Source organism: Conger conger, chromosome 6 (assembly GCF_963514075.1).
Source record: "Conger conger chromosome 6, fConCon1.1, whole genome shotgun sequence".
In the NCBI taxonomy this organism is placed as follows: domain Eukaryota; kingdom Metazoa; phylum Chordata; class Actinopteri; order Anguilliformes; family Congridae; genus Conger; species Conger conger.
Window position 1 is genome coordinate 18,497,247 of NC_083765.1, and position 144,179 is coordinate 18,641,425.

At 40.6% G+C, this 144,179-nt stretch overlaps 5 protein-coding genes across 5 annotated transcripts; 3 read left to right on the plus strand and 2 right to left on the minus strand.

Annotated features, from left to right (window-relative positions):
* Positions 1–1,186: 1,186 nt before the first annotated feature.
* On the minus strand, positions 1,187–3,612 carry mesd (mesoderm development LRP chaperone). The gene is made up of 3 exons (XM_061246472.1): positions 3,450–3,612; positions 2,603–2,835; positions 1,187–2,150 (listed from the first exon to the last, which is right to left on the minus strand). Exons 1-3 carry the CDS (start codon positions 3,609–3,611, stop codon positions 1,901–1,903), a joined length of 645 nt encoding a protein of 214 aa, XP_061102456.1. The 5' UTR covers position 3,612; the 3' UTR covers positions 1,187–1,900.
* Positions 3,613–6,784: 3,172 nt separating this feature from the next.
* On the plus strand, positions 6,785–10,435 carry tlnrd1 (talin rod domain containing 1). Its single transcript, XM_061245754.1, has one exon. It carries the CDS (start codon positions 8,814–8,816, stop codon positions 9,876–9,878), a length of 1,065 nt encoding a protein of 354 aa, XP_061101738.1. The 5' UTR covers positions 6,785–8,813; the 3' UTR covers positions 9,879–10,435.
* An 8,719-nt stretch (positions 10,436–19,154) lies between these two features.
* On the plus strand, positions 19,155–22,312 carry cfap161 (cilia and flagella associated protein 161). Its single transcript, XM_061246776.1, has 7 exons — positions 19,155–19,413; positions 20,106–20,195; positions 20,719–20,963; positions 21,054–21,135; positions 21,329–21,487; positions 21,594–21,667; positions 21,854–22,312. The coding sequence occupies exons 1-7, from the start codon at positions 19,342–19,344 to the stop codon at positions 22,083–22,085; spliced, it is 954 nt and encodes a 317-aa protein (XP_061102760.1). The 5' UTR covers positions 19,155–19,341; the 3' UTR covers positions 22,086–22,312.
* Positions 22,313–24,368: 2,056 nt separating this feature from the next.
* Positions 24,369–48,826, plus strand: il16 (interleukin 16). Its single transcript, XM_061244997.1, has 22 exons — positions 24,369–24,497; positions 30,857–31,230; positions 33,550–33,683; positions 33,814–33,943; positions 34,869–35,006; positions 35,129–35,240; positions 35,454–35,602; positions 35,893–36,003; positions 36,481–36,595; positions 36,693–36,766; positions 37,674–37,890; positions 38,387–38,504; positions 38,635–38,767; positions 38,872–38,959; positions 39,724–40,229; positions 41,612–41,720; positions 41,994–43,476; positions 43,948–44,122; positions 45,224–45,325; positions 46,248–46,491; positions 47,354–47,473; positions 47,975–48,826. The coding sequence occupies exons 1-22, from the start codon at positions 24,485–24,487 to the stop codon at positions 48,139–48,141; spliced, it is 4,812 nt and encodes a 1,603-aa protein (XP_061100981.1). The 5' UTR covers positions 24,369–24,484; the 3' UTR covers positions 48,142–48,826.
* Positions 48,827–50,259: 1,433 nt separating this feature from the next.
* LOC133131496 (transmembrane channel-like protein 3) lies at positions 50,260–68,335 on the minus strand. The gene is made up of 22 exons (XM_061246879.1): positions 68,214–68,335; positions 65,470–65,616; positions 64,329–64,404; positions 63,025–63,106; positions 62,486–62,592; positions 62,038–62,136; positions 61,785–61,927; positions 61,332–61,479; positions 60,860–60,903; positions 59,405–59,552; positions 58,111–58,220; positions 56,909–56,987; positions 55,797–56,045; positions 55,144–55,272; positions 54,932–54,999; positions 54,376–54,504; positions 53,577–53,687; positions 52,737–52,862; positions 52,404–52,482; positions 51,906–51,948; positions 51,440–51,701; positions 50,260–51,157 (listed from the first exon to the last, which is right to left on the minus strand). Exons 1-22 carry the CDS (start codon positions 68,333–68,335, stop codon positions 50,311–50,313), a joined length of 3,348 nt encoding a protein of 1,115 aa, XP_061102863.1. The 3' UTR covers positions 50,260–50,310.
* Between the last annotated feature and the right edge of the window lie 75,844 nt (positions 68,336–144,179).

Consider the following 144,179-nt stretch of genomic DNA (forward strand, 5'->3'; position numbering starts at 1 on the left):
ATACTGTAGAAGTCAGTATTCATACATTTAAAAGGTTATCTATAATATTTTTCTATCAAGCTTTTCAGTAGAACAAGTTAAGATAAACAAGTACAGACACTTTTCTGTTCCTATGGAGGTGTGACATCATCAAACAGAAATCACAGCTCTGAGCCAGCTCCAGTAGCCTCCACTGCGCTGACTAATGGAAGTGGACCACGTCATCTGTGTATAGGAAGTTCAGTGACTAATCCATGTATGGAATTCATTGCGGAATGCATAAGTGATGCAGTTATTCATTTAATAATTTTGCAGCGGTGCAACCATTTTACTATTTTAAGGAGGATGTGAAGATTAATTTGACCATATAAAAAAGTATTTTGCACTTGCTTGTTCGCCATTTTTTATGTATTAAAATAAAAATAATATTCCAAAAAAAAACGCATACTTTCTAATATGGAATCGTTTTTGCTAGTGTATATTTTTATGCACAATAGTTTCTCCCCAGGAATAAGAACATGAATAGCACTATCTTCCCAATAGCCATTATATTGGTTTTCTTGAAATTTACCATATGTACAATTTCTGATTGGAATATTTAATCTTGAAATCAACACTTATGCATAGGTAAATTAAATGCGTTTGCTAATGATGGAGAAAAGAAAAATCCCCACAAATCATAACTACAGTTAATCGTTCACATGTGAACTGAAGATGCATGCAGATGGGATGCATGCAGAATGTTTTGTACTGGAAAACACATTTCACTGTAATCAGTAACATATTATGACTGTTAGATCATAGAATGAGCAGTATGCATGGTGAGAAAAAGCCTTCCAGTTTTCACACTGCTTAGTTTCAAAACCGTCAAATGGCAGGTTACATCGAGTTTGTGACTGCATGGTAACACCACCAGGCAGTGGCTATTAAACTCCTAGAGGTCTTTTTGGTTTTTGGTCTTTGCTCAGACATTGGCTTACAATTTCTAAACAAGCGCAATCTTTTACCAAGTTCAGCCCCTTCTCAACTGATGACCATTTCTGACAGATTAAAACTCTCACCTGTTGGAGTGATATAACAGGAAAAACATATTTTAAGAAAAGTTTAAATAAGTTGGTGTAAATAATAGCAACCAAGTGAAATATCTGAAGAGGGATCACACATTTATGTTAAAAAAAAAAAACCTCATGAAGTGAATCCATTTTTTTTTTTAGAAAAACATTTATTCCATAATTGGACATCAGGTGTACCGTTCACCATACGAAGGATGAGTGATTCAATTCTCATACATTATGAACACTACCACCTCCTCAACCTGACATGCTAAGGCTCTGAATCTCATTTTACACCTCCTTGGCACTTTATAAACATTTTAGATCACATTTATTTCAATATTTTTCTAGGTGGCCATGATGTCATGAATGCAAAAAATACTCAAAACATTTCATGAACTTGTGCAGCTCAATTGTAAAAGGCAACAGACTCTTCACATATTTTCTGGGAGTGAGATTGAGCATCAACATAGTGATAATTTCATACATAATGAGACTTTAAATTTTATGTCATTAAAGACTTGATTTACAAAAATATTTATGCAGACTCATTGGGACAGTCCAGGCAGGGGCACACTGGTAGAATGGTTAGTCATTAACACAAGTAAAAATGGTTGAAAATGAAAAAAAAAAAGAAAAGAAAAAAAATAAACTTCAAAAGAAACAGTTTAACACTAACTCCTTGTGTGGTGTGGTTAAAGGAACAGAAACTTTAACCATTACAGTACAACCATAAAACATCCTCTCAAATATCCTCATCGGTCATGACTGAATTGAGTATGGTTTCTTAGTGGAATATCTGAAAAGAAGTGCTTTTTCAATACCTCTGAACCCTTCCCTCAGAGGATTCATTGTGACCAGGGGGAGCACTACAGCTCCTGTCGGTTTTTACCGCTGGCTTTGTTGGATTTCTTGTCCCCGGTCTTGTTCTTTTTCTTCTGGCTGCTTTCATTCTGCTCCTTTCCTGGACTGTCCTTCTTCGCTGCCTTCCCAGGGAAGACCTGGCCCTCCACAGTCACATCTGAGCAGCGCTCCTGTCCGACCAAGAAGTCTTTGATCTCCCAGGCATAGCTGCCGTCCCGGAGCATGAAGATGGCGCGGTTCGAGCCCACCACAAACCTGAGGGGAGCACAAACTGCAACATCATACCACTGCTCCAGCTAGACTGAAATCCATCTTGTATCACTAAATGATAAATGGTCAATTTAAATTATATATTTATCCAGAGTGCTTTACAATTGATGCCTTTCATTCACCCATTCACACACACTCACACCAACAGCGATAGGCATCAATCAGCTCATCAGGAGCAATTGGGGGTTAGGCGTCTTGCTCAGGGACACTTCGACACACTAAGGGAACCTTCTGACTACCAGATTACTCTTATCTCCTGAGCTAACGTCACCCCCAAGACACTAATTCTAGGCTAGCAGATTAAGTAGGATGCATTGTGAATGGAACACAAAAGCAGTTCTTGTGATAAAGTGATTTTCTTCTTGTGTGGGTAGTTTAGTGGTAAGTGTTATGTTCCTGCATGGCATGTACTGTAATGCCTGATCTAGGAGCTGTACCTCTGAACATCGTAGTTGGCGTTGAACAGACTCCCTTGCCACAAACTGGTGATCTCCTCTGTCTCTTTCTCTGTGGGTTCCCCGGACACAGTGGCAAACACCATCAAGGTCTTGCCTTTCTTTGTCATTTTAAGGAGCTCTTCTGGCTTTGAAGCATCTATTTTTGAGAAATCCACTGGTGGTGGGGACCTTCTGTGTTCTGGGAGATCTCCTTCCTCAATGTCATCATCCTTCTGTGGACAGATGCAGAGAGGAACTTCCAAATTCAAAGCAAAATGAGTCCACCCTGGTAATGCCAGAGGTATATAGATATGCTAGGCACACAATTTGACCTTTTAATTTAATTTTAGGATATTACCTTAAGTACCTTCCGAGACATTCCATTTAAATATTTAAGATTCTAAAATATTTAAACTAACGTTACGTGTACTATTGGGACAGCAACAGTAAAAACCAATGGTTATTCAAGACACTACGTAATCCAAAGTGGCCTTTGTAGCTAGCTGGTCTGAAAGGATGCCTTGACATTTTTTTGTTACAAACGTTGCAACGATACTCAACCGGAAACATTCTGGACAAGACTGCTTCACTTAGCTTGTTAGTTACAGCCCTAGCAAACTTATAGCGAAAAGTCTACTTATTTCCGTACTGTTTACTGTTTACTGTTTGTAAACCTGCAACGAAATCGATCAGCAAGAGATGGGCCACGTGCAAATAACGCTCACTAAAATAAATGGAGCGGCTAGTTGTGCGAATGTGTTTGCAGGCTATGAACAGTAATCCACTAGACAGCTAAGCTAACCATGCTACCAAGGTATCTAATAAAAACTACAAAAGCCAAGGTTACCTCCCATTCTTCCAAGAGCCTTGCCATATCCGCATCATTGTAATCGCGGATGTCTTTTTTCTTTTTAGGTTTTTTGTCTTTATCGTCACTCGCTGCAAGAATACATATTATGGTTAAAAACAGCAGCATACACACACATCTCCATTTGTAGGGCAACGCCATTTTTGACAAATGGAGTAATCTGACTGGATGAAAAGATTTTCCTCCGTCAGAGCACGTGAAAGGGGTGTGGCTTTTGGGGTGCTGACAGGCTGCTCGCTAAAATACATTAATGATTGAACAAGAGAAAAGCCCAGTGCTTGTCGAATTTTGAAGTTGACTTGACACTAATATAGACTATATTGGGTAGTATTTTCCAATGGCCGATTTCTCTGTCTCCAGTTTGGTTCTCAGCATACATTGTAGTAAATAATATTGTCAATAATATGTATGCATCTCTGTACTTTGAACATCAGTATTCTTCATTTCTCATTTTACAATTTGAATAAAAATTACAAGCATTTCGGAATCATGTTTAGCAGACACTCTTATCCAGACAGAGCAAGCTCATTTTTTTGCTTTTTTAAATGTTTTTTATTTCGCATTGTACATCAATTTACGCAACTGGATATGTACTGAATCAATGCATGTTAAGTACCTTGCTCAATGGCAGTGTCTTACCTAGGAATCAAAATTGAAACCTATACCGTAAGTCATAGAACATTACAAATAAATCATCAGTCCTATGAATGCAATTTGACCTCAAAACTAGACAAAGTGGGAGGGGAACATTGACCTGTATTGTTAAATAGAGTCAAAGGGAGCTGTTTAATTTCTATTGTATTATTTGCCAAATCTTCAAGCCAAAATTTCTACATTTTGGCACAGGACAACATGATGACATGATTGTCCTGGAATGTGCAATAGAGCCATAAATAATATTTTTATGTTTGTGAAATAACGATGAAGATGATATGTATGCATATAAGCCACATAAACAACTCCGATAAAATCCATTCAAATGTACAATGAAATTAATGCATAAAGTGAATGGCTTCAAGACAGATTTTTGCTAATTATTATCACAGCTGTGTGTTTGTGTTTGTGTGTGTGTGTGTGTGTGTGTGTGTGTGTGTGTGTGTGTGTGTGTGTGTGTGTGTGTGTGTGAAAGAGGGGTGGGGAAATGAGGAAGAGAGAGAGAAAGAGAAAGAGAGAATTAAAGCAAAGTAATCTAGCAATTTCTGACAGTTTTTCATCTGATAAATTCTTAAATTGAATATGTCTCAACGTCAGTGAACCATGGTGAAGTGAGCAGCTCTGTGAACAGAAACAGAGCTGTTTCCTCTCAGGACACTCCACCCAATGGCGCTGTGCCCTGCGCAGCTGTGTGACTGACAATGCAGAACTTGTAGCCATAGCTGTGGCTTCAAACTTCCAGCCATCTCACACTGCTGAAGTGGACTAAGTGTTAATGTGCTGCAGGGATCCAAACATTTCCGTTTGGCTATCTGAGACACTTCTGTTTTATATGTGTTTCAGGGAAACTTGAAAAACTTTCTCAAAAAAGGTATATAAAAGGTATATTTCCAATAGACTTTGTGAAGGTTTAAAAAGTTGGGATCAGTATAACGATGGTTCTTGTAAAATGTATTTTTAAAGTCATCCAGTCACGATTTGACTGCATTTTATGTGCTCAGGTTATGTGTAAATGCCACCATTCAGATTAAGCACAGTCCAATACAGGACAGACCTGTTGATGACTGCAGTTGGGTTTTCCTGGACAGACTGCTAACAGACCAATCTTGTTAAAACAAATTGGTACAATGGTGATCGATATACACTAATCAATCAGACATTGAGCACAATCCATGTGTTAAATTCAGTAATACTTTATTAATCCAAGTACAGTGGTAAATGGTACACACACAGAAATGGTAAATGGTCAGCATTTATATAGTGCCTTTATCCAAAGCACTGTATAATTGATGCTTCTCATTCACCCAATCACACACACACACACACACACACACACACACACACACACACACATAATTGTTGATATTTTTTAAAATCATTGTTAACACTGATATTTGATGTTTTTGTAGTAAACATGTTATGATTACAAACGTTTGCTTATAAATGCAACGTGTTAGTTACAGCAGACTTCTTGATTTCATAATTATTATACTTTTGTAGCAATGGAAAATTAAAGTAAGCTTTGAATGAATACTTTTTAAATAGTACCGACGTGACTATTGTCTGTTTGTCGGGTGTAACAGCGCCTAAGTTACGGTAGCTATTATTCAGCTAGCATGTTCCAGACAAAACTTTCATTTCTCGGCTTTGGAAACACGCCTACAGAGGGCGTGTTATAAGAAACAAACCCCAAATAATGCCCCCTGATTGGTTAGTTTACCTCCCCAGCGTTCTTTTCACGCCGCGTTGGATCGGTCTATTGCAATGACGTCATATTACAACAGACGGCATAGACTCAGATTACACGCCCTGTAAATTCTTGTGGTTCTCAGGCCATATTTCAAACAAAAACAAGTTGAGGGCTATGTGTTTTAAAACCGCAGAAGGAAGCCTACTAACATTGGACTCGTTTCGATTATGTTTTGAAAAGGCTTGCACTGTAATCACGGCAACGGGAATCTTCATTTTTGTTTGTCTACAAATTATATCGATATGTCAGTGTAAATAAATACAAATATAGACCTAGCTAAAATGAGTAATTCTACTGAAAGTAATTCAATGTGTGTAAAATAAAATAAAATATCGGTGATACTGTAGTTGATACAATAACATCATCAATCTGCTTTATTTTCGGACCATAACTAAAAGGTAGGATTAAGGCTACAATATTTGAAGCATAAACCAATATAAGTAGCTGCATATAACCTTGTCCACATGTTATATTGCCATCATAATTGCCAGTAGGCCTATGTTTTAATCTGTACAAACGCAGATTATTCATGTTTTGATTCAGTTTTCTATTATTTATCTTTGGATCAAGATTATTTTATTTTCACAGTTTTATGTCAGAATTTCATCTTTATGCATGTCATGGATTTAAAGTAGTCTTAATAAAAATAGCTATGGCGATAAGACATATTTGCTCAGATTTAATACTTAAATATGTATATAATATTCAAGCAATTCATTAAAATCCATTGTAATCAACAATTAATAATGACTGGGAACTATACCAGTCCAGCATAACCAACTCTAAACGGTGTTCGATATAGGCCTACTGTTTGCATAATAGGCCATTAAGCCTTTTGGAAACAACTGCCCGAATAAGTAAGCGGCAACGTACAACATAAAATTAAAGTTGAACTGAGGTTACAGCAAAGGCACTGCTCACTAAGATCTTACAGCTGTATTTCAGTGAGTGTGAGCCTAAAGTACTTTGAACAACGACTACAGTATGCTACACGCCTAATTTACACATATTTTATAAATAAAATAAGTCCAAAAAGAATTCGGGACAGGAATGGAAGGCGGACAATCGCCCCTACGTGGGAACGTTACTTCATTGGGTGGAATACAGTAACTTTGTCCCGGCTACACCGGTAGTCGAATGCACCCACGTCGGGGCCTCGGGAGGAGAGGGGTTGTGCCAGAGAGATCAGCTTGCTCTAAAATCCGGACAATATAGATCAATTACAAGGAAAACAATCTACCACTTGAAACTACGACTAATTTAAACGCAAGATGTGTGTGGAAGCTACACGCAGCAGTCCTATCTCGGCTAGCGTGGTTATGGGTGCGTAAACACAACTGAAAGTTGCAGTATTTCGGTGAGTAAACGCTCGTATTTGCCGTGCTGCGTTACAACCAGGCAGCATAACCACGGCCACACCCTCTTCTGCTTCCTGATACAGAAGATGTAGCGGGAACATATAACCGACTCCCAATGAAGAATCACGACCACTTATCTCTTAAGGAGTTTCAAAGTCAACATCAGAGGTAAAAGTTGTGAGTTGTACTTCAAAAACGGCAGCTTTTCGATCGGAATACGACTCTTGATATGGATATCAAAACCGAAACCCGACGCCACGAACGCCGGACTAGATCATGCCCAGCTTTTTACTAAACAGTGCTTATGGACAGTAGAAATGTACATAGACTTGTACCTGGAGAAGGAACTATTTTATATTCCGGGACCGTGCATGAAAAAGAAACGATTGAAAGCCGTGAGAGGTTCGCCGCAATTGGCCTGTTGCTCTTGCACTGGAGGCTTTTATTTTGGAAGATTAATGGAATGATGGTGCAGGAAAAGCACTGCGATCCTGGTGAGGTCAATCGGAACTGCTCTGGTGGTGGTCGTGTTATAAGAGGCATGAAACTGCCTCACTGTCACTTTAGGGTGGTCAAACGGATTTTGAACAGATCAACTTATAATACAGTGCACAGAAGCCCTGCTGCTCTTGTGCAAGCAGGTATTTTAAATTCAGACCTGCTCGACTCAAAGTAAACGAAGGGACACTTGGCTGATTAACTCAAAGGTTGTACCTAACTCAAACAGACTTTACTAATACTGTTTATTTTGGTAGCTGCATAGTATACAAATATTTTTGTATGATTGTTTTGTTCAGTCTGCACTTCGCCTACACAGAGGCAACCCGGTGGCACTGCAGTTTTTTTGGTTTTATATTGTGTGTGTTATTGTTTGGACCAGTATATATCAATTCATAGCTTATTAATGCTACAAAATACAACCTGTGAATTTTTTTAGACAGCTGTGGGCTATGTTGGCAAACTTGGCATATATTGAGTGAGACAGCAGGGGCATTTAACCAGGTTAATATTAATTAGATAAAGCACAGAAGAAGAAGAAGAAGAAGAAGAAAGAAATCCAGAGTAACAACGAAGGGAAGATCAGATGCAGCTGCTGGGTTATTGATAACCCTTTTTTTTTTGTGACAGGCATAACATTGCTACTTTTTCTTCTAGGTGAAACATAATAAACATGAGTTAAATATGTGGCTGTCATACTCGGTTTAGATCAGAACTTTTTGAAAGGAGTACTGTATGACAATTCCCACTCCCCTGCTGTTTACAAATTGAAACCTTATTAGAAAACTACTGCATGGTAGTTATCCATTCTGCTTCAGTTTTAAGCAAATGTTTACTTTAAATAACTCGATGTCCTGTGCTTTTTCAAATTTGCAATTAACAGTGGATACACTTAAATGCATACTTTCTGAAGGACTATAAGGAAGTCTTTGGCCAGTTTCAACTCAGTGTTTGTTTTTGAGTACATGAGGATTTTGGCACAATAATGTCTTAAGTTACAATCCCTTACACGGGAGTGTATGGTTTAATCCCTTTTTTGTGGAAGAAAAGAAAGAAACCGAAAATCAGCTTGACCACCCTACTATGGCTAGTAGTGGCTCGGGGAAGTCAGCTAGTGAGGGATCTACCAGTGTTCTGAGCGGCAGCTTACAGCAGAGGAAAAAGCTCTCGTCCATCTGTGACGCATGCAAGGCCAAGATGCAGCTGGTTGCTGACCTGCTGCTGCTGTCCAGCGAGACCAGGCCGGTGGTCGGTGCTGAAGGGCCGCCGGTGGCTGAGACATTCGAGGCCTGCCGGGACACAGTCATCGCCCGGACCAAGGAGCTGTCCATCCTGACGCACGACATCCAGAGCCAGCTCAACATGGGCAAGTTCACGGAGGTCGGGGACCGGCTCCTGGAAATGGGCGACCTGGTGATCTCTCTGACCGAGTGCTCGGCACACGCTGCGTACCTGGCGGCCGTGGAGACCCCGGGCTCCCAGCCCTCCCTCCCGGGCCTGGTGGACCGCTATAAGGTGACCCGCTGCAGGCACGAAGTGGACCAGAGCTGCGGGGCGCTCAAGGTCACGGCCCTGGCAGACCTGAGCCCCCAGCTCCTCCTGGAGGTGTCGCAGAACATCTCCCGGAACCTGAAGACCCTGACGGACGCCTCCGTCCTGGCTAGCGAGAAGTCAAAGGACAAGTTTGCCAAGGAGCAGTTCAAGCTGGGCGTGAAGTGCATGAGCACTAGTGCCACTGCTCTTCTGGCTTGCGTGAAGGAGCTGAAGACCTCTCCCAGCGAACTGACCCGGAACCGGTGTGTCCTCTTCAGTGGGCCCCTGGTGCATTCGGTGCACGCTTTGGTGGGCTTCGCCACTGAGCCTCAGTTTTTGGGCAAAGCGGCCGCCATCAACCCCGAGGGGAAGACGGTGCAGACGGCCATTCTGGGCGGGGCCATGAGCGTGGTCTCCGCCTGTGTCCTCCTGACCCAGGGCCTCAGGGACATTTCCCAACAACCGGAAAACAGCACCAAGATGCCGGACTACCGGGAGCGCCTGCGGAACTCAGCCTGCGCTGTCTCGGAGGGATGCTGTTTGCTCTCTCAGGCACTAAGGGAAAGATCTTCACCCAGGACTTTACCGCCAGTCAACTCTCATTCTGTGAATTAAAACCTTTTTAAAACGATCTCCCGGCAAGTTTTTTGTACCAAAGAATTTGATTGAACTGACCCTTTACAGTAGTAAAGCCAGTGCAATGAGCTGCGGCGGAGGTTAGCTGGTGACGGGGGTTGGTTTGCGCTCTTAACCGATATGAGACACAAGGTCTTCTCACGCTGGATGTGATTGAAGTCTTACTAAAACAGCCAAACTTAACAACTCAGTCCTAATCAGCATTCACTGTTAGCCCCCCCCCTCCCCTCTTTGCAAGGAAGTAACGAATTAAACCAGAAAAGTTTACCTCAGTTTTCAGCCATTTGAAAACAACTGATGGATGTAGCCTCACGCGTGTGACATTTGAGCTGGTGATCTATAGAAGTAAATGAGCTGTGTAAAAGTGGGAAGAGTGGCAGTGTTTGTTTTCCATGTGTGAATTTTAATGGGTAAAAGCTGCTGTGAGTGTGTGCTATAGATTTTACACTATTACAGAATTACTAGTACTTTCAATGTGTTTTGATCATGCATGTACTGGAGTATTTATTTCAACTATTAAAATGTTGTTTCTCATAGGTGCAGCTGTCAGATTGCTCTTTTTGTAACCAGTCAGACCAGCAAATAATTTCAAGAATTCATTTTGGGCCAAAAATACAAAATTATTTTGAATATGATTAGGTACCATAAGCAATTATTAAAGGGAAAATTGCACAGTGGTGATAACATTTCACATATGCCTTGTGTGGTCAACATAGTGGGTGAGTAATGGCTGCATATACTGGCACCTATTTTACATACCAGAGTTCTTTAGTTTCTTTAAGTGGAATTTCAACTGTGGATAATTAATGTGTGTGAACACAAAACTCAATATACGCAAGCACCGATATAATTTTAAGTTTCAGAACTGGTCTTGAAAAAGGTCTTTCATATATATAGTATAATTTCCAAGATTTGCCTGACCTCAAAATTTCAAACGCCACCATTGAAAGTATTTCAGCTTTATTAATTAAAATATGAGTGCTACTCATTTTATTCTCATGATTATTTTTGTTGTTGTCAAATCACAAAAAGCATTGATAATGCAAGCAAATTCATACTCACAAGATGTACTGGCATAATAACGATGGATCTAATTTGTCTCATTTTATATATTTTTTTTCTTCAGTAATGGCACATGGTGGTTATAGCGGAGTGATCTGCAAATCTATGGGTATTTGAAAATTCAATTTATTTCTGTTTGATCAACCAACAATAATGCTTCATCAGAACGTTAGTGGAACAGGATGGAAATTGTGTTACCATAGACATGCGCTCGTGTCAAAGTTATCTTTTAACGGAAATGCAACAATTGTGACAGAATCTAACTTGTCAGCCATTTTGGCTCTTTTTCGGGAACGTGGTATCCTTAGGGACCTCAGCAGAAATGACTTCCTGGAATGCGTACATGTGATGCACACTTTGAGGTGGCCTCTGTGGGGTCCTCTTTGAAGTAGTCATCCTGAAGCACTCTCCAAATGGAGCACTCCTCATGGTGGCTACTGTCAGGTTCAGGCTTTCACAAAGGCCTCTTTGGTGGGTGCAATCTTATCCTTTCGAACATAGCTTGGAATGTCCAACCAAACACTCCTGGGTTTCAATTATTGGTATGAAGGCTTTTGGTGCCTTTGTGTGAGAGGAAGAAAGGTGTGATAGTGTGAGTCTGTCCTTTGAGTACATAAAAATCAAGTGTCAAATCATAATAAAAAAGAAGCAAACAATGCTATTTTGTGGCTTCTGGTGGGTTATAATTAGAAATGATAAATTAATCCGATCTGCACTGATAAAATTGGAATTGTTTCATAGAGCTTTACTGGGAACTACAGTGCACATAAAGTATATTAAACTAGCAAAAATTAATGTTAATTTGCTCACTTAATAACTGGTATAAAATTTTTGGATTTGAGAAACTTTACCCATTTTCCGATTTTGGTGTAGGTAGTGCCTATTTAATGTTTTCATAGTACAATGCTGTGTAACCGGAAATGTAACTCTGAAGTGACGTTCAGGGCATTAGTGTGCATTAGTCCTCTGGGAAAATAGGAATTAGTCGGTATATAGTTATGGAAATTAAAATAAGTAATACTTTTGTAATTAATATTTTCACAGCTACAGTGTTTTTGTTTATTTCATTATGGAACCCCTCACTATGTACACTGTACACCCCTTCAAAATAGACAAATACTGCATTGGTTACATTTCTTTACGAATGTGTTTACTTTCAGTGTGAGAGTCGTTACTGTTACTGTTACTGTTGAACAACTTTATATGTTTGGTCAAACTCCAAAGGGTGCACAAAGAAAGAAATTATGATTTTGGTTTCAAGGCACCAGATCATTTTAGTGGTGTGTTAGCCTATTCAAACATTTACAAATTTGATGGGATCTGAGGATCTAAACCGACAAAAAGTATGTACTGTTGGTACAAAAATGTTTTGGTACAACATCGTAAATATTTTCTTAAATTGGGTAAAATCCTGACACAAAAAACATAACTTTCTATTTTTTTTTATTGAGCTAGCATCTGGTTAAAACATTTACCAGTAACGTACAAGTATCAAACACAATTAATTTACTTTTATCCAAGCTAGTTTGATTTTACAACAAAGTGGTATTAAAATTGCTATGAAATATCAATATAAAAAGTAGCTTTAACATTTTCACTTAATTTGCTATTTCTTCATGTATTATTCATTCGGTATTGTTAAAGGAAACATCCACTGGAATAATAACATGAACACAAAATCCTGAAAATGGCAAATTAAGAGTATGTTAATGTATTTAAAATGGCTGAGGCCTTGATATACAAATTCAGCAGCACTCCACAGTGGGATTGCTAGCACACCAAAGTCACCTTTTTTTCAAGTGCTTCTGAGTGTTCTCAGTATCCAGGTGTGTGGTTTTAATCCACATTGCTTTCTTTGAAATGTCTTATTTTCATAGTATTTTCCATTATTCCTGTGTGTTCCGATTAGTATTTATGCTCCCGTTTCATTGTCGATATTTAATTTAACCCCCCACCATAAGCTTCAGAACAGCAGCTATGCGTATTTTAAGATGCAGGTTAAATTGACCTCAGGCAAATCCAAGGGAAAATGATGTGAGAGGTGATGCACATAATTGGTCTACACTAAGCCCGTCTATTCTGCAAACCCAATGTGTGTCTCACTTTTATATCCGATCATGGAAGATAATCTTAATTCATTTTTTATTTATTTTTATTTTTTATTTATTATTATATTTATTTATTCATCAGACACGTAGGATGTTGTTGTCATCGCTTTCACAGCTGCCCTCATTGATTTAAACCTGAAAAAGAGCTAAACTTAAATTTTTGTGCACACAGAATATGTAAGTATGATATGTCAATTTGCAGAACTGATACTGTATTTTCCCCAGGTTGACAAAAAATATATATTTTTTTAATGCACATCAAAGACTATAAGCCTATAGATTTTGAAGCCAGAGTGCCAGCTATCCCACAGTGCAATTTTGAAACGGAATTCAAATTACATATTATTAATTTACCATTCTTTAAAATTTTAATTCAGTTTTTTCTTCCCCCACGGAGTACCCTTTCAGGGATAGGTGGTTTAGATGGGGAATCATATTTTCAGGGAATAAATATATATATTTTAAGGAATTTGAGGATTCTCTTTTGTATTGATAGTTTTGGTAGCATGTTAACAGCAAAAGTATGCGACCGTAGTGGTAGCTGGTAGCTATGGTTGTTTATTTAATTCACACTGTGTGACTGTTTTCTCTCATTTGGACTCACCTGGATAAATATTGACTGAACCAACTAAAAACAAACCACATACACAAAGAAGAAACCCTAGGAAAGAATAAATAAATTAAGGAATAATCTATCTCATGTAATGTTTGCATCAGATGCAAACACTTCTGTGTAATACCTAAATCGTCATTTTGATATTAAGTGTTGGTATATCCCAGGTTAGGCCTTAGTGATTATACCTTATTCATTATTCCAAGATGCAACCTTTGAAGAAGGCAGCCCAGCCAGCCTGGACACTGATCTGTTCCATTTGTTATTGTGTGTCAAGATAAGCTCTGTGCAGCTTCTAAATCCATTCCTGCCCACATTTAAAGTCTGAATGCTCTATCTCACTGCTGCAAGCCCTCACGTGGAAGCACATGTCCATCATCCTGAAAAGGCCATCATCCCATTCCACACTTATTATTAAAACAATGCCACCACTATCTCTCTGCAAAGCAGTCTGATCCTCTCTAAAATGAAATGCTATTAAGGAGAGTTTTTCCCTTTCATAAATCAAATGATGACTCTCTCATGGATTCTTAATTTCAGCGAATGCTCAGCCCATTCATGTGAAACACACTGCAGGTCAGTGATCAGTCATATCTTTTCCCTGTACGTTTCTCCTAAATCCCGAAACCACTCTAAAGCCTCACCATCACAGGAAGCCGAGGCAGAACTGGTCATACAGGAGTGTAGTGATAACACTGATTTATTTTTTTATTTTTTTATTTAATTAGTTGTTGTTTCCTTGTCTCTTGCATACAGGAGGGAAACTGGGCACTGGGCAAGAGAATGTGAAAGGACACTACTTGCACACTTTACTGTAGTTTTACTGCAGCAGTATTTTTTTTTTAAACGGGGTTCTCTCTGAGACCCTGGACCATGTGCCCTTCCTGTCTATGCCTGGGTAAAGCCAGAACTGTTAGTTCACAACAGGAAACCAACAGCTTGTGCTATCAGGAGACATTTCCTTCAGAGCACAAAATGTCTGAGTAATAACTTTAAGCTAGGTTTCGCCCATTTCCTGCTGAAGGGGGGAAGTTCTGCCTTTCCCAGTGTCTTGGAACTGATAGTTCCCATCCGACCCTGATGCAGTGTTTAATCATACAGGGAGATGAGCCCATTTTCCCCTGAATGGCATGTTGAATGTCCTGTTTCAGTTTCGTGTCAGTACTGTAAACGCATGTATCTCTGACGTCCTGTTGAACAGGGACAAGAATAGAACCGACCTCACACCTTGAGTATTGTAGTATTATAATAACTCATATACTATAGTGGAGAAAGGAAGATCTGTGGACTATTCAAGAATGTAACTACTGTTAACATTACCAGAATATTCTGTGTGTGTGTGTGTGTGTGTGTGTGTGTGTGTGTGTGTGTGTGTGTGTGTGTGTGTGTGTGTGTGTGTGTGAGAGTGTGGAAGCCAATGCAGTACATACGGGATGGAAGCAGTAACTGAGAGAAAAAGCAGGCAGATCCCTGCTTCATTATTGATGATTGTGGCTGATCAAGTAACAAGGATTGTCTGAGGATAGTGTTGCCTGTTGATTAGTGAAAGGTAATATTACGAATGACTAATGCCTCAGATGCAAAACTATACAGGTGCTACGCCAGGTCTTTAGTGCAGTCTTTGTTAATATGATAAATGGGAAATGTAGTATACATTTGGCCTTTTGGGTGGTTGATCAGAATAGTTTCATAACCTAGTCTGGCATAATTTATTGTGTGCTGCTTACAGTGCAGATAATTGCTTTTAAAATAACAACATATTACAACACTATGAAATTAACTGATTGAATGGACAGAAAAATGGAAATGATAGACTGACAAAATGTAAAATGTTAAATGAAAGGTAGTAGGTCAGTAGTGGTCAGTCTCATTAGTGCCAGCTAATTTCAGTCTGTAGCAGTCAAATTGCAGGGCACTAAGTTTACAAACTGAAACTGAGACTTCCCTGTCCAAATGTCGCAGACATTAATATTTGGTTTACAAATTTTTTATCTTCATTTGATGTAAAATATGTACTTTTCATTTGAATCCCACATATTAATTTAATACTACATCTGGTAAAGCTTCTCATTAACAAATTATAATCAATATGTGGCAGCTGTCCTCTCATTAGCCATTGTGCTTCTAATCTATCTGTAGACCTCCTGAAGAACTGAATTTAAAATGGTTCCATATGTCAGATATGTATCATCCTATGGTTTGCTTGATGTAATGCTTTTCTGAAAAACTGAGGCTTTGGGGCAAATCTGCATAGATATGGAAAATTGAAATACTTTAATATTGGGACCCAAATTAGAATTAGAGACTCATTCTCGTACCCTCCTGATACAGTCCTGCGACCATTTTGGGTAGAATAAATACTGATTTAGTTATTTAGTTAATTCATGTTCTGTATAATATGTGTGTGGAGTGGACAAAGGGAACTGTAGAAGCCCTAAAGTTTGAATTGGATATTCCAAACTGGGGTAGTAAAGACAAATTAGGATTTTGACAGGTATTACAACCCAGATTTATAATGTGGAGTGTGTCCTGATTCACATCTTCTGGCAGAGTGTGACCATTTTGTGTGTCTTTGTCCCTCAATGCCCTGGTTATTTCCCCGGACATCCGCTCAATGTGTTTAATTGGAAACATTCCTGATTAAAAGTTAAGACAAAAAAAAGTGTGGAATACTGGAAGTCGCCCAAGCGCACACTTTATTTTTGTCTTTTCCTTTTTGGCATGCCTGAATAGTGAGACACTCAAACATGCTCTGCCCTTTTAGCCTCTTTTAAGCGGGTCTGGGTTGTTCACGGGATATTCGTACTCCTCTAAACTCCCTTGCACATGCTCCACAGCAGCCTCTTTGTGAAGATGGGACCACGCCTGCCGGCTGCGCGGCCCCTGTGAGCCGTAATCACCGGTGTCCACGTGTTTGGACAGAATCCTCAGCGGGACTGCAGACAGAGCGCTTTTCCCACCCTTCCTTGTGCCGCTCTCCGGACAATCTCCGGTCAGGCCTGGCCGCACCCCACCTCCTATTGTCTCCGGGAGTCGTAAAAGCTGAGACAATGAAGGCCACTGCTGTAGACCGCTTCACCTTCAGTCCCATTGTTTGAAATCAACACAAAAAAAGCCCACCACCTTTTGGGGTGTTATAATAAAAGTAACTCCCATGATTATACTAAATACGGTCTCATCATCCAATTAGCTGTGGGGAAAATTGTTGCCTGGCAACAGACAGTATTGCTCTGTGTCTGTGCTGCCTTGTCATGGTCTGTTGGAGGTTGCATGTTTCTCTTTGGGTTAACAATCTCCTAGTGACACCAGAGAGAATGTAATGCAATATCACTGTGCATGGTCAGAGTAGATATTATACCTGGCTTACGTTCTTGTGTGTGACTTCCTGATACTGAAGACAACTCCTTACTGGTACATTATGCAATGTGAAGGGAAGGGCCAGATTTAAACCATTCTTCAGTTTTCAAAAAGACCAAACAAACAAACAAACAAACAAACAAACAAACAAACAAACACAAACAAACAAAACAAACGTGTGCTTGTTGTTAGTCCAAGGGCTGTTAGTTGTGAGGATCAGAATCTGTTGTCCAACCACCTGTACCAATCACATATGATAAATGTAAATATATTGCATTTAAATCATGGAGTGACCATGGTCCTTTATTAGAATGACAGCCAGCCAAGCCAACACATTGCATAATAGAACACCCAGTTTAGAGTTACCAACCTCAGGTTCTGTTCATTGTAAACTATGTGGCCTTGGATAAGTAATGGTGTTATTTTATTATTTGCCAGTGTTAATGTTCACACTGGCATAAATCTGAAAAACATTGGTCCAAAATATTTGCTCCATTGGGATTGTTCACGCCATAGACTGTACTTTACCGCATAATATAGACCAGCCGTATTCTCTTCTGGGAGCATTCTCTGTGTGTGATGTCATCTGTTTCTGTAAAGTTTGAGGCCTCCATTTTATACAAATAAATAAATGAAGAAGTGTGAAATACTGTGCAACACAAGACAATTTTGTTGTGAACCAGAAATGGCACAGCACAAGATGTGCAAACGGAGAAATCTGTGACTTCTCAAGTGGTTCATTTAGAGGAGATTTCATGGTTTCAGTGTTATAGGGCAAACTGTATTTACAGAAATACCTCTGAATCGCATCATATACAGTACAGAGTACATATTGTACGCAGATTAACAGCATACAGATCATTTGGAGAAGTTACAGTTGGTGAACAGTGAGAGGAAGAGAGCACTTCTATGCAGGGTCATGTCCCATTGGCAGGCTGGGAGTAGAAGCCAAGTATGTTATTGTTTAAAAATAATACACGCTGAAAACAACAATGGAAGTGGGAGGGCTCTGTGTTCCGGTGTTCCACAGGCCAGCCTCAGAGTGCTTTCCTCACAGTTGCCTGTTTACTGGGGATGTTTCAACTGTTCTGGCATAGGTGTGGCTCACTTCCTTAACGGACTGCACACTGGCCTACAGTCTTTACAGCATCCTGGCTGGTCTGAGCATGCTCCCAGCTGCTGCTATGATGTCACAACACTATAGCAGTGACACCCCCATCTTCCACACTGAAGGTCACAGGTCTCCAACCCAGTGCCCCCAATTTCACATTTCCTGCATTTACTATATATGTTCATTATGCTGTAAAAGTATTTTTCTTATCCTGTGGGTGAATTTGAAATGATGATGCTTCAGGACCTATAAGGCCATCTAAATGTGAACATGGCTTTCAAATAATAGCTAAATAAATAGTTAATTTCAGATGTCAGACAAAGGGTGCCGGGTGGGGGTTGAGGGTTCTATGTGCTGGTATTTTTTTTGAACCTCTGTGCTGTAAAACTTTATCATTCATTATTTTCTCAGCTTTCATGATCGCTAACTGATAAATCAAAGCAGAAGTTTGTCCTCATTATATTTGAATGTGTCTTATACAATTGTAGTGTGTATTGGGGAATGCGCATGTATAAGTGTATGCGTTTGATTAACTTGGAAAGAAATATTAGCAAGTGTGTTGTTTGATAAAATTTGACACCCCCAATTGTGAGGCTGAATATATTCAATAGTCAACTGGCAGACTGGCTAGTCTATCAACACATCCAGAAGTGCGGTGAAACGTCTTGGGAAAAGCATTTTATGAAGTCGGCTAATAAAGACATCTTAAGGAATAACTTCTGGCTGATCACCGAGCTTGGTGTTTTTGTTCTTTGTATGCTGACTACCTGGGTGCGTAGTCTACTATTATAAGATTCTAGATTTAATCAGAGACAACTGCAATCGGTGAGAAACATATTGCACCCAATCCAATTAATAATATATTCTCGAAATTTGAATGGGTCTAGCAGACTTTTTGAAAGGCACATTCATTATTCCTGCGCGAGAACGCCATCTATTGGAAAGGCATAGTGCGTGACTTCAAAGTCGTAACCGTGGAGATGTATAAACAAACCTCTGCAACCTTCGGTTTCCAGCCTACCCACCACATAATTAAAACAAGAGCTAACCCAGCTAACTAGTTAGCTAATTTAGTTCACCTAGCCAGTGTTAGCTGACGTTTGTAGTCGGACTAACATAAAGCTAACCACCTACATTTATATTAATATTAAAGCAAACCGATTTCGTCCATCCTGACTATCAACAGCAACAATGGCATACACCAGGACATACAGCTCACGTGTTCATATTGGAAATTGGACAGAAGATGTTGTTCTTGAGGAGGTAGGAGAAACGATTAGCGAGTTGTGGGTCAGTGTGCATGGAGTTAATAACTAGCTATATTAACTATAACAATATTATTAATATTATTAATGATGTATAAAAATAAGTTAACGTAACTTGCTGTATTTAATTTCAAAAATGTAAATCACCAAGATGGGCATTGCCTACTTTTGTGATCACCATGGTAGCAGTGTATCAGATGGCACTTTGTAGCTTTGGCGACATTCCCTTGGCAAGTTGCTCCCAGTAGCCAGAAAAACGTTCATACCAAACACGGATTAGTCCCCGAGCTAAAATAGCTAATTCAGTTATTTGTGTTGGATGGAGATTTGCAGGGAAAATCCATCTCATGGACGTGGTATTGTTTGGCCAATAGAGGGCAGTCCCCGCTCAAGTAGAAAAGCATTGCGACTGTGCTGACGGAGATTCCGCTGTTCAACCTGTCATCGGCCTACTCAGCGGACAGTCTAGCTACACAATCTATGTCGTTAGACTTTGCACATAATTCCTGAAAGGTGCATTTCATGAACAGAGCCAAACACCACTGTACAATAAAACACTATACCAAAAATAAATAAAAAATCCTGTAAAATCAGTCGAGTAAATTAAATTCTCCAATTTTCAGATGTTAGTCCTATGCCAGGATAATATTTTTCTACCTGGCAGAATCTGAACAATTTATTTCACCTCAGGACACACTAAAGGACTTCTTGGACAGGCGGGAGAGAGGAGAACTTGCCATCCAGAAAATTGGTCTTCTCAAACAAAATATACTAAAAAAGGTAAGGCCCGGAATGTGTAAATAGTGTCCTTGGGTAAATGGGGTTTCTCAGAAATAATATGGCCTATTTAGTGAATTTCAATGTTGATTTAGTAATATTTATTAGACTTTTTATCATATTTATGTAACTTTTGAAAAATATTTAACAAAATAATTAAGAATGTACACTGTAATTGCAAGGCTCCTGAGTGGAGTCCTTGATAATTGGGGAAGGAGTGGGTCAGTGGGATGTTTGTGTCTCGGAGAGTCCCACTGAGCCCCCTCAGTGTCTCGGAGCCCCCTCTAGTCAATCAGGTACACTCAAGCTGCACATGAAGTGTGCTCCTCAGCCTCATTGTCTGTGCAAGCGTATCTATTGGTTGGAAAAGGCCTCAATAAGACTGGTATGGTGTGTTTGGATTGGCAGAGGCTGAAGTAATAGACATGATTAATTTGGAATTGCTAATTGTGGAGAATATAGCAGTAAAATAAAGGAGAAATGTAAAGATTTCTATAACTACAGAGTCAGTTGCAATGTCTTGCAGGTTGATTTGTCTGTGTCAACTGATGGATGGTTGCACTTTGGGGACACAGTCATGCTGGTCAACCCTGGGTCTGACAGACGGTACAACCCCTCTCAACTGCGGAAGTCTCCGCAAGATCCCTCCGCCCTTGGGTTAAACGCCAATGTAAGTGGACTCAGTGCAAACTCCTCTATTGGGGCTCCGTGTGATGTCAGTGGAACCAGGACCATGGAACCTTCTGCAAGGACTGCCTTTGTAATCACAAGGTACCAGAGACTTAAGTCTCGATCAGCATTTATAACCATCTGTAGTTTGCTTAATAATTATGAACAAAATTATATATTTTTATTTACCAGTGTGGATGGTACTCCAGTGGGTGAGACTCTCAAGTACAATCAACATTTTGCTCTGCGAACAACAGAAGGGTTTGCAGGAGGGGTGAGTTTATTAATGAAGGTTTGCTCAAATTAGATTTGAATTACCTTCACTTTAATTCAATTATGAAAACATTCTGTTGGGCACCAGTTTCTGGTTAAAGCTGACATCTTGAATAACGTTTAACTTGGAGTTGCGATTGAAATAGTCAAATAAATCAAACAGCGGTTGACCTTGTTCCCCTCCCACCCCGTAGCTGTACCTGGAGAGTGACATCAAGACTCCCCAGAAGTATGCCAAGATGTCACGCCTGCAGGAGGTTAACCTCACGGACGAGCCCTCGTTCCTGACGCGGTGGCATGTTGTGTACTTCGATCCCCAGGAGCGCCTTGAGTACGAGGGTCTGCCTGTACCTGTGAGCTGTCTTCATCTCCCTCACCTCACCTTTCCGTCGTATTCCGGATACATGCTCCTTTTAATATGTGCTCGTTCTGACATTAAGATATCTTTCCTGTTCCTAGGTCAATACAACAGTGATTATTGCTCATTGCAAGACAAACCAGTGTTTGGGTGTCCTTGGAAATCATGTTTCATGGTAAGATACTAAAGTTGTATTCGTTATGTACTATGTAGCTATATCTGTTCATTTTAAACCTTACTGTACTTGTTTTTTTTATTGTAGTAGTGTATATATAAATCTGAACATTGACATTAAAACTGTGTCCATCTTTTTGAATGATGTGAGTAGTGTTAATTCAGCCTGTTTTATATTTCTGCTCAGGACGTCATTTGGGAAAGAATATGAAGTGGTGGCTCAAACATACCTGGATTCCCATAAGGCTGAATGTGATGTTAATTACTGGCTCTTTGTCTCTGCCAACCCTGGGGTGGAGGGCCAGGCTGTTCTCGACAGGCCTGCCCCAATGGCTAACATCACACCCACTGAGAACCTGGAGAACCGCATTTCTGAAGCCAGCGATACAGGACTATGTGATGAAAAACAGGACATTTAGTTTCATGAAATGCATGAAGCCTAGAAGTACAGAATAGTCTGAACACCAATGATGAATGCCTGTAGTCTACTTGAAATTAATGCTATCTATTTCTGTCGATATTCAAAACACACTACTATACATTTCAACCATACTTAGAATAGTTCATACATTCACATACAAACCGTTCTAATAATACATATGCTATATCTGATTATGCTCACATCTTTGAATAAAGCACATATTGTTCAGCATTAAGTGCTGCTGTCCTTCTGCAAGAAAACTTGGCTGGCAAAAAAATGCAATTGTAATAATTTATATAACCATTAGAGGCCGACATATGCTCACATTTCAAAAAGCAACACCCCTGATATTCTTATTAAGGACTTGCCTTTTAATGTTCACATTTAGAAAATGTGAATAAATACGGCCAAGTGATGCCTTTCCATTTCAGTCAGCATGTGTCATGGAACTAATCTTGTTTTTGCCCAAAAAAAGACAATATAGAGAATATTAATAGAGTATAAATGGATTCAATTGAACAGGACTACTGCATGTTACAGCTAAAATAAAAATATGCATTGACCCTACATGGGGGATTAATTGTACAAGACAAGTTCTTATACAAATATGTGTGCAGGAAAACATGTCAAGTCACTAACAAGCTTGTTAATTGTACAGTACAGAATCTTGCTATGTGAAGTCATATAGCATCCACTCATTTTCAGTTCATGCAGAATTATAATGGAGGTACTCATAATGGGCTTTCTGGGCATGGAGTATAATTACAGGGAAAGGACATTCAATAAATAAGAGCTAACATTTTGCTTACATGCTAATGGGAACTCATGGCCTGAAAGCACTTTATCAGCAGAGGACAAAGGTGTACATTTGTGTGCAGCTCATCTGAATGCGAGTGTGTTCACTGAGCGAGTTATGGAGGAAGAAGCCCCAGCTCCCTGAAGCAGGCGTGTGTCCAGAGGCCTCTCTGTGTGGTGGTGCACCACTGCCTCAATCCCGCCACTGTCCTGCGTGTGTTTGCTCTGGGATTCCTGTGCACCGTGCGATTCCTGGAGACCGCGCTCCACACTAGCTGCTTTCAGGGCCTGGACGTGTTAACATCACTGAGGAGCCCTTTTTGCTGAACGCACTCTGGTGAACTGAGGGGGGAAAAATCCCCCTGGATGGACTCACTTTCATCCTGACCTGTGGCTGAGCAGGCCTGCATCCACTCTGTTGCATAAACACACAGACACGGGGTCTGGTGCTGTGAAACAGTGGGCCCTTCATGCACGGAGGAGATCTTTCAGCATGTACGTGTAACTGCAGTGCTAGTAGCACACTGCATCTGACTTCATATATTCATTGTGATCAATCATTGTATTATTACATATTTATGCACTACGGTGTAACTCTGCAAGAATGAGCTATCATTGATATCATTGATTGATTGAGGACTTCAAGGCTGTGAAACTAACTTTCAAACAAAACATTTATTTACAAATTATATTATGAACAATGATGATAAGGGTTTATTTATTTGGACTGATGCTGTGCATGTGTGTATGGCTATGGGTAATTGATAAGCTTGGTTATGCTGATAAACTAATAGAAATAGTCACCTCCTGTGTTCTAAGCATTGTTTTAATTGTAATCCCTGAATTTACAAATATAATTATGCTATAAGACATGCTATCTAGTAAAAAAAACATTTAGATGACAATTGCAACATTATCCACATCCTGCCCCATGTAATTACCCGGTAATTAGTACAAATAATCTGTGTGATTTAGTCACTAAAGAAGTGGATGTATGGCATTTGGTATCCTTAAACCTCCAACAACCCGTATTGCACTACACTGTTAATTTAGTTGTTACTGGAAAGATTTCTAGCATTGTAGAGATATCCTGTATTTAATAGCATGAAGGTCACATGCTGGAATATAACTAGCGCATAAATTGGGAGCGGGGAAACCTACCAAATAGAGAATGCATTCATTCCCGAAACACACACTCCCACAGATGTATGTTAACACACGATGACAATCGCATACAGAGTGTGGCATTATAAGTGCAAAGTAGGTGTAAGGTCACAAACTCCCAAGGAAAGTTAAGTACTTTCCTTTTTTCCAAATTACCTAGACAGGAAAAGGCTACAATTTGGTGGCTTTTTCGCTTGTGAAACGTCTTCTGTGCTCCCAGCTGCCTAAGAAAGAGGGAGGCGGTAGTTACAAGTTGCCCAATCTAAATCAGTGAGTAGTTGTTGCACAGATCTTCGAGCAGACTGCAGAACAGCACAGCAGAAACTAATGCACCTTCAGCACCTAAAGCAGCACCACAGCCATGCTCACCCAGGGAATATTCTGAAGCCTGACTCAAACTGAAACAGTTTTTCCAAAGTCACACTTCAGCATTCAAGGATGATCCACTTTGGTGAGTTATTTGTTGACCTCATTTTACTTCTGAGAGGTTAGAGAATAATGAACAACAATCAGCATCTGTGGACTGTGTCAGTAAGGTTCATGTTCATATACTGTATGTTTGTGTGTGTGTGTGTGTGTGTGTGTGTTGGGGAGGAGGGGGGGTTGAACTGGCCTATACACAACCCTTCAGCTTCACAGAAGGCTGTATGTAATTTAGGGGCAGGTTGAGAAATTGTAAATTGTTTCTTTGCTTTAGCTTGCATATATTCTGCAGATATTTGTTTTTTTCATTTTGCAATGATCAAATTAATCAAGTCTGAATAGAATAATCATTATTACAGTTGATTTGGTGGGGTTTAAAAGTGTATTCCAGACACAAATCTCTGCATTAATGAGATCAGCAAGGCTGCCATTGCATTAAATGCCAGAATGTACAGTTTACCCATGCATCACTTCTATTTACTGACAGCGATTACATAATTTTATGAATTTACAGCCTTGTTCATTTACTCTGTATACCTTAGCTTATATAACTGGCTGACAATTTAAAACATCCCAAAAAGGCAGTGACTCATTTTAATGACCCTGGCAATTGTATGACTTAATTAAAAGCAGATCAGTTCTGGAAGTCAAAATGATAGGAGGAGACTCTTTCAATAGATGGGGCTGTACTATTACACTGGAAGATCTATGACTGTCAAGTCAAAGTATTATCTACAGCTCAGATTTAATTGTTAATTTGCTGTATATTTATCTATACCTTAGAACAAAGATGAATACATGAAATGAAATTTGACTGATATTTATTTAATGATTTGATTAGTTGCTTGTGGCACGTTGGCTTGGTTTGCGGGGAAGAAGCAGGGCAATCTGAGGCAACGTGCCACATTGCTATTTAATTATGTTTTTACTTATTAATCCAATACCCTTGTTTGCTCATTTTGGAACATTCAATGGCTATAGGCCTGCTTTTACATCACTGCTGCCCTGCACCTACAGAGAGAACACTGTACCTTTAATGGGCATGCCTGGGAACTAGTGACTATTGTCCTCTTTACAAACGCTACAACATGCTACATGGGTGCTAACAATACACCCCTCTCTTGACCCCTCTGCTCTGAACAACTACCGGCCGGTCGCTCTTCTTCCCTTTCACGCTAAAACTCTGGAACGAGCGGTCTGCTCCCGACTGTCCACTTATCTTCTTCACAGCAATCTCCACGATCCCAACCAGTCCGGCTTCAAGAGTGGCCACTCCATTGAGACCACCCTGCTCACGGTCACTGAGGCACTCCACTCTGCTGAAGCCAAATCCCTCTCCTCTGTCCTCATCTTCCTCGACCTGTCGGCCGCCTTTGATACTGTCAACCATGAGATTCTGCTCTTATCGCTGTCTGGGATGGGTGTCACAGGATCTGCACTCGCTTGGTTTTCCTCCTACCTCTCCGGTCGTTCCTACCAGGTGACTTGAAGGGGCTCAGTCTCTGGCCCTCAGCCCCTACAAACTGGAGTCCCGCAGGGCTCAGTTCTTGGTCCTCTCCTCTTCTCGCTATACACCATGTCGCTTGGTTCTGTTATCTCTTCCCATGGCTTTTCTTACCACTCTCACGCCAATGACACCCAACTCTTTATTTCCTTCCCCCCCGATACCCAGGTCACCACACAGATCTCTGCCTGCTTGGTCGGCTCATGTCACCCCGCTCCTCATTGGCCTCCACTGGCTTCCTATTGCCGCACGCATCCGATTCAAGGCCCTAATGTTGGAATTTCAGGCTGCTAAGGGGACTGCCCCACCTTACATACAATCCTTAATCACTCCCTACTCCCCAGCTAGACCATTCCGCCAGCTCTGGTCACCTTATGGTTCCCTCACTAAGAGCACCTGGCGGTCGAGCTGCATGTTCATGCCTGTTTTCTGTTCTGGTTCCTCAGTGGTGGAATGACTTGCCTACCACTGTCAGGATAGCAGAATCCCTCCCCCTATTTCAATGCAGACTAAAAACACACCTTTTCAAACTGTACCTTAGTCCTACCTCCTGATTTCCCCTGCCCCCCATTCTGATATCCCTATCCCTCTTGTCTAACCCCCCAAAAAAAGAAAAATTGCACTTATGATGACTTTATGTTAAGAACAACACTTTGTGTATTTTACTAGTTATGGATGTGATGCTTTAACTTGTGGAAGAACCTATGCGCTTGTAAGTCGCTTTGGATTAAAAGCGTCTGCCGAATGACTAAAAAGTAAAATGTAAATGTACCGAGGGGCTAATAATAGGCAGGCTAATGACAATTAACCAATTTCACCTCAGGAAGACAAATTGTGCCCAACAGCTGCAAACTGTAGCTGAACGTCTCACAGAGGTGACAGGGCTCATTCTGCCCTGTGGCAGGTGCTTTGACTAGCTGAGCCACTCAGCAGGAACAAACACTCTTATTTGTGGATGACTTGCATGTATTATTTTATATTACCTGGGCCTGGGTATTTCATGAAGCCAGATGAAGTACCTTGCATAAGGGTTTGCAGGACCTTCTCCTGAAATAAAATCCTTAATACTCAAAGTTTAACTTTGACCATCCTTATATGTCTCTTTGTCATGTAATGACATTCTAACAGAAAATATTCAGTGAGTGAGAGTTTTGTTCTTATGCACTTAACATACAGTAAGTGTGAACTTGAGCATGTTTATTACATGACCACAGGCACTACTATTGTATTCTGAGGCCTGCCATCTTTGCCAAACCATATTTGCCTTGGTTTTCAGCTATCAATTGGCACTATGAATGTAATTTTAAAACAGAACTGCTTGTCTGTTAAACCGAAACATTTGAAATGATAGAACTGAACAACCTGAAAAAATCTCTTCAGGTTACGGTGTCCCCACAGTGGTCAGTATGACTGCAAAAAAATTTGGCCTCAGATATTTACAACATTCTTGGCTCATAGTCCATAGCCTGTAGCACAGAGAACAGACATTTACTGCATTTTAGCATTCATCTGAAACAACCTTTTTCCTTCCCTTAGAAATCCCACTAACAAATCAATCACTTATTTGAGTGATAAGTTATCTTCTTTTTGTAATGTCAAGGAGGGATACAGTATTTCCAGCCGGTTTATCTCCAGGGAATATTAGATGAAAGAGCTGGCCTACTGTCAAGCTCAAGGACTATTGGCAATATACTTGGAGACTGAACACAAGACTTCATTTTTTAGGATCAAACACTGGTCAGTGCACTTTCAACTGCAACTTAAGAACTACTGAAGTTCACATAACAAAAGAAAAAATCAAAAGAAAATATAAGAAACCCTCTCTCTGTCGAGTGGCTATGGCTCTCTGCAATTCTCTGCCTGTTTCTGGGCTGCTAGCTCATCGCTGCAGCTACGGGCAAAAAATCTGTTTTCTGTCTTCTCTCCTCCCAGGTCTTGGCCATGGTTTTAAAACAAAACAATATCACTGCTGTGTGCCATTCCAGCAGTTCATTTCCGAGGAAAGTCAGAGTCACACTGTAGCTATTATAAGCAGTGAATGTGCATCCTTTTCTTTCATAAGTGGTCAATTATGAGCTTAAACAGCCACTGGTGCTACTCAAACGGCTGGGCGGGAGAGGGGTCTACCATAGTATAGTATGTAGTAGACAGGTAGTACTGTATGGCAGAAGTGTAAAGGACATCACCAATCATGTAAATTTGTTTATCTCCTTTTAAAAGTCCACTGTTAACAACAACTGCAGGTATTGCATTAGTTTTGTTATATATTTAAAAAGGGTAAACCACTCATTTGCACTTTGCGTGACTAAACCCTCGCTGACACTCACTGAGAAGAGACTGGGTAGAGAACCTGTGCTGTAAATCCAATGCACACAATGGGAGACATTGGGGGATGTGCTGGAAATGTATCCTAATTTCAGAATTATGATACATATGTATTATGTGGAATACACATAATAATTTCAGAATTATGATACATACGTATTATGTCTTACACCGTGGAATACAAATGACTAAATAGTATTTTATACTTCAAATGCTGTATCAGGGCTACTGCCCATCCCTGCATGTTTGATACTTACACAACCCAGCTTTCAGGTTTTGATATATTGTGCTATCGCCAAGCAACATCCAAAGATAACGTCCGTATCATGCATTTAAATGGTAAATGGTTGGCATTTATATAGTGCCTTTATCCAAAGCGCTGTACAATTGATGCTTCTCATTCACCCATTCATACACACACTCACACACCGACGGAGATTGGCTGCCATGCAAGGCGCCAACCAGCTTGTCAGGAGCATTTGGGGGTTAGGTGTCTTGCTCAGGGACACTTCGACACACTGTGTCGAAGGGGGATTGAACCGGTAACCCTCCAACTGCCAGACGACTGCTCTTACTGCCTGAGCCATCTCGCCCCCATTTGACATTACTACATTTATTGAGCTTTCCTTATCCTAATTTGGACACTCATGTGTTCACTCATATCATCAGTAGATTTTCCTTGATCAACCCATCAGCATGTTAGGGCAGGCTGATGTCACGCATAAGATGCAAGGTACTGATAGTGTTAACCACTGGCTGCAGTGGCCCACGTGACAAATGTATTCACTTGAAGCAAGTGTTCAGCCTGTTGGACACTGCACAGCCTTCAAGAAGCCAGATAAAACATCAGCCCCTCTGTTTTCACTGAGACAGAGTGGACAAGCCAGGCACAGAGATCTGTTACAGCTGAAGAAACAGACACACACCCCCACCCAGCATGCTGAAAATGTAGTGAAAAATGCAATCTCACTTACAGAAATAATGGGATGACGTATAATTTCACTCTGATCGTATAGTCCTGGGTTTCCACTCAGACCTTGTGAGTGCGGATACTAAACTCCCACAGGATTTATAATTTGTATCACACAGCAGTATCATATTTTTAACTGGACATGCAAGTATTCCCTAGAAGTTGGTTAGCATGGTCCTTTGCCAGCCTAAACAGGAAAAAAGACCAAAGCTATGACACGCAGGAAGTGGTATACAGTCGCGCTGACTAAATGTGGCAGGATTTGGAGTCGACATAATACAGTATTCCTTTTGTGCTTGCTGCGGTCTTCCAAAGCTCCAATGGGTGTAGCTACAGTATAAGCCTGCATAGAATATCTTTCACACTCTTGGTCAGGAGGAGAAATGCCAATAGAGATATTTTCAGTAATATAAACAGGAGAGCCTCTACCCTTTGTTTAGTTGTTGATTACATTTTCGAAAGTCTTCTGCAGGTGGTGTATTACGCAATATACGTACACGAGGGTAACATTTTGAGCAAGGCCAGTTAGAGTTGCAAAACACATTTATTAATGGATGTAGATGATGTACAGTCCATTTTTTTCTTGCTCGTCGCGTAGTGACTGTACTAAAAACCATAATTTTCAAAAATAGAAACGTACACATTATGTCCTTGTGCACGTGTGTAAGAAGAACACTTCCATTGATGCCCGATTTAATACTTTCCCACATGCATAGTGTACATCAAATTATAGAGGTGAACATTTTTCATAGTACCAAGTCTATAATTAAAATGAAACACAGAACACACTGTGTTCACTGATTAAAGTGTTAATTCGTACTGATTTATGGTTGTGTGTGCATGCTAAACAATTTGACCTAAGCAAATGATGCACGGCAATGTTTCTGAGAATCCATAATAATGTGATATTAAATAGGTGCTATGCTTCACTTTATATACACTTTACATACACTATTATTTGCTGCTGATGGTAAAATTTGATTTGAGCAGGTTGACAGATCGTTGGCTTCCTCATGATAAAATGGCCATATGGACATAGTCAATCAGGAATATTTTTCACTATGGACATAGCATCTAGAAACCTACAGTTAAAGAGTTTCTCTTATCAATGCATTATACTGTACATACAACAAGCATCTTGCACTTCGCATTAAACTGTGCACCTCCTGTTAATGGTGCATAGTGTTGGTGCATTCAAGTTTGAAGACAGTGGATAAGTGTCTGTGGTCAAAAGGCCAGCTTGGTTTTGCCAGTGCACCATCCATAATACATCAGGGTCAGCCTGCAATCACTCCAGCCCACCCACCCTGAATTCAGTGAGGTGGCAGCTTTATGCCCATATTATCAGGTTGTTTCTGCTCAGGTCCCTAGATCAGAAACATCCTCCGAGGCCCAAGGAGGTGTGACTTATTCCTGAGAGCAGCGTAGCCGACCAGGAGAGGAACTAAACAGGAATCATGAGGCAACATGTGCCTTCCTACAGCCGCCAAGGGGGAAGAATGAAGCTTTTATCTGGTCTCTGCCTCAGCAGTTTCTCAGAACACTTATGAAACAGGATTCCTAACTGAATTTTCTAATTGCCTCGCAGAGCGTCCCCCTCCATTAGCCGGCCAGGTCGGGAGGAATCCATCAGCGGACATGCCTCTCAGATACTCCCACCACAGGAGGAAGGCGAATGGCGCGAACGGCAGGAGGATGGAGCGGCGCTGCAACCACAGGTCCAGGAAGCTGGCCGTCATCTCCCGCTCCCTGATCCTCTGCAGGTCCCAGGCCAGCGATGACGGCTCCAGCCCAGAGGAGCAATATGCCGACTTTTGGGAAGGAGAGAGAGAGCAGGAGAGGGAAGGGCCCAGGAGGAAGCCGGAGAAAACGGCTCCATCCTCGGCAGACTCCTTGGCTGCGCCTCCGCAGTGCCACCCAGGGGGGCTGAGGAGGAACATGAGGAGGACTTTCTCCATAAAGGTACGACCACTGCTGTCCTGAGTCACCATGGCTCAGCAGGGTAGGGATTTCACAGCGCCTGTTACACTCTGAGAGCAGCATGTGGCGCTTGAGATGAAAATACACGATTACACGCTAATAAAATAATGATAAGAAAGTATGCTCTGTATTGTAACACTATTTCCTTATTGTTTTCTTCTGAAAACTATTCCAGAGGAGCCATAATGGGGTTATGCTTTTTCATGTTCAGACGATGGTTATAGAAAAATTGATGGGTTTTGATTAAAAATGGATGAAGTAAAGTGCTTTTGCTAAATGACAGCATGACCAGCAAATGGCAAACAGATTTTGTTTCTGCACAATTTTCTTTAGGGATCCTGTTAACCCTTCAACACTAGGTCCAAATACAATAGGAAACAACAGAAATGACTATTTCTGTTTTGATTTAACATTGAGTCATTGTGTGTGTTTTTTAAATATAATTGCTACCGTATTGATCATTATTTCTATCATATTTGGGGTCAGCTTTTTCCAACTGCATATTAAGTGCAACTAAGCTTATATTCTGATAACTGCGAACATGATGCCATCCGATGCATAATTGATTTATACTTTGGCATAACCAAAATAAAAAGTAATAATGTTTCTATTTAGCAAAATAATTCTGTATAGCATATCTGTGCCCACTGTGGAACTGGGAAAGACCTGGAATAAACCTTTTCATGCACAGATTGCTGCTTGTCAAATGTCCATGAAATCTGCTGCCTGTTAGATATACGCTGAACACATTAATATTCACATTTTACTTCATGGCAAATGGCACCACTAATCACATTTAGATACAAATCTTTTCGAAATTCACAAATAGTGAAAATAATATTTGTAACATGGATCTTTTTTTTGTATATACTATATAAACTATATGAGATCAATGATTCTTATAGGGTCGATTCGATTTCTATGACCAGGCATTGCAATATAATCCCCAATATAATAAAATAAATCAGTCAGAATCAGTGATTATGAAGGGAAACAAGATATTTTGTTTGAATTTTGTTTCTGAAATGCTGTAGCCTGCACTGCTCTTGCGGTGTATCCCCGTGTTTCCTCTGTAAATGAAGTAATAATCACATGCGCTCTCCAGTGCCTCAGACTGCGGTGCCAAAGGGCTCACACAAAAGGGGGTTTGTTGTGACCCTGAGGGAGGACTAACTCGTACAGGTCCTGTAAGACATTCCAGTGATGTCATGGTTGCATGCCCCCACAAAACAACAACAGTCTGTACAGTACTCAAGCCCTGGCTCGCTGTCTGATGTCTCCTTAAAACACCCAGGCTATGTTTCAAAGCCAGCGGCAGAGTTGAAAAATAAGAAAAGAGGCATTCAGAATTAGGATCTGTGTGTGTGGAGACCACGAGGAGAAATGTACCACCCATTCAAAATTCATTCAGAATGGATGTCATTTCACGTCATAAACATAAGCTCATTAACGCAAAGCACTCATATAGTTTCTGAGTAGACTGAGGCTTACAGTCATGTGACAATCCATTCATAAACAAATGTAAGCACTGCTGACCTATCGAGATGAGATTATTTAATCTGCGGCAGGCATGAGGTCTGGCAACCTCTGAGACATTCCAGAAATCATCTATAGCCACAGAATCATTGTCATGTGCATCCCAGTATATTTATTAGTTTTATTAGTTTGTCACCTTCCAGGACATGATAAGAAAGCAATTTACATATGTTTTGTCTTTACACAAGTGCTTGCTGAAAATAACTTTTGATTAGAACACTTGAATTTTGTTAGTTTTGTTATAATGGAACTAAGCTACCTTAAGTCTGTCACTGTCAAGGAGGAGTATGGTTGAATTAAAAATATATAAAAGTATAAAATATATTCAAAAGTTTCACGTGAATTCATTTTGGAGGACTCCTAAGCCCATTTCATGTTATGGTCACATGCCCCTATAATTACACGTAATAAACTTTAACAAATCAGATTTGGCGAGTATAATTTTTATTTAGGAATGAAACTCATTGCCGTATATTTTTTAGGTAACATTATATCTTTCAGTTTAAGTTCAAATTTCTATTAAGAGAGCAATAATCATTTTAAGCAGAATATTTGCTTGACGAAGGCCTGCACGGTGCTGCTAATGTTTCAAAAATGTTCTTGGTCCAAATGTTGGTTAAATACAATGGTAATGTTATGGTAAGTTTTTTTTCTGAGCCTGTCACTCTGTTAGTTCAAGGTCTTGATTCAGCCATAAAAAGTCAACATTTTAACCTTGTATAGAGAGCCTCTTGTATTAACACTGCAATGTCTTTATTGAAATAGGAAAGCAGTATCTGGAGAATGTGTGTTGCGACTGGTGAGGACAGCCTGGGGCTCCAAATCTCCGATAATAACAGCCAGCCAAGTGACAAAGGGCTCACTGTTGGCCATGTGAAAAATGGAGGGGCAGTGTTCAGGTAATGCCTCCAAGCCATTTCTATGTTTTATAGCACTCCCTTCCTGGGTTATGATGGACAAATGCAAAACAAATCCCACTAATATTTATATTTCATAATTAAATAAATGCATTTTTGTCTTTGTCTCTAGAAACAGTTATATTCAGCCAGATGAGCCACACCCACTCAATGGAAAGTTTGTAAATGGCCATTCGCAGATGGAGGTCGAGCCAGTGCTCCAGTCAGCCTCGCGGGGAGTGGACACAATGACTTACACTGATGTGAGGCATGCCTGTGCCCTCCCACATACAACCAACCAACACTTTTTTTCACACTCTGAAAACAGGAGAGTCAGGAGAGTTCACAAATGATTGTCTTCCTATTAGATGTAAACTAATAACAAACAAATGCTCCATTACCAAGCCTGTGCAGGTCAGAGAGGCTGCAGCACACAACTTTATTTACGTCCAACGATTGCCTCACTTCACCACTGTACCAACCAATGCAGCCCTGTATCCATACACGAAAGCTGCTGTTTCCATCTTGTCTGCTAGCCTAAGCCTTAGACAAATTTCCTCTGACAGGGGGACTGCCTTTATAAGATAATAGTGAAATCTGGGCTCTGTGGCAATGATAGTTATCTCCTGGGACTTGCTTGACATATTGCAGTGTCACTTTAGCCAAAACTTTGTCTTAGAATAGAATCTGAGGCAGAAAACCAGAAGTATAATTGAATCTAGTTTCTAAGTAGTTTTACAGTGTTGCTTTGCTGAAGTAAAATCATTATTTTCAATGCCCTACTGCAGGAGAGACCCATTGCTTCAATTCCTCGCTCCTTAAAGAGAAAAACACAGTTGTTAAGGATACTAAACAGAAGGCATTATTCAGAACAGTCATGCTTTTTTTTGTATTGTTTGAATGGCTGGTCAGAATTCAAATCTAAATCACATTTACATGTAAGTGTGCGTAAATATGGCAGGGCTAAGTCTAGGAGGTGGAATCTGTGCAGGGGCTGCACCTATTGGTGGTTTTCTCCTAGACCAAGCGCCCTGCCACAGTAAAGGTTAAAACTTTGGCAATGATTTTATGAAACAGGGACACACTAATACACTAAGTACTGAGTTAATAAGTACACATAAATGAGGTCAGGATGTTCTCATCATGGGATGCTTTTCATAAAAAAAATATGCGCATCTGTTTCAGCAGGATTTTTCATCTTGGGAAAATAGTATGCAGTTGTCCAGTCTTAATGCTCCTCCAGTGCCTCCCACAGATAGCAAGGACCCACAATCCCTGATCCACTGTAGAGATAAAGAACACATGGACGTAGATGCTGGCCATAAGGTAAGCTGCCAGCATCTGCATAGTGTTGAGAGCAACCGGACACTACCAAGCAAAAAATAATAATGTAATGAAGGAATACAATAACGCTGTCTGCCACATCTGTGCTGTTTCATGTCTGAAAGGAGCCTATTCTGGAGGTGACAGGGGAGAATGGAGGATGCTGGGAGAGAGAGAGGGCTGAACAAGGCTCAAAGAATCCGTCAGCCAGCAAGAGGACCAGATCCAACTCCACTAGTGAGTGGCACAGATATACACCAAACCCTGTTTACTACTGCACACATAATGTGTTTGCCAGCACCTGTTTAAGAGTCAGCCCATTCCATCTCCATGTGCATTTGCACCCACACTCTGACCCTCACACATCACACATGCAACCCTTTCCCAGAAACCCTTGGCAACAGAGTGAAATTCATTGTTTGATGTCGTCATTTCATTTGGTCATCACAGGTGTCAATCCCTACTGGATCGGAGACTTGGACACGCTCATTATGAAATCGCCAGAGATCTATGGGAACCACACCCAGGGGAATGCCGGCTTTTATGGGAACAGGAAGTCACTGTCACAGCAGCTGGAATTCCCTCATGGGGTCACACAGGTGAGCTTAAGCACAGATTATTCATCAAGCAGACTTCATTCGCAGGCCACAATGTGAAAAGCAGGTGTTCTCCTCTGGGATGTTTGTGCTTCAACTATGTACAGAGTGCAGCTCCAGAAAGAAAACTGGATCTCATTGTTTCTGCCTGTTAAGACAGAACAGTTTGCACATTGATTAAACTCACAGTGCAAGTTCTGGTATATTCAGATTTGCACGTGACATGCCCACTGTGCATGAATGCGAGGGTATGAGTGTGCTGGCATGTCTGAGGCGTTGTGGCCTGTCCGCAGGTGGCCCCCAGACCCTCCCGGTCCCTGAGCTCAGCTCTCCTGGTCCACTCCAGCAGCACCGTGCAGGCCTTCATCATCTGCAACATCGTGCTCATGAAGGGCCAAGGCAAGGTGATGCCACATTTTCTCCAAACCATTTCTGCTTCCCAGAAAGTTCCAGAACATTATTTTCAGGAATATTACTCACACAGTTCATATAACCTGAAACAACTGTGTGCAGTCTGCTGTTGACTTGCAGATGGTGATTTTTTATTTCAATTTTTTGTTTTATCGTGCAATCTTTAAGAATCCTCGAGACCATTCTTGTTGACATGTAGCCTCCATATTTATTCAAAAGTAAATAACCTTCACTAGTATGTTTGTATGCAGCATTCCTGGAAAAAAAAATATTTTCTGAATTTTTGGAGCAATGTGTTCAAAGACTTAACGGGGACTAGGCTATTGCATAATAACATGTTTAAACATAATGGGAGTGTAACTGAAATATTCCTGAAACACTTGGGGTTTTTTTGTGTAGGAACCCACCTCCACTTTGGTAGTGTTGTAGCCCACCCAGGGCAGATTCTCACAGCTGTCCTTGCTCCCCAGGGCCTGGGATTCAGCATCGTCGGGGGGGAGGACAGCATATACGGGCCCATGGGAATCTACGTCAAGACCATCTTCCCCGGAGGGGCGGCGGCTGCTGACGGAAGACTGCAGGAAGGTAGCGCCCCAACCCCCCCCCCCCCCCCCCAGGCTAAACCCTGTGGCTCTCCTTCCCACGCGCACATGCTAACCCCCCTCCCAATCATGTCATGCAGGAGATGAGATCCTGGAGCTGAACGGGGAGTCTATGCATGGCCTGACCCATGAAGACGCCCTGCACAGATTCAAAGTAAGTGTGTGTGGTGGTGCTGCTAGGCAGAGCTGCCCACCAGTCTGTTCACCTCTAGACATTGCAGGATTGTCCGAGAATACAGGCATTGCTTAGTATTGCAGAAAAAAAACAGTGGTAAACCATATGGGAAAAAAGTTAATAACATACTAAGTAATAACATACTTGGGTAAATCATGTGCCATCCAAGATTTATGGTAGGTTGCTTTATTGTTAGATAAATTATATAAAGCATTTATAGGAAACTGTCATTTTGGTTTTGCATCTGAAAATAAAATGTCCGCTCAGCTAATCAAGCCATTGCCCAGTTGCTAGTAAAAAAAGATTTATAAACTTCATCTTAACTTTTCCCTTGGGTTACTTGCTTTGTTTTAAAGAGCAGCTAGCCCACTGGTACTTCCCTTTTGCAACATGCCTTTTTGCCGACACTATCCCTCCAAATCTTCCAGAGCATTTTCTGCTTGACTGGCTCTCTCCTTCCCCTGGCACCATTTTAAATCCCCGCTGCTGTCATACAATGGACAGTGCACTTACATACCAGATGTCTTCCTCTCCTTCTCCGTCACCCCTGCCTGTGCCCTGTGCTACTCTATCAGTAGCCATTACCTATCTACCCCAACTGCCACACCCTCAGCTCCCTCATAGCCGCTATCCCCACTGTGGAGAAGCTAAGTTTCAGTGTTGTTTTTCTTAGTTTTTCTGAAACTTTCCCATGCAGGACTCCTGAATTATTACAATACTGACAGAAGTGAGAAAACGCTGTCTCTTTTTCAGTTCCACTTATGTCCTCACCCATATAAGGATTAAAGTCAGCTTCGGTGCAGATGCGGCTGGGAGTCGCTTGCTGTCCGGGCAGCCATTTTGTAAGAGCGTGCTGCTGATTTGGTGTTGTCCATTTGCTCTGCAGCTGGTAAAGAAAGGGCTGCTGACGCTGGCGGTGCGGACCAGCCTGCGCGTAGGGGCGCTGTCGAGCCAGGCCCAAGTGGCCCAGCTCTGCCGCTCACGCTCGCTCAGCTCCAGCGCGGGGATTGCCAGAACCAGCGCCGACATGAGTGAATACAACTTCCTGCCCAACCCCGCCAAGCCCAAAGATCGCATTATGATGGGGGTAACACTCTATAAAGGTCAGTTTAGGACAGAAATTCACCCCTGAGTCCCCATTTCCCTTTAACTGGCTCATCAAGCTTTCAGAAGAGGAATATCAGGTTACACATCACCAAGCCCATTCTGAAATAAGCAGATTGAGGATCACACTCAACCGATGCTGATTCATTCAGTGCATTGTATTTCCATTGACATATTCCAATATTTGTGGTCACTATATGTAATAAACTTTAATTTAACATTAATTGAATTCATTAATCGCACATCTGTGCAATTTCATCTAAGTGAAATTATTGCATAAACTGCATAAAAGTGTAAGTGTTAATTGTGCTTTAATAATGGTACAAAGCAGTGTAATTAGGCAGGTATAAGACCATTGTAGTGCAGAGTATTAGCTAACTGGGTACTGCATGCACATGTAATATACGTAATGAATAGGAGGATGTTGTTATCTGTCTCCTCTGTCCTCGCGCTCTGTCTCTCTCTGTGCTGACTGTGGGTCTGTGTGTCCTGCAGAGGTGGGTGTGGGCCTGGGCATTGGGCTCTGCTGTGTGCCCTCCGGTGAGGGCTGTCCTGGTATCTACATCCACACCCTCTCCCCGGGGTCCGTGGCGCACATGGACGGACGTCTCAGGTGAGATCCCTCCCCTCCCGTCGAGCTTTCCACACGGATCAGCTTGCCTTCACGATTCTCTGAGGATGAGGATGTGTTGGACTATGGGTTAAAAATGGTCAGAACGTTTTCCCTCTAAACACACACACAGGTGCGGGGATGAGATCATCGAGATCAACGACACCGTGGTTTACAACATGACGCTGAACGACGTCTACAACGTCCTGAGCCAGTGCAGCCCGGGCCCCGTTCAGGTCATCATCAGTCGGCATCCGGACCCGAAAGTGAGTGAGCAGCACCGAGGAGCAGAGCCCTGCCCCAGTGTGTACACAGCTGTGTAACAACTCCATAAGCACTGCCCGTTCCGCTGTGTGTCACCCCGCTCCAGGTGTCTGAGCAGCAGCTGAACGAGGCCATAGCACAAGCTGTGGAGAACAGCAAGCTGAAGAAAGACAAGCACCACTGGTGTATGGAAGGTGTGTCCCTCATGGCAGTCATCAGTGGAAACATCAACATCTCATGGTAGCTGGGCTGAAGAGTATAAATATACTGGGGTCAGACGTAAGGAGTTTAAAGGAAACCAGAAGTGAACTCTTAGTTTCTGAAAAACATTCTGAAAAAATTCCCCAGTATTGTCCCTATTGGAATTAATGGTGCTCTACTTTTTGTATTTTAATGCTTTCTATGTTTCACATTTTAATATATTGCATTATTTTTGCACTCATACAGTGCATATAAACAATGCAGTTGGCATACAGAACATCATTTGAAAAACAGGGAGAAAAACAAATATCTTTGTATATTTTTGCTGTCTTTTATTATGCATTAAAAATGCAAGTGACACTTTATTTAGCAGCCTGTTAATTACCTAGGATTTGCCAGGTCCCTTTTAGGTAGCTATTTTGGTTTCAGAGGTAAGTGCTATGAAATGGGTTGTAAAACATATTTACATTGTACTTACATATGGTACTTACTGACTTTGATTTATAGTACTTACCACTGAAATAAGTTGTTGCCTAATAATGACACAAGTAGCTTTGTATTTAACCAGTAAGAACTAGGTAATTAACGGGCTATAAAATCACATTACCAAAATGCATGTGATAAAATATAGAAGAGAGAAGTCATTGTGTGAGTCATTTGTTTGTTGGCACAACATTTAGTCCAGTTACAAATGACAGACCTCTGTGACTGAATGTGCCTCGGAGCTGTGAGCTCATTCTCATGTGTGCATTGGCAGGCTTGAGGAGGCCGGAGCCCTGTTCACACGGGAAGCAGAAGTGCGACCGCTGTGTGGAGAGGAGCTTCAGTCAGCTGAATGGCCGACGGGCCCAGAAGGTGATGACGCGCTCCTGCAGCGACAGCACCTACAACCACCGCTCCGTCGCCGGGCCCGTGGGCCCACCGCACACGCTCCAGCACCCCGACCTCAAGACCAGGGTCCACAGCGTGGACGTGTCCATGCACTTCCCCCATGTCCTCGGGCCCGAAGGCTGGACGGACGGCGGGCCCCCCTGTGCGGACGAAGACTACCACACCGCCTACAGCTGCTCCGAGTCCGGCTCCAGTCAATTCCTCTCAGACCTCGGCGCCAGAGCCTCCAAACCCCAGCCCCCAACACCTCCCAAGAAGTACTACACACAACAGGAAGCGGCGAGTGAAGAGCCTGTTCTTGACTCGGAGGGGTCCAATGGGGATTCGCCTGTAAAGGAGGAGGCCTGGAAGTCTTCCCATTCCCACTGTCGGGTAGGCTTCCTGCTCCAAGCGTTCAGCATGTTCAGCGCACTCAAATCACCACCCATGTGTGCTTTTCTTCCGGCAATATGTTATTTATGTATTTCTTTATTTTAACATCTAATAGTTATGTAAGTGTTGGCAGTTGAAATGAGATATTATCTAAACAGCTGTTAATGCTGATCATCACAGTGTCAAAATTGCGCAAAGTACTGAAAATAGGGGTGCCAGATTTGAGACCGGTCATTTTGTAAAATAAAAGTCTTACTTGCCATACATGTTTTCCTGTGCAGTTGTATTAATATGAAATAGATTTTTTGGGCATAAAATATAGCTAATTCCCTGCATTGTTTATATTATATGGCCTTTTTCATTCTATTTTTCTCTATATTTTCTTCTCCTTTTCTCTAACAAGTATGGAAATACTTTTGGAGAGCACTGTACCTGTAAAAATAAAAATGTGTTTATTATTAGAGGCAATATATGTACATTGTGCACTAGTGTGGAAAACTGCTGGTTGTTTCACGAGGCAGAAGAAGATATAATCCTTGGCCTTTACTCAGCTCAGTAAAAAGTAAAATGTAATGATCTTCAGTGGCTTTCTACTGGTTCAATAACGAATGTGAAGGAGTGCAGGAAGCCTCAGGCTGTTTTTGAGCACACATACAGACCGCAGGAGGCCGTTGTCTGTGGGCGGATCACAGTGTGCACACACAGTCAGCAGCAGCAGTGTGAACAATGCTAGTTCTGCTCTTTTAATTGTTCTCATAGTATCTTTTTATTGATAGAAAACATTAAGTTTAACACTTATAAATATCTGTGTTCTTTCCCTACATGCCTCAACTGTAGTTTTTCTGCACTTTGTACATGGCTTTGAGAACGATCCCAGGGTTACTCTTTAAAAATGTACGTTGGATTTCTTGAGATCTTTTTGTTGTGATTGGTGGAAATTGTGCATGGGGGTAGCACTGGGCTGAAAACCAAATTCTTCCGATAGAAAATATTTGCATATTTTGCATGAAATATAATACACATTCTGGGCATATACGCAGTATCACAATAAATACTAGTAATTGTTCTTTTAAAAAGTCAAATGCTGAAAATACTGTAAAATGACATTAACACATTTAAATATGAATTGTTTTAATATTTTAAATGGAATTTTGTTGGTACCATTGAAACAGCAGTCCAAGTGGATCCCCAGTCCTGCAGAAGTCCTTGCATGCCTGGCATGGAGACAGCTTCAGCCTGTACAATTTAATCAGTGGTGATCGAGGCAAACAAATGCTCTCTCCTGCCACTAATGCATGTTAAATGGAAACCAAAAGGATGTGCTGCTGTACCTTTTGCGGTCAATGAAAATGGTGGTGTCTTACTTCCTGTTTGTGAAACAGGAAGCAGCTAGCAGTCTTTCTGATGAAACTAAGGCAGCTCATACCAGTTCTGTCACAGCAAGTTCCGACTTAGCAGAACACTCCTCCAGAGAAGACAGGAGACATAAAGGTAGGACTAAAAGGACTTTATATATGCAACTTATACCAGTTGTAGTTCCATTTAATTTTGTACCGTTTCTATGTCATAAAAAATCTGACCCAGAAAAACCTTCCAGTAATAATCTGTCAATAGGCGTATTGTGTTTGTGACACACACAGGAATGCACACTATGTTTGGCAAAGTGGTTTGCTTTTCATCAGAATATAAGTAGCCTTTTGTTATAAAAAAGATAATAAATGTGTTTAGCATCTGCTTCATCACCAGTCCTCTCCCTATGCACAGGTACTGAGCCGGCCGTCCTTGTCTGCTCCCAGAGTAAGAGGCCAGCACTGAGGAGGCAGGCCCACGTGGAACTGATCCAGGAACAGCTGCATGACCCCTGGGTGAGGATCTCCGACAGCACAGAGGCCCAGTGTATCTTACTGACCATGAGTGAAGAGACCGGGACAGCTGACCTCAGCGGCTCGGCCACGCCAGAGGGCACCCACGTCGCCCTGGCCCCTTCCGAATCCAAACCCGAGGAGCTGCTTAGCGCAAAGAAAGGACCTCCAGTCGCGCCCAAGCCCAAGCCCAGCTGGGTCCGGCAGAGCCTGAGGAGTGGGAAGGCTGCAGGACAACTGTCGGAGCCGACCAAACCTCCCAACAAGCGAGCCCAGGACGCGGGTAGAACATTCGGAGTGAATCTGAGAGCTACCTCCTCGACCTCAGCGAACCTGTCCATCAAACAGAAGATCCACTCGTTTGAGACGTTCTCTAGCTCGGAGACGCCGGTTAGGGCGAGCTGGAGGTCGGGCCCTTCTGCGTCGCACTCGTTAATGGACAAGGTGCCCGGCCGAAGCGACGCTGTCTGCTCCTCCACGGATGCCGGCAGTACGGTTAACAGGAAGCTTGCGGTGAACGGAACGCCCACGGCAACCCGCACAGCCCACAACGAAAGCCCATCCCCTGACCCTGCTGCTGCAGGCACTGCTGACCTGACCCCAGGCACGAGTGCCATCACAGAGACCTGCAGTTCCCAAGAGGAACTGCCTGACCAAAGCGAACGCGAAGTGGAGGTTCCCGTCACGGAGCTTTCAAACGACCCGGAGCCTTCAAACGACCTGGAGCCTTCAAACGACCTGGAGCCTTCAAACATCCCAGAGCCTTTAAACGACCCAAAGCCTTCAAACGACCCAGAGCCTTCAAGCGACCCGAATCCTTCAAGCAACCCAGAGCCTTCAAACGTCACAGAGCCTTCAAACGACCTGGAGCCTTCAAATGACCCAAAGCCTTCAAACATCCCAGAGCCTTCAAACGACCAGGAGCCTTCAAACGACCCGGAGCCTTCAAGTGTCCCAGAGGCAGACATTCAAAAGGCTTCTCCACCTCCTTCGCGCCCCAGCAGGTGTGACAGCCCTGTTACCATCCCTAAAAGCCTCCCTGCTGAAGAACCTCTGCCACTTGCAAGAGACCTTATATCTCTCAAACAGGCCAGCCTGCGGACCAGGAGTCTCCCACTGAATGCCTCCCTCTCTTCAGACGGCCCGACTCTCCGGGTGCTGGATGGCGAGAGCCTGGGGAAGATCCTCTCTTTCAGTAACCAGGTGTCCCATGCACTGATCCGCTCCATGCGCTCTCTGCCTCAGTCTCCCTGCTCTTGGCTGGGTAATCCCTGGCACCACCCTCCGGGATCTCCCCTGATCAAGCCTGATGAGGACACCCCATTGGCTGAAAAGATCCCCCTTTCCCCGGGACCTGATAGCAGTGAACCGGGCTTCTCTGTCAGGTAGGTGTTGGTACACAAAATTAAATTATCAGTGTGTTGAATCAAGCACTCAGACATGTTGATTAGAGAACAAAATGAGTTCAACATACATTGTGTGATTTCTGTGATTCTGTTATACATATATGGTATAAAAGCCACAGTGGAAGTACAGTTTGCCACCCACATCACAGAAAGGAAGTGTTTTTCAGTTCTCAAGTTTGCATGTAGTTCCGCTTCTGTAGGGAAGAACACTTGCACACACTACTGTTCTCACTGGAATAGAACCATTTCTGTAGACAGGTCTCTTGTGAAATAGACATGTTTCACATTCAGCCAAGTCCTCCAGCTTCGGCTTATTTCCTTGTAAATGTGTTAAATGTGGGCGAGAGCATAGCAGCCATTGCTGTGGGTGAAGGCGGTGTTGGAATGAGAGGGGGCAGGGAGTGCAGGAGAAAGGCATGACTGAATGTGTGTCTCCTCTGTGGGCGACAGTCTGGCCGAGCTGAGGGAGTGCACCATTGAGAGGGGAGAGGAGATCAGCGAGGAGCGCCCCGCCCAGTCCAACCCCTCCTCCACCTGCGCCCAGTCCGTCATCTCCGCCATCCCGTCCGAGGAGGTGGAGAGGATGATCCAGGAGGTCCGAGCGCTGGATGAGGAGACCCTGAAAGTAAGCCTGTCACTTTCCCAGCTTTACCCGTCCCAGATTTGCTGAACAGCAGCCACCAACGTGCCGACACGACAGACCAAACACATGCAGAGTCTAAATTGCCCCTGTGTGTGCCCCTGCCATTGTCCTTGACCATGGCACTGTCCTCAGAACTGGAGTTGGTCCCCAGGCACTATAGCTATCCATTGCTCCTCAGTAATTAGGATGGATTAGATGCAGAGGACACATTTTGTTGCCTTAGAAGGCAATGAACATCACAAATAACTACCCCGTCTGACTAGCCATTCGAGCTACCTGGATTGCTATGTACATCATATGCATGCTTGTTGTCGGACAAAGAGCTGAAGCACTTTGCTAACACCTAATGGGCCTTCAGAGAGTTGAAATGGCCACTTCTAGCGGAACGCGCCTCTGTCTCCATTTCAGCTTCACGCTGGAAGCAGTACTGTGTTGCGCTGGCTTCTCCTCTCCCTTGGAGGAGGGCTTGGCCAGCCTATCCAGAGCACATCTGCAGGCATTTCCTCTCCATATGTCATCGTTTGTGTCCCTGCACCAGCTAGCGCTGTGACAGCTTCTGCCCTTTCCCTTCCTAATTAACAGCCGGGAGGGCTCTCCTGTAGTCACGGTAACCTGTAACTCCAGATTCCCCCCTCATGACAGCTGTTGACCGTAAAAAAGGCTGAGGGGTCAAACGCAGCAGGCAGCTACATCTAGTATGTGCTCTGTGACTCCCAGAAATGATGTTGAGTCTTTAGGGGGTTGGGGCGGTGTGGGCTGCCCAGCTTTAAAAGTCCAGATAGAGCCATCTGGAAATGCTAACTGTAGCAGCTGGTGTTCATTAAGAAGTCAAACTGTGATCTTTTTGTGAATGCAAATACACCTTTGCAGACAAACGCCACTGTTGCAAAGATTACAAAACCAAGGCAAATAATTGGATAAAATGTTACAATCCACTGAAGGGCGCCTTTAAGTGAAACCTCTGAAAACATCTCGGTGATGACTAATATTGGTCTGTAACGGTTTCAAGAAAATGTTCCTGTCAAGAAACTGAGACAGGAAATCCAGCAATGAAAGACATTTTGTTTCATTTTTTCCTTTCAGCAATTTGAGGACATTCATGTTGTCATCTTGCACAAAGAGGAGGGTGCTGGCCTGGGCTTCAGTATCGCTGGAGGGATTGACCTTGAGAACAAAGCAACCACTGTATGTAACACTTCAGAAAAACAAACAGACAAATGAAACTGTAAAAACAGATATAAGTCTGTTTGTACAGTATGTTGTACAGTATGTTCAAAGTATGTTTGAAACTTCTGTGTATTGCTGCTGTATATTGTAAATTATGATGACTCATGAGCTTAAATTTGAGCACCTAACTTGGATACTTAACTTGCAGCTATTCTTTGAAATGTTATGTGAACAGGTTACAATGTTAAAAAAAGCTTTTAATTAAAATTGTTGTATTTTTTTCACCTGCTGCTTTTACTTAATCTTTTATTGCATATACACTCAGTGGGCATTTTATTAGATATTTATTAGACTTATTTTTTAGACTTCTACTGCTGTAGCCTATCCACTTAGAGTTGTGATGCATTGTGTGTTCAGAGATGCTCTTCTGCCTACCAGTGTTGTAATGTGTGGTTATTCATGTAACTGTCACCTTCCTGTCAGCTTTGACTAGTCGGCCATTAACAAGACATTTCTGTCTGCAGAATTGCTGCTCGCTGGATTTTTTGTAGTTCTTTGCACCAATCTCTGCAAACTCTAGAGACTAGTGTGTGTGAAAATCCAAGTAGATCAGCAGTTTCTGAGATACTCAATCCACCCTGTCTGCCACCAACGATCATTCCATGGTCAAAGTCACATTTTTTGGATGATGTGAACATTAAATGAAGCTCCTGACCCGTATCTACATGATTGCACACATTACACTGCTGCCACACAGTTGGCTTATTAGATAATTGCATGAATAAGTAGGTGTAATAAAGTAAGTGTTCCTAATAATGTGCTTGGTGAGTGTATATTTCTATATGTGTGTTGCTGTTTTTTTTGTATGTTTCATTACGGTTTTGCTGTTTTGCTTTTACTGTTATGCTTTTTATAGCATGTTGCGTTCTGTGGTTGCCAGGTTCACAAAGTATTCCCCAACGGACTGGCAGCGCAGGAGGGAACCATAGAGAAGGGAGACGAGGTGCTGTCCATCAACGGGCACACGCTGAAGAACGTGACGCACAGCGACGCCACCGCCACCCTCCGGCAGGCCAGGACCATGAGGCAGGCGGTGGTGGTGGTGTGCAAAACCAAAGACGGAGAGAGGAACGGAGGCGGCACCAAAGAGCCGGTCCACAGCAGCACAGAGCAGAACCTCACAGGTACACACAGCAGCTACACTGCTGGGCAGAGGCACCAGCGCTCTGTACTGTGTCACTACCACATGCTTGGCTTCTATGATTTTAATCCACCGTTATCATTAACAAGAAATGTCATGGAAACACTACGGATTCCGGCATCTGACCTGGGTCAAATACATAATTGTTTTGGATTCAAATACTTTTCTATGCTTGATTGATCATGGCTGGTGGAATTGAGCCACCCAAGTGGACCAGAAAGTGTGGTTTACAGAGTATTTCATAGGTTCCACTAGACAACCTCAGTAAAGTGCAGAAAAAAACATGTTTTACCCAGGTCTGCCTGGCAGCCATGTAGCCATCACAAGTAGAACTCTGTGTTGAGATAGTAGCTGATTGATTGAGGATCAAGGACAGTGAAATACACCCTCTTGCCTCCCTGGCTATTCATCATTCAAAATGGGAGATAAAAGATAAACGAGAGAAAACATCAAAATATCATCTCCATTAAAGACTTTTACCATTTGTTTTCTCACATTTTGTAAACGTGATAATATTTAAACAGGCTGTTGCAAATAGGTATTAGCAGAGCCATAGTCAGGAGGTAGAGGAATCCATAAATTACTGGAAGATACAGATCTGTATGACAGAAGGCTCTTAATGCAGTTGAGATCCGCTCTAATTCTCCTGGGCCGCATTATAATGGCTGGATTTTCATTCAGCCTCAGGTCTGAAATGGAGGCCGTATGGGCTTGTGCTCTTGTCCGGGCCAAACTGCTTAAGTTCCCCATTTAAAAACCCCAGCGAGTGAATGGTGGTTTGGCCCACTCACTGCTGAGCTTTGAGGGCCACTTGAGGGATCTGATTGAATTCTCTATTTTACCAGAGGGTGCAACTCTAACACTGGAGCTGGAGAAGACTGCAGGTGGAGTGGGGTTTAGTCTAGAGGGAGGCAAAGGCTCCATCCATGGAGACAAGGCCATTGTCATCAATAGGATTTTTGCAGGTATGTTACAGCACCACTTAAAATGTGAAAGTTTACAGGTATGTAAGTGTATGTACCATACTAGGTAGTAATAAACCCTGTGTTAAACATTGCAGGCCAGGAGATTAAAAAAGCACTGAAAAGCGATTAAACCCTTAACACTCTTGTGTGCTGCTTGGCGGATGCAAGTGCTAATTGTAGCACATTTGTGAATGCATTTCCACCTCTCTCCTTGCCATTAGCGCAGTCTTTACCAGGGATAATGCCAGTGATGTCACCATGTCTTGACATGATAGAACATACAGTGATGTATTTAAACATTAAACTCAAGCCTTGTAGTGTATAGTACATTTGTGGTATACCCATTGCAGCAAAATGTGTTCTATGGTAAATTATTGAAAAGTAAAGGATTCACTTTAAAAAGCTATGCATCCATTTCCGTTCTGTGTCTTAATGCATATGGAGTATAGATTTCAGCCCAGATTTCCCCAGACAATGTGTACTTCCTCTGCCCGTCTGCAGGTGGTGCTGCAGAGCAGGGTGGGATCCAGTCCGGGGATGAGTTGCTGCAGGTTCAGGATGCTGTCCTACAGGGGCTAACACGCTTTGAGGCCTGGAACATTGTCAAAGCCCTTCCCGAGGGGCCTTACAAAGCCGTCATCAGGAGGAAGGAGGCAGAGCTGCCCTGAATTATGGCCACTGAGGTCTATTCCAGTCTTCAGAACAGTACTGTAATGTTGTATTGCCTTACAGACGGTCACTTTATCATATTTCATTACCATGTGTTTACACTCTAGGTATTTTGCCTCTTTTAATCCTCAGAAAAACTTAATCAGGGAAGCCAGTAAACACATTCATGTTCACTCATTTCAATATTTGGCTTTGCACAGACACTGTAAACACAGGTAACAGATTACATTTAACAAAAGCAGGAGATGAGAAAATGTTTTTACTTGATTTTTGACTTTGAAAGGTCAACTCAACTTTCATTATACAATTATTTCAGAGTTTGCAACAAGGTATACTACAGCAATGTTTCAACGCATTTAATACATCTAGATTAATTTTGAAAAGTCTGAGAAATCGTGGATTGCCTTGGAATTTTTAAAGATTTATTTGTATTACAGGAGGCAATGCTGGCTGTAACAGCACAGTTTTTCATGCAACTATGTCTCACTTAAAAGGTTATATTCAGGCAACATGTCAGGCTTGGGTAAATGTCCTAGGGATATTATAAAAATGTATTTTAATTATTTTGTACAGACTAAAAAACATATGATAAATATAGGTTATAATGCCCAGATGTTAATGTGGAAAAATTATGCTTTGGGTAGATTTAATTTTCAAAAGTAAAGCTGAAATAATGAACTAAAACGTGTCTGTGGCGCATTTTTCAGCTGTCTGTTCTCATTAGATCTGTCTATACCACTCTAAAAGCCACTAAAGCTGGTTGCACAGTGTACTTATTATACATTGCATAGTTGCATACATACTGTATAAGGTTAGTCATTTTAAATGAGATGCTGGACACTCACTCAGCTAGACATTTCCTCACCACATGCTGTAACACAGTTTGTGTCAAATATAAATGAAAATATGGACAAATCTGTATGAAAATATATAAAATAGTAAAATAAAAACATTCTATGTCATTTGAAATGAAATGGCTTAGATGTCAGTTAAATAATGTTTATTTGGTTCTCTGCTGCCCACACGTGTTTGTATACAGTAACTACAACAGCCAAATCATTTTCCCAGGTTCTGATCATGTATCAGGTAATGTACTCAATACAGAAAAAAGTAGAACCCCAAAGAAATGGCCAACCCTCACATAACCTGACCATATACAACAAACTACTGATGCCATGTGGGTTGCAATTATATCATACCCAAAATTGAAGCTTGAATCTCTATCAAGAGCCATACCATCACCAAAACATTATCAGAACGTAATTGTAAAATATGATAAGTCTACTGAGTGTTATTTATTCACATGCTGATGAAGCGAATAAATAATGAATAGACCAAATACCATTGTTATCTGTACTGCTTAAATTAACCAAGATATGACAATTATATGATAATTTACATTCATTCCATATACTTCTGGCCAAACAACAAAAGGGATTTAGTATTAAGTTGAACACATCACATGCCTTTGTTGTGGTATTCCATTGCCACAAGGAATATGCTTTGTATATTCACATATCCGGATTTTCCAGATCTGGAAATTATGGCAAATAATCTTTGGGGATCACATTGCAGATAAATCCCCCCATAGTTGAGAAGACCTTTGCTGTACAGTGCCCTTTGAACTGGTGAATCTGCCTGCAGCAAAAGCAATGGTCTCTTAAGGCATTTTTTAAATATTGATGACATTTCATATGTTGTTTTTTAATAGATTATAATGAAAGGAGGTAGCAGCTGACTATTGATCACATGATATCTTGACAATTTATAGACTGTAACTAATGGGTGATAGAATTGTGTCATTGGATGTAAGCTTGTGCTAATAACTAGATACAAGAAGGAATTTCTTGTTAATTTGTGCCCAAATACCTTTAACTATTGACAAAACTTATTAGCAAAGAACTATTAAAGAAACAAAACATACGATGGATATAGATGACCACCCAAAATGGTTAACTAGTTAAGTAGTTTTATTATAGATTATATATTTTATTATACATATCCATGAAAACACAAGATTATTTCACATACTCAGTAGCTCTTTTGCTATTTTGTTTTGTGTGTGTGCCACATATACAGTACAACATGGGAATACAAGAATATTCTATTTGATACACTATAAAATACAACATATGTAATAAATAACATACACAACAAACATTTTTTTTTCAGACATTTGAGCAGAATAGTTCACCTGGCCTGGATACATTTAACTGAGGTTTAGGCTCCTGCTTTGGGGGCTTGCCTCTGGATTTTGGGCCTTTCTCCTTGTAATGGATGACCTGGATGTACTGGTCCGTGCTGCTGTTCTGTTGGTCACTGCTGGATGCGATGGAGTCAGTGTCCGATTCGGTCATGGACAGTGCGGCCTTGTGTCTGGTTTTGGGCTTGACCTGGGGCTCGGTGTACCTGGCCGGCAGCTCGACCGGCTCGATGTTGGTCTGGGAGCAGTAGTGCAGCGGTACATGGTCCCGGTTCCCCTCGCGGTCGTCCCACACCCCGCGCGGTCCTCTGGCCGGGCCTCTGTTGACCGAGAGCCCGCAGTCCGCCCTGTTGGGCCGGCCTGGCTGGCGGAGGTCGGACAGGGAGTGCGGGCGGCAGGACGGGGCGAACGGGGCCCTCCTCTCGCTGGCCGTCTCCTCCTCTTCCTCTTCGTTGAAGTGCGGCTGGTAGCACTGGTGAGGCGGGTGGGCGGGGAATCTCCGGACGTTCCGCGGACACAGCTCCAGGATGTCCATCAGCTCTTCGGCACAGTACCGCCGGGGCGTCCGGGCCGTAGGCCGCAGCAGCTGCCTTTTGCCGTCGTGCTCGTTGACGATCACGTAGTGCGTGGTGTGGAACCGGCGCTGGGCCGGGCCCATTCCGGAGGCTTCTCTGTGTGGGGGCCACAGGCTCTTCCTGTACAGAGGATCTGAGTGGACGTTCTCTGAGTGGCGGCACATGGGATTGTGTGCCATCCTGTGGTAGGACGGTGACCTGCAGGAGCCGCTGGCCGCTCCTAGATATCCTGGATGCCTTCAAATGTAAAGGGAAAGTACAATGCAATGACCTGGCAGTACTCCTATGTCTGAAGCAACCATCTGTTTTTCAGTAAAAGAGAATGAAAGATGCTTGGATTGCTGAAGAACAGGTACAGCATTGCTGGATCATGTAAACTATTAAGACAGTATACACCATGAGATAGCAAGCCGTGGCCAGTTTTTATTCTTATGTTGCAATATGTAAGTATTACTGATACAGACACACTAGCTTCCAGGGATTCTGTGTGTTTTTTGGAAGCTGTGTGAAGCCTCCTACCTGTTTGGCGAGTGCTCCTCTCGATGTTTCTGCATCACGGGAGCGGCGGGGCTGCGTGACACGCCGAACGGCCGGTTAGCTCCGGGACGCGGGGCGGACTGGGCGATGGTGCGGAGGCTGCCGGCCGGCCTGTCCGGGGACTCCGCGCTGCCGATGTTTCCGTTGCGCCTGGGCGAGTGGGAGCAGACGGAGGACTCCTGGCCCGAAATGTGACCCTCCTGCTCCGGCTTTTTATCACCCCCCTCGCTGTCCTGCAGCCTCGCTGGGGAAGGTCAGAGCAAGGCCGCGGTGACACCATAACCACAGCAAGAGGAATATAACTCCAGGGATTTATTGGGTTTGTAAATACACTGAAGCCAATCATTTGACAAAGGTACTCTGGGGTTGAGGGTGATCTTTCTGCAATAAACGGCACAGGGTTAAAGCCTGAGCACTTTGCCGTAGTAAAAGAAAATGTGAAGGTTACCTGCAGCCATCTGAAAAACCTTCTTCTTATCTTCTGTTCTTTCCTAAATACAAACACATCCTTTGAAATTGCAGAACCAAGTAACGTGAATTACATTCTGTTAAAAATTGTTAAAGTTAAGTGTGACAGTACATGTTCATTACCCTCGTGGGTACCATGACTGAGAACTGCTCGTGTTTTACCTGATTTTTAGTGTCTTATCACTTATTATCTGTTTTTTATAACTTGTTTTTTGTCTGCTCTTATCTTGTCTGTTGCAACCTGTATCTTTTATATATGTTTTTTGTAAACAGGGCACCCTTGAAAATGAGAGCTTGCTCTCAAGGGAGTTCCCTGTATAAATAAAGGTCAAATAAAAAAAATAAAAAAAATAATCTCAGTCATACTATTTCATCTGCCTTCTGTCTGCAAAGCACACAGCTGTGTGTTTTTAACTGTTTAAACTATTTTTAAATGTAACATATAATTACAGAATAATCAGAGTTAATTCACACTTACAGTCTGAAGCTGCATTCTCAGTTGATTGTTGGTGACTTTCAATGACCGTGCTATTGCCTGTAGATAGTATATCAGCATGCTGAAAGAGAGGGAAACGAAACAATACAGAAATAAAACAGCATGCATTATGTAATGATGAAGTCAGACATGCATTAATTAACCTCATTTGCTACATTTTCATTTTTAATCACTTTGCATTGTTGTATTTTGGAATTTAGGTTGTAGGTATACTACGGAGAGTAAACTGGCAAACTGATTACATGTAGATACTTATATAATGTAAATGATATATGATATAGCCACCTGTCCATCAAATTTGATAGGCATGCTTACAACAGTAAGAGGAGAGCTGGCAGCACAACGACAGGGCTGGTGACATAGCTCATCACTTTGTTAAACCAAATGGGGAAATCCGTGGAAACCGTCTCTGAGATAATGTCGTAAATTTTCTCTTGACCGCTGATGCATAAAAACAAGCACAGACAGCAAAAATAAATCCAGGGAAGATTTAATTTATGTAATCACTCCATTGTCAGACATATGCACTCAGTGAGCACTTCATTAGGTATTTATTAGACTTATTGTTTAGACTTATTAAGTATCCTGCTGCTGTAGCATACACACTTTGAGGCTTCACGCATTGTGTGTTCTTCTGCATACCACTGTTGTAATACCTTCCTGCCAGCTTTCACCAGTCTGGCCCTTCTCCTCCAACCTCTCTCATTAACAACGCATTTCTGCCCGCAGAACTTCTGCTCACTGGATGTTTAAAAAATTATTTTTGCACCATTTTCTACAAAATCTAGAGACTGTTGTGCATGAAAATCCCAGGAGATCAGCAGTTTCTGAGGTATTCAAGCCAACCTGTCTGACACCATCAATCATTCCACGGTCAAAGTCTTCCACATTCTGATATTTGGTCTGAAAAACAGCTGAACCTTTTGATCACATCTGCATGATTTTATACATTTAGTTAATCAGCCACTTGATTGGCTGATTAAATATTTGCATTAACAAGCTGGTCTACCTAATAAAGTGATCGCTGAGTGTATATGGTACATACTGTATATATGATCCATATATGGCACAGTTTCACATGAATCTGATTTTAACCATCAACGCAAAGCTTGAAAGAGTTAATACTGATTTTGTATATAAGGCGTTGTGCTCTACCTGAAAGGTCCACAGTGTTGTGATGGTCTGTATCTCACTATGGCAAAGATGGTCGGAAGCATACAGAGAAACAGCATGAACAAAAGCATTGCCAAGTAGAAGTTGTTGGATCTGAAAAAGTAAAAGACCACATACAATTCAGATGCAGGTTAGGACCCAAGGCATTGAGTCACTCAATTAAGATGAACAGAGGAAAATTAATAAAATAAACAAAACATGATTTGCCCATTAGGATTGTCATGCTCAAGTTCAAATGTATTCATGGCGCGTATAATATTGTACCCAACACTGTTGAATCGTTTGGATTGTTTCACATAGAGTGTAGTCACAGGAGATGAGACAGTGGGCATCAGTATTGTCTTATGTGCCTGGGAGGGAAAGATAAGGGGCAAACGCAGTGAGCGACGAGACCGTTAAATAAATCAGAGACAAACGTCACGTCTGCTGCTGAAAGTCAGAGTAAGGCATGCCCTCAGCCTGGTGTGGAGGGCAGTCATAACGTAGTCATGCTCCCTGCAGCCTGGATCACATTCTGTCCAGTGCTGAAACGCGCTCGGTCATACTGTCACCCAGGGAGGGAGGGTTTCAGTGGTTCATCCCCAGCTCATCATTAGCCTGTGATCGGAGTCAGCCAGCATAGTTTTCCAGTGTTGCATTGACTTAGGTGGTAGGGCCTGTCCATGCTAGTCATTGATGGAAGATTGATGGCGAGTAAAAAAAAGGAGGATTACACTGACTCTCTGTGCAGCATATGTCAAAGGGGGCATACTGTACCACTACACGGCTGAAGCTCACTGACCGGGAGGCCCGGAAGACCTGCTGGTGGGGGACGTTGCAGGTGAGGACAGCCCAGCTGCGCAGGTACATCAGACCAATCAGCTTTAGCACGTTGAACGCAGGCAGGCACGGGGAGAAGAACGCACCCATCCTGGGGTCAGAGGTCAACAGTGAGGTTTCAAAAAGTGCATTTTTCCATGTAACATATTTTCCACTTGAAAATAAGTCGCAATAGACTCTTTAACAATTAATTAAATCTATGTATATGCAAAGAACACATCTACAAGTCACATCTATATTAGGCTCTAAATTAATGTTAACATAACGAGCAGTGCATTAAAACGTAATGTGCAATTGCCTCTGAAATATACATCACAGTGTTTTGCTTTAAATGGACGATTATAGATGAATTAAATGGGTAACATTGGACAGAAGAACCTAAATAAATGCATGAGAATCTGAGAAATCCTGGCTTCATCATTACAAAGAGTTATTATGCCCTGTAGAAATGTCCTTTACAGCAGCAAGATCCAATCTTGTACTTTCATCAATAATGCATTCACTTAGTCCTTGCTTACCATATCATCCCTTGGTTGTATATCAAATGGAGAACATTTTCAGCTATTTTAAATTCTCCATACTCGGGCTGTAAATACACACACACGTGCGCACACACACACACACACACACACACACACACACACACACACACACACACACACATGAATGAACAGGAAACATGTTTAACATGTTTTAAATGGATCTTATAAAACATGTGTAGACTACTTACAAACTTGCTCTCCAGATCCCAGCACCAGCAGTCACTCAAGTATCGGACAAAAAGGCCACGGATAAAGTCAATCAGTAAGATGCTCAACACTGTGAAGATCATATCAATGATGGAAAGCTTCAACATTTCCTGGAATAAAATAGATAAGACAATGCCATTAAAAATTTGGCCGCAATGTACAGAAGTACAGACAAATTTAATAAGCAACTGTTCATACTAAAACAATCCTTCAATCCTTAAATCATTATCATTTATAACCTACATTTCAATTTAAATGTTCTAATTGACACATGGTGATGGGTCAAAACAGATGCAGTTCTAATTTGCTTGATGGCTTATTTTGTTTTAAAAAACCATTGTACAATGACCAATTGAATATGAGTGTACTTATTCAATGGGCCACAGAGAGAATTTGTATTTAATTATGTTTTCTGTAATATTCACGGGTAGAGATAAATCATAGTAACAAATTGTCAAGACCTGAACAGCTCATGTTCACATTGTCTGTGATTGCTTTTCTGACCTTTTGATTGTCTAGAGCTTCTAGTGGCAAAATATTATTAATGCAAGTGACAATCCATCATTTAGACAGCCAATAAGCGGGTTATTATAACCCACCCCAAAGCATAATCTTGGTGCCCCATTTGCTGTACCTGTCCGACATACGTCTCCCAGCACTGGTCTGGGGGGGTCCTCACATTGTACCCGTACAATGCGGTCTGGTTGAGGAGGACCTGTGTGCCACCGCTCTTGGTCCTGTTGACCTCTAACCCCAGGACAAAGGTACTGTTCTGCTTCTCAGAGGCATTGGACAAGATGGTGGACAGGTTCTCCTCCTCAGGCAGAGCGATGGTGGCCAGGAAGGCAGTGGAGTCTGTCCAGTTCCCATTATTGACCGGATTCTAAAACAAATGCTTGAACTATTGATTGTGTCCTATTTCATTCAATTACCTTTATGGAGTTAAACAAGCTAATGGTTACTTCAGAGTAATGACACACATAATGTACTTTGCAATATCAAATATCCAATGGTCGAGGTCATGACTGTATGAAATCAGCACAAATAGTACTTATTCCACTTGCTCTTATTGTGTGTGTGTGTGTGTGTGTGTGTGTGTGTGTGATACCTTTATGTGAGGTCTGTGTCTGTAAATGGATGTCACAGTGAGCTGCTTAAGGTACAGACAATGAAGCACTTTTGTATCAAATATACAAAATAAATGACAAGCATTCTAAGCACAAGAAATAACAATAAATGAAAATGAACAAAAATGTTCCATTATATTGCTAACTGAATATAATATAAATGTGTACACAATTCAAGCCCATAATACCACTACAAGCGGTGTTTGTTATTTTATACAGGTCACATATAATTTTATATTTTGTATAGGATATTATAATTTCACAATACATTATTCTTGGTATATCATCAATATATATATATCAATTACAATATAGTATTTTATATATCAAATACTATACATATTTGAAAACAAAATTTGATAACTGAAAACAAATCACAGTGCAGGGACAACAAAAAAGCATAACAACAAAACAGATGTGAATTCTCAGACATGTTAAATGCTGTTAATAAAATTTACAGCAACTTTGATTCAAGAACAAATTGTTTCGAGAACAAAACGTCTAAGTAATTACTTGCAGAAATTACAGTAGGAACTGCATACCTACTGTAAAATTGAAAGTGTTGTGTTGAAAATGAACAAAAGCAAGATTGAGCTGAATATTAGGTGACAGTACTCACAGCTGAGCTCATGCTGTTGACCTTGTCCAGCAGAGCGATGATTAAGCTGTAGAGGTTCCCCAGGTACAGGACCAGCACCCTGGTGATGCAAGAGCACTCTCAGCCCCATGCACTCAACCCCCCCTCCAGCTTTCCTCTGGCCCTGAGAACCCTAACCACCCACACTCCCTCCAGCTTTCCTCTGGCCCTGAGAACCCTAACCACCCACACTCCCTCCAGCTTTCCTCTGTCCCTGAGAACCCTAACCTCCCACACTCCCTCCAGCTTTCCTCTGTCCCTGAGAACCCTAACCCCCCACACTCCCTCCAGCTTTCCTCTGGCCGTGAGAACCCTAACCTCCCCACACTCCCTCCAGCTTTCCTCTGTCCCTGAGAACCCTAACCCCCCACACTCCCTCCAGCTTTCCTCTGTCCCTGAGAACCCTAACCCCCCACACTCCCTCCAGCTTTCCTCTGTCCCTGAGAACCCTAACCCCCCAAACTCCCTCCAGCTTTCCTCTGTCCCTGAGAACCCTAACCCCCCACACTCCCTCAAGCTTTCCTCTGTCCCTGAGAACCCTAACCCCCCAGACTCCCTCCAGCTTCCCTCTGTCCCTGAGAACCCTAACCCTAACCCCCCACACTCCCTCCAGCTTTCCTCTGTCCCTGAGAACCCTAACCCTAACCCCCAACACTCACACCAGCTTTCCTCTGTCCCTGAGAACCCTAACCCCCCAAACTCCCTCCAGCTTTCCTCTGTCCCTGAGAACCCTAACCTCCCACACTCCCTCCAGCTTTCCTCTGTCCCTGAGGGATTGCTGCTAATCATTGTGAAGGATCATCCTGCACTGGCCCTCTCCCAAGCAAATAAAAACAGCGTAATGCAATTATCATACATTTAATAGTCATTTAAGAAGCTGCTGATGTCAAGTAGCAGCAGTTACTTATAGGAGTTTTACCCATCCCTCATGGTCAAACTGAGTTGCATATATACTGGGCAGCCTGTAGCCTATGGCTAAGGTACTAGACTGGGGTCTTGGAAGGCTGGTGGTTCAAGCCCCAATGTGGCCACAATAAGATCCGGACAGCTGTTTGGTCCTTAATCCCACTTGCCCCAGGGGGGATTAGTCCCTACTTAGTCTAATCAACTTTAAGTCACTTTCGATAAAAGCATCAGCTAATTAACTATAATAATGGAATGTAACATATGCTACTTCCAGAGACCTGGCCAGCTGGAAGCGAAGGCTGGTCCTTGGGTGGTACATCTCCAGCTGGGACACCAGCTCAAAGGCTGATGGGGCAATCATGGTGATGAGAGACACCACCACGCTAACCTGGGAACACAGAGGCACACTGCTCAGCACATTCAGGTGACACATCCATTTTGAGCTACATTCTTCGCACTGGTAACAAATCCAGAGTGACAACAACAAATGCAAAATGAATGGTCATATTTACAACATTTTCACCTTTTTCATCCCAATTTGGAGGAGCCAATTTAAACCCGCCAGCTTGTCTCACTGCTGCACTATCCTCTGTCGTTTTGGTGTGATTTGCAGGCGCGAGTCCAAGGCAGACAGCAAACTGCTTCCTCCAAATGGAGCTGCGGTTACAGTGCCGGCAGTGGTAGACTTCCAGTGCTCAAACAGCCAGAGGAGTCACAGGGGAAGCCTTGCCAATTGCGTGGACTTCAGCCAGCAGAAGATGGTCAATATTCTATTTACATATTTATTAGAAGTATGATGTACTGGTGAATTCCAATCCCTCTGCAACTCCCCCTTTCAATGTAAAATTGCATTTGAATTAAAGCCTTAAGCTTCGGTTCCGGTCACAGGACCCCGATCGGATCAGGTGGCTCGGGGGCCTTTCTACCTCTGCTGGCCCAGTTGATTTAATCAGTTCAAGTCATTGGAAAAGTACATCTATGAGTGATTCATGATGAATTAAATTGTGATTAATGTTCAAATAAATGTGGTAGGCAGGAACTTTCATTTCAGCATTCAGACATCCGTGATAGCACTTATCTATTCATTAAACAATGATTACAACATAACACACAACAGAAAATGAATGTATTTCATACAATAAAACAAACAACTTTATTCTGTCTTAGATTACTATCTCACTGATTCAGTCATAAATACGTTTAATATATATCGGTATTATACATAATTTACAATGCATTTATTGTCTATGTTTTGTATTTCATCACATACTGAGTCTGCTAGTTTGTACCTCTTAAAAAAGGTATGTATTTTCATTATTTAATGTTGTGGAAACCAAATGAATAATTTCTATGAAAGAGACGTTAAAATTGATTTAGACTAATCTCAGGCAATTACACTCAAAACCAGTGCTCAATTAATTAGCAGCTCATTTTGCAGGATGGCTTTCAAATTGGCTGAGATGAAAGGTTTGTACAGGAATGTGTTGAAAAGCCTTGGCTTGGAGCACTCAGATAAGAGGACTGAAGGAGGTGTGTGGTGTATTTATGTTTCTATAAGCCGATGCCTCTCACCTCATTCTTCTCCCACAATGTCAGCTCTGGCTTCTCCTGCTCCAGCCTCTGAGAACGGTCAACTACGAAATAGATGATATAGATGCTCCCAGCCAGAGAGAGCAACACCAGGATGTTTGCCAGGATCCTCAGACTGACCAGAACAGCTCTTTGAGGAGGAAGAAGGTCAGTTAGCCTGCTTATTTTTCACAGGTAACTCGGTTAAGTCTACTATGACACAAACAAATGCATTAATACAAAAAAAAAAAAACATGAAATGAAATAAAATTTATGAATTCATGAATATACAATGAAGCTCATGGATTTCTTTATAATGGAACAATGAACAGAAGATCATTTTAATGTCTGGCTTGAATAACCCTTACATTTCATTTCAAGAATTGTAATTTCTGGATTCCTGTACTTCATAAAATGTATTTACCCACCAAATTTATTAACAGCTCTCATTCCCAATGACGACCAGGGGCTTGCATTATGAAGCAGGATTACTGAGTTAGCTGGATAACTGCACTGAGTAAAATTCCGGACCACACCCAAACCTGGAACATGGACTGAAGTAAAAAAAAAGCTGTTACGGGTTTTACTGTGTGCAGTTATCCAGCTCATTCGCTAATCCTGCTTTGTGGAACAGGCCTCCGACCAGGAGGCTTCAGAGAACATACTATAAAATATAATAAGACTATAAATACATATCATAGCATGTCTCAGTCACATGCTGTAAACCAGGGTTTAAACTAGGGTTTATATGCCATGTCTTGTTATTACCTAAACAGACATTTTGCAACAAAAGGGCAATTTTCATTATAGCAGCTACAAAATCATCTGGAGTGAGTGATCAAAAAGAGAAAGACAAACAGTGACAGGCAAGAAGTGTGGAACGGTCACTGCGCATGCTGTGCATTCTACACTATACAGGGTGCAGGCCTTGCTGTGATTTAGGTGCAGTCATCTGGCCGCAGTAAAAGATTGTTTGTGTGAAATATGACAGGATATTTTCTGCGGCACAGGATTGCAAAAGACTGGGTATATAAATCAGAATGGGTCAGAGCTATGTTTTTTCCTTCTTCTGAGAAGAGGAGAAAACACAGGAAGGAGATGGGACACCGTATCACACTGATTAAGGATGAGATCCTGTCCTTTCACTTCAGGGAAATAACTTTGTGATATTGCCTCGTTTTTTTTCTTCCCACACAACACACGCTTCAGTAAGTAAAGAAATTGTATTTGAGCCTTTTCACCTGTATTCTAAATGTATCAGCTATAGTTCAGAACTGTCCTTCACAAACCAAGGACAGAGAACCACTATTATTCTGCTTATGAACTGGAGCTGACTTTAAACACCCTATTAAAGCATGGCACATCCATTAAAGCACACGGAAAATAACGCAGCGAACATCCATTTACACAGGCAGAGCAATGGGCACAGCAGCCCAGAGCAAGTGTAGGGACACCTACAGGCTTGTGTCTTTCTCCTTCTCCTGTTCTTCAACAATGGCCTCCTTCATAGGGAAACAAAAGAGAATTACATGAAAGCACAAATTAGGCAGACATACACATCATATCAGGCAGGCAGGACTGCAACAGGAAACCACCAGGTTGACTGAAAGGGGCACTTAACCATTAACACAGTACACCGCATTCAAAACCAACCACTTGGAAGGCTCTGCCTGGTACAGAGTAGGGATGAATGCTGATTGATTTCTCCGGAAATTCTCAGCAGTACAAGGACATAATCTATAAACAATGGGCAGCCTGTTGGTCTGTTGAGCAAGGCCCTTAACCCTGCGTTGCGTAGTCTAATGAAGTCGCCTTGGATAAAAGCATAACCTGGGAGATGATTATTATTTGTATTATCTCCCTTGCAGACGTGTTCTGCAGAATTAAAGCCAGATTATTTGTGGGGAAAAGAGCCCGTCTGGAGTCCCACCCTGATATTGTTGACGATGGCCGCTCCTTTGCTCTCTGCAGCCTCAGGGTTGCCGATTAGGTAGTCCCAGGCACAGAACAGGCGCCAGCAGAAGGTGTAGTTCTCATCAGAGGCACTGGCTAGGCTGAGACGTGAATTTCTGGCCATCCTGGGATATACAATAACACGAACGCATCTGTAGCCAGCATACTTTAGTGAAAGTTTCCTTTCCTTTAAGAGCTCATAATATTAACAAACATAACATTTTATTTTAACATTAGGATTGTAACTATTTTTGTACAAGACATTACGGAGAAAAATGTAAGCAAAATGAAATATTAATGTTTGCAGAATGATTTACCTTTTTTATCAACCGTTTTATAACAAACAAAGATGTTTTCTCACAGATAGATTAACCCAATTGTTTGTCATATTAGAACATAAAGCTGAGAAATTCAAGTCTCTGAAGATTACTTTCTTAACAGAATGATGAAGCTGTAGGCAAAAACAGCCATCCCAACCAGAAAGTAGGCCAGGGGAAGCCGGTAGCCGGCGCTCCCAATCTTCCGGACCCTTCCGTAGTATCCATAAAACAGGACGGAGTACTGAAGGTAGCCCTACAAGGATACAATGACAACAGGGAAACTGACTGCATGTTGGGGGAAGTGTGTGTGATTTCACAAAAATCTTTATCAGCCCTGCAAAACCAAGTAGCTCTCAGCCTTGCCCCTAAAGACCAGATGGTATCCAGGTCCTGTGCGGAGGCCAGTTGCTCTTTGGGAATGGTCTTGCTCCTGGTTGTTCCAAAGGGTGCCCCTGCCAGCAGCTGAAAGGACACCCAGAGAAGGGAGAATGGGTGAGTGGTTCTTCCCTGGCTGAAACCCCAGGAAATTGCCTGTGGCCATGTAATACAGTGTACCATAAATTAGCCCAGTAGGAACGTGCAGCGAGAAGTTCCTCAGTTTTAGTACATGATACTTTATTTTAACCAGTGGCTTTATGGTCACACTTTTACAGTATATAAATGTGTTCCTTTTATAATTTTATAACATCCTACACCATGAAATATATTTTCATGGCCACAGAATGAAAAATGTAAGGGTAAATGTGGGAAAGAATCTGTTGTGATTCATATAGTATGTTATTTTCCTTGACAAAGGGAGGGGAGATCTTACCTCAGGCAGGACGATAAATGATCCGGTCATGATGGTCAGAACGATGTTGATTCCAAACAGCCATCTTAGGAAGATGAAGTAAGAGGCCACACCTGACCCAAAATGACCTTCAGGCACAGGACACAGAGCAGGATCTGAATGATCTAAATCAACTCATTTATTAATTTAATACCAACCTGATATGTGTTTGTATCGAAACACATAATGTCTTCATAACAGCTGCATAAGGTCATCCACAAACATTTGATGAATTGATCTTGTGAAAAGTGGTCAGGAATAATGATTCACAAGAAAACATATTCATGTTAATTAATTGCTAGGAATACTAGTATAGTATGGGACATTAAATGATGCATCATATACATATTTATGCCAATTCTCTTTTTCTACAATTAATTTAATATTTAGTACTCCTGAAATATGTCAACACCTGGACAAACAACCTGTACTTATAAGAAACAGTGTTCTATTCTACTTCTGTATGAAATATTTTTGATCTGATGCAGAAACAAATAAAGCAGACATCCATTGATCCTTACTCTCAATCTTCTTTATCCTCATCTCCCATGGAATGAACAGGACTACGATGTTATACAGCAAGCGAGAAAGTTTCTTTAGCAGCTGTGAAGGACAGCAACAGTTACTGGAGCTACGGTGACTATACTGTACTGTTCGTGCGACATTTTGATTAACATGTCCCTGTTATGCCATTTATCTTTCACTTTTTCATTTCAACAGGGGGGCTGCCACACACACCTCACTGCTGGGAGATAGGGTAGGTAATCCATCAGTACGCCAGTCAGATGGCCTAACACTAGAACCACACAGGCACTGTGTGCACAGCATTACAGTCCAAGTAGAAATTGAAAATAATCATTTAAACACAGGATGCGCTGATGGGCAATAAGACAGACAGTTACAATAAGAGCATATGATGTCTAATTCTAATTTATAAAACGACTGAAATTCAAGGTGGCATATAAGCTTTAAGCTATAATAAGCCATCATCCATCTACTGGCTAAAAATCAATTCATTTCAGCAGCTCTGGGAAAGCTTCCCTGAAAGCCTTTGACACATTTTAATTAAACTCGGCAATAACAACCAGCCATAAATTTCAGCAGTGTGTCAGTGCCTGTTGGCTGAACTTGTGATAGAAAGGCATGGAATAAGACCAGCGCATGTCAGACAAAGCCAGAAGAGCAATGCAGATCAGTGCTGTCAGAAGCACACTCCAGCACCTACCCAGTGAAACACAGGGCCTGTGCAAAAACAACGGTTTCTGAAAATGACATACTGTATAATACTGTTTGCTGAGAGCTAGTTACTCTGCAGCACTTTGCAACAGTGTAATTGTCCTAAGTATTCCTTTCACACAGGCAGACCAGAGAAAGCTATTCAAAAACTGAAGAATTGTGTGTTTGCTAAGCCCTCCAATATCTAAACCTGGGAGATGAACATTACCTGTGAAACACTCCAAGGGAGGACTTGCAATTTACTCTTATTAATGTAGACAACAGTGATTTTATCAATAAATCCCCTATCCAGATTGTAATATTAGGGTTTTTTTTTATAGGACTCTTGCATGTATACATGCATATCCTGCAGAGACAACTGATATCCAACTGGTATCCATCTATAGTGTTTTTATTTAATCCTGACACCACTGACTATGCGACAGGCATAGCCAAAAGTGTAACTGCGGACAAAGCTGGGAGCTCTCTGTAATTTCCCCCAGTCAGTTATTTGGACCGGACATGACAGTACATTGTCCGGTTGGGAGTCCAAACCGGACATGTAAAAAGTAATTTTAAAACCAGACATCTGGCAACCCTGATTACTTACATCAGCTCCTGCAGTCTGGTATCCCCGGGTCCTGGTTAGCCGGCCTTCATACTTCAGAACAATGTCTCTGGCATGCCTGGAATGACACACACAACCACCAGGACCTCAATCATGAGAGCTCACACCTGTAAAACACTCAGTAGCTGCAGATTTACTACAGACAGAGTTTCTGCTTTAGCCATCAATATGAGCTTTATTGCTACACTGATACCAAGATTACTACGAAGGCTGGTCCTGGGAATAGTCTATAACATTTTCACATGCAATTCTGCACATGATTACACTACATAAAAAACACAGGTATAGTCTATACACAATGAGTCACTTTGAGTGTAAAATATAACATTTATAGAACAGAATTAGCATGAACAACAGGATTTATAATCAGTCATTTACAACATCACAAATTAAATGTTTTCATAGGGGTGGGGTCATGGGTATTCATCCATTGCTTGCAGCTTGTGTGAGCTTGTTTACAGCAGTAAACCCTTCAAGGCAATATGGAGCTTGTCATAAAAACCCAGGGATGCTGATAAGCAGGTCAACACTTTTTGGAAGTGTCCCTGGTAGAGTCCCTGGTAGAGGTTGGCATCAGGTATGTCAGTGTGTGTGTGTGTGTGTGTGTGTGTGTGTCCTCGGGGCAGCCGAAGACCTTGCTTTGTGTGACTCTTCGTGTTAGGGTGGGATCACAGTTCAGCCAACCTCTCTGCTTGATTTCCCGTGCCCGGTTTGCAGGATGGCAGCAGGATGCTTAATGGAATAATTATTCAGCTCAGTTTACAACAGAGGTCTCTTTTTTCACAATGAACGGACTCTCAGCGAAACGAAGAGTAACAGCTCACTCTCTTCACAAACATGTCAATGTCCGCAGTACTGGAAAATAAAAAAAGACTGCAGTACACAACCTTTTCATGCAGACAGAATGCTTTACCGTGTCATTCAGCTCTGCTTTAACGGGACACTCCAATGTAGTGGAGCTCGACTAATAACAATACATCAAGATAAACTGCATTAAGCGATGCTCTATGTGAAGTCATACTCCAACCCCTGTATTTCTAGAATGTGCTAGGGTGAAGCTCATTGAGTATGGGCATGTAGTGCCACTCCATTTCAGGATAGAACCATATTGCGTGGGCCTTACTTGAGGGCTTTGAGCTTGCGTCTCATTGGCCAGGGTCGGGTGCGAATGTTGGCGATGATCTCCTTCTGGAGCTGAATGTTCTGGAATATTTCCTCAGGGTCGCTGCTATCCACGCGCTCGTCCTCTCTGTCCTCCTCATCCGATTGGCTGAAAGAGAAGTGACACCCCAATGCCATGCTGTCAGCTCCCTTTGAAGCTCTCAAACGGAGGCAATACAGTCAGCAGGTGTTTTTAAATCGGCAGACCTTCACTGACATGAATAAGAAAGTCAGGCGAGCAGAGCAGGGAAATTAGCAACACCTCTCCAGCTTCGTTTCAACCTTCATATGCAATAACAAATCTCAAGACAAAGGGCATACTGACTATTCTACTCATGAGATTATGTGTATGTCTTTTTTTTTTTACTTTACTTAATTATTTGATGTTTGAACAATTGTGACATAACTGTTTGTGAAACCCTTTTCTAATATTTGAGCAAACAATATAGCTCATTACCTGCAGACCTATTGTTTATTTTATACAGCGTTCTTTGCTCCTTATTGAGGTTGTGAATGTAAAGGAAAAACCAGCACAGGCCGTGTGATTCTCATGATAGCCACGCATGCCTGGGGTGATAACGCCATGCCCACCACAGGAGTGTGTGTATATCATGACTATATCATGAGTGGTTACGGTGGCAGGAAAAGGCAGAAGTATGTGCCGCGGGCTGCTAATGCACATTAATAAGATATAAAGGAACTGATCAAGAAGGCTGACAGTGTGTCTGTGGTCACTGACGAGTTACCGGACGGCACAGACAAATTCACGCTTTTAGGACAATGAATAACATCAGATGAGAACATAGCCTAGTTCCTGCTGACACAGTGTGCCTTTCTGCAATAAATTCCTGCTCAGTTTTCAGATGGGGTCAAGGAATGCCTGTTGGACTTTGACGCAAACTTCATCAACGCGACTGCATTCGTCCTGGATGACATGAGTTCCAGGTTGAATGCATATCCGGAAACCTTTCTGCTAAGAAACACATAATGGAGCAGATTTCAGAGCTACCGGTACAACTCCCACCTCAGGCATTAAAAACAAAATGGAGGAGTTGGTTTTGTCCCAGTACCTCAAATTCCATTTAGATTTGTGGAAATGGAGATGGCCATCTCACCAAATACTGCTGTGCTGGGAGCTGTTTTGGGCAGGGATCATGAAATCCTAAGGTCTGAGAACTGCTAGTTTCCCACCCTCCATTTATCTGGGAGTCAGGTGTGAAGACAGTCTGGCCAATCAGCAACACTAATTTTTCAGTTAATTATGTAGGGGAAAATAAAACCAGGGCTGGATTTGAGGGCCAGATTTGATGATCCCTGGTTTAGGCGCACAGCTCACATAACTGCGGAACATTGGAAAAGCCTCCTTGACATGATCCACAAGTTTCATATTTGAGAAATCAGAATACATGAAATGTACAATAAGACTGAAAAAATAGAAATGTAATATTAAACCACTGGCTCAGAGGACACACATTGTCAGTATTGATCAGACTGATTGATAGGTCGGTCGATATGCAGCTGTTACTTGCATACTTGCATATATGAATAAACACACACAGTACAGTGCGGATTTGGACAGTGACACCATTTTTGTTGTCTTGACTCAAATATTACTGCTCTGTGAATGTACATGTATGTATGATAAAAAAATATTTGTATGAAGTCTAAATGATTAAATCTGTCAAAGCCACACATATAGCAGAAGATACCTGTATGTGTGCTATCCAAACTATGCCAATAATGTTCATGAAATTAAGTTGGCATTGCTGAAGCAACATGAATAGCAATATCCCCATATGGTGAAGTGGTTATTTATGAGATACTCATGAGATGAATGCTAGGCCAACCCATTCATGTACAAATCTTATTTAGACTACAGTAACCTGAAATTAAGATGTTTTACAAAACATTATGTTGAAATAACAGGTGGAATGCTTGTATATTTTCACTTTCAATTCAGAGTTGGAAAATTCAGAGTAAAATTCCTCCCCAGAATTTTGTTCCAATCACCTGGATTTGCTAATTAGCACAATTCTTCAGCCAGAAGGTAGCACAGCAATGGCACTATTAGGAACCAAAAATGAAACATGCCAGACACATTTTTTAATAAATATATTTCATACCTGTTTCTTACCTGTTGGCTTGAAATAAATAATCTTTAAACACCAGGATTCAGGTAAATTCCATTTTATTTCAGTTTCAATTTCATTTGTAAATTTCATTTTCATGAAAACAAAACCAGTTAATGAAAAAATGCCAAGAATGTTTTATATGCATTATTTAATAAATTCACAGAATTTCAATGCATTTGTGGAATGGACTAAACTGGAATGGGATTAATTCCAACCCTGGTTATCATGGATATATCTGAAAATCTATACTGAATGAGATCAAATATTTATTTTATTTAAATGAAACTACACAGTACCGAATACACATTCTAAAATCGGCACTGGAATGATTTTTTATATTTAAGTAAATATATTTATTAAAACTGGGATGACATATACAGTACATGTATTATATAAATATATCGTCATACTGAATGCGCTTCATAATTATAATATTAATAATATGACTAATATTAATGCAGCTCACTAAAAGTGAAAAAGTGTGATGAATATGACTTGTTGAGAGTACCGAGACTTGTTGCAATATGAGCAGAATATGCGGTGTGGTTATGAGGCAGAGAGGCAGGGCACTCACCCGGGGTGATGGCGCTGGTGCTGGTAGAGCGTGTGGATCCTGGAGTTCCTCCTAAGGCTCCGGTATCTTCTGGTGGACCGCAGGGTCCTGGCGCCGGTCGCAGGCTGGGTGTGAGTGTTCATTCTGCGGTTCTGCGGGCGAAAACTTTCAGCTCTCTGGTGGTGCAGCGCGTTTCCCCTTCCCTACAGAATGTGGAGGTGATAGAGTGGGACAGGAGATGCTCTGCTACCTGCCGACTCCTCGCCTCCCTCTGGAGAGCTGTGGAGACCCCCAGCGGGAAGAATTTAAGCCGACACAATCACTCCAATCACAGCTGTGTTGACCTCTTAAAGAGACAGTGCAACCGGGCAGCCACAAGCACCCCCACATCAATGAGCTGACATCTAGACTGATTACTGCATCAACCCAAGCATTTACATATTGTCTCTAGCCAAAAGCTCCATCGATGGAATTCATATAGTTTAGTACAGAACATCTTCTAACAAACACACAAGTATTGTTACAATTTCTTTTCATATGTATCATAGATTACACTGTCTTTCTTGTGTTGGAAGACACTATGTCTCCTATAGTTTACAGGAGGAATTTTATAACCTAGGAAGAGCATTATTTTACACCAAGACATTCTGGGTTGCATGTGAGAGAGAAAAAAAAAAAGGTTATGCCATACAATTTGATGAACATGTATTAAATCATACTGAACAATTCTTGAAGTTATCATTTCAGAGACAAAACAAAATCTAACATTTTTAGTAATAATTCATCACTAAAAATATTAGATTTCCATGCAGCCTGGAGATGTATTTATGATTCAAATTTTCACACCCATCACTGTAATCTGTATAAGAGAGTTGGGCTGTCTTTACTGCACACACAAAAAATAAACTTACAAAAACCAAGGCCATCTTACAAAAACCGCCTCCTCGAGTAACTACAGCCTGCGGTCACTGGGTGAGATTTTGTACAGTATCCCTCGTACGCATACGGTGTTTGGTAAAAATGCTTTTAATGTCTTTGCACCTTGGTCATGGAATGATCTAGGACATCTCAAAATAGACTCTTTCATAACAACACATGAGTTTAAAAACAGTATTAAAGACTGCTTGGACACGGAATGTTCATGCTTTGGGACCTAAGGATTTGATTATTATGATTTCTTTTAATTTGTATTGTGGTCTGTTTTTCATGTTTTATTGTATGGTGGTCTGTTTTTAATTATATACTTTATCTGAAACAGAACTATTTTTAATCTCAATGGATATTAAAGTACATTTTACATACATTTTCCCCTGGGAAATACATAATATGTTATATACAGTAAAACATTATAATAATTTGATAAAATAAAAAGAGATTTCTTAAAACACATTAATTCATCACCTTTCCAATAAGTTTCAGTGCAAATTCTGCATGATTTCCTTCTGCAATATTTTTAATGGCTCTTGTACCTTTCTTTGTTTTTTTAGTAGTTTATTGGTCACAGACTAACTGTACATGCCAATGGTTAGGGAAACAGAAGATTATTACTATACTGTATTATTATGTGCCAAATGTTGTTTTATGTCTTTATTTTGCAGCATTTTAAACAACAGAAGGAGGCATTCATCTCCCAAACTGGGCCTGAAATCATTTTACAGCCAGAAAATATTATCACTCTTTGAAAGTTGTATACAAGGCATTATCCAAAAACTGTCATTTTGTTCAGAGGTTACATAGAAAAGTGGGGTTTTATAGGCAATCTGGGCAGAAGGACAATATTCCGATGGGACACATTGGACAGACTCAATGTAATCCAAGCCATGCCTCTCACAAGTGTTTACTGAGTTGTCAGAACTTTTTGTGAGCTATGAAAATCTGGAAAACCTCAGTTTAGAGAATATTTCACATTGTGCAGTGACAGATATTGAGCAGAGTAATTATTTCCAGTGTTAGAATAAAAGCTTTTAAAGATGACATTTTATTGAAACATCAGTCAGGAAAATTAAGGGTTCTGCAATGACTGACCTGAGAACAGCACTAAAGACAAATTTAGCCTGTATTCAGTCAACATTCAAGTAAACTCAAGGAAGCAAGGCGAGTGTTTTGCAAATAGAAATTAGCTTTTTCCTAATTAGTTATCCATCCATCCATCCATCATCACCCGCTTATCCGGAGTCGCGGTGGCAGTAGTCAAAGCCGGGTATTCCAGGCGTCCCTCTCCCCAGCAATGCATTCTAGCTCCTCCTGGGGGATCCCGAGGCGTTCCCAGGCCAGGAGAGATATATAATCTCTCCAGCGGGCTCTGGGTCTCCCTCGGGGTCTCCGCCCAGTTGGACGAGCGCGGAAAACCTCCAAAGGGAGGCGCCCGGGAGGCATCCTGATCAGATGCCCGAACCACCTCAATTGGCTCCTTTCGACGCGAAGGAGCAGCGGCTCTACTCCGAGCTCCCTCCGGATGTCCGAGCTCCTCACCCTATCTCTAAGGCTGAGGCCGGCCACCCTATGGAGGAAGCTCATTATGGCCTCTTGTATACGCGATCTTGTTCTTTTGGTCACTACCCAAAGCTCGTGACCATAGGTGAGGGTTGGGACGTAGATCGACCAGTAAATCGAGAGCTTCGCCTTCCGGCTCAGCTCCCTCTTAACCACGACGGTCCGGTGCAAGGCCCGCATTACTGCTGACCGATCCGCCTATCGATCTCACGCTCCCTTCTACTCTCACTCGTGAACAAGACCCCAAGATACGTGAACTCCTTCACTTGGGGCAAAGACTCGTTCCCAACCCGGAGGGAGCAATCCATCGTTTTCCGATGGCTTCGGACTTGGAGGTACTGACTCTCATCCCGGCCAGTTCACACTCAGCTGCAAACCGCTCCAGTGCGTGCTGAAGGTCACGGTCCGATGAAGCCAGCAGAACCGCATCATCCGCAAAAAGCAGAGATGAGATTCTGAGGTCACCAAACCGGACACTCTCCTCACCTCGGCTGCGCCTTGAGATCCTGTCCATCAATACCACAAACAGGACCGGTGACAATGGGCAACCTTGGCGGAGTCCAACACCCACAGGAAACGTGCTTGACTTTGTGCCGAGAATGCGGAGACAGTTCTCATTTTGGTTATACAGGGACTGGATGGCTCGTATCAACGGCCGCCGTACCCCATACTCCCGCAGTACACCCCACAGGGTTCCCCGGGGGACACGGTCGAAAGCCTTCTCTAAGTCCACAAAGCACATGTGGACTGGATGGGCAAACTCCTGCCAGCAACCCTGCCAAGGTAAAGAGCTGGTCCACTGTTTCCCGACCAAGACGGAAGCCACATTGCTCCTCCTGAATCCGAGGTTCGACCATCGGTCAGAGCCTCCTTTCCAGCACCCTAGAGTAAGCTTTCCCAGGGAGGCTGAGGAGTGTGATACCCCGATAATTGGAGCACACCCTCCGGTCCCCCTTCTTGAAAATGGGGACCACCACCCCGGTCTGCCACTCTACAGGTACTGTCCCCGACCTCCACGCGACACTGAAGAGGCGTGTCAGCCAAGACAGCCCAACAATGTCCAGAGCCTTCAGCATCTCAGGGCGAATCTCATCTACACCCGGCGACTTGCCACTGAGGAGCTTTTTGACTACCTCAGCAACTTCCGCCAGGGATATAGGTGCAGATTCCCCTGAGTCTTCTGGTTCTGCCTCTTCCACAGAGGACGTGTTGTTCGGGTTCAGGAGCTCCTCAAAGTGCTCTTTCCACCGTCCGACAATATCCCCAGTCCGAGTCAGCAGTTCTCCTCCCCTGCTGGAAACAGCCTGAGACAAGCCCTGCTTTCCCTTTCTGAGTCGTCGGATGGTTTGCCAGAACTTCCTTGAGGCCAACCGAAAGTCCTTCTCCATAGACTCCCCAAACTCCTCCCATACCCACAGCCCTTCTGGCCACCCGGTACCTGTCTGCTGCTTCAGGGGACCCCCGGGCCAGCCAAGCCCGAAAGGCCTCCTTCTTCAGCTTGACAGCCTCCCTCACCGCTGGTGTCCACCAGCGGGTTCTTGGGTTGCCGCCCCGACAGGCACCGATGACCTTCTGGCCACAGCTCCTGCTTGCCGCCTAATTAGTTAGTCAAAGTTTAGGGTCAAATGTTGATGGAATCCAGCCATTGTAAAATTGTCAGTGAAAGGCAATAGAATGTCCTGTTTATGTTTCAACAATGACAACTGTTTCATAAATCCTGGTTAGAATAGTGCTATCACAGACTTCTATAATTAGCTGGGACTTTAGCACACAGTGCATGAGAATGTCAATTCTGAATGGATATCAATTTGATGAAATGTAATAACTGACTCATAATATAATATAAAATATAAAAGTGTCATAATATAATGCTTGTATTACTCACAATACGTGGGAACCTGCAAAGTCAAAGTATTGAAGGGAAGAGTGTTTTCTCATTGTATGCTCATCATATAATCATAATCACACTAATGGCGACTCTTTGTAATTGAAACTTATATAAATGCATATATAATTTATTTATTATATATAATGCATATATAAATGTGTGTGTGTGTGTGTGTGTGTGTGTGCCTTTCGTCCTCTCCCTCCTCTTCCCTCCTTCTCTCTCCCTCACATTGTAGCTTTTGACCGATACTCATCCCAGACTTGAGGATATGTGGCTCATCTTATCATCAGACAGCCAGAGGAGACACTTCATCTTGAATCCTGAAAAACATACGACTCTGGGAGACCAAATAATTATTTCTGATTCACAACTATTTATATGATGTTGAAGGTGAGGGGTCACATACGTGTTTGGCTTTAGAAATATAATTTTCCATATTTCCAACAGAACTTTTTCAGGTCATTTAATTCAGAATCAGGAGTTACATCAATTAAAAAATATTTCAGAAGCAAAATAGAGACAAAATAATGTCTTTGGCAACAGTGTAGCATTATTTAAGCACTAAATCGGCACAATAATTGCTTCCAAATTTTGTAAGTATATTACGTGTACTTTGTTGAATTTATTTATGGAAACTTACATAATGTCCTGTCATATTAACCATCTTCCAGTTTCTAATGGTGTCTTTACTCTTTAGTTTGGTGGGCTGATGTTCTTTTGTTTCAGTTGTAAGATGCTAAAGGTTATGATTTCTGTTCTTTTCCATTATACATGAGAACCTATTCAGGGCCCTCTTGGCTACAGTAAGCCCAATATTAAATATTGTCATTGTAAATGAAAACCAGACTGAGAAGAGAATAAGTGGCAGTAGCTTTTCAGTATGTAAATGAAAGCTGTGACATTACCGTGCTGTTGTTATGCAGGACACCACCAGTATAATTGCAGTACAATTGTTACACATGCTTGAAAGCACACTCACCAAAATTAATGGGAGTTTTTGACAACCTCATGGGACAGCGTTATGATGGTGCAAAAAAGGTAAGTGGCTCTGTATAATATGTGCAAGCAATTCCAAATTTTCTGATGCATTCACCCCTGAGCCACTGGCAATTTTTCACACTATTACAGTCTTACAGGAGAATTAACACTGAATAAATCACCTATCTCGGATTAAACTGGTATGAAATCTGACACATCTGAGGGGAGCTAATGTACTTGGAGCCCTGGCAGTCTTACATGCACCATACTGTACCTCCAGTGGCTCAAAGCGCACTGTGCCCTACCACTTTGGTCTCCCTGTCATACTGTCTTTGAATAGACTGAAGCCAAAGTCATTCATTCGTTCTCAGAAAAAGGCATATTGTCATGCCGTTTGTAGGGCTGACACAAGTTGGAACATGCAATGTCTAAGCAACACAGCCCAGCATAAGCTTATGTGGAGCCATTTTAACGACTGAGTTACTGGAGAAACAACACACCTTATGGAACATTGTATCAAGCACAAGCAAGCAAAATTGATAGCTGATTGATTGAGGATGTGAACTGTTGACTCTGAAAATATATCAGGACATTTAAGTGCCCTTCACAGTGAGTATCTTGCATTTCCTTTTCACATTAGAGGACACCATATTCATCTCTATTATAGTAGCATTCAGCTGAATGACCATTTATGCTCAGCTCTGCTTACCTTTATGTGATCTGCTTTTGTGAGGTTTCTGTCCTTTAGAAACCATTAAATGCTGTAGTGCTATGACATATTATGAACAGTTTGGTCTTGTGTCTGGGTGGTATATCAGATATTCCTCTGTTCCTCATTCTGCTCTTTGAGCCCAAGTCAGAAGCCGAGATGAGCCCATGAGGGAGGTGCATGGCTTAGGGTCTCCCCAGTTGGCACCCCAGACCGGTTAGCCAGTGGGCCTGGCTTATTTGTTTCCATCTGGGTCAGAGCTTCCTAACAGCTGGATTGGAACGACTACCCACTCTGACACGCCTTTCATAGCAGACTTCTGAAAGGCAGTGTCTTTTGCAATTAGACATTCATCTTGGCTGTGAAATCTAATAAGAGGAGTTAAACCAATTCATCATATTCTCAAAGACATGTTTGTGAATTAGATATTACTTGTCAAGACTACCAACATTGTAGTTGTAAAACATATTTTCCACACTTTCAGAATGAGTTCTAATTCTACCCAATTTATTAAATTAACAGTCTCATTAAGCTTACGGAGTCAGATCTTAATTTAGCACCACAGATCCTGGTGCTGAATTTTAAATACCCCCTTGTAGTTTCCATGGGAAACAACACCTCTCATTGTTTCAGCCAGCATTTACATACTCCATTCACTGCTGCACGCACCGATCTGGAGGAAGAGAAATGGACTCCACTCGTGTTGGTGACAGCTGGAAATGGTGGTTACCCTTTGCTTAATGAATGTGTGCATGTGTCCTGGGAACCCACAGCCCCTCACTGGCATGTGGACTTGTAACATGCATTCTGAGATGATAGAGAAAATGATGCTCAATGTTTTCTTTCATTTAGCCTGGAAAAGCATAAGAAACAGAGAGGCAACTGGAGTTACTGTGCATGACTCAGTAAGCCACTGGATGTGCCAAGACAGCAGCAGAACAGATGTCAGTCATTCAAAAAGGCTTTAGCCTTTCTTTTTTATATGTTTTTACCAAATAATATCCTTATATTTATAACATTTCACACTAAATATGAACACATTATAGACAAATGTATTGTGAATTTAATTTTGTGCAGGCCTCCCTTCCCTTCAAATACAAGCCAGAGGTCTGGCAGACTGCAGGCAGGTTAGTTTCCACAGGCTATGCCCTTGTTTTTAAAGACAGTATCCTTTTATTCCTAAAGGGAACCGTAACCTTAATAAATGTAACTTAGATGATGTAACTATAAATGAAAAATAAAAGTAAATAATGTAACTGACTATAGACAAGGTAGGGTCCTACTGTGCAATGACTACTGTCCAGTGATTAATGGGAAACAGACACCACAAACTCAACACAATTAATGGGAAAAGGCTGCTTGAGTTCAGACACAAACATAAACGCGCTGCATGCTGGGAATAAACAGCAGAGCATGGGAGATCTCGGGCTGAATGAAAGTGATCCTGGCAGTGCAAATGAAAATAAGAGGGCCAAAGATTTATATAAGTCAGGGGATCACTTGGCAGCCTTGGCCTTGCCATGTTAGCAAAACACAGCCTGAGTGCAGCTCTGGTCCCCTGGGTGTCTGACGGACTTCCTCTGACAAACTGTCTGCGCTGAGAGCCCCCCGGCTGGGGGCTGAATGTACGTGTTATGATCGCGGAGCCAATTAAAGGAGCTAGCGCTCTCGAGCGAGGGGGTGCATCTGGCCCACGGCTGTGACCTGCCGTCGTGTAGGCGTTAGAGTACCCAGGAGTAATGCGAGTCACCAGGGGAAACCTCCGCAGAAACACTGCTGCTCCATGCCTCTCCTGAGAAACAACATTCTGAATGTAGCTCCTTCTGCAAATGCCTCGAGGTAATGTGTCTCGCAGGCAGGTCCTGGAAATGAAGATTAAGTATGTTTAAAAAAAATTAAGCAAACAGAGGAGGAATACCAGCTACTGCGGCTATATCCATTCTGCAAGAACCATTTCAAGTATGGTCATATTAATTAGTTATATATCTACAAATCTGTGAATATCCTCACACTATGTATTATCTCACACTTTATTATCTCATTATCCCAGCCAGCTGTAATGCTCTAAGAGGATAATAGCCCCATCTTTTATTGATACAGTCAATTTTAAGAATGATTTTATTCAGGAGAGCAGAGGAACAGGCATTTTGTGCAGCCTGTTGAAAAGGTTATATCTTGGTAATATTGGTGGTGAGTAGACGTTGTCAGCCTACAATGGTCAGCAGGCGGCAGCAGAGAGCTTAGCAAAGGCATTCAGTCATCTCACTGTGGGAGCCACGCCTATTAAGGCTAACAGCATCATTCAAGCTTTCATGAAATTAGTCAGCGCTGTGCTAGCTTTTGTTTATTGTGAATAGTTTCTCCGTTGCGCATATTAATGTTGACATGGAATTTTTGTTAGAAGCTGTAAGGGATTGTAATGCTTTACAAGAGAGATACAGTTTGTACAGATAAACATGCATTCTTCACACCTTAGATTTACATAACATTTTACAGGATATACTGCAATAAAAGGGAGGGCTGTGTGCTAGGAATTGTCCTACACCACTGACAAACACATCTCATTATTCTTTCAGCTTCAACTGTTGAGATGTTCTTTGATAAATAATTAATAATTCATTTTCATACTAGAATATATGCCAGTATTTCTACTGTGACAAACCACTATGTGGACAGAAATCTAATAGTGAATTCTTCTATTATGTTCACTTAGCTTGATTTGTTCAAACAAAGTGTACTCAAAACAGCGATACAGACATTAAAGGGATGTTATATGAAAGGCAGACAGATGTAAACTTTTGCTGAACTTGTATGATTTCATACAACATTCTTGAAGCACATTCTTACAACTATTTACAGTTAGGTCATCTAGAAGTATTTTAGGCCCAGCTACTGTAAAAGAGAGTGTTGTATCCATGGTGTGTTCAAAAGACAATTAATTTATTGCTGGTTAAAAAAATACTAGAATATCTTGTTTGTACTAAGTGTGCTGCCATTCTTCTCCAAGTCTGGTTATTCCATCAACAGCACTGAAGATGGAGGGGAAAGTTGCTCTACCCTACAATGATCCATCCAGCAATGACTTACATAGGCTTGCATTTACAACACTTCCATTTGACACCCCCTTGCATGCATATACACTTCATGCATTTCATTTTGAAGAGACAAATACTGCAAAATCGGTCAAATGAGACCAAATCAACTTTAACACAACACAGGTATGAGAAGAAACTGACAGGTCATTTTCATATGTTAACTAGCATTCGCTGTCAAAAGGGGATCTACTGTGAATGTCATGGGGATCTAAGAGACATAGTCATGGGTCTGTCATGTGTGTGGCCACTGCTGGAAGCTAGTAAGATGCAGTGAAATGTTGTTCCTTCTCACCTGTAGAAGCTGATGATATATGCTCCTGCTCACTAGTCTCTTTGCCCTTTGTGCTCCATATCAGATGAGAACAGACAAGTGAAAAACGAATAAACAGAATAGAAATAGAAATAGGTTGAAACAGGCAAAAAGGTGGAACTGTGAAATAATTGTGATGATGTGACACTGCAGTAAAACTGGTTATGTGAGGCAGCGTGAGCACTGTTGTTTGCTGTCCAGCTGGGATGCTGTCATAATGTTGTCATCACACGGTGCCATACAATGAGCGTAGCATCATTAATCAGGCTGGGAGTTCTGCGGTGTGTAGATTCTCCTACCTCAGCCATCACATTTCACATGCTCTAAAGTGCTCTGTACAATGTTGTTAACAATAGGTGAGTCATTCTTAAACCATAATTCTGACATCCAGCCGGGTGGCCTACATCACTCACTGAGTCGTCATTAAAGAGGTTTTTGCCCTACAGCTGGCGAATCCACATGTGGTGTTGCTGAATCTCTGCTGCATCAGTGGACACTGGAAAGGGCCGGGCCCCTGTGTGGTCGTCTGGCCTGGAGACAGTGACTGTACAGCTGCCTGCTCCCTGCCAATCTGATGGTGCTGATGTCTCGATCATGGATCGTTGTTGTGACTAATGGCCCCCCAGGTTGTGGAAAAGCTTAACAGACTGTATTTGCCTGTACTGGCCATCCAGGTTAGAAACCGCAAGTCAGCCTCCCACACAAAAATGCTTTTTTGTTGTCAGTAATTAGGTAATACGGTTTCTATTATGTCACTTTTTCATTTTTATCTTGACCAATGTTTCAGAGTGTAAATCACCTCATCACATAGTGTGTGCAATCAGCCCCAGCTGACTGAAAAGATAATACGTGGCTAATATTTGCAAAAAAACAAGCATAATAAAGAGATGGGTTTGATATTAGAGAAAGGTATGTACAGTATACTAGTGGAAAATGTTAAATCCCAATATCTTTTCAACAGACCAAGAAATGGTATTCAATATATTTGAAATCGTATTTCATGTTCAAGATCTACTGCACTTACACAGTTTTATAGCAAATATGGGTATCTTTCCTGAGCCCATGGCGAAGTGTTCTGCAGTCTGATCTTATGAAACACTTTTTATTTATCCTTCAATCAAAATCCTCAACAGAGGATGAATAATTGCAATATTCTCTCCCGCTAAACGATGAGCATATTATTTCAAGGACTGAGATCAGAAAACGCTGGGAAATATGAAGGAAGCATGGGAATTGGAACAGACTTTAATAAGGATTAAGACATGGGTCTGTGCCAGATAGGCACCAAGCGTTACTGTTTAAATGTCACAAGCTTATAGGCAATCTGCACAACCAGAAGGTTCATCCTTTTAAAAGACTGCATTAAGAAATTAGGCTTCCCAGGAAGGTATCAAACTGCTGATTAATGCGCAGTAATCATATTATGGCTCGACCGAACGATTGAATTTTATCGTCTTCCTGCAGATTTGGATGAGAATGAGATTTTCTTTGGTTCAGATGAAAGAGATGATCGTCCTTAAACATGTTTGTTTACCAATACAGAAATATGTGTGTATTTTAAGCTTGCCGAAAAGCGCCCTGCCCCACATTTTGTTTCTTTCTACCACCCTTTGCAAAACGTGCCAACAAATGCCATCTCAATATTTCATAATACAGAGAAATGTCATGCCTATGTAGCCGAAAGACAATAATGCGTCAATCACAGTAGATGAAACAGGGTGTTGTAGTTAAAAAAATAAATCCATTGCTGTACTTGACAAACTCCCATTTTATTCCCAGCCCCAAAATAACAGCATGAGCTGCTCGATTTCACTCTGGAGTTTGTTCTGTAGCGGTCCGTATATGCCAACAAAACACCTCCAAAGAACAAAGTGTCCCGTCTTTTTCTACCGTGAGGAAGTGGTGAGTGTTGCTGGCTGCACTAGGAGGTCTGCATGGAGACGAACAATCGGCACGTGTGAGACACACCAAACGTTCAGTATTCATGTTGAGGAACAGAGAGCATCTTAGTTCCTGCTGCTGCCTTGTGCCTGAGGCCTACTAAACTGTGAGGGTGAGAGGGTAATTATCTCTAATGGGCAAAATGGACCCTTTCCGAAGAACGTCTCGCATGGGCAAGGCCCGAGATGCTGCATTCTGGAACTTGTGGCTTGGTTTCCAGTCCTTGCAGCTCCCAGATCGTGTGTGTGCGCTTGACTTCCCTTCTGCTCATTGACTCCTGACAATCCCAAGGCCCTGCACCCTAGTCGCGAATGGCCTGAAAAGCATCAACCTCAAAACAAGCCATGGCTTTACTGGGCACTCTGAGCTGCATTTCCAGTGAACTGCCCCAGGTCAGACCCTTGACCTCAGCCACACAATGTCAGCCTGTGTGAACCTCTGTCTGGATAATAAAACTATCAAAATCTTTGTTGTTTCTCTCCTCTAAAGACCAATGTCAGCATAACCACTCCAGACAAGCTGCTGTGGAGATGGTGCCCCAACTTTCCCATGGGGTAGCTGTGGTTGTCCCTTTATCAAAGTGGAACTGCAGCTACTGTGAATGTTTATTTATTTTTAAGCTGGAACTTATCAGTTTTCCTGAATACAATGTCCTTCTTTATTACATGTGTTAAGTGTGTTTTGTAAATACAGCAGCCTAATCAATTTGAGTTACAAAGCCTCTTTGTGAAGAAATATATATTGCAACGAGAAAGGGATACGTCCTCTGACAGCAAGTAAAACAAACTCCAAAGGAAAATTATAATTGAGTCTAAACCATACACGTTCACAAAATCAAACATATCCACACACACACAGTAGAATGTATTCCAAACAAATTGTGCAAATATACAAAAGATGCATAGATTTATTGCATAGTTAGCTACTGGACAATGTCAGAAAATGGAAAAAAAGACACTCAAATGCAAGGAGAATAAAACGATTTTAAAACAGTTAAGAACTAGCCAGCGGTTACAGGTAAAAATATACTCAATGCAAAGAAGAGTATAAAGAAGAGATTGTCTAACAGTGGCATGGATCTAACAGTGGCATGCTCTATTCCCCCACTAGGTGTCAGTGTCAATGTGGGTTAGTGCAGGTTAAGGAGAGTTGGGGAAGCTTTGTTCTTCATCTCAGTGCAGCAGTATTATGTCTTGCCTTTCCACAGCCATGGGTCTGTCTAATTCTGCACCACAGAAGTGAATATGCCACAGAAATCAAGCAATTAGTAATAATTATGCAAGACTACACTACAAGTACAACTGAACTATCATCATGTTTTAATATGAGAGAACTTTGCATATCAATTATTTGTATGAAACAAGTATGTTATGTAATGTAAAAGTTGACCTGTTGGTTTTCAAGAATTCCAGTACTCATTTTATGTAAAATTGAAACAAGTGTGTGAGAATACATTTGAATTAAATGTTCAAAATGCACATACTGTAGCATATAAAACTACAGCATTGAAAAAATGACATATGCAGTGCTTTACAGAGAGGGAAATCTTGTATTTTTGGTATTCCTGTCCTTGTTAGCCACTTAAAGCCACAAATCTATTACTTGGAACCAGTGTCAGACGCAATTAGAAAATGATGATGAATGTGGGCTCATTATCTTTGCAGATGTGCTGTTGATGATTGATCTGTTGATTCCTCTGTGCTGAGCAATGACCTGCCTTGACCAATGTAAATAAGGTTTACTCAGATTATTACAGGCGCAGCTACATAAAATGCTGATTACACTCCACCTCTGGCAAGGTTTGGCGAGTTTGTAGAGCTTCATTAGTGATTCAAGTCAACCTCAGAAACAATGATTCATAATTATAATGAAATTAATGATCGAATCGGCTCCAGGCTCTGGGCGCTTCCCTGGCTGATATGATATAGCCTATTGCTACAATGTAGCTAGTTTATCTTATTTATTACTTGAAGGACTTGCATGTTTGAGTTTAGAAAACAGCCAGTGAGGTTGATTGCATTTCACTTGCGATTAAAACCATGGCCAGTACAATCCATGGCCTGTAGCTCCTAATAGGCCAATTAGCTGATCAGCCTCTCACATGCATACAGTAGCTCACATACTGAAAGGCATAGAAGTTCACTGGAAAACTGTCACTGACTGCCATTCAATGTTTAATGTGAAAGACATTATAATAGATCATAAACCTGTCAAAACTTTCTCAATTTACTCACTACCTTGCCCATCTAAAAGATTTCCTTCAGGAACAACTCTTCAAAAAAAATGAAAAAAGATACACACATTCCTTACTAGGTCATGGATAAAGAAAAGTGTTGACTAAATCCAGTCCAGATGACTTTATCCCATATCATATACTGTGGTTTCACACTTTTCAGGGTCATCGCTTAGTGTGCACAGGGTTAGAGTGTAAGACTGCGGTGCTAATGAGGTTCAGCGTTCAGGTCCAGCTAATGCTCCTGCACATTTTTGGTTTCTCTTTTCAGCTGTGGAATAAAACCATTAAATTATCTATGTAATTAGTGTTGTCCACATATGTGTGATCTGTATTTGCAGATTACTAGTTGTTCTCTTATAGACACCTTAATCACTACTTGCAGTTATATTTTATAACATACTATTTGAATTAACTTTGGCCTGCCCATTTTTCATATATGTGGCTATTCAGCTTTTATGAATAAAGACCGACTGTACTTAGACGTCCTTGTGTTATGACGTAAAGAATGTCTGGATATACTGTAGGAAACTATTATTTTCCAACAATTAAACAGGACAGTACCCATAGGTTGCATTGAATTGATTTCCTATAAGGAATATTGGTTTATTGCCCTAGTCTTCCATTCTATTACACAAATGCAATTACCTTCTAAAAGTAAAAATCACCACCAAGCACTGAGTATATTTATTAGACTATTTATATTATTGCTTAGACTTATATAGTCTTATTAAAGAGATGCTAATGAATAATGTAAGCTAATGTAACTGACATAAATACACTCCGTGAGCACTTTATTAGGTATTTATTATACTTATCTTTTAGACGTATTGAGTCTTCTGCTACTGTAGCCTATCCACTTAGGGGTTTGACACATAGTGTCTTCAAAGATGCTCTTCTGCATATCACTGTTGTAATGTGTGCTTATTTGCGTTACTGTCACCTTTCTGTCAGCTTCGACCAGTCTTGCCGTTCTCCGCTGACTTCTCTCATTAACAAGGTGTTTCTGCCCGTTGAACTGCAGCTCACGGGATGTTTTTTATTTTTCACACCATTTTCTGAAGACTCTAGAGACTGTTGTGCATGAAAATCCAGTAGATCAGCAGTTTCAGAGATACTCAAACCACCCTGTCGGGCACCAACAATCATTCCACGGTCAAAGTCACATTTCTTCCCCATTCTGACATTTGGTCTGAAAAACAGCTTAACCTCTTAGCTATAACAGCATGATTGAATGCATTTAGTTGCTGGCATATGATTGGCTGATTAAATAGTTGCATGAACAAGCTGGTGTACAGGTCTGTGTAATAAAGTGCTTGCTGAGTATATATACTCTGTAAACCCTTCAGGCCATATGTCAGATGCTGCATGAAAGCAGGGTTGTGATTGACCTCCCTTCCAAACCTTTGCAATGGCTTGCTGGACCAATACACCCTAAAGTGGATACAAATTTGGGATTAATAGATCACAGAAGGGTTGGCAGTATCTGAAATTTGCAAATAAATTGACACCACATGCAAAATGCTATCCACAACCTGTCAGTAGCTAGAAAAACTAATGCCTCAGATTCCAAATGGTCTTTTCAAACAAATTTATTGAATGGCTTTCATTGACAACATGGGACAGCTGTTGCATATCTCTGAAAGAAAATACCCAAACATATCATTGTTAACTTAATCCCTTTATGTAAAATGTTACTCTTTTTTACCCTTTCTGACAAATAACTAGTGAGAAAACCCACTCAGCCCATAAAACTACAAAAAACAACAACAAAAAACATGGCTGCTGGGTAGTCTGATTGACCCTGGTTGTGTTCATTACTCGAGTGACCCCTGTGTTGCTCAAACATAGCTGTCTTGTTGACTATTATTCCCATTCCATTAGTGTAAAATCATACCTTAACCACCATGTGCTGCCTTGATGATTAGGTAGCCAGAATGTATGGTTTTGTTCTTGTTTTAACTCTCATGTCTGTGTGTACTATGTAATGTTGTCGGTTTTAATTTATTGTTTTTGTTTGTTACTGATTGTATGTCTATGTGTACTGTGTAATGTTGTCTTGGACCCTAGGAAGACTAGCTGATTGTCAAGGCATCAGTTAATGAGCATCCTTATAATAAACAATAAACGATATTCCTCTGATTGTAGATGCCTTATTTTGACACGCCCAATCACATTACATTGTACGAAACCAAGTCGAAGAGGCTGAAGTGCGTAACGGAGACTAGTGTGTGACTGAATGTCTAATTCACAATGTCAGCTCTGCCTACAAAAACATGTTAGATTTCTCTTAGGCTGTGGTCCAATTCCTTCAAGACACTACAGTGGAATGAATGGGACTGGCTGTGTAGGGGACTGGCTGTGTAGGGGACTGGCTGTGTAGAATGTAGATAGACCAAGAGCAGGGCATGTAGACAGACAAGGGCATGCAGGCAGACAAAACCAAAGAGTCATGCTGTAAGATTTTGGAGGACAATATCACAACCATCTGCAATCACAGTAATCAAATAAAGCCGTGACTATTTTCTTGAAATGGAAATAAGGAATGCACAAAATTGGAGGATGCGCACACAGTATCACAAATCATCAGAGCGAATGTAAATCTGGAATTGATTATGTGGCAGATATATTGAAGGCAAGGAAACCAAAAATGTAATTGGACTAATGATCAAAAGGATGAAATGAGGTAACCTGAGAGGCCTGGGGGTAATTCCTCATTTTAATGGGTGGAAATGATGGTGACCACCTGAAAAAGGTAAATAAAATATTTAGAGGAATTACATTTTTTTATTCTGATTTTTCATTTTTAAAAGGACACAAGGTAAATGTAAGTAAAAATTCACACTTACTCAGTTCAGCCTCTATGCAAACTGTATTTGTGTTGATGCAAATGTTGTGTCCTTATATTTGAATTGTTGATGGGGAAAATGTGTGAACAAAAGACGTTCAGATGGCAGGGTGGGTGGCAGCTGAATGGGTGTTTCGTTTTCATCCTGTCAAAAAATGGACTCCACAACAGCCTAGCCAAGCACTCACGCACAACTTCAAAGGGCTGATAACAGCATGCTTTGCCAGAAAGAAAATCAGTGAAAAATGTATAATTGGACAGGGGCCAACTACAATTTCATTGCTGGATACAGTTACCTCAAAGCTGTCTAGACGATACTCAGAACTACTTGTTAAAAAAAATGAACATTTATATTGCAGCCCACCTTCAGAAAATTGATTACTGATTTTTTTAGTTTTTACAGTCAACACTAATATGCCAAAAATAGTCCTTCTAGTACAGCATCTGGTCAAATGCAGAAATCAAACTGACTTGAATATCAGGCTCACCTCATCCTCCATATTATTTCCTTCCAAATAATATCTGAGTCAGAATCTACAAAGGCAGCACTCGTACTGTCATAAACATAAACGCTCAAAAGGAAAAAGTCCCCTGCTAGAACGCTGTCTTTTAAATTAAAAGGGTGAAGGGTGGGCGTTAAATTATTGTTCACCTGAGGCGCTCTCTGTACGAGAGTTGGGTATCTTGTGGGCAGAGCATAAAATGACTATTAGGGACATTGCATTTCAGACAAAAGCTGAACAAAGTTACTGCCAATGAGGCAGAGAGGGTAATATAATGGAGGCGGCATAGTGTGCTGGGCCTCCTGTAGCTTCTCACTCCTCCTCGGAAATCATTTGCATTCGTTTTAAATCCCCCTCTCTCTCGAATCCCCAGAGTGGGCCAGACGAGTGCTCACCAGAACACATTCATCAAGCCTCATTAACAAAGGACGCCGAGCACTGCTTTTCCTTACGGACTTCAGTATTTAGCACTAGTAGGAGTGTAATCCGTACAAACACACCTGTTCACTGCTGCACTCGTTCTTCCAAATACACTCATTTTCAACACCATTGGGATTGTTATTGCATTCACAATATTCCACCAAACAAGGCAGAGTCAGACAAGACATGTTACCATCAGGCCAGTCCAATTCAAAATGCACAAGAAATGAGGCAAATTAAAGATAAATGAAAGGAAAAAGACCTCATAGGAACCTGGGTTGTTTCTCATTAAACAAGAGTTGAGGAGTCTGACCTGCATATCACCTCTCTCCAAAACTCAAATATTGAGAAAACATAATTAGGGATGAAGCAAAATGTAAACCGCGGTTTTACATGCCCCCTGGAGAAGACAAGCTTAATAGGGTAAGACTCAGAGGTAATTATTAAATGCTGTGTAAATCAAGACAAAACTAACAATTAAAAAGCACATTCAAACAAACAAAAAATAATTATGTTACTGACAAACTGAGACAAATTTGCAGAATCAGTCAGGCATATAATTTCAGATATTCATTAACGCCCCAGACTGAGAAAATACAGTGAGCTGAAAAAGATGTAGCAATGGCCCACATCCTCAGAGACTGGAATCCAGAACTGCAGCTGAATTTAATTATGAGGTTTTAATGTTAAAGTCAGGAAGCATATTTGGAGTCAGGATCCAACCAAAAAGCATTTTTAATAGCTCAACATCTTTTTCTTTTTTCCTGTGACAGAAAATATAATTAAAAACAGACGACAGTATGCAATGTTACTCATCCTTCATTTTGACTGAAAGTTCATTCTGACATTACCATACGTTCTTGGTAACACCTCAAAATGTGTTTCCAGTGGCAATCCAATGACAAGCGCCTCTGTAGATTCATGTGTATCAAAAATTACCAACGAATCTAACGTCCACCATCATCGCACTGTACTATACGGAACCTGTATACTAATGTACACGGCCTGTAGCGCAGTGGTTAAGGTACATGACTGGGACCCACAAGGTCGGTGGTTTGATCCCCGGTCGAGCCACTAAAAGATCTGCACAGCCGTTAACCCATTGCATTGCTTCAGGGGAGGATTGGCTCCTGCCTAGTCTAATCAACTGTCTGTCATTTGCACATGAAATAATTAACGCTAGAGAACTTTATCCCCATCTTTGCCCCACATGTAGTTTGATATACTCCTTGTGGAAGGCAAGGGTAAGTGTGCTGCCTTAACACAAAGTTGTAACCAAGGTAACATTCCCTGTCTGAGATAATTCATTAGACCCAATTGTTTGAAATTAATCCCATAGACTCGTTTGTCCCTACAGAGCTGGCCATCTTGTACTGTAAAATGCAGAGCAAAGCACAATTCAGAACTTTGAAATACTGCTGAAAGGATTTTTTTAAAGACTTTTAAGAAATTACCCATGTGCTCAGAGCTGAGGAAGAACAGGTGGGAACACTTGGCTGTGGTCTTTGGACTGCTCCAACTGTCACAGTGAGAATATAAATGGCCCAGACCCTACTTAGTGTGTGCTATAAGTTATCAAAGGTGCGAGGCAGCTCTGAGTCATATTCATCCTGTAGTTATGGGGCCTCAGTTGGCTATCAGAGCCAAAATTATTGTGTTCTGAGGATTGTGTTACCAAAGCCACAGGTGTCTTCACTTTTTGAAGCCGGATTATTTGTTTCAATACAAGCCTCTTAAAGTTCTCCACACACCTGCTTAATGAGGAGATCCCAGTCTCTGTTAGAGGCTTTTCAGCATTTTACAAAAATGGTCAACTTTCCTGAGATGGACCAGTCATGACCAGAATAGACCTTTACCCTGTACCTAGACCTTTAAGCCGGCAGCTTAGTTGTGGGGAGGGGACGGGAATCAACTGAAATATAAGATTTCATAATGGATATTAAAGAAGGTTTGTAAATATATGATATTCTATTTAAATTGCAAAGGAAACTTACATCAACATAGGTTGCAATGTTCAGTACAGTCCATCCATCCATTATCTTAACCCGCTTATCCTGAACAGGGTCGCAGGGGGGCTGGAGCCTATCCCAGCATACATTGGGCGAAAGGCAGGAATACACCCTGGACAGGTCGCCAGTCTATCGCAGGGCACACACACCATTCACTCACACAGTCATACCTACGGGCAATTTAGACTCTCCAATCAGCCTAACCTGCATGTCTTTGGATTGTGGGAGGAAACCGGAGTACCCGGAGGAAACCCACGCAGACACGGGGAGAACATGCAAACTCCGCACAGAGAGGCCCCGGCCGACGGGGATTCGAACCCAGGACCTCCTTGCTGTGAGGCGGCAGTGCTACCCACTGCACCATCCGTGCCGCCCCTGTTCAGTACAGTCTGTGATACAATTGTCAGTGCAGTGTCCAGCACATTCAGCATAAACTAAGAATGTACTGTAACACAATCATCAGGTAACTACATTGTGCCAAAATAAAACATTCCCTCAATGGGTAAATACAAAACACGACTGTTAAAAGTGTAAAGGGAACAAAAGAGTGGGTAACGTAGGGAAACAGGTTTCCCCATAGTGTTGAAGAAAGCGCTTAGGCACTGCAGTGAAGGACATATGGCTCTGATTAGGGTCTCTTGTCCTCAGCAACCTGGTGAGGGGAGAGATCTGGGTCCTGCCATTTTCTGCTCCAACAGTATTAGGTTCCACAGAAACAAATTAAGGTCCCTTTCTCCTGGAGAGTATCGTGCTTTTCACCGACTGAAGGACATTACACAAGCCGCTCACTGCCAGGAAAAATAATACTGCAGGCCGTTTTGGAATGTGGGAAAATCAGACCCCATCAACAACAAAAAAAAGATATCTTCAGTCAAGAGCCTCTGCTTGCAGCAGTGGGCGGAGGGTCTGGGAGATCCACTGTCGAGGCATGAAACATAAGAAGGGCCTCACACACTTGATGTAGCCGTGTGAGAAGTGAGAACGTGGCACAAAGAATGTTGTGTCTTACAAGGTTAGCTTTTGATTGGCGTCTGTCCTCAAGCAAGAAAGGATTAAGGCACATTATCAGGCAGTGCCTCATCTTTCATTTACTGTATATTTAGTATATGACTTACATTCTCTCTTTCTTTTCCGTTTATATTATCTGACATTTCTACCCTGCTTGCATTTTTAATATTCCTCTATTGAAAAAGAAACAACTATGAATATACCAATGAAGCATGTTATATACTGTACAGGCATGCATCACAACTGTCAACAACCTGGAGGTGACTCTCCTTCAGTAGTAATCTTATTCACTGTAGCTCTGTATGGTTATATGGTAACAATAGCTCCCTTGATTAGTTGTCGAGACTCGTAATTCTCTGTATACCGTGGGAAAAGACCAACCTTTACAATTACAACTGTGAGAATGTCCTGGAAACACACAACATTGTATTATCATTGATTTTTACACATTTCAACAAAGAATAAAGAAGTCACCTGAAGTGTGATGTCAGCTAGCAGTGTTATACAGATACAGAATATTAAATCAAAACAGCCAAATTGCTGTAAAGGATAGATGCAATTCCAACAACTGAAATGTAAGATTATTTGGGCAAAACAAACATTGAAAGCATCTTAAACACAGAGTAGATAATGAAATACATCAAGGAACAATGTGATTGCTTTAGTATTACTGAAATACACAAATATGCCAATATATGTACAGTAGTTGCTTAAACAAATCTATTATAATTGCATTATTGTGCAGAATTATCTTGTCTTTGACATTTGGGACACACAGGAGAAACTGTGTTAAACACCACAGCTTCTTCCCCTTTTGCATCACTGGATTAGTTATTATTATTCATTCATCCAGCTGGTCTCATTGTCTAGTTTAGTAATTCAATCATACTTTTAGCCATAATGAAACAGGCTGTCTTCAAACAAAAAGCATACTTTGAGTGTTTGGTGCAGATTAGGATAGAGATAATAACTCAAGCTCCAGCACTGTTTGACAACTTTGCGTACTGAGCTCTGAATTCACTGTAAACCTCGAGAGGTATATGGAGACATGGTTTCTGGCATGGGAGACCATTCCTTATTGTTTGAATTAAGGCAGCCTGAGGGTGTTGAATGCAGCCATCCCATTGGGTCATAAAGAAAGCAACTGTTGAATGCTTCTCTGCCCTGGCGCACAGGGACCTGGAGACTGAGCCAGCTCACTACATATTCAGTGCCCAGCCATCTGAAGGTCACGATAGCCCGCACTGTGTTTATCTTTTTGCTATTAAACGGTATTTTATGACATTAATTTTCCAGAAGAAAACATAAGCAGGTGCATATTCCATTTTTTCACTCATTTTATTTACCATTTTGACAAGGCAACATTTTTACACATTTGCTATTATCCTCCACCATTTCATAAATTCTGCAGATTACTTTGCCCTGAGTTTTGCTAGTCTGGTTGAAATCCTGCTGGTAAACTATGGTGGTAATATTTTGTGTTATTACATCGGTCTGTTTCATTTCATATGGCAGGTTCTGCATCATAAGCATAATGCACATTAAAACAATTTCACATAATATACCCTTGTTTTCCACTACTGACATACACTCAGTGATCACTTTATTAGGTAGTGGTGCAGCTGTTTTTCAGAACAAATTTCAGAATGGGGAAGAAATGTGATATAAGTGACTTTGACCGTGGAATGATTGCTGGTGGCAGACAGGGTGGTTTGAGTATCTCAGAAACTGCTTATCTCCTGGGATTTTTACGCACAGCAGTCTCTAGGGTTTGCAAAGAATGGTACAAAAACAAAAAAAGCCTTGTTAATGAGAAAGGTCAGAGGAGAAGGGCAAGACTGGTCGAAGCTGACAAGAAGGTGACAAATAACCACACATTACAACAGTGATATGCAGAAGAGCATCTTTGAACACACTATGTGTCAAACCCCTAAGTGGATAAGCTACAGTAGCAGAAGACTCAATACGTCTAAAAGATAAGTATAATAAATACCTAATAAAGTGCTCACGGAGTGTATGTATATGACAGTTACATTAGCTTACATTATTCATTAGCAACTCTTTAATAAGACTATATAAGTCTAAGCAATAATATAAATAGTCTAATAAATATACTCAGTGCTTGGTGGTGATTTTTACTTTTAGAAGGTAATTGCATTTGTGTAACAGAATGGAAGGCTAGGGCAATAAACCAATATTCCTTAGATGAAATCAATTCAATGCAACCTATGGGTACTGTCCTGTTTAATTGTTGGATAATAATAGTTACCTACAGTATATCCAGACATTCTTTACGTCATAACACAAGGACGTCTAAGTACAGTCCTAAAATAAAAGCTGAATAGCCACATATATGAAAAATGGGCAGGCCAAAGTTAATTCAAATAGTATGTTATAAAATATAACTGCAAGTAGTGATTAAGGTGTCTATAAGAGAACAACTAGTAATCTACAAATACAGATCACAAATATGTTGACAACACTAATTACATAGATAATTTAATGGTTCTATTCCACAGCTGAAAAAAGAAACCAAAAATGTGCAGGAGCATTAGCTGGACCTGAACGCTGAACCTCATTAGCACCGCAGTCTTACACTCTAACCCTGTGCACACTAAGCGATGACCCTGAAAAGTGTAAAACCACAGTATATGATATGGGATAAAGTCATCTGGACTGGATTCAGTCAACACTTTTCTTTATCCATGACCTAGTGTGTCTCTTTTTTCATTTTTTCGTGAAGAGTTGTTCCTAAAGGAAATGTAAACCTGTTTACTGGGCTCTTTGTAGATGGGCGAGGTAGTGAGTAAATTGAGATAGACGTCAGCTTTGACAAGTTTTGACAGGTTTATGATCTATTATAATGTCTTTCACATTGAACATTGAATGGCAGTCAGTGACAGTTTTCCAACCAATCAGCAACAGTGTGAACTTCTATGCCTTTCAGTATGTGAGCTACTGTATGCATGTGAGAGGCTGATCAGCTAATTGGCCTATTAGGAGGTACAGGCCATGGATTGTACTGGCCGTGGTTTTAATCGCAAGTGAAATGCAATCAACCTCACTGGCTGTTTTCTCTCTGTAATATTCCTGTGATCTCTTGCATGAAGGCGCAGAGAGCAACTGGCAAGCACATAGCTCTGAACCTCCTCTTGAAACACAAAGAGGTGAAAGTGACCCTGATGATGGGAACTGAAGCTGCAGATGTCCCTGCAGATCACACACATTCATGTGAGAACAGTAAATCACACACTCACTCAGACGGGCACACACATAAAACTCATGTCCACTTCAGGCTAAATAAATTACATTTCCAGCACAGTTTCATTAGGAAATTGCATTTTACTGATTTATAAGAATATCTAAATCTCTAAATTTCCCTCTTTAAAATGACATTTTCTTGTGGAACCCCCTTTGGTGCCTAGTAACAGACAATCCTCTAAGGCAGGGGTTACCAGCCCTGTTCCTGGAGATCTGCTGTCCTGTTGGTTTTCACTCCAACCTCAGCAAAGCACACCTCATTCAACAGCTAAAGACCCCGTTGAGCTGCTAATTAGTAGAATTAGGTATGCCAAATTTGGGTTGCAATGAAAACCTGCAAGACGGCAGATCTCCAGGAACAGGGTTGGTGACCACTGCTCTAAAGCAACAGGATTGCATGTCTTTTAGAGCTCACTGGACAGTTGTGTCTGAAATAAAAATTAATTCCAGCAGACAAGCCTACTGTAAGTGTGAAAAGGCACCATTGGTGTGGACAGTAGTTGTTTGCTTTCTGAATGTGGATGGTAAAGATAAATTTTTATTGAAAATCAATTTAACATAGTTCAGCTCAAGGGAACAGATTAAGGGAAGACCAATAAAGCCGCTCATTCAGTCTATTCCTATCTCCATTTTCTGGTCAATCACAGGCCCTTTACTCTGAACTAATGGTAATGCTTGGTTCCCAGTAGCCAGACCTGTTTCTTTTGGTTTATCAAAAACCAAAACAAACAATGCAGCACATATATTTTATTGTATCTGTATTTCCACTTCTACCAGTTTAATTCAGTTGTGAATGTGAAAAGTGGCAGGACTAACTCACGTTGATAAACTGAGTGTACATATACAGGATAAAGTAGCAGGGCGAGTGTTCATGAGTAGGTGGGCACCAGTGCCGCAGAGATCAGTGGAGTGCAGCTCTGACTTTGGGCTGTGTCCAACATCATTTGGAAGCACTGAGAGGTTTTCAGACACTACCCACCCCCCAATACCCCCCCACCCCCCCGCTTTCCTGCCACACTCAGCACCACTACAAACCCATGACCTTCAGGATGTGAAACACATTCATTACAGTAGGTTAATGCAACAAAGACACACATTTAATTTCCCTAGCTGTGATAAGACTACACAAAAATGCCACTCTCTCTTTTAGTTTGTGTATGCTGACTCCAGTGCATTAAAACGGCTTCAGCACACTGAGGGTACTGACTGATGCTGTGGATATACGCGACAGAACATAACATTCTGTCACAGCAATAATCATCACTAATGTAGTATCACTGAAGGAAAGAAAACCTACAAGTTTGTTTTGACAATATTCATATACATATTCCCCCCCTCCTAGTTTCCTCTATTATTGCATATTTGTCCCACTGAATGGACTCAGATCTTTACAAAAAATGTTATGTGAAACAAAGGGAACCCAAGTAAACACAAAACACATTTTTAACTTACAATTTAATTTCTTTAATGAAAAAAGTTATCAAAAACCCTAATCACCCTGTGAAGAAGTAATTGCACCATTAAATTTAATAGCTCATTGCACCACCTATAGCAACAATAATTGCAGCCAAACCCTTCCTATAATTGTATATCAGCCTTTCGCATCACTTTATAATCCACTCTTCTTTGCAGAACCGATTTAATTTAGACAAAATAGCTTTTCGAGCTATGAAGAGCTAGTCTTGGAACAGCATCTCTATTGAGTTCAAGTCAAGAATTTTGTCCACTCCAAAACTTAAATTTAGCTTCTTTTCAGCCATTCAGATGTGGCCTTCGTGTTTTGGATCATTGTCTTGCTGCATAACCCAATTACACTTCAGCCCCAGTTCAGACAGGATATTATCCGCATCCCCACACCATGTGTAACTGTTGTTATGATGTTCTTTCAGTGAAATGCTGTATTTGCTTAATACCAGATATAATCGGACATGTTTCACCCAAAAAGTTCCAGATTTGACTTGTCTGTCCATAGAACATTTTCTCAAAAGGATTGTGGATCATCCAGGTGTGGGAGGAGCATTGATGTTTCTCTTGGTTAGCACTGTTCTCTGCCTTGCTACTCTCCATGAATCCCATTTTTGCCCTTATTGTGGAGTCATGAACACTGACCTTAGCTGAGGTTAGAGTGGCCTGAAGTTATTGGGATGTTATTCTGGGTTCTTTTTTTACTTCATAGATGAGTTGTTCCTGCATCCTTGAAGATATTTTGGCAGACTGGCCACTCCTGGAAAGATTAATCACCTTTCCAAGTGTTTGTAATTTGAAGACAAGGGCTCTCAATATGGCCTCATGGAGTCCAGAGCCTTCAAAGTGACTTTGAAGTAGCCAATTCAAAGTCTTTACTTGAACCCAATAGAGTTGCTGCCTCTAGATAGAGGACCTGAAATGAGCAGGTCATGTTCATATAAGCTTGTGTTAATGAAATGTAAGATTCATTTGCTCTTGTGGATTCCACTGTTAAGTGTATTGCTAATTGATGCTAATGTTTTCTTTTAGGATCATATTAAGCACTGTGTGAATTCTAAAAGCATAATAGTTTTGCATCTGAGATCTGTATAGTGAGATGGGCTTGGTTGGAGCAGCCTGCCTATTCCTCAGGTCCTAGATGAAGTGCTCTACAGCAAGACACTCAGCCTGCGGAGGCTCTGCCTGCGGAGGCTCTGCCTGCCAAGCCGGAGAGGTCAAATGAACATCAGATTGAGGCTAAGTTGGACACAGCCACAACATTCTCCCACTCAGCTGCACCATCAACTGTAGTCTGGTTCAGCTGCTCAAGTACAGAAATTATTTTAAAAGTATTTCAGAGACATGAAATTATGCAACATGTTGGCTCTGTCCAATGTCTTACATTCAGTTGTAATGTTTGCAAAAAAAATAATCATCTCCAAGAGTACTTTTTGTTGAAAACATTATTACGAAGTTATCTGTTGAGTATAATTTAGTAACTTGCATTATTTGTGGACCTGTAAGTATTTAACTTCAGTAAACTCATTATACTCATGTACATATTTGAGCCCTGTTTTTCCATTCCATTTGCCACCAGAGCTATACATAGTTACGTTCAGTATGTATGTATCACAAGAAACAGACTATGAGTACAGTACACGACTGCTACCAACAGCAAATAAATGCAGCTGAAAACTTTCATCCCCATTTCAACTAATTGGCTATGACCGGCCTTCCTGACCTTGAATATTATATACCCTAAATTAAGTCATTAATCAAAGCAAGTATAGTTTCATTTTTTGAAAACACCATTCCCCTGCTTATGCACAGACATACACAAACTGGGCTTCATCCTCCTTATAAAAACAACCTGTTAGACTGTCAATCATTTGGATGTGGTGCATTTTTCTCTTGGTACATAGCAGAGAGCTTCTGAATTATTTTAGTAGTAGAGAAAGCTACTGGGGCTCGCTTATTATGGTTTCCTCGCACACAAAATATAAATGTACCCCAGGGGGGTTAAACCTAACAGGGTGTTTGTTCTATGCCACCAGTGATAGAAAGTAACCTAACAGTAGCAATGTGCTGTTTATGCCACCAATGACAGCTAGAATGTAATCGACTCCATTATGACATTTCTTAAGGCTACTCATATGAAAGTGGGGTAAAGCCAAGATTACAATCAATACAATAAAGAATAAGAAAAACTGTTGAATGCTGAAGTACGACCTAGATTTATTAGGCTTAATAAATCTTTATTATTTATTATTAACCTTTGAAGGCAAATAAATAGCCGTAGCCGCAATTACTGAGCGTGAGCCTGCTTCAGATGATGTAGAACAACTTATATCGCATATTTCAAAACTGTCTTATTTATTTGCCTTTTGCGGTTTAGGCCTACTAAATGAGCGTTCAATGGTTTCCGCAATACCTTTGTTCATTAAGTATCAACATAGGCTAAACTAGCATAAAATGACAAAATATAAAGCACACATAACTACACAATGCAGAATAGATAGCTCAAACAGTTACAAGTCATCTTTGCTTGGAAATGAGTACCCAGAAACATCTTTGATAGGCCTATGTTTTGTAATTAAATTAACAGCCTATTGTCAATAGACAATACCAATGGATTGGATCTGTTAAACTCAGGCCTAATCTTTGTAAATAGCCTATATGTACCTTGATTTAACATCAGTGTAAAATAACTTAGCCTACATGGTGACACCGAAGAATAATGTAGGCTACAGTCTTGTCGTCTTAATGTACATAGATTGTCACTGATATATGCAGGCTATAAAAACATAAATGAATCAATGAATATATTAAAGACTGGTTTTGTATCCTATACCATCCAATTATATTGAATTACATTACTTTGTGTGAACTTTTAAAGCTATTAAGACTGGTAGACAATGTAGCCCCAGGGTTATATAAAATTGCTAGTGAATGGTGTGTCCTAGACATTTCATTATGATATCTAATCATAGGCAAGGGTTGAATGTTTTTTGTATAAAAAAATCTAGCTCTGGTAATATTTTCAGAATTGAGCCAAATACAAAAACTGTGAGTTTTTCCCCACTCTCCCCTACTGTTGGATCCAAGCTTGTGTTTCTTTGAAAAAATGAAACAATTTGCACCAATGCAAAAATTAAATAAATAAAAATTGGAGCCCCTCAGCTTCAGCTTTTTATATCATTACATGCCATCTGCTCTCCAGAAATAGACAATAGTGAGACAGAATGTAATGTTGTGGAGAAGGCCAAGCACTACAGAGCATGGTGGGCTCACTCTACATTGCCTGTGTTGGAAACAACAGACTTGTCAGACAAAGGGTAAAAACTCCTAATGATCTTGTATTGCAAGATGTGAAAATAATGAGCCATAATCCATGTTAATCAACCAAACAAAATCTTCTAATTTAATAAGAAATGAAACTATGAATAGCAAATAACATAATATGATATAACATAATGACGAGAACAAGCCATTCAGTCCAGCAATACTTGCCTTTTCCTACCACTAAAGTGTTAGTTAACTCTATACTTACAGTCCCCTGAACAGACATTCCTAGTGATTAACTATGAACTTAGGCTACTAAGGAGTTTGGGTTTTCATTGCCACACCGGCGTGGTACATCAGTGTTAATTGTGCAAAATGAAAAAAACCTGTCAAAACCCCAGCAATGTTCTTCTCATGACTGTGTATATAGATCAGAAACTCAGTAGGCATCGGCCTATCGGAAAATTGTGAGTAGGCACAGTATCAATTGAATGCGTACTCAGGCATGATGTAACACCGGAAGTGGTGTCATTTAAACAGCCCCCGTAATATACTGAAACCGAGACTTTCACCTGAAGCTCAACTACAATAGGTTTGCCCTCTGTTATGCAGGTAAATTTATATTTTATATTTATCTGGATAATCTAATTAATTTAAAACTAAAACCATTAAAACGATGTGTGTACGTACGTGAACAATTTTACAAAGAACTCTTTTGGCTGAGCCGCCTTCCCATTCGTATCAGAACCACTATCCGCATTGCCGTCACACTCGCTTCTTTAAACACACACCCACCCCTTCCTAAAGCACTATAATCTTAAACAACACATCCGTCACAATTTGTTACATAAACAAAACAGTGCAGATAGAAAATCACTCAAAAAACATACCATAATCACAAATTCTTGTGTGACCAGCAACCACACACAGAGGCAACGGAGCATTTAACGCTATAGTAGACCAACTTTTAAATGTAGGCGAAGAATGGCAAGACATTAAGGATTTTCAGCCATCCTCACACATTAAAGTGTGTTCAGACCACTTCAGATCACAGGTAATCTGACCAGAAAAATTGGTAGCACATAACAAGCAAGCTCGCTAGCTAGCTAGCTACATTAACATTGCAGCAATCTATAAAATACAACGTAAACAACTTCACCACAAAAAACAAACAAATGAAGCAGATGGACATCGCCCACATGCGTCACAGTACCTAGCATGCTGGCTGGAAACGTGTATAAAAGTCTTCCCCGTCAGCAGCCATTTCTGTTAGCAGCACACTACCTTCTCAAATTGTAACTGAAAAACTTTTAAATATGTTCTCTAACGTTTGGGATCTTGAAGGCACCCCTGACTACACGATGACAAGATACTAGTTATATTGTTAATCTACAATCTGAACAGATTAACACAACAGTTTCCTGACATTTGCAAGAGAGAAGTGAGGAAAATAACAGCAGGCAGTAGTTTTAGTGATATAAGGGGGAGGAACCAGGGAGGAACTGGCCTATCACGAAACAGTGTTAAATGTTACGCATCCATCACTGATGTACAGCTACTGCAGCCTATATAAAAAATAAATAAAGCAGGCCAATTCTGCGTTCACAGTTAATGAATCAAATTACTCTTACAACATTTGTATTCTGAAAAAAGTCAATACTCGTTACGAGTATTCATCTGAAACGATTCTCAAGTCATTTGCAGCCTGTTAAGAAACAACATAAAGCTATCTACATCACTATCTAGAATCAGGTATGCCATTCATTGCTAATGGTCTTATCTTCTGCTGCAGTAAATTACATATGTTGCCTACTGTAGCTATATTTGTCCTTAATTCTTCATTCACTCTGCTTTCCCATATGTCAGACATTGACAGCGTCATGAAGCATAACCAGCCTATGACTAGAGATTAGCAGAATGTAAAACTTCTGAATCTTCATGATATGTGACAATTGCTACCTTTGGGGGTGGTATTTGCCCCCAAGACTGAATCTTGTCCCTTTGTATTGTGTATTGTGTTTTCCTGAAACACTGTATAATTTATGATTAACGTATAATTTTCATAAAAACTTACAAGTCACATACGCTGTTGCTAATGAGAGACTACAAACTGGGCAGGCTTGAGCTAACAGTCTTCCGATCGCAGGGAAGTAGTGCAGTTATTTGTCGTTTTCTCTATGATTAACCATAATGAAAAACCACATTACTCAGGGGAAAAACTACTATTAAACAGACTTTAACTTCTAGTGGAAGCGGCCACTTCCCCCTGGTTTTTTTGGAACACTGAGTTTAGGTTAGAGAATTTGTGCTTATTCAAACATATAATAAAGTATTCACTAAACTTAGCCCAAACTTTAACTCTTGAAGTGGAAAAAAAGCTAAATGTTGAAATTCCGGTGCAGTGAGTCAATTTCAGCTAAATTAAAGCACCGGTACTACTAACTAGTCTTTTACTGGGGAGAAAATATAGTTGGATTGGGGCAGAAAAGTCCTGATATGCAAGAAAAAGTCACTCTATTAATCCACTGTTTTGAGTTTACAATGGTTACAGGTTACAATGTTGAAGGTTACAAATTAAAATGTTTGTTGTACTTTCTTGGCAGTGGTATTAAATTAAAATTTCAATACGATTTGTTTATTTCCCAATTCAATGTAATACATGGACTACAATCTACATTTCACATTTGACTATAACATTAGGAATAGGTAAATCAGAAGCATGAGCAATTGGGATATGATAGATACAAGTGTTAAGCAGGTCAAGGACATTTGTGTAGGTGAGACCCAGGATGAAGACTTTTTGCTCTGACACGTACAGTATGATTCAATAAGTGTTTATGCTAAACAGGTCATAAAACAGGTGGTAGCAGGCATTTTTAAATTACTGAGTTTTCTCAAAAAAATTGCGATTGATCAATGCATATTTCCAGATATTTAAAACCACTTTCCAATCTCCACTGACCAACTATGGAAAGACACCAGCTGTAAAGTGAAATTATTCTTTTTTTTATTATTACCCCTGTGCAATTGATAGTCTACGAAATCCTACATTTTCTTTTACATTCAGATATATTTTACATTCAGACATTCAGAAATCCATTACACATTTTTAGATCTGAATCTGGCAAGTGAATGTCTTTGATTTTCACCAGACTGCATCATGAGTCAAATCAGATAACGGAACTGACAGGCTGCCCCACGATATGAGCCCATCTCTGATACTTTCCATTATTCATTCATGTAGCAGTTGCACTTTTCCAGACCAAATTGTACTGCATAATGTTTAATTTCCAAAATAAAGGTGGATTATTACAGAACCAATTCAGTTTAAGCACCTTGTGCAGTGTTGTAAATATGTCAGGACATGATGATCTAACCAGCAAGCAAAACTTAATATTTTATTTTATTTTGAATTATTAGTAGTCCACAATTAACATAATACCAGTTTTGTTTTATGCAATACCATACAATTGTACTTCATTGTCTGATTGCTCAGAAATTAAGAGAACGTGACAGTACCGCAAATAATCACACATTACAACAGTGGTATGCAGAAGAGCATCTCTGAACACACAAGGCTGGAGCTGATCTCACCGCTGTTCATTGTTGCGTTAACGTAACTAAACTGATGTGTTGGCCAAACGTCATGTTTCAGACTCAGGATCAGTTTAATCAGCATAACAGAAGCGCATATTTTCTTATTTTGTTGACTTCCAAGTTATAGTGATGTTGGCTTGAAAAGCTATGCAAGCTACAGAACCACGAGCGTAAGGTACAGCAACGTTAAAACAAATTTCTTCAGGTTGATTTGACTAGCCATCCATCCATCCATTATCTTAATCTGCTTATCCTGAACAGGGTGGCAGGGGGGCTGGAGCCTATCCCAGCATACATTGGGCGAAAGGCAGTAAAAAGTAAGAGTATATTAATAAACCAATACTGCAATGTGATTCAAATTTCAACACTTTGTAACTTTGTTTACAAATAAATAATTATTATATATAATTATTATTCTCGAGTCACAGAGGCAGATTAAGTTTGTATTTTGGACAGGGCCATCTTCACTTTAAACTGCGGCCTGAGCTCGGTGTCAACATGGATCTTGCACTTTCTTAATGGTCATTCCAGTGGTTGCACTCAAAGGGAGATAGCCTAATGTCCTGAGAAGGAATCGCTCTACCTTTTGAATGTTCCTGGAGCACAATAGTGCTGCTCACCAGAGGAATAACCAGAGGGTTACCACCATTACGCAGCCCACTGAGAAAGAAAGGTGTCTACAGCAGATAAACGTGACAAAAGGCATCATACCCTCAAACCTGTTGGTAGTGCTGATGACATTCAAGTCAAAGGGCTACTGGAGAAGATGGAGAAGATTGGTAATACTGCCATTATACAATGGATATGACATTAAATGAGCTGGAAGATAAGAGGAGGCCAAAGGAGGAACGCGGCAAAAAAGTGACAGTTCTCTCATCATCTGGAATCTAACATAATGGCAAGGTTCCACTCAAGTGTTTTCTCTAAAGTTAAACAGTAAATCAGTCAAAGATAACCCCCGTTATCCATTAAGGGTTCATATGCTCTAATGTACATGCTCTTTGTAAAAAACAATTACAGGACAGGTAACACTGAACATGGACTGTTAACAGCTGGTGCATGCGAGTGAGTGGTTTAAATCTGCAATGACCAGAAGTATATGCAGAGGTGTAAACTACTCTCGTTACAGTGCTTGAGTACATTATCCGCTGTTACACAAATTTTTTGAGTATGATTAAATCATAATTTCTATATAGTCTTTTACTTGAGTTGATTTTTTAAATAATTAGGCTACTCTGTTCTTTTTTTAATTTGATAACCATTACAGAGTACAAAAATAATTTTCAATGGATTGTTCTTAATCACGTGACAATTTCCTTGAAATTAGTAAAACTTTCTCACCTCATTGGCATTTTTTTAAATTAAACAATAACATTTATGAGGAACAAGCTGGAGTATGATGAAGCGCAATGCACATACACCCAGTGAGCACTTTATTAGACTTATTTGTTTTACTTATTGGATGCTTCTGCTGTTGTAGCCTATACACTTAGAGGGTTGACAGAGATACAGACATTAACCATAACTGCAGACTTTTATGCATTTAGCTGACACATGATTGGCTGATTAAATATTTGCATTAACAAACTGGTGTACAGGTCTACCAAATAAAGTGTTTAATGGTATATTCATTGAGGTTGAAATAAAACAAAATAAACTGAAACAAAACATGTTTAACAATACCCAGTCGGGAGTGACAAACCCCAGGCTTCCTGCAGTCCAGAGGAGCTGGGACAGGAAAAGCTTCCCAATCAGCAGTGGACTTCTCTGTAGAGGAATTTCTTACATGCATTAAACAGGTCAATGATTTTGACGCCATTGTATACAAATAAACAGTTATATAAAACATACTTCTGCTCTCTCCTGATTAAAATTATGTTACCAAATTACTTTATTATAACTAACGTTATTTAACAAGAACTGCACAAATGTACTGTAATGCTTCTGTGCAAGACACATTTAATAAAGGATTCATTTGGCAGCGTTGTTCATTACTGACAAGAATCATAACTGACTCAAGGCAATTATAAATGTACTTATATGATGTGATGACTGTTTCTTGCTCATCAGGTACCACTAATAGACATTTTAATGATATCCCATTTGTTTTATCGCAAAATTATAATGGCAGGGAACACTGCCATTTGTAATTATAGTGTAATTCAGAAACATAGATAACTGTTTCCGCCTGACAGGAATTCAGTCTGTTAAAGGATAGAGCTGCTGGAGGACAAATGGTTGGGGAAGAGTCCAGCAGAAAAGATCATAGACTTTTTGTTCTGGGATACACACTGAAGAGTATGCCTAGAAACAAGGCACAATATCACCGTGGTAGACACAGTTGGTCTGTGGTGCTGTTCATTGATGCACAGTGTTAGAACACATCTAACTGAACAGCACATTAAGAGATGGTGGCTTGTGTCTGTGTGTGGTCGAGTCACACTTCAAACAGCAGCACCAGAGCTCAGTGGCAGGGCGCTGGAGTCATCTGAAGAAAGCATTGGGGGCAATGAGAAGAGATTGAAGGAGGTGTGTAAAGAAAGAAGAAATACAGAAGAGTGTAAAGGAACTGACATGGATGGAGGAACACTCAAGAGATGGAACAGATTAAATGGATGAGTGACTGAAAAATAGGAAGGGAAGATGGGGCACATAACACCAAATGGGAGGGAAAATAAAATACTCAGAAGACATTTGAAAGAAAAGACAAGCAACATGAAGGACAATACAGATGAAGACCTGGGAAAGGAGCATAATGACCGGTTAGAGCTGAGAAACATGATAAACGAACACTATTGCATATTATCATAAATGGCATATCATATTCTGAATTTCTGAAAAGTACTAGTAATTACATACAGTGCAAAATACGCTCACTGAACACTTTATTAGGTATTCATTAGACTTTGCTTTTACTTATTAGTCTTATGCTGCTGTGGCCTATCCACTTAGAGGTTTTGATATGTTGTGTGTTCAGAGATGCTCTTGTGCATACCACTGTTGTAATGTGTGGTTACATTACATTACATTACATTATTGGCATTTTGGCTCTTATCCAGAGCGACATACAGTTGATTAGACTAAGCAGGAGACAATTCTCCCCCGGAGCAATGCAGGGTTAAGGGCCTTGCTCAAGGCCCCAACGGCTGTGTGGATCTTATTGTGGCTACACTGGGATTAGAACCACCGACCTTGCGTGTCCCAGTCATTTACCTTAACCACTACGCTGCAGACCGCCCCACGTTTTTGCCTGCAGAACTGCTTCTCGCTGGATATCTTTTGTTTTTCGCGCTACTCTCTCTAAAGACTTGAGAGATTGTTGTGCGTGAAAATCTCAGGAGATCAGCTGTTTTTGAGATACTCAAACCACCCTGTCTGGCACCAATAATCATTCCATGGTCACTTAGATAAGATTCCCAATTCTGACATTTGGTCTGAAAAATAGCAGAACCTCTTGACCATGTCTGCATGCTTTTATGCATTTAGTTGCTGCCACAAGATTGGCTGATTAAATATTTGCATTAACAAGCTGGTGTACAGGTCTAGCAAATAAAGTGCTCACTGAATGTATCTTCATAGATTTCAGCAATAATTGGGATGCAATTGTCAGGAAGGGCTAAACTTCTCGCACAAGAAGATCAACACATATGCAAGGAAAAACAGCAGCTGTACTAGAGAGAGAGAGAGAGAGAGAGAGAGAGAGAGAGAGAAGGGGGGAGGGTATATACAGTTTAAGGTAAAACTGGAGAGGGTTGAGAGGCGGCTGAAGAGAGGAGAGCGGTGCTTGATGAAACTCCTGGAGGAGAATGTTTTTACGGATCTGGACATCAGGCTGAGAGGGAAGAAGCAATGAGGAAGGGAAAGGAACAGGCTGAAAGGGGGAAGAGAGGAGAGTCATGATTGTAGAAAGAAATAAAAAGGTGAACACTCATCCTTGAGATCTCATGATTGGCTGCAGTTTCCTGCAGAGAGGACACAAGTTAATAAAGCAGGATCCTAATTACTTTCAGCACCAGAACCCACGGGTAGAATTGAAAAGGAAAGCCTGCTTGACACTGCTATCCCTCATTATGTTAGAAGGGTCCAGTTGCAGGTGCTTCAGAAAAAGAAAAAGCAATTAATTGCTCTGTATCTCTGCTTAATGCAAAGAAGGAGAAGAAAAAATGTTCTTACTGCCTGTACCATATTTCTTTACACAAAACAGGAAGAACTGCATACAATGGACCCCATGGGCCATTGGATGACCTTTTTATAATGCCATGGTGCTGTCATGTTTGTTCATTTTAGAAACATCTGTTGTATTTGGGGGCCAAACAGCGAAGCTGCATAGGCACACATTGTGTTTCTACCTTTTCTTAATATTCATTATCATCATCATCTTTTTCTTCTGGCAGCCTCTAGAACCATATGGTAAAAAGTTTAGAAATTTGAGACACTGACTCTTTCCAACAAGACTTGTATCTTTACCTCTAGTGCTCTAGCAATTTGGTGTTATGGCGACCCTGCCCTACACGACACTGCTTGGCCCCCTTCAACCCTGCTTGTAAGTTAAATTTTTGTTTTTTAGTATTAATCTACATTACATTACATTACATTACATGGCATTTAGCAGACGCTCTTATCCAGAGCGACGTACAACAAAGTGCAAATTAAACACAAGAACAAGTGCAAAGAGGACCTGAGAGGACAGTATAGTTCCGAGTCCTAGTGTAAACACGCAGAAAATCAGAACCCTTTAAGAGTACAATCAACTTTCAAACTAGCATACCACAATTGCAGCTAGAATACAAAAAATAACAATACCTATACAAGTAACAATATATATACAATCTATACATAAGTGCCATTACAGTCTAAGGCTAATCATGGTGGTGAGTTGGGGAGGGAAAGGTGTAGCCTGAAGAGATGGGTCTTCCGTCTGCACTTGAAGGAGGTCAGAGACTCTGCCGTTCTGACATCCACCGGGAGGTCATTCCAGCACCGTGGGACCAGGACAGACAGCAGTCGTGAGCGTGAGGTGCAGGTGTGGCGAGGAGGAGGCGCCAGACGGCACGAAGTGGCAGAACGGAGGGGTCTTGTTGGTGTATAAGTCTTGATAAGGGATTGAATATTTGATGAGGGTCAAACAGTTGACGAGGGTTAGAAGTGGAATTCTGGATTTTTGTTTGGAAGTAATTTCTTTTGACAGTGGTGATAGCGGATAATTCCGCCAGGAGAGACTGGTAGGAAGACAGGTCCGATGGGTCTTTTGATTTCCTCCACTTCCTCTCAGCTGCACGTAGGCTGGGCCTGGATGAACGTAGAAGGTCAGAAACCCATAGGCTGGGAGGGTAGGATCAAGCAGGCCGGGAGACAAGAGGACAGAGAGAGTCAAGGGCTGAGGAGAGAGAAGAAAGCAGTGCGGAAGATGCAGAATCAGTGGGTAGTTTGGAGAAGGACTCAAGAGGAGGGAGGGTTAGGGAGGGCTAGGTTAGGGAGGGAAGCGGTGACTCTGGGGGCAAGGGAGGAGGGTGATAGAGAGCGGAGGTTACATCGGACAGAAACAGTGGGGGTGAGAGAAGGGGAGGGAGGCAGAGGGGCTAGGGGGATGGAGAAGGAAATGAAGTGGTGATCGGACTTGTGTAAAGTGGTAACAGTGGGGTTAGAAGAGGAGCAGTTCCTCAGAAAGATCAGGTCGAAAAGGTTTCCGGCCTTGTGAGTTGGGGGAGAGTGCTGCAGAGAGAGGTCAAGGAGTTAATATATGAGTTATGGGATGGAGAGCCAAGTGGCTCATATGAAAGTGCTGCAAATGTTGTTTTTTATAATAATAAACCACCAGTTGGGTGAATGTTTTTGTTCCAACCAAGCGGTTACACACCTGATTCTACTAATCCAGGTCCTTAGCAAGGTGTGTAGCTGCTTGGTTGGAATGAAAGTGTGCACCCACACTGGTCCTTTTTTGGTAAGCGCTTCTTCTCTGAAAGTGATAGGGCAGGTAGATTTGGTTCCCAGGATTGTAGTTTTGTTTCAGTGGTTGTTGAGCCAGAGGTCTGTAGGTACAGGGGCTCCTTGCTATACCTCTCAGTTATGTTTCACAAATCTTGGACATTGTATGAGCTATTGTAATTCTATGTCCTCTGGCGGCAGATAACAATAATGCCATAATAATCAATCGGAAAAGTGAGAGAACGCTAGGTTAGCCTAAGCACAATTTCTACTGTATTCTTCATCTCACTTATTTTTAAACAATGTATGTGCAAAAAGATAGATACTGGGTCATATATGTATAGCAAGGAGCCATTGTATTCAGAAGTTATGTATTTTCTTGGATCTGTTATTGGTTGTGTGATAGGAACACAAGGTCATTTGCAAAGTCAAAGTCATGCAGTTGTGTCCAGTCTGCCATTTTTCTTGTTTTGTTTTTTCTATTATCCATTTGATGGCGAGAAGATATCTCCATCTGACTCCTGCCCACGCCTTGAATTGGTCAGACACCTTACGTCCATGCACCACTCTATAGCTTGTGTAGATGATTTTGACCAGGATTCTCTTATGCCTGAGGAGGATCCTCAGAGTGTCTTTGTCCAGGCAAACGTAGGTTTTAGCCTATGAAATTGACATAGAAAGCTGAGATACACTTGATTGACTGTTTAATTGTGATATGGAGGGTGGTCTGTGCAGGAGCAGTCTTGGCAGAAGCCTGCTTGAAGGTCTCTCAGCTTAGTGTCTACTGCCGTTTGGACTGTTAAACACCTTTCTAAAACAGACTGTACATGACATATAAAATATTTATATCTCAAGTACCTCACATCTTTTCTCAAGTATAGTTGGCATATTTAGTTCCTAGGTTCAAGTGCTTGCATAAAGCTTCCTCTTTATAATATCATTGAAACAAAATATGTACTCCTTGCCATCTTAATGGGGCTTGTTAAGAAAGCTGCTGAAGCCAAAATGTGGGTGTTTGCTTGGTTTAAGCCCATAGTTTCTTGGCAAGCAATAAAGCACATGATTTAAATGCAACTGCTAACGTAGTGTGTGTTGCAACCCAGATATAGCTGCTATTTGAGAGCGTCTGTCACTCCTTCTGCTGATGCTTGGAAATTGGAAGTCTTCTGTAAAATAACAAATAAAAATAACTTCAAAAATGACAAACAATCTGTATATTCTGTATGTTACAAGAAAACCATGACCATCTGTTTGTTGTTTACAATACATTAAATTTTAATCTTCTGGAATAGACTGCATAATGTGTCAAAATGTGTCAAAACAATGGCACCTTACTGTTTCAAATGAGTGTGATGGTGACTAATGAGACTACAGTTGAATACTGGTTCACAGCTATTCTGCATAGATACAGTCTTCTGAAGCAGAAAGTCCCAGGTGATGTATCCTGTGGCACATGACAACACCCATCTGAACATTCACAGCAAATAACAATGCACTCACATGAAACTTGGAGAACTTGATACTTGTTAATGACACAGCTACTTGTAAACCTGAATGTGAGGAAAACCTGTTACTGTCTGTGCCCTTTTCTTCCTGCCTGCTGTGTAGCATTAATTGTTGTTATTTGATTCAATGTCACCTACGAACAGTACACAGTACAAATGTACACACACTTATCTCTACAGCTTAGTTCTTAAGCCATGCAGGTTTTTTGCCTTGCTTGTGGGCACAACAGCTGTGGCCTCATCATCACAGACTCAAAACTACAACCTAAGAGCCCCACAAAAAAAAATGTCTTGCTCCAATAGTAATTTGAAAAATCCCTGACTGGGATGGTTCAGTTTAAACAGGAGTGGGAAACCAGCAGATATCTGTCATAACAGTGCGATGATCTATTTCCCCTGTGGTGGTATTATGCTTGAATCATCATGAACCTGTTTGGAAAACAGTTGGGAAAATATGAAGCAATAGTATTAGAAAGAACAACAGGCCAGAGAAACCTCGCTTCTGGGCAGATGACTTTGCCAGCCCAAGATCAGTGTGCCGAAAAATTGCTGACTCTGAGTGTTAGCGTTTGGCAAAAGCCACAGAGAGAAAGCGTGGTCTGGATTTATCAATGTGCTGACAGGTTGTTCATGCTGCAGCGGATTTTTTTTTCAATGAAAAGGTTTGAGAACCAACATTGCGTGTAAGGTTGATTGCAGCCACCATGGAAACGGACAAAAAGTGAGATGCAAACAAAATCATACTCTCTAATTCTATTCCCTCTGTAAATTACAGTACACATCGCTCCTCTGATGGTGAGATTTTCATTCCGTCGCCATTTCAAAGTAATCAAACCAAACATGACATGTTTCACAACATTTCCGTGCATAAAATTCCATACCACACTAAAGACAATACATATTATGAGCCTACCCTACTGAGGTAAGGTTAAAAATACAGTGTTTTTGTACATAGATGCATCCAGTTCCCTATAGAGCCCTGTGAGTCTTTCTCACACTGCGGTAAAGATGTGGGGTAAATCCCCCTGACACCCTCGGCTCTGGTGCTGAATAGCTCTCTCTCCCACCACATAGTCTTTGTTCAGCATGACTCAGAGCACTGCCCCCTGATAATAGTACGGAAAGCACACAGACAGGGATCACCAGAAGCCTGTCCCCTCTGGAGGCATGCTGGCCCACCACGCTTGGCCTGTTACTAATTGCAAGATGCTGGGAATGTGAGCAAAGCAGAGCTGGGCTTGCTGCAAATCAGACATCCTGCAAGGCTGCATCCGTCTGCACTGATTCCCATCAACCTAGCGTTAGCACATTTTATATACAGTGTACAGCAAAGAGAAAGGTTGGGTTATGAAGTTGAAAAGGCCCAGTACTGTATACAGTCATTAATGGACAAGTGGAAGCCGGTATCACACTGCCTTGAAATATGTCACTAAGTGAAGTACCATATAACATGCTGTGGCTTACAAACACAGTGTAAACTGCATTTCTGTGGCTCAGAAACAGGGTACGGTTGACTTTTCACAATGGCTGACTGTCTCGTGACAAACTTTCAGCCTGTTCCATGGTCCCACGGTGAAAGGAAAAGATCATTTCACAGAGCTGTACAGAACGTGCATCACCGGTCTTAGTATCTGAAACACTCACAAAATGTTTGCAAAGTGATGTATGTTTTCTGAAATGTCCCGAACACTGCCCCCAGAGCCCAATTCCCCCTCCGCCTCCTGTGGTCAGCTCTCTGCATTCAAATTTAGCAACTTCATCTATAATTATGCAAAAACATAGGTCATGTCACATGGGAAGTTGTTTTACAAAGAGCTCAGAAAAATTGCAGCTAAACACTAAAATATGCATACTTTCAACCAAAATTACAAGTGCTTTACTTGAGTTAGTATGGAAGACAAATTGAAAGCTACAGGTTGAGTCAAAAAGCTCAAAAACACAAATTAGTTTCAAAAAGTAGCATTATAGTTTTTAAGGTCTCACACACATTAACACCCAATAGCTGGCCTGTGTGCATGTCTGTCAAGTATGTGATGTGAATTTTGGTTTGCTTTTAAGAGCATGCTTCCTCTCTGCTAAAAGTGGACTGAATTCCTCACTCAGAAGTAGGAGTTAGTGTATGTTTGTAACCTGTTGACTGAAATAAGTCTACTGCAATATCAGATTCCAGAATACTGAACTGACCAGTTAATAGTTAAACATAGCACACAGCATGTGTTTTACATATTAGTCTGTGCCAGTGGCCATGATCAAGATATGGCATTTCATTGTTGTTGTCAGCAAAATGTGTAGGAGTGCATAAAGAATCTTTTCATATGTTGCATATGTTTTTAAGTAGACGTGTATGTGAAACAGGCAAGACAGCATGCTTGGAATGGTTGAGCTGAATTCAGAGGCAGACAAGTATGGAAGATTTTAAGTGACTTAATTAAATGCAATCGCTGCTTCAACGCATTGTGACATATAATGCAAATTTTGCTTTTGCGCTAACATTCAGTAATGATGCACATTTATCATGCCATAATTAAAAACAAAACACATATTGCATTGCATCTCATTGTGTATTCTGTCAAAAACACTCATACTGAAATACAATATGGGGTGTATTTTTTTTTTACATCAGAGTCCGGTTTTATCGAAAATATTATAACGCAATACACACCATTGCATTTCAGTCTGTGACCACTGGGTGCCACACTGAAAGTGACGCAGTTCAAAGCAATCGTCATCATTATATTTATTGAACTAGAGAGTGGGTCTGCCATTGCTTTTATCGAAGTACCACAGCAGATCCATGCCTAAATGAAATGTAATCAACTGTCCAATCATACTCGGGATATGGGCTGGAGATGTTGGGGCCTGGAGGCAAAACAGCGAAGTCAGTCGGCCTCAGTGTAAGATAGCCATCTTAGTGAACAAAATTATTTGATTTTGCCTTGTTCTTTTAACCGGTAACATACGGCATGTCAGCCAACACAGATGTGGTTACATCCATACCATCATTACATTTTGAAATAAATGAATTTAAATAAAAAATAAAATAATAAAATAAATGTCAAAAGTGCACATGCTGAGATTCAGTGTTGACGCTATTAAATGGATATCCTGTAAGCCGAATAGCCTACTCAATGCAATAAGATATGGGCCGTTATTATTATTACAATTAGGCTGAAAAATTATAAAATAATTTTATTTGCATCACAAAATCATGCACATTTTATGGCATGATAAATGTGCATCATTATGTAAAAGCAAATGCAAATGCGTATTATATTTCAGTATGTGTCCCTGTAACAATTTCATGATGAGATCTGAAAGAGGGCAGCAGATCAGAGACTATCTCTGTGTAAAATGGGCTGAACTTGTTTTTCTTAGTTACAGTTGAATACGCTCTGGATTAGCTCTTTTTTGGATCTGTATGCTGGTTGGATTTGAAATAAAACAATGAATATGAGATTAAGTCTACATACTGTATATAATGTGTAGAAATTACAGGCCTTTTCATCCATAGTCCAGCCCCATATTTGAAAAAAAGTAATCTGGAAAATTGGTTGCTCAGCTGTTTCTTGGCCAGCTGTGTGCTTTTGCACCATTAATGCATGCACAAGGAAGCAAACAAAGGATCTAGAGTTAATTCTAGGTGTGGAGCTGTTGCTATTTCTCGTCATAAAGGTGAAATGCATACCCTTGCCAATAAAGCAGGCCATCCTGAGAATTGTGAAGAAAAACCAATTTCTGACTGTAGATCTAGAGCCCTCCAGGATATAGGCATACTGTAGATGTCTACCAAGACTACCATAAAGAGAATACACTGGCATAACCTCAGAATGCAAACCACTGGTTAGCCTCAAAAAGAGAATCGCCAAGTCAGAGTTATTATGAAAAAGTACATTGAAAAGTATGGCTGGGAATGGAGGAATGTATGTCTGGGAATAGAGCGAGCTCACATGTCTTAATTGATGATGTGACTAGGGCAGCAGCAGGATGGATTCTGAAGTGTACTTGTCTGTGTGTGTGTGTGTGTGTGTGTGTGTGTGTGTGTATGTGTATGTGTATGTGTCTGTGTGTGTGTGTGTGTGTGTGTGTGTGTGTATGCGTGTGTGTACTGTAATGCTCTGTAATTGAGTCCTAAGCCACACATTTATAAATCATCTTTATTTTTTAAAGAAAAAACAGTATGAATAAAGATAATAGCAAAGAGAAACCTTTGTTTAGAGGTAGGAGGAACTTGCTGAAAGAGAACAGATTGATAAATATGCAAGAAGAAAGAAGATGTAATATGTATACTCGTTCTATGGCAGAGTACACACAGGTCAGAGAACAGCTTCATTATTGGTTCATCCCACGTCATCCCTGGGGGTTTGGCTGCTGTTCTAACAGAAATGGCAGTAATGAAAGGCTTGTCTTTTCATATTAGCGTGTTATTTCCCTGGGTCTGTCATAGAGGATACATCTTTCCCCATTTCAAACTTTGCTTATCACAATGTCTCTGCAGCCGCAGAGGTGGAAACCACACAGACGCGGCTTGTGCCAGTCTCTCCCTCCCACCCATCGTCCAGCTGCTTCAGACACCTGCCACTTCTTATATGATGGCAGAATCCACAGACATTCATTTGCTCTGACCATATATTAAAAACCTTGCTACAGAATCCTGCACGTATTTGGCAGAGATGGTGGCAGATGCAAAGTGTGTGTGCATGTGTCTGTATGTGTGTGCATGTCTGTGTGCGTGCATTCGTGCGTGCATGCGTGTGTGTATATGCACGTGTGTCTGTGCTTGTGTGCGTACAAGGGTTTGTTTGCATGTGTGTCCTATGCTTTTAGCACACACTGTACAGTGCAACAGGGTTTTAGCCATCCCCTCACATTTGAGAATTGGAGGTCTTAAATTGCACTGGTTGTACACCCTCTAATCTTCCACCCACTAAAGAAAAAAGAGAAAAAGAGATTTCCCTCTCATACTGAGCCACTACAGTGCTCTATTTCAGCGGAACCGCTGGAGTGTGTCATTAATAAACGGCGTTATTGTTTTCCAGCAGAGGACTAAAGAGCCCACTGCTCTTCACAGAGAGGAAGTGGATGACCTCTTACCATCAGAGCACTTTTGTAACTTTTCAAAAGTTGAATTCATGCAAAGAATTACAGTACTGTACACTCAGTGAGCACTTTATTAGGTATTTACGTATTTTTTTTACTTCTACTGCTGTCGCCTATCCATTTAGAGTTATGTTGTGTTGTGTGTTCAGAGGTGCTCTTCTCCATGCCACTGTTGTAATGTGTGGTTATTTGCATTACTGTCACCTTCGGCGACATGGCTCAGGCAGTAAGAGCAGTCGTCTGGCAGTCGGAGGGTTGCCGGTTTGATCCCCTGCCCGGGCTGTGTCGAAGTGTCCCTGAGCAAGACATCTAACCCCCAAATGCTCCTGACGAGCCGGTCGGGGCCTTGCATGGCAGCCAATCGCCGTTGGTGTGTGAGTGTGTAGGAATGGGTGAATGGAGAAGCATCAATTGTACAGCGCTTTGGATAAAGGCGCTATATAAATGCTTGCCATTTACCATTTACCATTTACCTTCCTGTCAGCTTTGACCAGTCTGGTTATTCTCCTCTGACGTAAGTCTCCTCTGCTGCTTGCTGGATTTTTTTAGTTTTTGCACCATTCTTTGCAAACTCTAGAGACTAGCGTGTGTGTGAAAGTGTGTCACTACTGTCCCAGGAGATCAGCTGTTTCTGAGATATGCAAACCACGCTGTCTGCCACCAACAATCATTCCACAGTCAAAGATCTAATTTTTTCCCCATTCTGATTGTTGATGTGAACATTAACTGAAGCTCCTGACCCTACATGATTGTATGCATTGCACTGCTGCCACACAATTGGCTGATTAGATAATCGCATGAATAAGTGGGTGTAATAAAGTAAAAATGTTCCTAATAAAGTGCTCGGTGAGTATATTTGAGCTTTAACTCATCTATGATGCATTGTCTATTTTATTTAATTGACAAATTTTGCCAAATTGTCTTTTTTGGTGCTAAATGTATATGACATTTGGAAATCAGGATAATTGGCAATTAATTATATATTTCTGGTGCAGTTAATGTTCAACATAATAATGGCTTTCTTCGGAAATGTTGTATTACCTGGCAAAAAGTGTGTATTTTCTTGGAATTCTGAACACATAACAAAGAGATGGGTGCCAGTTGAGTTTATTGAGTTGAGTATATTTTTATGCCATTCTAGATCAGGTAGACAGGTTTCATTTATTTTCTTTGTGATAACTTATGTTGTCTGATTTTGCCAGAGAAATTGCATGCCTTAAGTCAATAAAATGTGTTGACTGGCTGAGATCAGCTTGGTACAGTAACCTTGGAAACCTAAGAATGAATAGGTATTACTGTAGCTAGCAGAATAGCAGAGAATATTCTTTATTTGTCTTCAGAGTCAAAAACACCTTGAAGAAAATATACAACGAAGGTGCAATGGTTATTATGTATCCTTAAATTAAATTCTGGGACAGGGCTGTTTTTTCAGTGCAGAAAACTTGGTTTCTAAGTCTTTATTTTACCTGATAAGGCCTTATCCTTCTTAAGACCTTGATCAAGTCAGGTGAAAGCAGACTGTTACAGCCCACACAAAGCAATACATTTGCACACCAGCAGATGTTCATTGTCTAAAGATTTGATTTATTCAGAATTAAGCAAAAAGTATTTGGGAAAAAACACTCAATACAGGGAACTTGAGCCTGGTCTCACACTAATTCAACGACAGGTGACCAAATGTTCTGACCACTGAAATCACCCTCTGTGTTCAGAAATCTGAATATCCGCCCCTAGCTGTTGAAGTTAACAGTACGTTAACCAAAACTGAGGCACTCCATGGCGTGCGTACAAAACGTTTTTGTATCTCTATGCTCAATTAATATTATTAATGTTACATCCTCACCCTAACTCTGACCATGACCTCTGTTGCTACTATTTTTTGCCATTTGCCTATTGATTATGTGTAAATACATATATTATTAAATATATATGTTCATATTTATATTTATATATTATATTTCTTACCATCGTTTTGCTGTTTGCCAACGGAGTGTGGGAAAATAGGTCTAGCTCAGTGTTCAAAACAGTCCTGAATGAAATTATCTGCACACAGAGAAGGAACATTTGGTACTATAATTACAGTCTCTCGTCTACACACAACCCACTGGAAGCAAAATTGTGAATCTGTTTGGAAATTAAATTTGGACCTATTTTGCTGCTATTATGACATACATATGGTATTCTATGTCATGCTGTGGTCAAGGTGTTGAAGAATAAATGATATCACCATATTCTTCAGCCCAAGTGAAGCCTAGACAGATGTCAATATGAGCACATTATCAGAGTTAAAAAGAAATTGCTGCCCTCTACACTATAGAACAATGCATTAAAGCCTCTTTGTTGACTCACTTTGATTGATTCAGTTACTTGGATCCAATACATTAATCTATACTCATATTCCCTCCCTCAGTTCAGCATGTTAAACCATTTATTTCATTTGGAGAGCATGAAAAGGGGCCTGAACAGCTGGAGTGGAAGTTTCTAGTGTAAGTCTAGTGTAAGGGAGCAAACCTTACAGGAAAGGTAAAGAAGCAGGGTGATAATTCATCATTTACTTTTCCCTCCGGTTACATACTGCACACAAGGTTTGTCATAACACTTCACCAAGTCAATTAATCACTGTAGGATGTAATTTAATTTCCCATACTATACAGGGGTCAGATAATTTGGTGTTGTATAGCTAATATGATGTTAAATAATACAGGGTCAATGTCCCTAGCCATCCAGAAACTGAGGAGTAACAAAATGATACTGTAATACCAGATGTGTTGTCATAGCATAGTGTGATTGTACTATGTTTCAGTTTAACCTTGAGGGCGCTGTATCTTTAATATTTTCGGATTCAAACAGTGGATTATTTGCTATGCTATAGTTATACTGATGATTTCATGTACCATTGAACATTGTCGTGCAGGAAGTAAAAAAATGCTATGCTTGATTAAAGATTGTTTTCAATTCCAGTAATCTCTTGAATGAGAGGATCCCTTTTTGAAGTAACATGTGAGAGGTCTCTCATATTTACAAAATAAACAAAATTAAATGGAACAAATAAATATTGGAATTCAGGTAAACATAATGAAGAAAGCAATGTATTCAATTCTCAAGTCTAATTATGATCTGTAGTATAAAACAGGCAAAACCAAATCATAATTTTCCCCATAGGTGGTTCATGTGTAATTTGCCTTTCTGTTAAATATCTTTGATCTCGGTCAGGTCCACTTCATCAATGCAGTCTCATTGAAAAATAATTTTGTTATCCAAGAGTTCTACAACACAACGTGCCCCAAGAACATTAAATACCAGATCAATTTCCATTTGGAGAGAAATCAAATGTTACCTACTGTATGTGGTCTTGTGTCATTTTGTGAGGCATTGTATTGCCTACTGATAAAACAATATGATGCAATAAAAACATGGCTGGAACTTTACAATGGGCACTGTGAGGACCTAATACAGCTCAATGATAGATACTATGAAATAGGACCAACTGACACATTTTATACAGCTGTAGAAATGTTCATAAATAGATTCTTGGTTACAAGTTATGTTGATAGCCTGCATCTTCTGTTTGCTGTAACGGGAATAATCCTGTATTTTAAATCTGAGAATCCCGACCCAACAGCAGTGGGCTATAATTCACTAGTGCAGGAGAAACCCATTTATGTATGTTTCCAGCTTTCAGGAGAGACTACCGCCTTCAGTAATGAGAGTGAATACCACATCACAACAGAGCTGAACGGAATGACCAGACTGTGTAGGTGGAACCGGAGTCACTCTCACAACAATGCTGAAATCTAAATTGATGCATGAAGTGCACTATATATTTTAAAAGGAAGCCCAACCGACATTTTAAAAATGCCCACCCTGTCAATGCATTATAGTACCTCCCCTGGCTTCAGTAGTGAAAAACCCACCCGGCACCTTGGCTATGCCAATAAAATATTTTACGGGAGGCAACCTGTCACCTTAGATAAATGCTTTTGAATTTCATGTTTATTATTGGCTAGCTAAATAGTCCTAAATAGACCTGAAGTGAAATAGTTTAAACGCACTATGCTATAACTAACATCAAATAGAAATAACATCAACAGTATTGCAAAGTTTTATTAAACAAAATAGACCCAGGGAAGATCTTCACAATGTTGATTCTGTCCACAGCAGTAAAATTACTTGCGTCATTAATTCACAACAATGGCATGGCTTACTTAAACCAAAATGAACTGAGCGATTTCCTTTAGAGGGGAATAAACGGGCAGTTGCGGCTCACATACATTGCGGGCAGGTTGCAGAAATAGCATTGAATCACTTGAATCTGACTGAATTGTTGCATTTGTATCTTTCCTGTATCGTATCATTGACATATACCAAGATGTGAGAGGGAAAGACTCACAACCCATAATCCTCACAACATTTTTTAGCAATGACCTGATCAATGTTCTCACTTTACAGGAGGGAGTAGACCCTGTTCTGCAGAGGTAGCACAGTGAAATGGTTCTTTGTCAACTAGTTTATAATGAAAACATTTTTTCCTCTTGACCTTTACTTTTTTCCCACTCGCAATATCTAAGTAAAAACATCTCCCCAACTTAGAATCTTCAGTGCAATCCACATGCAACCTGAGCTGCAGGAAGTCTGGTTGTTTATTTTTGTAAGTCTCCCAATCGATGGCAGGTGAAATATAGTTTAAGCAGTCTCTGATGTATACATACATTGGTGCCAAACTGGAAGAAAATACCTCCATATGTAAATTAATGAAGCTGCATAAGTCTGATCTGGCACCAATAAGTGGGTATTTTACGGACACCTTATTTTAATAATTTGGGTAAAAACTGTCCCTTTTGTTTCCAAACGCAGAGTGAGTATGCATTATTGTGTGTCTGTAAGAAGCCAGGGTCTACTTGTATTTGTATTGGTTCAGCCTACCCATTGAGTCAAAGAACCAGAGTTTATACAACCATGCACTACGTGGTTTACACCACATAAACGGCGGCTTGTGTGCTGACATGAATGCCTCATTTCTTCTCTTTTCCTTTCCTCCACTTCTGTAGCGTTCATTGCCCCCACAGTCTGTGACCTTCGCCTCCATGGTGAGTCCCAACACTGTTGGGTCTCCTCTCAGGTTGAGGTAGACCATATCCTGCACAGGGGGTCTCAAAGGAATATTGGGGCTCGCATATTTTTCTCAAGAGGGTGAGAACATGTTAACATGTGCATACATTTACACATATGCTGAGAGTGTATTTATTCCCATTATTCACAGAAAAGCTAATCTCAGGGGCTGCAATGTGTCTGATTTATTTCCTGTATAATGAAGTCATAATGGCTGCTGTCACTGCAGCTATCAGCCCACTGTTTTTGCACAATTAGTTCATGCAGGAATGCTATCAAAATGGTCTTAATTTATTCAGGTTATTTAGGGTGTGGAATTTACATTTGCCTCTTAAAACGAGGGCCAAATAGGTGTCAATGCCAGTAAAGCAGGCAATCATGAGGGTGATAAATTAAAATAAATTAGTCAGAGACATAGGCAACAGATTGGGAGTGTCAAAGTCAATTGCTGATACATTGTTGGGAAGCAATAATTCACTGGTGTGCTGAGCAATAGCAGATGACCTGGTCGACCGCAGAAGGCTACTGTAGTTCAAAGAATATAGAATAATTTCAGTTGTCAAGGAAAGCCCTTTTTAACTGTTGAAAAGAACACTCCAGGATGTAGACATAAATACATACTTTATGTTAAAGACTACCATGAAAGACTACACCGGCATACTGTAACCTCAGTGGGTTCACCACAAGATGCAAACCACTGGCAAGCCTCAAGAACGTTATAAAGTACATGGAATACAGCCTTATGTACAGAAGGGATTATTAACCTGTACCAAAGTGATGGAAAGAGGAAAGTGTGGAAACAGAAAGGAACTGCTCATTTTCCAAAGTGAAACATAGTGCAGGTGGCGTTATGGCCTGAACTTGTATGGCTGCCACTGGAAATAAAAGCTCCAGAAATGAACAGAAACTGGAGATGGCAGCTCTACAGGGCTGGGAGAGCATCACCAAGGAACAGCGTCTGGTGTTACCTATGGTTTGCAGATTGAGACAGTCATCTACTGCAGAAGTTTGCAGCCCAGTAGGCCATACTAAATATGATGTGGACAGTGGTGCTATTTTATTTTATTTTACTATCTCTGTATGCTAGCAGCCTCACAGCAAGGAGGTCCTGGGTTCGAATCCCTGTCGGCCGGGGCCTCTCTGTGCGGAGTTTGCATGTTCTCCCCGTGTCTGCGTGGGTTTCCTCCGGGTACTCCGGTTTCCTCCCACAGTCCAAAGACATGCAGGTTTGGCTGATTGGAGAGTCTAAATTGCCCATAGGTATGAGTGTGTGAGTGAATGGTGTGTGTGCCCTGTGATGGACTGGTGACCTGTCCAGGGTGTATTCCTGCCTTTCGCCCAATGTATGCTGGGATAGGCTCCAGCCCCCCTGCGACCCTGTTCAGGATAAGCGGGTTAAGATAATGGATGGATGGATGGATGTATGCTAGCACATTGGATTTCAAATGAAACAACGAATATGTCAGCTTTATGTCGATATTTACATCGATATTCGGTGTTTTGCATAGGAATTACAGGCCCATTTTATACTGTACATAGTTCCCCCATTTTAAAAGACCAAAAGTAATTGGTCAGATTAACATAATCTAAAATTGTCATATCTGTTACATGGTTGCAAATATTTAGCATTTGATGACTGTCTGCAACCCATAGACATTAACAGACCCTGAGCATCCTCCCTTGAGATGCTCTGCCATATTGTAGCCATATTCAGCTCCTGCTATGCATCCTCCTAAGACCATATATTCTACTCTACTGAAACACACACTGCAAATAACATTAAATACAAATAAAATACTGCTAAATTATATTTTTGTGTATTATATTTTATAAATATTCTCACTGTGAAGTGTTTTCTTTTCATCCAAGACACTGTATTATGTCAAAAACTTTAATTGCTTAAACTTTTTTCTGCTGAGTCTGATAAAGATATATAAATGTAGCCTCTGCTTTGTTGGAGAGGAAGTTACATTTTTATTTTTTTATTTCAGCACTATGAAAAGGAAGTTTGATGTTCCATTTTACTTTAAACAGGGCTCCACTCCTGTATCCGGTCCACATGTGCTGATGTTTTCATAATCGCATGCGGATCCTGGCCAGTGCTGCTATATTTTTTAAAGTTTTCAATTTGGTGACCTAATTCTGTGGAAAAAATGTCTCACTGGTCGGCTGAGTGTTTATTTGGGATTTGGGAAGCATTGAGCAAGCCAGCTCTGTGTGTGTCTGCAAGGAAGCAGGCCAGACGGGCTCTCGGGCCTGCACTTTGACTCTTCTGACCTTTTCATTTTTCAAAGTTGCTCCATTGACATCCCAGCAGCCTTTGTGTGGAAGTCGATCGCTCTGCTGTTTTTTCATTTTTTGGGGGCAGCCAGCTATGTCCTTTATCTGCAGAAGTGTTTAATACCTGCCTGATGGTCTGTCTAGCCATGAACAACGCTGATATTATTGGTCAGCCCATCAGCTAACTGAATCAACATGCCACCTTATATGTATTGCCTGGATTTGAACTTAAGCATTGTTTCACATGAAGATGATTTGAACCCAAACGGTATAATCTCACATGATTTAGACATGACTATATAGGAAAGATTCTCATTCTGTAGAATGTATTTTAATGTGTCTTCCCACTTCTAGAAAGAACAAAGAGAGTTTCAGAAAGGTCACAGCAAGTTAAGCTATAAAATAGTAGTTGTAGGGAAATTGTGAGCGTGACTAGAGTTTTGGAGGAAAGAGAATGCATGGGCATTACATGTTTCCTGACTTACTGCAAGGGCATGGCTTCAAGGACCTTTTTTAAGGTTTAGCAAATTAATCTCAACAATATGTGGCTGGTCTGATAATGTGTTTTTACTCAGCCCGGTAAGAATTTCTGCTTTTCTGCAGGAAAAGTACATTAAAGTCACAGCTTTAATGTACACAGTTTGAGGATCTCCTCAGAGGATCCTTGTTCAAAAGCAGTCATCCAACTTGTCATCCAGTTATAGAGATTACATTTCCCTGAGCCTAAAAAGCAAACCAGAAAGGGATAACTATGATGAAAGTGTACAGTACAAGTAAATGATTCCAAATGGCTCAACACATACGGTATGCCTTTCAGTTCAACAAATGTAATTGATCACACATGCCTTTACATCTTGTAAAACTTATACTGTGATTATACCAAGGAGTTCATTAATGAAGATACGTCTTAAAATAAAATAAAAAACATACTGAGTGCATACACATACATTCATACCTGTGCAAACAATAATAATAATAATAATAATAATAATAATAATAATAATAATAATAATACGCTTTATTCATATAGCACCTTTCATGTAGCTAAAAGTGTTTTACATTCAGCATTAAAGAAATTACAAAGAATTATGAAGACAGGACATTGTAGATAAATTATTGTTTTGTAGTGGGACAACACTGTGGGAATATATGATTCCAAACAGACAACCAACAAATAACAAGGCAAACACTTTGGGGCATTATCCCTGTGCCTCTCTCGAGTGGGATAACACTGATTGTGGGAATATATAATTCTAAACATTCTAAACAAACGACCACCAAATAACCAGACAAACAAATAACAAGACAAAGAAGTACAGGAATTTGACCAATAAACTTACTATTGGTCTTAACCAATTTCACATCAGTCATTTCACAAGTGTAATCCCAAAGTTATAAGTCAGCACTCTTTTTTGTCATATTCAGGATCAGGAGACTGTGAGGTTTTTTTTATTTATTATTCAGGTATGGTAGCCTAGAGTTTGTATATCTGCAAATTTCTTAACATGTGGATATCTTTTGTGATGTAAAAAACATAAAAATAAAATTGGAAACTGTTGGTACTGATAATTCTGTTAATTAATTATGTGATTGTTTATTCAGGCCACTACAATGAAACTAGTTGCCAGTAATTACTGATTTAATCTTTTGACAAATAGGTTTTTTGGAATGTTTTTTCAACATTCCAATCAGTGTTCTAGAACTTTAAATATCGTGCCACTTACCACATTTTATCTGCATAGATTGAATACTAGCAAGATCAGCTCCTGCCGATCGTTAACATATCACCGTATCTCCCATTTGCCCAGCTCCCATTCATTTGTGTGCCGATTTTATTTTTTTAAACACACACTGACTAAGTAAGATAATAGATCGATAAAGCTTAATGGAGTACCTGTGTGTCCGTCACACCATGTTTCATAAACTATCTATCCATTACATTGCCTAATTGACAAATTAATTAATTGGCAAATTGCTATGCGCATTGAAATTTCATCAGACGTAAAACTGTTTATAGCATCAGCCAGTTGGCCCTTGGTTAGAAGGAGATGGCAGAAGGATGTTGAAAGAGGAAAAAAAGAGCCATGTCAGCATCTTATTACACCACATAGTGTAAGTCAATAAGCCCGAAATCAGCTGTAAAAATCTGCACAGAGCCCTAAAGGAAGGCAGCTCATCCCAGCTGTTTCCTTCTAAAACCAGTGCACACTGGTTCTAGCATGCCATTACTGTATGTTAGTTCAGTCTCTCCCTTTTCCATCTGCCAGGGCAGTAGGAACTGGAAATAGCAGAACAACACGAAGGCTTCAGTCATGAAAAAGTCTGTTTGATCCATTCACAATGCATTTTATTTTCTACTCAATTTACTTCACGGGTTTGATCTAAAGTTTAACAATATTTTTACCAAGAAAAATTCAATATCACACTTCAAACAATAGGTGCAATACATTTGAATTATATAAATAGGTTTATTAGATACACAAGCATATTTGGCAGCCAAAAAATCGAATTGACATTTGGCAAATGCAAAGTTTCTACAAGCATCTTTACATTAGCTTCTACATTGAGTATTATCAATGTGTTATCTGTAGCAGTTTTTTTCAGTGGAATGATTCCCCCTCAATGAATCAAGCAATCAAATTGTATTCTTATTTGTATTTATAAAGCCATTTTACAAATAATTTGGCATATGTTTCTTGGAGCCCCCTGACCTATAACCTTCACAAAATGAGAGGAAATGGTCCTGGAAGGCAGATAGGAAGAAACCTGTGGAAGAAGTAGAGGAGGGTACCTTACCTCCACTGAGCACCTTAGGGTGTGGGCTCACAGAAATGAGGTCAGGAAACAGGATCAGGTCTATTACCTACTTGATCAGTTCAGGATGCGGTATTAAGCGTCAGTTCCTGGGATGATCAGGGGTCAAACAGCAGACTCAGGACTGACTTAGGGAAGGGAGCAGTTGCTTCTATGGTGGGAGTGGGAAACAAAGAAATTATGTCTTTAAAAAATTCTTAGCATACAAAAAAATAATAATAATAATGTTGCAGTGGCTGTTTTTAATTTTCTCCACAGTCCTTGTTGGCTAATGATCTCTCTCCTACCTCCTTGAAATCATTAATGGTTGAGACTAATGATTCCAGTTGGGTGATGACTTGAAGTAAATGTAAGTCTCCTTCTCTGTTTGATCCACAGATATCTATTATGAATAGTTTAAATTAGGTCATAGATTTCCTGATATGTCCAAAGAGACCTCTCACAATATTTAATCACAAATGATTAATCCTTTTTTTCCCTTATACTTGGTGCTTCTTTCTTATAAATATGCAACACATTATTCTGAAATCAGAATAAAGCATACTCTTCTGAAGAAAAGTGTTAATATTTTTCTTGTGCCATTTTTAATCCTTTTTTATTTCACTAACAAGCAGAAAGTTGTGCAAAGTTTCCATTACATTCTGGAAGTACTTCAAGCACTGTAATATGTAATTACAGACAGTCTTTTGTGTCAATTTGCCACTGGCTGATTTAACTTCTATTCAAACAGAAGATGTTGAGAGAAAGCCTCAGTTCTCCCATTTACTCTGTCAACAAAATAACAACTAAAACTAAATATTCATGAAATAATTGAAAGCATTGGTAAGGTGGTGCCCTCAGTACCTCTCCTTAGCCCCGCTTACTGTATTTTCACCACTACCTTATTGAGATAACATGCATTTACAGAATTACACATTATTGTAATTACCAGATATAATTAATATGCATATTGTTCTCTTCCAGAAAGGATACAGAGACATAATGTGGCCATGGGGACTGTTTGTGAAGTACACTCTGAATAAGATAGGGAGAGATTTCCTACTCAGCACCCCTCACTGCAGTATTCTCTGTTCTCTGATCCAAACGTTTACCCTGATGCATGACGGGATGTTGTTGGATGAGATATATCAGGCAGTCATGCCATTGCAAACATGCCAAGACCCAACAACTGAATGCTTTAGTAGGCTACAAACAGGTTTCAGTCAAGTGTTGTTTTAAAAGAACATTCCACATTCATCAATGCTTGTGATGCTTCAGGAAGCAAGTTGCTGCTGATTGTTGTCTTGGCTGTACCTATGACAATGTGAGAGTGGTCTCTTTGTGAAGTGAAATCAAATCAGGACAACAGCCAAACTTTAGATGTTGTCTAAAGTTGACTTTTCTGTGATTAACATAGCATGCTGAACGCTACCTCTGTATTGATCATGAGATGCTTTAACGCTTGATGCAAGATCAGAGAACAAGGGCAGCAAGATGCAAAGCTATCCCAGAACAAGGGCTAGAGTGAAAGAAAGCTGCAGAACACAGCTTGGGCCAATGGGAGAGGGATATGGCTTGGTGTAGTCTGCATCACTGCTCGTGATCAGTAATTCAACAGCAGGAAGGGTGATAAATGGGACAATGGCTTGTTTCTATGGCTGAGCAGGTTACTCAGTCCCACCATCCATCAATACGACAGCAGAAGAATTTCTGCACCATTTTATCTTTGCAGCCCTAGGTAAGCATGTGGCACATCCTGCAAGCTGTAGGTACAGATAACACAAAGGACCAGCTGTTCCTTATTTCCTCAGGCAAATGCAGACCTGTTTTGCTCTACCAAATAAAATTATGGACTGTGGCTGCACACAATATTATTAAATACAGTATATGTGACTTCAACTGATTAATTACTTCAACCAATTAAATTAACGTAACTGTCCCTTAATAAGTTTCCCTTATTAATGAAACTCACCTTTGTTAAAAAACTTATTTTAATTAGCAGAAAAGTTTTAATTTAAGTGTAATTCATTTCCTTCTACAATGTACTTACTAATATTGCGTGCAACCACTGTCTGTAATTTTATAAGACTATAAATTCAAAGATTTATTAAGTTATTTCAACTGAACTCCAAATTCAGCTTAAATTTGTGTAACCAAAGTTTTATAAATGTTCTAATCCACTTATTCCTGGTCAGGGTCATGGAGTGTTGTGTGTGTGGGGGGAGGGGGTGGGCAGCTGAAGACCATCCCAGCCTGCACTGGACAAGAGGCAGGAATATGGTATGTTGCGAGCTGTCGCTATGACAAAGTGGTATTTTAGTAATGGATTTTGCCGTTTAGTCATTTTGTGACTCGCCTTGCTCTGAAGTGGGAGGAGAGACACTGCTGGTTGTGTGTCGGTCAAAGCGGAGCATTGCAAATGTGGTTAGACCATGTCTACATTGTAAGTCACAGCCCACCGTAAGATGGATTGCTAATTTTGCAGATAGGGCAACCTCTTGTGTGTATGAACCATGCCGCTTTTTCAGTTTTTACAGCATGAAATCAACAAGAAAATGAGTAATGTAATCACAAAAACACAAGTCATATGAATGACACCATTTTCTGAGCACAAAAAACCTTAAAAAAGTAATATGAACTGTACCAATTTTTCCGTTTTTTGAGTGCTGAGTCACAACGCCTGTGCAACAATGCTCGCAAAGCTCACTGCTATGTTCGTATTGCCTCAGGTGGATGTGTAAATTCGTCAAGCTAACTATGGCTAAATTGTTTGTTGCTACCAATAGTGAACTGGTATTGTTTTATAACTAGATATGTAGTCTTCACTTAAGAAGACTATTGGATAATTGGATAATAAGCAATTGTCCACAGAGTTTCAGTGATAGCTTGTCTGGAGTGCAATTTAGGCAGCTACACTATACATCAGAATAAGTCTCCACACTATTGGCTGTGGCAATTAGAACCATTTTTCAACCGATGACGTTGAATTATTGTACAGCTGTGCAATGAATATTTGTCTCTTCTCACACTTTCATTAATTTTGGTACTGTATATTTTGAAACCAGAAAGTAAGGACTATAAACACAGGCAGAGGGTGAGTCAACATGTCAGTGATAGGAAGGGATTAACAATGGTCTTGTAACAATGTCTTAACACAAAAATCTTACCTATTGTCCCTTTAAAGCTTATACTAATATTATAGTATACATGTTTTCTAACTTCCCTGTGCTTTCCAGAATACATAGACAAAGTCTCTTCCAATTGAATTTGTAAAAAAACTATATCGACATGCTTTGAATAAGGAGCAAACAAACAGGCATACAAAATGACAGAATTGCATCTTTGAATGCAGAGATAATTTGAGATACAAAAACTGATTTATTTATTTATTATTTATTTATCATCGTAAATTTCACATTGTAAGCCACATTTCAAAAGCCATTGTGTTTAGTTTAGTCATAATTTTGGTGTTCCTATTTAATTTAGCTACTGTATGTTTACCTACTCATTTACACTTTATTAGGTATTTATTACTTATTTGTTCGACGTATCGACTGTGTGTGCTCAGAGATGCTCTTCTACATACCACTGTTATAATGTGTGTTTATTTGTGTTACTGTGACCTTCCTGTCAGCTTCAACCAGTCTGGCCCTTCTCCGTTGACCTCTCTCATTAACAACGCATTTCTGCCCACAGAACTGCTGCTCTCTGGATGTTTTTTGGGGTTTTTCGCACCATTCTGAGTAAACTCTAGAGACTGTTGCGCGTGAAAATCCCAGGAGAGCAGCACTTTATAAAATACTCAAACCAGCCCTTCTGGCACCGACAATCAATCAAAAATCACTGAAGACATGTTTTCCCCATTCTAGTTCCATTAACTGAAGCTCCTGACCCGTATCTGCATGATTTTACTGCTGCCACACAATTGGCTGATTAAATAATGGCTTGAATAAGTAGATGTACAGGTGTTACTCATGGAGTGCTCAGTGAGTTTATGTCTTGGTAAATATTAGTTAAAAATACATATTTATCAATGAAAGCAAAACACATTTCCAGTGGGTCTGGGGCATATCATGATTTAATGTATGATGACTGGTCAGTGGGTCAGTGGACGGACAGAGGCATTCCTTTAGACAATGCCAGTGTTGTTTTTGCTTGAGTGACCATACAGAAAAGTGAAGCATTTTTCTCTCTCCAGTTTTCCACCATTATGCTGTTAATGTGACCGGGCAAAGCATTCATTCTCCTCTGTCATAGAACTAAGGGCTGGACTGATTGGAACAATGCTCACCTCGCTCCCGCTCTGCCATTTCAGGCTGACACGTATAGAGACGCTGGAGGGGTGAGGGAGCCCACTGCACCATGAAGAAGAGCAGACTTAATTCTTTGCCTCCCTCGCTGCATCACAATGCCCCTGCTACATCGAACAGATACAAGATTTATGAGGTCGTAAAGCAAGGCGAGGTCAGCTAGGCCATAGACCGTTGACCCTTGACCCCCCCCAAATCTGAGTTGGCATGACTTTGTGCTTCAGCGGACACTCTGATTGGACAAGTGAGACCTGCACCAAGTAGAAAAGTGATCTATCTTGCAGTGGGTAACTGTGTTCTTGTGAACCTTGGTAGAAAGGAAAAAATCCTGAGGGGAAATGGGAAAACACAGTTGAGATTACAGACACGTTCCTGTTTATTGAATGCTTCATGCATGGCCAGAGCTGAAATGTCAGGAGGAGCCACGGTCTCAGAGTTCTTCCAAATGGATGCTTCAGACTGGAGTAGGAACTGGAGAGTGGGAACTGGAGAGTGGGAACTGGAGAGTGGGAACGGAAGTGGACAAAGTGGTAATAACAAGGAAAATTGTTGAATTAATAGAACAGAGAAGCTGAAGCATGCTGCAGTTATGTTTGAGAAGGCATGGCAACAGACAAAATGCGGGTGAAATGCAGGTGGAAACTTCAGCTGATGAGTGCTGCCACCATTCAAGTGCACGATGGCCTTTTTAGATGATCCCAGAAATGCAGTCATGGCCATTTAGGGGTTAAAAAAGGTTAACAGCATTGTTTTAAATTTGCATGTGGCTAAAATATTTTTTTTTCCAAAAGCAGTTAGAATAAAGGTCTGGCTCTTTTGATTACACACCTCTTGGCTCCAGCTGAGTGTGTCACTAATGGGCCAAAGCTTCTTTAAATGAATAAAGGTCAAACATTTGGAGTAGTATCTTTACTTACCTTATGGAAAATAAACACTACTTCTAGTTCCTTCTGAGAGGAAAATTGAGTGGTAAGTTAAACAAAACAATCAAACCTGCTTTGAAGTAAATTAAATATGAGGGGGTGCATATACTGTGCATATCATGCAATAAGCAGTGAGAATTTATTGAGAATTATTCACTGAAAATAAATTATTAAAGAAAAACACAATACCAATGTGTACTCTAAGCAATCACACACAATCAAACCAATTAAAAAATAAATGCAAATAAAATTGCAACACAAATTGCTTTAGTCAAAGAGGCCTCTAGTCTTCGCCAATGAGATCTAATCTCCAGTGACCCAAAATCAGTAATTTTCAGAGATTCAGTGAGGTTACAGCTGTCATTTTTCTGTCAGAAATAGTCATATGTTATTTATACTCCATGCTATTTTCATATGTCCGATTATTTCTGGGAGGTATGATCACATGAACTCGGAGGCCAGTACCAGATGACTTAAAAGGGCTTCTGGTGTTTTATTAAAGCAATCAATCAATACATTTCAGACCCAAAATGCCCAAAATTAATGAAAGTATGAGAAGAGACAACTCTCAAATGAACAGGTGGCCACACTCAAGAATATACATTTCCAAAGGTATTTTCTGACATATACTATCTACAATATGAAGAAACACAGAAAAACGAATTCAAAGAGTCAATTTATTTGTGATTTTATCTTATACTTGCCTAATTACCCTCATTGTAATGGTATGAAGCCATGCCTGGACTGATGTTAGCCAAAGCTGCCCTAAATCAGCAGCCGGCTAGATTTAACACTGCATGGGAAAATAAATAGTAATATCATTTTATCCATACAATTAATAATAACTAAACTGGAAACGTGTTGAAAGGGAAACTTCTGTTAGAAAAGTGAGATAAAAAAAATAGGAAAAAGTGCGAGTGAATTGTGAATCATCAATTGCATGGAACAACCTGTTAATGAAACGTACTGCGGCCACTTAAAACATTTTTTAGATGTTAGGAACCAAGTGGATCAAAGGATTGGTGAAATAATGAGAAAAACCTCACTTCCTTGCACAGTCAGTCCTACAAGGCCTTGTTTGTTATTTTTCAAGGAGGGTTAAGGCATGATTGACTGGAGCAGCTGTTCTGCATTTCATTGGGCTGGGCTTGCAGCAATGCACATATATTTAAAATATATTACTCCCAATGCAGCATTAAATACAACCATCTCCAGACTATCTGTAAAGCATAATTTACAAGTCTTCAAGCTGATTTTTATTTTAAAAATTTGCAGCTGAACCATTCCGTAAGCTGGCAGTAGAACAAAACAAGATGGTTAGCCTGCGTTTGGCAACAGAAGTTCCTTGGCAGCTGCGTGTGACTGAGAAAAAGGTGTTGGAATCAGGAAGACACCTGCCAGGTCTGGAGCTGTTGCCTCTGGTCCATCACCTTCCTGGACTCAGCCCCTTTTCATGCATCTTCGCTCACTGCAGCGAGGCGTATGCTCACCCAGACCACTGATGAGCTCACCTTCTGTCTGCTTCACTTTCTCTCACACTGGAAAATGAAGTGGTCCATGCTGTGAAGCTTCAGGCGCTGTTTGGCACTGTCTGGAAGTAAATCTCAGATGACCTTGCACTCTCTCATTGCGTATTCCGAGGACTTAACTGTTACACGTGACAAAATGGCTGCCAAAGACAGGTCAATGTCAGTCACTTCGTGTTGCTTACTCTTACCTTCTGTGAAGTGTTTCTACAAGTGCGGCTCATTGGCTATGGAATCTCAACAGTGTACCAGTTCTATTATATGTAGAACGTAAGCATTGAGCAGATGCTTTTAGCAAAGCAACTTACAGAAGCATTTGACATGACTGGAACCCCATAACTAGTGCTACAGTCAAATCAGAGCCATTGTAGAGATATTTGCTGACCTCACTCCGATGAGGTCAATTCAATGAGTGTTACACATAATGATCTCTCTCCTGTCATCCTCATCTAGTTCCATTAACAGTTTGCTACTGGAAACCGCTTGAGACAAATTAGATAACTGAGCAGACTGACTTTACTGAGGAGGCATGACTCAGCGAAATACTGACAAAAAACATGTAGATAATTTCAGAACAACATTAGGGAAGTGTTCTGCCTGGGCAGTCATGAATACTGAACATCAAGCCTCTGTTTTCAAAGAAAATGGCATCAGACTCCCACAGAGTGGCCCCTCTCGGGAGCACACGCAGAGGGACCAGAGATTGAGGAGCAGGCCACACATTTGTCTGTTTGAGATGAGGAACATTATTTAGTGGAGCAATTGGAGAGCTCAGCTCAAGACCTAGGGAAGTACTTGTTTCTATATTTGATTGAATCATGACTCCCCTTATCTCACAGATTACAAATCAACACCCTCTACCAACACATTCTTTATTCAGGACCTCAGCAAGGACTTGTTTCTATATTTGATTGAATCATGAGTCATGATTCCCCTTATCTCACAGATTATAAATCAACTCCGTCTACCAACACTTTTTTTCTGAATCTACACTACAAATTAAGCAAACTATAAATAAGTTAAACTGCCACGCAAAATTAAAAAAGGCTCTGGGCCATTTATAAAGACAATATAATACAAGAATGGATATGTTTCTGTCATATGTTTTATTACATATGTAAAAAAAAAAACATAGAATAGAATAATAGAATAATCTCTGTCAGGAGTATTTAAAATTGATAATTTACTTATTTCAGTGAAACAGATTAAACTGAACATATATTATATTACATTATATAGAGAATGCTTTATAAATACATTATTTAATTGAATTTTAACAGATCTGTACCTCAGAATCTGAATATTATTTCATACCCTATAGGCTATTTTAATTTGATACAATTTAATTTGTGAATATGTTATACCTGTGTTAGTTACCTTAGGATTACCAACTACAAGTATATTTTGTTTTCATATTAATAGAGTTTTTCCTATCCTGGGATCATTAATTTGAGTGTGATTTGTTATTAATTTCCAGTAAGCCAAGGCTATACTCCATTGCTTTCCAGCACAAACAGAGATCTCATTAGAATGAGTTCAGTTCAGGCTTATAATCCTCATCAATTTATTATACAGTAAATATATTTGGCATCAGGTAAAATTCAGCTCTTCTCTTATCACAGGCTGCAATATATCATTACTTTGATTTTGATACCTTTGATTTGAAAATAATTGGATCACAAAAGCAAAATAGATTATTATTTGACAGTGCGGTTTTAATTCCTTCTGAAATGTTCAATTTACTTGTTTCTTTGGCCACCTTTTCTGAGAAATTACTCAAATTACAAGGTTCACACATGTTTGAGGACAGCGTTAATGGGTATTCTTTAGGGAAAATATTGTTTTGGTCATTTGCTGGTAATTACTCGCAACACAAGGATAGTTAACCTGTGACAAACATGCCTTGCATCACTGAATGCTGAGATGCAGACATTCTGAGACTCATATACGCAATATAAACAACTAAATGAGCGGCATGACATGTCACAAAGACCCAAACTGCTTTATGGAAATGTCTATGAATTATATTCAACTTAAATACAATGTCATGGTGTTATCGTGTTCAAGTATAATTAATGCCAGATGCCAAGAGTGAATGCCAAGAGTGAATCTGTATTAGAGAGTGTAGCAATTCCTCTGTGACAACATTTGCACAAGCCAGACTGTTCCCTACCTGAGAAATTCACAGACACAATACAATAAATTGGTGTGACTGTGACATTGCATTCCTTGGTTAAGGAAGAAAATACAGAAACGGTTGCATACTGTTTGGGCTCCAGTACTGACATCTTATTGATCAGACTCCTGAGCTCAGGGGATGATAAACCATTAATGAGCTATCTGGTAGTCTACAGCACTTTCCAGTATACAGCAGATATCCAGTGACAGCTTGAAAGTTGTGGCTTTCAGTTCAATCACATTCTCCTTTTTACCCTTCTCGTTTCACTTTCCCCTCCCCGCTGGCCTGCTACTTCAGCTGAATGGTTTTTCGATTGTAAAATGCTATCAGAGAGAAAATATTAGAGTGAGAAACAACCCAAAAATAAGTATTTTAGAATGAACTATCGTGTTCTCAAACTGCTGAAAAGAAAATATTTGTCCTCCATGGTTAGATAAATCTAGTCATTGCTTTCCTCGGAGCATCGGAGAAACAACCACAGACAGAGGAAATTTTGGCAGAAGGAGGGAACAGGGCTTTACAATTGGGATAGTCATTTATGCAGACAAATTTCAAGTCTAACATTTACGTTTATAAATAGCCAGGCTGAGAGGCTGTTGGGGGGTTCAGCCAACTGCAGGATTCAGCACTCCAAAACCAAAACAAATACCCATAAATATTATCATGTTGAGGAATTGTTATTGAAGATATTATTTCTTAAACAGTTGTAGTATTTTTTTTACAAAGTCACATGAAACCTCTTCCCATTTTATTAAGAAGGGTTAATAAAACAACTAGACACTGCTTGGACACAACAGTTAATGTGGCAAGCCAGGCTAATGGCATTCTAAACTGGAAAAAAAAGACAATTGAAGTCTCCTGGTGTCTCCAGCCTGCAGTACCGACTGACCTAGAGACCTCTGCTTTCTGATGCTTTTTGGAGGGCTGTGCTGTTCCTATTTCCTTTAGCTGATATGGTGTGGTAGAAGTTGCACGCAAAATTTGGACCCTGAGTAGGAACAAACAAAACAGGTCTCCCACCTTGTCTTCTTTGAAGTGCTCTACCAGAGTTGCACGGAGAAACACTCAGATGCTCGTTAGTAAAAAATACAGCTTTTCACTCTTGTGGAAATACTGTATGATTTCCCTCAGGTGTTGTTAGTCACCATATGTATTCTCTTTGATTGTGACTGGTTGATTAAGTAGAGCAATGGGGCACATGAATGTAGATATAAAGGGCACATGCAGTAGCTATTATGATGTCAGTAGAAACAACCACCTGACTGACCCTTAGATCAGCAACTGTATAGCTAGGTTCTCACCTAGCTAGAATCTGAGACGACACATGCACCAGTGAACCTTTTTCACAACCCTTTCTTACTATACCTTACTCGTAATTCTCTACAATAAGCAGTAGGGAGAACATGTTCTAGTGTGCAATAGTAATACATAGTAAAATGCTTTGACCCTACTCTTTTGGCCATTTCCTCCCCATAACCAAATAATAATGAAAACTTGAAATATCAATTGTCAATCTTTTTTTCACTATTGCTCATGCTTTTAACATGCCCATTAGGACTGCTTGCATTATGTACTACTGGCCCCCGCGAGAACTTGAGATAATACAGCACTTTTGAGGTAAGTGGCAACAGAAGCTGATCAATAGCAACGCAAAACCGTTGGGCAGAAGCAGACAAAATCACACAAAACCAGTTGACTGGAGTGTGCAGAAGTTAGGACTGACGCATCAGGGAACTGGTTGAGAATCGGCATTCTGAACACTACCTTCTTCACAGCTCTTTATACAAAGCCTCAATCATAAAGCACAGGGCTCCCCCTGTGTATACCCCCTGTAGGTTATCTCTAATTACCGCACAGGGTATACAAAGTACCTACCGTTTGCACCGATGAGCACCTTCAAAGTGGTCTTAATTTCCTTTAAACTTACTTTGCCACAAGGATTACTGATCCATCCGAACACAGATGCAGGCTGTTCTCTATAATGAATTTCTTTATTGCAGTCTTTAGAGTCAGGATTTATCCAACACATTGGCCACATGTTTTTGCACAGTGTATTGCATTGACTGGATATCTTAGGCTACTGAATTTGTTAAACCATAGCCTGCTGCATTTGCTTTAGGCACATTGTTACTTTCATTGCAGCATATTTGTATATGGTGAAAAAAAAAAGTATTTCATGGAATGAAATGAGAAACATGAGAGATTAGATATTATCCAGTGACAGTGGAGGGACCTCTATCCACTTTCCCACATGGAACACAGAACATTAGCATATTAACTGCTCTTGAATCTGATAGCTTCTCTCACACCCGACTATTTAGCTCTTCATTAGATCGATAGCATTCATGGTTACCGTGCCAGTAGCTGATGGTTGTCTGAACAAAGAGCTGTCAAATAGACGTTCTCCAAAATAGCTGTGAAAGCTGGTCAAGAGAATAACTGTCGGAGACCTAAAGGTAATCTTGGCTTACTATCCATGATTGCTAACATTTGCTAAGCAACAAAATGTGAATCATATGTAGCAGCTAGAAAACTGCCACATTTAAATCTGCATTATTATAATGTACTTTAGACACCTTTGCATAACTATTTTACATGTACACCTTTACATAACTAGTTGACATGACATACAGTAAGTTTCTGTATTTATGTTTGTTTGTCTTTTTTGTAGTGATATAAAAGAACACAGCTTAATGAAACATTTCCATAATTGTTACTAGGTCATGAGCCAGCATTAGGTCTTAGAGCAGAAACTTTCACAGAATGCTGACTCTAGCTCTTTCACACATGACCTCTGAATGACAAAGACCAGGAATATTGCTATACATTGTTCTCATGTAGTATTGCATGTTTTAATTGAAGGCATAATATCAGCATGTAATATCAGCATCATGCAAAAAGCTTTGTAGGTCCATTTTTGCTAGCTACTTTTTTTGTTGTTGTTGTTTTATGAAGAAATTGAAAGTTCTCATCTGGATGTATGTACTATGTAAAATCTCAACAGCTTCCAAAACTGGCTAACCACTTAGACATCGCCCCTTTTCTTGACACAAGCTTGCAAATGACATACAAAACCATTAAAATGTTTATTATTCTTGACGCCTTTTGATATAGGCATAATCCATGCATAATCCTGGTCTCTTCTGAAGTGAGTGAGAATTACTCCAAGTATTACTAAAACAAAGTTACAGAAGTGAAAATGGAAGCTTTTTTTCTTACTGAAATAATTTTCTATTTTTGACAGGATACAGATTATTGTAGCTGTGGCTGGTGTACTTTGATACACAACAGAGCCAAGCCACAACACTGGACAAATCCCCTTAGAAATTTTAGGACAATATCACCAAATATCTCCAAAAGGACACATGGAACCTAAATTATATTATTGGTCTTATGAGGGTTTGTACTTCCCTCCGCCTGTCAACCTCCCCCTACCTATCTGTCCCAGCCTCCCTCTGCTTGCAGCTATCCTCAGACAGCAACACGTTGAGAAGATCATAAAAAATAAGTACAATAATCATAATAATAGCATCTTTTATACTAATATATTCATTGAGGTCCATTGATTAAAGTTTTTGTCCTCTATTTAGTTGTTGACATTGTCAACAAAAAATTGACATTTTTTTGTTGTACAACATCAACCTTTTTCGGCATAAATTCTCAAGAACTGTTTTTGCCTAAGCGCAACAGTCTCAGCATGAGTATTGAAAATGCGATGGTTTCGTTATGCTGGTGAAAAAATACTGTGTTGTTTCACGCAAGCCAAACTATTCACCATTGGAAACATAATGCCATTACCTCAAATGTTTTTAGTCATCACTTCAATCACATGCCTGTACTCGATTCTTTGATGAGCTGAAGTTATACAGAATTTTCTTCAGTACGGATGAGGGTAACACATTTTCTCTGCATCTACATTGTCAATACTTGTCAGAGACGGTTGTACTTGGGCTTATCTTGTTTGAGAGAATATAACAAACTCATATCTATGTACAAGTACTTTTGTCGAAGTATACACCAGTGAAACGGACAACAATGGTACTTCGTCCACAGAAATTCAAAGTAAACAATATACTTTCTATCGATGTTTCTTCAAGCTTTTAAATGACCTATATTACTTATATGCTGTATAATGTCATATGCCACATAATTTTTTTGTGAAAGTGGAATAATCAGTTGAATGTTGGAAATGATGTCGATGCTGATCCACAGATGCCGATATGCTCACTCCTATATGCTCTGCTTCCCAGAGACAGACCGCACAAATTCTTATTTGAGGTGCTGACTGAGATGGCCTGCTATCCTGTCTAGCACTCAAGCACAAGGGCTCATTAGAAATCTGCTGAGCCTGGCAAAGCCTTTGAAATGAAAGACGAGACACGGGACTGGAAAGTGCTATAAATAATGAATTTTGGGTTAGTATAGAGCCCCAGAACCCAGCCCAGTCATTCTAGTCATTAATTGCTAGTGACATGCTATTAAGATGCTAAAAGCGCTCTGTCTTTGGCTGGGTGAGAGGGGGCAGATCAGAAAATGGCGTCCATTATTTCTGCCCTCCACAGCTCCGTGCTGCAGTGATTGCTGTGAGAAATGTAACAAGGCCCCTTCCCTCACCCCTTCGCTTAGATCCAAACCAAAAACACATCCGTTTCATCTTCACTTTTCTCTTCACTGTTATCTTCCTTCCTGCAATGGTGATCATTTGTTCTCATGACAACAGAATCTCAGATCTCCCTGGTTCTTCGCCTTGCTTCGTTTTAAAGTGATTAAGACTTGCGGTTGATGCGGTAAATGGATGATGCTTCCTTTCTCAGTGGCAAAAAAAAAAGTGCCATCGTTCGGTTTGAATTATACAGCAGCGCGTTATCACTGCCTGTTCTGGGCGCAAAACCAGAACGACGCCACCCACTCACCAAAGTGAGAGCATTACCGGAACCTTCTATCCCTGCCTGAGGGCCTTCTCAGTATCACAGCATGCCAGCTGAGATGGAAGTATGGCAAATCAGGCCAGCAGTTGGCACTGTAAACCTCAATGGCCACATTCCATTCAACACACCACAAGCTTCCAGATAAACTCAAACAATTACATCCGACAGTTGATCACAATTCTCAAATCATTGCTCTCAGATCACAATTAAAAGCAATTGTGCAAAGCAGAACCTGCTTACTTTTTAAATAGCTCATATGTTGATATTGTAATAGCTTGTTCTCTTTTTCTTTTTCATATTCACATGCCAGAAATGGCCTTAGCGTGTTCATAAAACATTTTTACTTTATCTTGCTTTATTTAAATATAAGAATTAAATACAGAGTTTTTGTCAATGAGAAGAGGACTAACTTTCAGCAACATTGTTGATATCATGTTCTCTATGGTATTCTGACAGCTTTTTCCGCTAATAATAGGTTTTCAGTATAACCAGTCGCAAGTACAAAGCAATAAAATGTGAACATTTCAGACACTGTTTTCTTAATCTCTTAATATAGAAAGAAGTTCAATCAAAAATGCTTGAATTATTGCTTTGAATGTCCAGTAAAATCAAATGGCTAGACATTGGCATCATCACAGGGGCTCACCGTGCGTGTGTGTGTGTGTGTGTGTGTGGGTTCATGTGGGTTTGTGCAAGTGCAAATGTGTGTGTGTGTGTGTGTGTGGGTTTGTGTATGTGCACATGTGTGTGCGCATATGAGTTAGGTTTGGGTGGAGGGTCTTTGTTCTCCCCATTAGAGAACAAAACAAACAGATTCAGTGGAAATAAAGGCTTTCTCAGTACTTCGGTTCCTATACCAACATATGGGTAAAAGTCAGAAATTCTTTATATTGTGCATCTTCCAATAAAAGCAGACCTGGACATATTTTTCCTAATTCTGTTGGTGAAAAAACTTAACACAAAGTCTAATGTAGTAAAGAGAGATTTATTCAAAAGTTCTGTAAAGAATAACTACACCAAGGACATTAAACATAATAGAAGTTGATTTTTTCAGCCAATAACAATGATATCTTATCTAAAGTACATAGATACAAATACATGTATTTTTAACAGCAGTTATATCAGAGCCAATTTTCTGAATTTCCAGTGACTCAGGTTAAAACTGAATCTTGACAGGAAAAAATGTAGAGGAAGAATTGTAATGTACATTTTCATAATATGTAAAGAAAACGTGTGTCAAGTGTGGAATAATAATAGTCTCTTGGCTCTGATTCAGCATTGCGGGTGTGCCCATGACGATCAGACCTTACACACCATGCTTGTCTTTGTTCACTGTTCACTGAAGGATTCAGACCCCCCCCCCCCCCCCCCCCCCCTCTCCAGCTCTAGTGACTTTGCATGGCCTCATGGGTAATTATTTGTCTGAGGACTGTGACTGTGTCTCTAAATTATCTTTGCAACTCTCACAGATCCCATTATTATTGCTTGTGTAATTACTACTACTACTACTACTACTACTACTAATAATAATAATACTAATAGTAATAATAATAATATTTATTTATTTTCAATTCTGACATCAGTTTACACTGCTATTCATTATTTGCCAGCAAAAACATCTTTATCACAATCATTGTTTGATTTATGTTATTCTTTGGATTCCTGGTTTGCATAGGCTAATAACCACAATAACCACTGATCTTAGGACAAATATCAATTATCCCTTCTGTTATCAGCCAAGTGTCAGCAATTATAATGGATAGACATTGGGCCTCATGCAATTTCCGGATTCTTATCATAAATTTATCTTACTTTGTTTGAACAAAGGGCTCATATGAGTCTGCCACATCAGATTCAACTAACCCACCTAACTTCAGAAAATAAAGATTATAATACAGTATACACTACTGTAGGTGGGTTCCATCAGATAGATGGCCAATGGGATTAGCAAGAACAAGGGACAACTGATACTGTACTGCAGTACCTTTGTTATTGACAGAACAATAATAATTTGGTGGACTTTTGATCAACTTTGACTTTTTTCTCCTAAACAATCCATGCATTTTCTAAAACATTTGAGGTGAGAAATAAGCAATGCAGTTGATGAATCTTGATTCATATTTGAACGCCGAGTTTGAAAGTTTGATCCAGTTATGGTGTGCCATGCACTGCAAGGCTCTTGTTTACATGACCTGTGTGACAGTTTGGGACTACTCGTAAATGTTGTTTCTACATAAGGAAAAATTCAACAAAAGAAAAGATTAGTGAATGGTGAGTTTAAGATTTAAGAACAAATCTGTTTGTACGAGTGGTTCTTGCATGAGGCCCATTGAGAGTATGCACTTTGCTGTCAAAGTAAATATTTTCCAGACACGTTACAGATTCCTTGGTTGTTTTTGTTCAATGGCAATCCTCAAATTCCACCATCTTTCACAGGACCATTACCCAAGTACCAAATTCATTTTATTGATTTATTTTTTTGTGTTCCTAAAAGAAAATTACATCATAGGCACTAGAATGAATTTAGCTTGACTGGATTGGTCTGCAATCGTATTCATAATGTTTCAAAAACAATGGGAAAATAGCTACTGGGAAAATCTTGTTTTGACTACTGTATAATCGTTTTCCCTTACAACTTGTTCCTCCATAGCAGAAAATGGGTCTTTAAAAAGACAAAATACTCAGGCAGCTGCTGGGGATAATTCTTTGACAACTTCATACAGTAAGCCAGGCTTGATAGACAAAACATTTATCTTATCCTGTCAGTAGGCAGGCAAGAATGAAACAGCAGTTTAAAAACATTTAACCCCATATATTTAAGTCAAATCTTGTTGCTAGTCTATCACTTACCATTTCCCTAACCCAAAGCCAAGTACTAAACCTAATCCTAACCCTAATCCTAACCATAATCCTAACTTTATTTATAGTCCAATATGGGACAATTTGGGAAATAAAGATTTCTTACTTACCTAACCTTAATTCTAGTCCAAACCTTAATTCCTGCCCTAGGATGAATTATAAATGTTATTCTAAAATATGAGAAAACTATAACTAATACCAGAACAGCAAACGAAATGCAAGGAAATCTTTCACTAAGGATATATGCCCTATATATGCTCTAGTATACATTCACCGAGCACTTAATTACTTTACAGGTTTGGCCGTTCAACCTCTGATGTCTCTCATTAACAAGGCACTTCTGTCTGCAGAACTCCTACTCACTGGATTTTTTTTTTTTTTGCAACATTCTTTGCAAACTCTAGAGACTAGTGTCCGTGAAAATCCCAGGAGATCTTAAACCTAGGTCTAACCCTACTGTACACTGTGTAGAGTTCACACTGTTTAGTCAGGTATCTGTCTTCCCAATTCACCTATCGCAGTGTATCAGCAGGAAGTACTGTATTAATGGGGAATTATGGGAGTATGAATTTTCATTTTCAGTATTTTCAGTGCCAATTACTTATTTCAGCCCCACAATGGAGGTAGCATTAGCCTTATTCAGTCTGCAAACATTCAATTTGTCAACCAGCACTGCGCATGCTGCTATATGTCCAGTCATAGTAAGAGGCATGACTGCAGTGCTATTGCATATATATTTGCAGTTTTCATTTTTAATAAGTTTTAATAACTCAATGATTGTTTTATTATACTATATTTTAAAAAGATACAATACAATTCAACAAAACTGAGAAAAGTTGATTTTTTCAAGGAAAATTATATTCTGACCATTTGACAAGAAATATAGCTGAAAGAGACCCAGAGAATGTTTTCATGCAAAAAAAGAAAGAACAGCAACAAAGAAGAATATTTTTGACTGGATTCCCCAATAACATACCGCACAGTAAATTATATCCTGTTCAAAAATAAGAATGAGTTCACATCAGTTCACATCATTGTTCATCAAAATGTCATTTAACTCTTACAAATGATCTAATCTACAATAGAGTCCTACCTTTGTTCGGGGATACTCACACTAAGACATACTAACACATAATAATTGAAAGACGATCCACCCAAGAAAGGTAATGCATATACTGTGCCAGGGCTTCAACCATCAGCAGCACCAGTTCAAAAGCGAACTAGAAGATTGCCTTAATGAGGTGCCACAGAGCTTATGTATAATGTTCCTCCTCACTCTGTGCAAATATAAAAGAGACACAGCTGAAGTTGGAGTGAGAATGCAAGCAGATTCCATTTATTCACATCTTTCTCTGTCTTCCGCTCCCTCTCGCTGAGGGCTCAGATGTTGGTCCACAGAACAGCCGCTGGGCGTTCATGTTTGACAGAAGGATGCATGCAGCATGGGATGTCTGCCCCTTTCCATGTGTGTGGGAGTACCGACAGCCACACTCACAGAATCTCAGCTAAGAAGCAAGCATTCTCCACTATAATTATAGCCAGGGGAAATGATTCTGGCTCTTAACCTGTTCTCCCAAAAACGCCTTCAATTTCACACATGAAGCACAAAAGGTCTGTGTAACCCTTCCAGGATCCAGGACTCACGGGGGACAGTTGTCCAGGAGCCTTGTTGGCAGAAGAGCAGAAAGTATAATTCCTTACAGATATATTGTATTTCTAGCAGTTTTTCCTCGAGGCAGTTTGCATTTGATTGAAGGTACAGAATGATTTGGTTAATGAAGCCTTTCAACACATGTACTATATGATACATGATATGTGGATGATTATTCTAATAAGAAACATGTTTACATTACCTTAAGAGCCCTGTGCAGTGAACATTACTGCTTACAACACTTACAGGAACATGAGCCTCTGCTCTTGTGTGCCACGTCAACCGAAAAAGACAAGAAGAAGTCTGATTCCCTTTGCATGGAGCAGATGAATGACCATGTATTGGAAAGAGTTTGATGGACAAGTTCAAATACAAGAAATGTATTGTGTTAATTAACCCACCATTTTTGTCTTTTTTTTGTCTTTTTTTGTGGGGAAATGAAGACAAGCCAAGTCAATGGAAATGACCATTCAGATACTACTGGTCACTTGCACATCTAGTGACTGCATTACAAGTAAAGTAATTTGAGGGAGAACATCATGAGGAACATTATAAGCAAGGACATTCAGGTAAAAAAAGGATTACATTTTTTTATTTCAAGCTCATACTATGGTTAAGATGTTATAACAGTTCAGGTCAATTGGCCTAATGTTGGCCAAATGTATTTAATGTTGCCCCTTCACTTTCTGTTCATTCACTATTTCCAGTGATGACGTTATTGAAAATGTGTGTTTGTTGTAAAATGGTTTCAACAAAGTCAATTTCATAATCAAGTACGAGCTGCACATCATATTTATGTTTCTTAACGAGGACATTACTATGGGGGCAATATCATTTTCAGTCATGTGTTTGACCATTTGCCCATAAGTTTAAATAATCTATCATCCATCCAGATAACCTGCTCTTTGCTCTACAGTTATAAGGCAGAATTCCAGACAACTCGGAAGAAGTTTCCGACTTCCAACTAGAAAAAGTGCAGTTTAACATACTCAAAGTCGGACTTCCTACTTGTGAACTGGGGGCAAATCCATGTACCCCAACTTCACGAGAAGCAGTTTTCTGACGTCGCACAACAATGGCAGCACCCATGGAGGCACACATTGTGAATGGTAAACCATCAACTAAAAGGCAACTCAAAGTATTTGTTCCTGCTTCACATTAAAATGAAACATACTGTCATATAGTAAAGCCTGTTCTACATGTGAATTGATGTGAAACAACGAACAATTTTCACAGTCAGCCATGTTTTGTGTTTACGTTTGGCATTGTACACCTGGAACTGGGGAATTCCAACCTCCGATGGTAAATGGAACGCAGCTTAAGTTGAGTCCCACTAGGCGTAGGCTCTTCTGACATGGCTACATTAGCTGCTCCCAGTGACATGGTGGCACCCACAGTCTATCAGTTGTCAAATAGCTCCTCCAGTTAGCGTGTTAAATCCCAGACAGCTTAAAGCATGGGATGCAGTCACACTCATGGCAGCACTTTGGATTATGTCATTGTCCCTGGGGGCTAGTCTGTTTGTCTCTAAATTTGTTTGTCTGTCTTAACACAATAGCCAACCACATTACGGCTGGGTTTGGATTACAGTTGCCAAAATTAATGCCAGAGGGAAAGAGAGAAATAATGAGATTTTGGCTGCTGTGAGAAGGATGATTTTGAAATTGTAATTGGCCTACCACTCTAGTTCCTTCATGTGTTCAGTTAGCTTGACATATAGAGTACAGTACAGTACCCAAAGGACTGTGTCTATGTACCTTTCACCCTGTGAAATGCATTTCCTTTTTTCTTTGGTTTGAGGCAGATTTATGAAAGATTTACAAGATTCATAGCAACTTCCCTTTTTTATTTCATTTTTTTCCATTGTGGAGTGTTGCTCCAGTTTGACAAATTCAATTAATTGGAGTACAATGATTCTCTAAGTTCTTATTCCTATGGGTAGCCCTAATCAGAATTCAACACCCACTTCCAAGCTCATTGTTCGTAACTGAGAGTTTGATCCTGAGAGATTGGCATATTACTGTGTACTGGGGGTTTTTTTCTACCGCTGATAATATTACAGTAACAAAAACAGAGTTACACTAATAACAGTAATTAGCGCCTTTGATTATTTTGACTTGTGTATTTATTTGTTTGAATGTTATCTTCAAAAGCAGTAGGATCCCTGCCAGCCTTCCCTCCACAAAAGAGGAGATTGCCTCTGCATGTGCCGAGTCCCCCCAGTCAGGTCAGATCACTGGCTTCCACATTACCTGCTTTTCCCAGCATCAACTGAGGCCCCGGCATCTGGGCAGGCTGATCTGATTTTTTACACTTCTGCTTCCAGACCATGAAGCATCCATCAGACCATGACTTGATTTCATTTTCACTGGCTGACCTAATCCATCCCACTCCTACCCGCAAACCCTTACAGTACTGTGACAGAACTGGCTTTGCCCGAGCCTTTGAGGGCCAGCCCCTACGCCCAGTCTGTACCTGGAAAAATAACTTGCAGAAAAGGAGTATTTTTCTTTCTATTTCTTTTGGCTGGGGGATGGGAAGTGGGGGTGTTTTAGTTAGTGTAGTTCTTAGAAAAGCCTCTGCTGTTGTCACTGTGACAGGAAAACGGAGGTATAAATACTCTGGGAATTAATCACTGAAGTGAAATCTTTAAAGAAACATTTTCTGAGTTAGTGATATCATCTGCACTGCATATATTGTGCATTCCAAGGTAAACAGACAGTTATTTGTTTTGGACATCTTGCTGTCTGGCACTGTTTCAAAAAGATGAATACATGAGCTATAACACAGTACAGTACAATGGTAATGAATATATTATGAAATGTTTTCATTAAAAGCTTATTCCAAGAAGCAATTAATTCTGTGTCAATCAGTGTCTTAA

Coding starts and splice junctions, on each gene's coding strand:
- cfap161 (XM_061246776.1), top strand. CDS start 19,342: ATGGCATACACCAGGACATACAGCTCACGTGTTCATATTGGAAATTGG. Junction 20,964..21,053: donor ACTGCCTTTGTAATCACAAG/GTACCAGAGACT, acceptor TTTATTTACCAG/TGTGGATGGTACTCCAGTGG. Junction 21,136..21,328: donor CAGAAGGGTTTGCAGGAGGG/GTGAGTTTATTA, acceptor CCCACCCCGTAG/CTGTACCTGGAGAGTGACAT.
- mesd (XM_061246472.1), bottom strand. CDS start 3,611: ATGGCGTTGCCCTACAAATGGAGATGTGTGTGTATGCTGCTGTTTTTA. Junction 2,836..3,449: donor GGCTCTTGGAAGAATGGGAG/GTAACCTTGGCT, acceptor ATCTGTCCACAG/AAGGATGATGACATTGAGGA. Junction 2,151..2,602: donor GCCAACTACGATGTTCAGAG/GTACAGCTCCTA, acceptor TGCTCCCCTCAG/GTTTGTGGTGGGCTCGAACC.
- LOC133131496 (XM_061246879.1), bottom strand. CDS start 68,335: ATGAACACTCACACCCAGCCTGCGACCGGCGCCAGGACCCTGCGGTCC. Junction 64,405..65,469: donor CGCAAGCTCAAAGCCCTCAA/GTAAGGCCCACG, acceptor GTGTCATTCCAG/GCATGCCAGAGACATTGTTC. Junction 60,904..61,331: donor CCATCGTCAACAATATCAGG/GTGGGACTCCAG, acceptor TTCCCTATGAAG/GAGGCCATTGTTGAAGAACA.
- tlnrd1 (XM_061245754.1), top strand. CDS start 8,814: ATGGCTAGTAGTGGCTCGGGGAAGTCAGCTAGTGAGGGATCTACCAGT.
- il16 (XM_061244997.1), top strand. Junction 33,684..33,813: donor AATGGAGGGGCAGTGTTCAG/GTAATGCCTCCA, acceptor CTTTGTCTCTAG/AAACAGTTATATTCAGCCAG. Junction 36,596..36,692: donor TGACGGAAGACTGCAGGAAG/GTAGCGCCCCAA, acceptor CATGTCATGCAG/GAGATGAGATCCTGGAGCTG.